Source organism: Primulina tabacum, chromosome 11 (assembly GCF_025594145.1).
Source record: "Primulina tabacum isolate GXHZ01 chromosome 11, ASM2559414v2, whole genome shotgun sequence".
In the NCBI taxonomy this organism is placed as follows: domain Eukaryota; kingdom Viridiplantae; phylum Streptophyta; class Magnoliopsida; order Lamiales; family Gesneriaceae; genus Primulina; species Primulina tabacum.
Genome location: NC_134560.1, coordinates 39,477,171 through 39,621,349, shown reverse-complemented (window position 1 = coordinate 39,621,349; position 144,179 = coordinate 39,477,171). Strand labels below are relative to the sequence as shown.

Here is a 144,179-nt window from a genome sequence, read left to right as displayed (position 1 = left end):
CTTGTACATTGCAAATTGCAACTTTTTTGGCTTTCTTTTAGTATCCGGGTTTAGTTGTTTTATCTAGTTTTATGATCAATCTAATTAGAGCATGCTAAAAGTGAAGTAAAAATAAGAAAATAGATAAATTTAATATGTTTCAGCCAATCGTCCAACTCCATATTGTCACATCTAACTATCAGGCAAATACGCTAAACGAATAATGAATTTATGCAATCAAAGACTCGTCGTGCTAACCGGTGACATCTTAATAATAAACATGCTCGTTAAATCTTCTTGTTTTTTGTGCATGTATCACTCGTTTTAAAATCCGCGACACTTGAAATCCCTTCAAAAAATTATCTTTTGTTAATTTATATATATATATATATATATATATATATTCAAATTCCTTGCAAGAAATGTTATTGAAATCGAATATTTTAAAAAATATATATAATTTACAATAATTCAGATGCGTTTAATCTATTCTATTTATATATATATATATATATATATCATGATCTGTTAAAACTGGATCTGCATGCATTGAAAAAATATATATTGTTGTATTGTATGGATCTGTATGTACATATTATATAATATACATATAAAAATAAATGTATGTATGTAGCAAAAATAAAACTTTTAATTATAAATTTTTGTGTAAAATACAATATCTGAATTCAAATTTTTTTCTTTTACAAATAAAAAATTTTATGGGGAAGATTTAGCGGACAAAACAAAAAATTGAACAAGATAGCAGAACAAAAAGCTTATTTCCCTTGCCTTAATTTTCTACATATTTCTTCTCATAATTTCTACCATCTTATCATTTAAGTATTTTTTTTTATCGTCATTGATTTTTTTTTTCCAAATTTCTAAAATTTATTATAATAAATAAATATATGTTCTAACGCTAGTATATATCATAATGTCAACTTACTGACAAACACTAAGTAGTTGAATTCTTAAATAGATAGTCATCAAAACGAAGATTAAATATTTGTGCTCGTTTGTGTTTCCTCTCCCAAACTGTTATAGAATCAAGCTCTTTGTATATCCTCAAGCAACTCGATTATGATCACACATTCAGAGCGAAGAAAAACCAATCAAGAAACCCAGCACACAATACGCAAGAAAAGGAAATAACTCTCAAAACACGATTTAAGTGGTTCGGGCATGAATCGACCTATAATTTCATGGAGCGGTTGAGAAGAGGAGAAGATTACCACAAAATCAGTCATATATCATTCATTGATTTTGTTCCATAAAGGGTAATATGGACTGAACTAATATGAATCATTGATGTGGTAAATGACGTATGATATTTGTCAACAATGTACAAGTTTACCTTGTAGATCTGGAATTTAACATTAGCTGTGATTATGATCATGTCATGTTCAAGTCAAGGTCATCTGTTAAGTCTCAAAATACGGTTATCTTACTCGTTGCCAATTATGGATATATCGAATATATGTTGTAGGTCAAGCGTTAAACGCTTTTGGGGTATAATTCTTCGACGTGATAAGTTTATATTGAATTAGTCTTTGCGTAAAATTGATGTTTATCATTAATACATTGTATGTTGGAGTTAGTTTGGAGTCTCCCAGCTAGAATATATTTATGTGTTGGAGTATTGGCCAGTCTTAGATCATATTTTATTCAACGGAAAAATGCATCGTGTATCAGTATGATTATTTGGATTTGTTGTTGTTTGTTTGGATTTAGTTTTTGTTTTTTTTTTGGAGCCTTGTCGGCTTATTTGTACTAATTTTTGTGGATTGTTGGTTCGTGCATGGCCGACACTTGCATGTGAATGCTTATGAATACAACATCCTTGTCCTTGAGTTATTTTTGTTTTTAAAGGTACTTTAAATTTTTGGTATGTCATACTTAGGGGAAGGCCATACAGAGATTTTTATATGTCAAAGATTTGTTTTAAAGTATTTTTAAATCATTTTCCGCTATAGATTTAATTTAATTAATGATTAATTGATAATTAACAATATTTAGATTAACTGATCTTCACAATATATGATATTTTAGTTTAACTAATCTAAACCTATATCTTAATAATAATAATAATATTTTTATCAATACTATTATAAATAATAACAATAATAAATAAATCATAATACTAATAATATTAATAAAAAATATTAAATAATTATACAAGAATCGAACCCGTGACCTTGTTCTTATACTAATTATAGGATCGAGTGATTGTCAATTTACTAAAAGTTATAGTTGGTGGTAATGGTGCAACTCCAATATTTTAAATAGAACAACAGCTCAAACACCACAGTTCGATTGCTCTCCAGCATGGATAATTATTGCACTATAACATAATTTTATTATATAAATAAATGTAAAATTAAAAAAAACAAATACAATAAATATCGTGTTTTAATAACCAAACTTGTTATTATTAGTTTATTTGTTAAGACTTTAAATTTCTACGTTCTTAGGATTTAAGTTTAAGAGAAAATAACCCTCATTTTATCTTTATTATTGTTTTTTAAGCTTTAACACAATAAATTCATATCGAAACGATCTAAAGTCACTCTACTACATTATTGTTACCAATCTTCCCAATAAATTCTTCAACACGTGGCACATTATTCTACTTGAAATTTTCTTTTAAAAATTTAAATTAATCCCATCAAAGTTGAACATTTTTACACACACACACACTATATATATATATATATATATATATATAGACACACACACACACACACACACACTAGAAGAGGTGCATATGCAACACACGTGAGAAAATATTGATTAAAAATATATTTATCAAATTGCGTTAATATTTAAAGAAGTTTGTTTGAGTTTGCATCAGTTTTAAATGAGGTTGAAAATCTAAATATGTTTGAAGTGTAACGTTTTTTTATACTAATAAGTCGTTTTATTTTCCTAAACCCATCCAATTAACCATTCTAACGTAATTTTGTTTTCAAAATTTTTTCCCAACAAAAAAAATATAGAAACCATGACTACCATAAATTTTATTTCGTAAATATTGAATAAATTGATTATTTCAACTAATTCATAAATTACAACAAATAAATCAAATAATCAGCCTTAAAAATAACATTCTATACCCGATTTTCTGGTAATTCGACTGAAAAACAACAGAATCAAATGACTTCATTTTCATAATTAAATATTTAATCTTTATTGAAGCGGCAAGGAAAAAAGTGAAAGAAATATAGAGGAAATGCAAGAACATCACAAAAAAAAAGGAAAATGGATGAAATTCTCGAACCAATTTTGATAAAAAAATGAAAAAAATTGTTATCTGTTTGCACATTAGACATAAATTAGTTTAGTTTTTCACCACAAATATTTGTAGACGGAATGGCTTCATAACCTCATTTGATAACATAACCTATACGAATGGATCGGAATTCGGTTTAAATATTCAGATCATACATATTTTTTAAAATCTGCTAAATTTTTCTTCAATAGTGAAATCAGAACATTAAAATGTACAACTTTCATTAAGAATAAAATCAATACATTGAAAACTGAACTTTCCGCACACATAAAAATTAAAAAAATTTCAAATTTCCGATGCAACAGAGTTTCTTTAGCATATATCATTCTCCAATTAGCCAATGAACACGGTTGAAATTAACACACAAAATCTCATCAAATTCTTATCCTAGACAGTAGTATAAGAGATGAAAATGCTATAAAAATTATATCTGTAGTTAAAAACATACAGCCTTGAGAAAAGATCATCTCTGTTGTTATTTTAGATTTTTTTATACATGAAAGGTGAATCCTCTAACCAATTTCTTAAAATAATATTCAAATGACAGTGGAGAGATACAGGGATGTCAATGGGTCAGGGTAAATGGACCCGCGTGTATGGGGTGGGTTTGGGCATACTAAATGAGTCATAGGACGGGTCTCGGGTCCAACTTTTCAGACCCGTCCGGATATGGGGCGGGTCATGGGTTCTATAAAACTCGCCCCATACCCACCCCATATATGTGGATATAAATGCTCTAGGGTTTTAGTTTTATTAATTTTCATTTTTTTAGTAGCTCACATCAACCATAACGATCTTAGTTATTCATATGTCAACTGTTGCATTTAAATCTACTTTTAGCAATAGTGGAAGAATAGTTGGTCCTCATCTTTGTAGACTTAATCCAACGACTTTGGAGACATATTGATGTGCACGCGAAGATGGTTGTGGGGTGAGGTGAAAGGTAAATAAATCACAGTTTTATTTTGTTATTGTACTTTCATTTTAATTTTTTTACTGTACTTTATCTTTTTAAATTACATTTTTTTTACAATTTGAAATTACAATTTTATTTTTTCAATGTACTTTATCTATTTAATTTTGTAGTTAATTCTTCAAGTAGTTTACCAACTTGTCCCACCATTCTTGATGAAGAGGAAAATGATCCCGAAGAATGTGTCTGAAATATTGTCTACTCGCTGATTTTATATTGATCTATTTAAATGATGTTATGACTTATTTTTGGGGATGTCAAGATTTTTTTGGAGCGCTAGTAACTCTTTTTTTATGTAATTCTTTATGTCGTGAAAATACTTTGTTTGTTATTATTAAATGTTGTCGAAGACATGAATTAATTTTCCACAATGTTGTGTTTAGATGCTTGTCTTTTTCATATTTCAATCATGTGAGATAAAAGATTACTATTTTAAAAAAATTCGGGTCTCACGGGGCTCACGGGTCTACTCGACCCCGTTTCGTATTCGAGGTGAGGTGGGTCCGAAGAATATTTAACCAAGGTGGAAGCGCGTAATGAGTCAAAGTTTTTTTCATGGAGAGGATCTTGGGTTTAGCCAAACCCGCCCCATATCCGCCCATTGACATCTCTAGAGAGAGATTTAGGTTGTTTTTAACATCTCATTTTGTATAGATATTCTATCTATTTTAACTTTTATATATTCGTTTGAAACTGTCAATTACAAGTGTTGGTACTTTTTTGGTATCATCTTCAACATCGAATCCTTTTTTTTCAAAATCATTTAGGAAAATACTCATTGATATACGAATATCCAATTTTTTTCCTATTGTCAAAAAAAACCAGTTGAATAAATATATGAAGACAATGTTGATTTCCATAAATGTATTAGCAATGGGAAAACGAGGAAACATGGAAGATGAATATGAAACTAATAGAATAACATACAAGAATCACGGAGCAATCCTTTGAGGGTCGCGAGGGAAAAGTGACGTCTTTCGGATGTTGTTAAGTGTGCACAGAACAGCATCACCACACGCTCCAAACCGACTCCAAATCCACCATGAGGTGGTGCTCCATACCTACGATGAATATGACATGATGAAAACCATCTCAATTTTTGAAAATAAAAATAAATTAAGACTCGTCAAGAGAGGTGATCCAGTAGGAAACAAGAAGGGGCTATTCGCCCCCTAATATAAAACCATTTCAATTCTATATAAGCTTTTTATAAAGTAGTAAACTTTGCCCCCCGAGAAAGTCCTACCCCGCGCACAGCCAATATGACTTGGACTCGAGCATATAACTTCAGTTTTTTTAAGTACCTGAAGGAGTCGATGTATGTTGATATCGTCTTGACATCAATTCCACATGCTTGCGCGCGTTCAGACAAATACTCAGGCACATGGACACGGCTGAGCTCCTGATATTATTTCTTCGCCTGAGAGGGTAAAATAAGAGTGAAGACATTGGAAAGAGACCACATCTCAACAACGATGAGCTTAGACCATAGCATGGAGTATGAGCAGCTTCTCCCGAGAGGTTGGCAGGGTATTGTGCTTCTATCCACAAATTCAGCATTTACGGCAACTTCTTTTAAACCAAATATCATGGAAACAGTTGAGAGATACTGAAAATTTAATTTTGGAAGCAACTGACAAATTTATCATCAGTATTTCAGCATTTCAGCGTTTAGCAGTTTTGATACGATTTCCCTTCACTAAAGTACTCGAAATGGAACTAGATTTACCTCGAATGAAAACATCGAATGAGTTACTATAACTCGGATCATCATAACATGGCATCATATAGAATGGTCGAACAGACAGAGGATAACAGTGAAGTATGTAGCACTCAGTGCCATAGCTACAGTCAGAAGGGTAAATAAAAGTGAAACGAGGAAGAAATGGTCAAAGAATATAAGAGGAACATGCGAGATGAAATGAAAACAAAATGGTTTCACACCCTGCGATGATTATGGTATCTGTAGAATTTTCCACTTTCGTGAATCATTATCTATCAGCAGCACGTTCAGTATGGTCAGATCAGAACGAAGAAGTAAAATGAAGGCAAAAACCAGCATACTTCTCCAGAACAAGCTGGCCAAGTTCTCTCTCTGATTCTGAGTTAAGATCACCAAGAGGATCAATTTCGACTCCAGCCTCCTGCATAAGCGAAAACACGTGAGAATTATAAGAACCTGCTTCCTAATTAATTCAAATTCTGTAAAATGTGAGGCAAAGATTCAAAGCCTCAAAGGCAGTAACCAGCATAGAACAGAAACCAGAAGAACAAGACACTAGTAAACAGTACATTTACGCAAGTGCGTGTTGGTACAATCAACATAAATGGTATTCCAAAATTAAGAATACAATGCACAACCTTTACAATCAGTGAAAAAGATATCAAAACCCATGTGAGTTGTGACCAAACACAAGCTCTTGCACAATATAGTTATTTTGCCATGAATATAGAAATAATGGCAGCGATTTGCTCGCAACAAGATTCAACAGTTATTCCAGCATCAAATTTAAGATTTGACGTCATCAAGTGATGGTAAAATTTCAAGATTTGAACCATAAGATTGCAATCCATATTAGGTATTCAAGAAACTAAAACACAAAAAACTATTTTCTCGAAAAATCATTTGACTTGATGTTTTCCTACTACCAGACACAAATTACCTTTCATTAATAAATGTGGGCACAAACTCTTTGGAACAAGATAAATGTCGGTTTCTCCTCTTACCTTCAGCAATTGGACCCCCTCTTCAAAGGTGAGACGTAAAGTATTTCGCAAGTACTGCATGGTCAATAAATTTAACAACAAGTATTAACACAAAACTTGGAAAATATGCTTGTCAGAAGAGAAATATATATCTAAATCATTGTTTGGGTGTAACAACTATTTTATTCCTCCAAAATTATTGTGCACTATGTCATAACATGATAAAATTGTTGGGATCAAACAATATTACAACAGCATATAATTAACATAGTCATTGTTGGGATCAAACAACATTACAACAGTGTATAATCAATATAGTGTACCTTCAGCTTCTCAAAAGGGTATTGTTTATTAATGGCTTCGAGCTCTTTTGAACAATGCTCGTTCAAACAATCAAACATCGCCACAAATAAACGATCGACAATATCCATTACCTGCAGATATAAACTCAGGCCATCATCCACAAAGTCATATTCAAAAAGTTCTAACACTCTATAATACACTACAATAGAATACAATACATACTTCTGAATAGTGCTCCTTAATCTCCATTTCAACATCAAGACCAGTAAATTCACATAAATGTCTGTGTGTAAAAGAGTCCTCTGCTCTGAATACTGGACCGATCTCAAATACTCTGCCAAAATCACTACAAATGGGCATTTGTTTATGAAGCTGGGGTGATTGTGCCAGACATGCAGGTGTTCCTTTGTAATTCAATCTAAAAACAGCCGAACCACCTTCACTAGAACCTGCAATCAACTTTGGCGTGTGGATCCCAACAAAACCTTCAGACAATAGGAACTGTCTAAATATCTGCACAAACCCATGGAACAACACTATTAGTCAGTTAGCAATAGGATTGTAGTGTTCAATTTAGCAATCATGCATCAAATGTCGACAAAAATATAAATGATGAGGAAAAATGTTAGAAAAAAAAGGCTTCCCCGAGATTAAAATGACCATCTAGACATAACACTAAAAACTTATATAATAGATCATACAAAAAGGAAAAACTACCAAACAGAAAATCTCAATATACACAACTGGAACAAATTGGACCAGCTCATTGAAACACAATAGGTGCAACCTTCCAAGCAGAAAATTCCTCGCTGATGACTGGGGATGGCTCTTCGGAAGACTTTTTTTTTTTTTTTTTCCTTCCTTCGGAAGACATTTTAAGGTTAAGGTGAACTCTGTTGGAGTGGAGTTAAATGGGCCGTTTTCGTTAGGGGTTATATATGAAATTCATCCAGGCCCAAATCGTCAAAGGCTTGTCGGAAAAGCCCAATATTAATCAGAAAAGGTCTGTTTAGGTAGACTAGCGACAAGGTCGAAAACTATGTAAAAATCTAATTGGCCAAAAATTATGCTCAAATTCTAACAATTACGCAAAAAGGATTTTCATTGTTACAAAATAGAGTGTCAATATTTACCATGTCTTAGCATGTCAATTATGTTATGTTTTGGTTTTTAATCTTTTTTCATGGATTGCTGACGTGATACCGAAAATAATGATATAGCACCGAGAAATGTAAACTATTCAATGTCACACAGCACTCAACAAAAATAAAAAAATAAAAACCAAAATATAACTTAGCTTACAGGATCAAAACTCAAAATTGAATATTTATAGAACCAAAATATAAAATGGATAAAATTACAGGACCATTTTGACTTTTATCCCTATGTGATTTTACAGTATCCGGTGTTGGTCGCTCGATTTATCCTCACCGCCGTCGGCTTTTTTCTGTCCCAGAGGCTGAAGACACACCGATCTTTTCTTCCCCATTTTGCCTTATCTTGCATATATTTATTAAATATGGGCTAAAAGATATGATTACGTATATATAGTTGAGAAATTATTTATATGCGTGCGTGCACGCTTCACTCAAAATGAGATGAGAACTCGTAGATATAGATTTTCTTATGTTTCTCCCTGCAGCATGCACATATATACGCCTAATATTTATTAATTTTAATCAATCAGATTCGTCCCGTAAGTTTGCATATTTTGAGTTTTAATATACGGTAAAATGCGAAGAAGCAACGCAAGCACGCGTCTGCATGGAGTACATGAGATCATTCTAACAACAGCAAGAAAAACGTAGTGAAATGATCCTTTTGAACACTTCATATATATTCTTGCCAAACACTTTGAAAAAACTAGCTAGCTAGCTAGGGTTTAATCTCAACAACATGCAAACAAGTCAAAACAAACAACACTAAAAACTATTCCAAATTACTGCCTTCTAAGCAATTATTTTTTTGATACATTTGTCTCCAATTTCACAAGCCAACTTGAAATTCTCTCCTTTGGTCCTGGCATCAGTAACCAGACCAGTAGTTCTCTAAATCACCACAATTCTCCATACCCATATATCTGTTTTCTCCTCCATACCCCTCATTCATCATAGATGAACCCAAATCCTGATTATTCATCCCCGGCAGCATAGGTTGCGGCATTGGCCTCAACGGTGGCTGTGCCGAGGCAGGTCCCCCACCAAGATTCAAGTTCAGGCCTGATATAGTGAAACAACCGCCGCCGCCGCCATAATTCATCTGTGGCGCGATTATTGGCATGTTGATCATGTTGTTACTTGAGCCAGAGCCACCGACACCGCTTGCCCGCATGAGAACTTCTTGTAGTTCTGCCGGAGTCATGTAGTTTCTTGAGGGGAACTGGAAGTTTTGAGGGTGCATGATCTGTGGGTGGTGAATAATATTGGGATTTTGAGGTATTTGATCAAGATTGTAGGTGAAAGGGTTGACCCCCCTTGGCTGGTTTGAAGGGTACTTTTTCCCACCTATACTCTTTTGAAACACTCTGCAAACCACCCATTCATCCTGCTGGAAAAATCAAATTGAATTGTATCCCTATGTTAGAAAATGAGAGTTTAGTTCATAATCTGTGCTAGTTTGTCCCTTCATCTAAAAATTTAAAATAATGTAAAAAAATGTTAAATTACATACATAATACTTAAACAGAAGTATACAATAAAAACTATATATAAAAAAAAGTTAACATGGTATAAAATCAAAATATGGCCACTAACAAAGATGAATTTACTCAAACTTATTACAAGCTTCTTGACCCTTTTTTTAAATAATTTAGCAAGCATGTATAAGATGTTGGCAGAAGGGATTTTCATTCAATTTACAAAAGTTAAAGAAATCATATATTATAATTAAGGAAAGCAACAATCTAATAATCATCAAACATTTAATTTTCAATGCATATCATACATAAGCTAAGTGCATTTCGTAAGTATATACCTTGCTGGTTCTATAGGCAGATTTAGAATGAATGCGATATTCGTGCATAACCCAATTGGATTTTTCTCCTCTGGGAGCTCTTCCTTTGTAAAACACCAATGTTTTCTTCATCCCAACTTGCTCGGCGGTGCTGCTGTTGTATATCTCTTTATCTTTTCCTGTGGTTTTCCAATATCCAGTGTTTGTGGCTCGATTCGTCCTCACCCCCGTTGGGTATTTCCTGTCCCTGAGGCTAAAGAAATACCACTCTTTTTCTCCCATTTTTGCCTTAGCTGCATTATATTTATTGATATATAAAACATATTTATATCATGATCAAGAAACTATTACGTGCGTGCGTGCGTGCGTGCGTGGGAAGAGATTAAATATAAAATTTTCGTATGTTCATGGAGTTGTTTGTGTTAATGTTTAGAAATCTTTAAATTTAAATTATTGGTGCATAAAAATCGCATAAGAAATTAAAACTATTGCTTGAGACTTGTAAATTGTGTTCATTTAAAATTTTACCCTTTTATCTATTTAGAAATTTTCCTTTTCGATACATAATATTGAACATAGAAATTTTAGTAAAAAAAAAATCAGAGTTCAAATGATCTTCATCTACATGATCTCGCAATACCTATTGAATTTTAATTTCTGAAAGAATTTTGCTATTAATTGAAAATAGCTAAATTTCAAGAAATGTTTCAGAAAGAAAATTTCAAAAATCATGTATAACACTATCACCATGGAGATGTATATAATACATAATACTATATTATAACACATGAATCCCCAAGAGAAAATACTTTTGGTAATTTTAAGTGAATAAACAATATAATAATACATTAATCTCCCGTTGTTAATAAAAATTACCATAAAATCCCATTTTAATACATTTGTTGCTCATTTCATTTCCAAATTCTCAAAGTCTCATCATGTTAATCTAACCTTATTTAAACTTGTGAATTTATAGTTATGCTTAATTTTTAATCATAATCACTAAAGAATCATAAAAACAATTGGTTAGATTTAAAAAATCTACCCATGTGGACGATTCGAGCACGTAGATTGCTAGTATATATTCTCACAATCCCTAAATCCGTGACCCTAAACCCTAGACATATTTGAAAAGGAAATTTATGCTTGTTTTCAAACAGCTCTTAACTACAAATAAAGTAGGAAAGATTTTTTTAGCTAAAAGAGAAATTAGTACCTGGAAGGTCCCATGGCTCGCACTTGTTAAGATCGACGTCTCCAATAGCTCTTTCTGTGAAATTTGCATCTGAAATTTTGTTAATCAGATAATACGTGATTAGCTCTTCATCGGTCGGATGAAATCGAAACCCTGGGGGCAGCTTATCCAGTTTAGCTTCTCCTCCTTCCATTCTCTTGCCTTGATCTAGTCTTTCCTAACCTAATACTCCCAATAAATGTTATTTGAGATGGATCGAGAAAACCCTAATTACGAAGTCAAAATTGTGTTAGAAAAATGAGAAGATTTCAAACTTTTTCTGAAGAAAAATTCCTCACTCAGTTATGCCCCCTTAAATGATTCAAGAATTGAGGGGGAGAAAAAGGGTCATAAAAACAAGAAGAATAGAGATTTATAATTGGCTTTTCACTAGGGTTTTGGGATGGTTGATTTATTAAATTGTGGTGCAAGAAAATAGCTAGAACAATAAATATTTCTTAACTTGCATGAAGCTTTTCATGTAATTATTCATTATGATGAATAATATTGTATGGAAACACATAGAATAACACGAGGGAATATGCTAATTACTCTAAGATTTGTTTAGCTTGTATGAGGTGAAGAAGAAGAAGAAGAATTTGATTATAAATGTGAGAAATAAAAAGTGTAACTTTGAAGCTCTCACCCAACTTTGATTTTATTGGACACGATATGTACTCCTTGACCATTGCTTGGTACCCCATTTGATTAGGCTACTAATTGAACAAATAATTGGACTATAAGATGACACTTATGCCCTTAATTGGTTGTATATATATATATCTCAATATTTACTAATTATAGACCAAGCAAATTTATGAGCACTTAACTGAGTGAGCTTCTTGATTTGAATCTTATATATATATATATATATATATATATATATATATAGACACACACACATATATATAATGCGTGGTTTATAAAATTATGATCTATTAACGTTGTAAAGGTACTATAAATGTCATTAAAACTATGAATTTTATCATTAGATTTTGTGTTGGGTTTTGCAAATTTCTAGTGTCATATTGCCATTTTTCTGTTAAAAGTGGTCGTGATTTTGGCCTTATATATTTATCTTTTTGTGATTTTGGTCCTATATTTTATCGAGTTTCAATATCACTTTGTTATCTTTGTTGTTTTTTTAAAAAAAATGGCTATTTTTTTATGTGGTGCTGACCTGACGTAAAAGTGGTGTTCATATGTGTAGTGTCACATATCACTTCAAGTTAAGGAAGGAGGTAAATTGTCGACATTGAAATATATAAAACTAAGACACAAATTTGACAATAGATAAACAAAATTGTTAATAGACAAACAAATTGTAGAATAAATATGGAAAAATTACAGATGTTGTTCCATAAAGTATCATATTTTCAATTTTGGTCTTGTAGGTAAACAGACTTTGGTCTTTAATCCAATTATTTGGACTTTGATCTCACTTTTAATCATTTTTTATCGAAGTGTTGATATAGTGTCATACATGTAGCAATATCCGATGTTGCATTTGTAATTTAATGTCATATCAATAATGTACAATATCACGATATATCTGGCACCAAAAGCATGCCAGGGTTATTGGACTAATAAGACCAAATTAAATTTGATAAATTATATCGCCAAAACGAAAACATGTCAACTTACATGATGAATTTTGTAATTTTTCAATGTAAGTATAGACATCTTGAAACATTATTCTGTAATTTGTTAATTTCCTTGAAAACAAAGCATCTAGTCTAAGATTTTTAATTTGTTTTTGGGTATACTTTAAGGTTGCATTTATATAGAATGATTCGATTTGAGCAATAATTTGAAAAATGGATTCTAATTATTTACACAAATATCGAGTGGATTTGAAATGCTATTAAACGTAACTGAAAATAAATGAATTTGTCGATAATTTCAAATGATTCAATCCAAATTAGTCGATTTATTAATGATTATGAGAGTATGATTATTTTGGCATAATTTTCTGAACCATTCAAACTAGCTTGTCATTGCTCATTATAAGCAAAACATGAGAGTTTCTGCTAATCACCCGACAAACAACTACGTAAAGTTAATAACACGATAAAGATCGATGAATGAAATTAAACCAAGAACAACATTAAAATAGCTGAGGCATTATCTTATTTCATATATGTTAAATAACTAATTCTTTTTATATATCCACATTTCGTGTTGATATTACAATATCAACAAGATCTTGATATATATTTTTTCAATGGATCCGTCGTTTGTTTTTTTAGTGGTTTTCATGCTTAAAGCGGAGTCGTTATTTTCTTGCAACAATTAAATTAGGGTTTATAATAGACCGATGTTGTAAGATCAACAGTCTACTGCAAGAGTCACCATCCATCTCTATCTGTGTTTAACTTGTCATTCACTTCAAATTATCTATTAATTTCACGAAGGAGTATCAATCAATTTTCCATTAGTGTCCCCTCTACTGTTGCATATGATGCTATTCAGGATGTCTTCTTCCGCGTAAACGACTATCAAATTTAGACAGGAGCGAACCCAGAAATTTATTTATCGTACGACATAAATTATATGAAACAAAACTTTTTGTAAGAAAAATTTAACATAGTACCTAATAATTTTCATACAACTAATTATACATCATATATTTCTCAATTCTCTATCTCACAATTAAGTTCCTGCTACTTTCAAGATAGTTATTTCAAACTAAATTAGGTTATTGATAATAAGATTATTTTTCTAATCAATTATATTGTTGCAGATATGATTAGACTACTTGTTCTACACTTCATTTTATTTTAAATTATTTTTCAAAGTTTTGGTCTTTTTCCTGGATATATATATATATATATATATATATACATTTTCTCCCTCCAATGTGAACATGATTACCGGCCGTGCATTTTGAAAAGCAGGACTAGAACAAACAAGATAGCAAAAAAAAATATTAATTCCCTACATACGACGTCATCGGGGCGATCCAACGAGGAGCCGGTAAAGAAAAGAACAAATGTGTGTTTCTCACCAAAGAAAAACATCAATTTTTACTTTTGATTTTTCTGAAATTTTGAATTCTCTATATACATGTTATTGAAGGTTTTAAATTATCATGATCGCATAAGATGTTATCAACGATATGTAATGTGTTCAAACCAAGATGCAGACGAGTTCATTGAAACAATTTGGAGATTAAATCATCCAGTTACATATAGATCTTGAATATATATTAAACAAAACAGATTTCTTTCCAGTTTGGTTAAAAAGTTGAATGCGAAATTAATTATTGGTATGCATCTCAACAGCTTCATGAACACATTTTTAGGCGTGACGTCGATATTTTGTGTCATGAGATGATTTGTTGTAATGTTTATTGTTAATTAACGACGACTAAGTCGATATAGTTCGCGAGCATATCGTGTTTTAGTTGGCAAGCCCTTGTCAAGAAAGATTATCTAGAAGTATTGAAGAGCAACAGGCTGGTTTAGCTGATAATTGTTTCATATGCTTGGTCGACCACTTGTCAAAAACTGTGAGATCATTAAAGAAATAAATATACACGCATATATATATATATATATATATATATATATATATATATCCGTGTGTGTGAGTGTATATATCTCGATATGTATGTCACCCGGCTAACGATTTATCGGTTATTTCATGCTTCTTAATTTAGTGATTAAATTGAATCTAGAAAGGGAATTGCTAGGGTTTAATATCTGCAGTTTTCTTCCAGAAGAGTTGTAGAAATATTGTGTTGGAGTATGGAATGAGAAGTTTGACTAAGGTAGCAAACTCCGAATAGCCATTGTCCTTGGATAGAAGAACTGGGAACCTGAAAAATATATATTTATTTATTAAAAAAAGGAGTTTAAATATGTTTCTTATCAGAAGACCCTATCAATATCGGATCGACTTCATAAATAACTCAAACTTGGTTTATATATAAAGAATCTGTATGGTATCACCACTTCAGTGCATGATTCAAATTAATAATTTGGTTGTTACATTTATTATTCCACAAACATAAAAATTGTTTCCAAATTTGTCGTCCGTGATTCCTTAGAGTATGAGATTAATTAAGTAATATTTCATTGAATCATCATGACAAATCTGAAACATAGCAAATGATTCAACCAAACTAATAAAATCAAATATATTAAGTTAAAAATAAAATTATTACACATATACCATACATAATACTCATACATAATCCTCATATGTTAGGTCACACACATTGTCACACATGTTTAGTTCACTCGCTAGTGTCTAGGACCGTCTAGGTGGTCGTCCATCGTCTCAATTTTTGGATCCATCTAGAGATTGCCTAATGTAATAAAATGATTTTATTTTTATTTTTTTATTTTCTTTAAAAAGATTGTTGGGCATGTTTTTCGGTCAATTTGTATCAGGTAATGATGGTGATATGCCATTGATTTTAAGTTTGAATCCTATATAGAGAAGTTATTGGAGAAATGTGAAGATAGATAACAAAAATTAGATATTTGGGTTAAAAAAAATTAAAATCACCTAGGCGACCGTCTAAGCTCCTAGGCGCTAGGCGGTGAGTGGTCGCCCATCTACCATCTTTTCACTTTTTAAAACACTGAGATTTACTGACCGCTGAATAACCTAAAAACACATCATTATCAGATTTAACATCAAAGAGGTTGGATGTGTTTTTTTATTATTATGAATGAAACACTTATAATAAAAAAAATGTTCAAATATGATATTTTTGGCTATTTGTCTTTCCGGATCTCATATATAGTCTTTTCATAATTTTTGTTAATCATTGATATGTTTTGTGTATAGCATGCAGCGTTGGCAGCTTCTGTCCAAAAACTTTGAGAGACACCAGATTCTGTTAGCATGGTTCGAGCCACCTCTTTGAGTGTTATGCTTCTTCTCTCATCAACACCATTTTGTTGATGTGATTTTGAGGCATGAATTATCATGCTTGATTGTATTATCTTCTAGATAGGTTGAAAGGAATCCACCACAGCGGTTCTCTCAAATTGTAATATCCTCAATAGCTTGATAAGATGGGCAACGATTTGATCTTTAAAGCTCAAGAAGATCACCCTTGTAAACCTTGAAAATTCATCAACAATCATCAGGATGTACTTCTTTCCCCCTAGGCTCCTCACAAGTATTGGACCAAATAGATTCATGTTTATAAGTTCAAGACATCGAGCCGTTGAGGTACTTTCTTTGTTCATGAAGTTTGATATGACATGTTTACCTAACTGATATGCATAACAAGATTTATCTTTGGTAAAATCAATGTTGGGCAACCCTGAGACCAGTTTTTGTTTATTGAGATTGACAATAGATTTGAAATTTAGATGATTACGCCGTTTATGACAAAGTAAGTTTTTATTACCATGCAAAGCAATAAAACATGTAGGAGCACTTAGGTTATCATAGCAGATTTGACAGAGCAAGTGTGCTTTTGAAACTCAACAGAATAAAATATTTTTACATAACTGAGTTATGCTAATTAAATTGTAAAAAATATTTTCAAATAGTTGCACATCCTTATTAATTATCTTTCCATGGATAATCTTACTATTACCCACGGCCTTACCCTTGGAATTTATATCGTCGAATGTGATTTTTGATAACTTGTAATCAAACACTTTTGATATCAGCTTGATGTCACCGGTCATGTGCCTTAAACATCCATTGTCCAAGAACAAGATGGATTCTTTAAGAATATTTTTTTTTTGTACTTGCAATTATCATTATAAGATCTTGGTACCCAAAACTAGTTGGGTCCCAAAATGATAAACATTTCTGGACCCACACTTGAATTATCCGAATAGATTTTCTATTGTGTATTTTTAATAGCATTTGGTTGTGTGCAGAAACATGTGATATATGTTGTGTTCTCTCTCACACAAAATTTTGTTTGGATTATTCATCATTCACTTTCAATCTGTATCTCTTTTGAAATGACCGACGGTTGTGGTAATGGTTGTACTTGGCTTTATGAGAGACCATTTCAAGTCGTTGTAACCAGCAAGATTTTGTCAGCCCTTTGGCCATGACCGATTGGACTTAGAAATCTTCAGTTAAATGTAAACTAAGCCAAAATTCCTGCCATCGTTCTTAAAATTTACATTACGGATGGATTGAAATTTATGCTGGTCATGTTCATATATCGTGCTAGATCTAATAAAGTTAAACATTTTGTATTTTCCCTTGTCTATGCATGATTTAGTACTTACCTCAAAAGAAATGCACTCATTATTACCAAACCCTGTCCAGTTTTATCACCGGCTGGTTTTTGCAACTCATCCATCTTCTCTATGGAAGTAGAAAACTTGTCCCAAGAGTTGAATAGGAGTGTCAATCTTTTGTTTTCATTTAACATTGCTCTGAACACTCTCCGCATATCATAATTTTTAGCTTCTATCAAATTAACTTTAATTTCAGACCGTTAACCTCCTTTCGATGCAAACAGCTAGAATTGGTTGACTTATGTTTCGACTTTTTGTTTTCTATCTTGGCTTCATAGAATAATTCTTAGAGTCTTTTGTACTCATCTACCATGTGTCCATGTAGTGCAATTCCGTGACAAGACCCTTACGTTTAAGTTCAATTGAGTCAAAATTAAATATCATATTATCGGCAGTTTCCAGCTCAAATTCAGAAGTCTCCGGTTCAACATCTTCCATGAGACATTTGACATTCTCATCATCACTTTCACTTTATAAGGTCCCCGAACTGGATGGTTCTGAATCTAAATCGGCCCATTTTCTTTTGCTCTCCTCAACAACAAGCACTCTTTGATCTTTCTTCTTCTTGAAAGATCTTCTTTCATCTTTGGACAGTCATCTCTCAAATGGTTTCTTTTCATCTTTCTTTGGTCTATTACAATCTGTAATGAAATGACCTTATTTCTCACAGTTAAAGCGAGTTTTATTTTCATCAATTTGGTATTTTTTACGATAATAATTGAATTCAGACTGATTCTTTTTCATAAATTTGTCAAATTTCTTAATAAATAAAGACATAGCATCATTGTTTTTCTAGTCAGCAGATTTTTGCTAGAGTCTTCTTCATTAACGGTTGGAGTTAATGTTGTGGTGGCCAGAGCTTTTGTGAGTTGAAGAGTGGATGTCTCCTCTTCTATCACTACAAGAAAAACGCTGAACGACAACGGATAAAGTATGTGTTTTAAAACTGTTGTAACTGAGGGTGTTGTTGAAAGTGCGTTCAATGACAACGGATCGTTGTCGTAGCTACAATTTGTGACGGTTTTGATAAATCATCGCTAAAATTAGAAACGGATGTCATGATAAACCATCGCTAATTAGCGACGGTTTAGTAAACCGACGCAAAAATTAGCGACGGTTTTCCATAGAGTCCGTAGCTAATTTTAGCGACGGTTTTTCATGATGTCCGTCGCTAAGTTTTTCAATAAAATAAAAAAAATTACTTTTAATAAATTAATAAATTTTAAAAAAAACTTACAATCTGACTATGCTAACAATATTCATGATCTTAACTAACATTTAAAAATTTACCCTAAATTGAAACTAAAATCGTTTAAGAGAGAGAAATTTTAAGTGTTGTGAAGTGGTGTGGAGGAAAATGGACCTAAAACGCGGGTATTTATAGACAATTTGCTACGATTTTTGGTGAAACCCTCGCTATTAGCGACAGTTGTTTATTAGATCGTCGCTAATTTAAAAATTGCGACGGTTTTACTTAAAACCGTCATTATATAGAAACGTTTTACGTAAAACCATTGCTAATTTAAAAATTGCAACGGTTTTGCTTAAAACTGTCATTATATATAGCGACGGTTTAAAAAAAACCGTTGTCGTTTGTCCAAAAAACACGCTAATCGACAACGGTTTTCGTTGTCGATTGTCCAAAAAAACACGCTCAAAGACAACGACCGTCGTCTTTTGCTTAAAAAATGCACCTACGATAACGGTTTTCACTAAAATCGTTGTTAAAAACTATACGACAATGGTTTTTAGTGAAAAACCGTTGTCGTATGTGCGTTGTTGTAGGCGTTTTTTTTTTTTTGTAGTGTATCCTGATCCTCAGCTCAAACTCATAAGCTTTCAGGTCAGCAAACATATCATACATTTCTAGTTTGTTAAGATCTTTGGACTCCCTCAAGGCCACCGTCTATACATCTCATTCTATGAGTAATGCTCTCATAACCTTCAAAGCAATCTCACGGTTAGAATATTCCTTACCGAGATATGTAAGTTCAATAATTATACTACTAAATCGTTCATCAAATTCATTCAAAGTTTCTCTGAGCTTTATTTTGGCATTATCAAACTTCTGAATATTGAATAGCAACGGTTAGCTTGTTCTCTTTGGTCTGGTAATTGTCCTCACAGAGTTGGGTCAGTTTTTCTCAAATCTCTTTGGTTGTAGAACAGGTCTTGATTTTACTACACGTGTTCTTGTTCAAATTCTTGTAGAGGGTATCATTGACCACATTGTCGATATTGAACTTTTTATTGTCCTCAGTCATCCACTCAAACCGGCACTTCTCCGCCATCTGTGGAGCATCATTAGATACTACAATGGCTGGGTTGACTTTTAAGATCTTAATTGGACCGTCTGTGATAACATACCACATTGCTTTGCACATTTATGACCGATGGTTGGATGGTAACAGTTTGTATTGAATGCTTATATAAAAGCTTGTTCCTGTCAGAACTTTGAGTGATCTACTGCTTGAAAGTATTAAATAACTTGAGCGATCTGACTGCTTGACATAATAAGCTCGAACTACTGACAGTTTGAAATGCCTGTTTTGATCCAGCTATCTGAATAAACTATTTTACATAAAAAGAAAACAGCTAGATCCTGAAACAACTCGATGTTGTTTGTTTTTGTCAATCACCAAAACTTAATGGTAATAGAAATATTCTAACAACATATCGAAAATTCGTCCACCAGACCAAAATTTCTAGTAACGCCTCAGCAACACGTGCAAATCCCTGAACATGTTTGAAGTATGTAGTCTATTTGATAATATTATGCTGACGTTTTTATCACATGTTCGGTTCATCGTTTTTGTTTATAAAAACATATGATAGTAAAATATTTTTAAAAAACACAGATTCACATACCATGGGATACGTAGTCTAAAAAATGTGAAATTAATATATTAGCATAACCAGATTGAAAATGAGTCCCCCGGGAGAAGTTCAACTATTTACTCTTCGTTCCTCTTAAACAAACTAGAATGTTGAGCTGAGGAAATCATTGACATCCACAAACTATTTCTGTTCTAGAAAATGATTTCGTGCCCAACAAAAGTCTTCGGAGCGTGGAAATATTTAAAATGTATGGATAACTTTTATGATTTTGATTTAAATGATATATTTTCTAAAATTTTAATCATTGCATAAATCTATCTACTAGATATACCTTCACTTAGATTTAGACTTTTTTTGATAAATATTGAAAGGAATATTTTATTTCTTTATTATTTTGATAAATTGATATTATCAATTAAGATTTTATCTTTCTAGATTATGAGATCTTGCATGATTTATTTTTAGATAATAAGATCTTGGTTGATTTATATCTAGATATTATAAGATTTGTTTTTAATATGATTTTTATCTCCAAGATATTTTATCCTTGTTAAAAAGAGTTTTATATCTAATGAAAATCTTGTTTCCATATTTTCCAGGATTTTTTTGTGTATATATATATATAGACACACACACTAAGAAGATGCACGTGCGTTGCACGTGTGATAATAAAGAAACCAAGTTTTTTTAAGACAATAATACGAATTTTTTTATAACTAATTATATTAAATAAAAAGTGAAACGAGTACTTAAAAAAAGTTAAACTAGTGTTGATAACACAATGAGAAATCTCTTAACGTCTCCGTTATTTGGTCGTCATAGAAGCATTGTTTGTTTTTTTGCATGAAGTCTGTCACTTAATTCGTGTTGTATACTCCTTAAGAAGCTCGTCGTCCTCAAATTCTATATTAGTGTCGTGTGATTCACTTCTACTAAGAACGTTTCTCTTCGAAGATGTGGAAGCGTAGCTCTTTGGTCCTTCTTTGCTTGCATTATTTAGCTTTCTTAACGATCTCTGATTTACTTTTGGAGTGAATCTGGCGTGGTTTTTGAACACTTTCAGCAATTATTGAAACCATGTCTTCACTGTTTGTGACAGTCCTATCCAATTTTAACAGAAATCTATGGCTCTCTATGTAGGGAGTGATGATATCATCGATGTTCGGCACCATATGTGAGATTTATAAACATTAGATTATATATTTGCAAATGATATGATGGGGTAAAAATGTTTTTTTCTTTTCGATAAGTAGTAAACATATTTTATACGTATTTTTCCCTACCTTATTGCGGGTTTTGATGTATTCTTCAATAGGACGGCCAATGAACAATGTGACAATTTCTCCAAACATAGTTACTTTTGCAATTCCAGTTACATCTTCAATCAACACAGTAAGTTTATACATGAGATCATATATAATAGGCGCATCATTGTATGTAGTAATCAGGATATATTTAACAAAGATCGAAAGTAGAGTAAATTAAAACCTTGGAACTATTTCAATGGGTATATTTGTACAGTCAAGGCAAGACATTCCACTTGTTGTCTTTGTGGCTGATTTGTTACAATGGTTGCACGCATCATAAAATAGAGATGAGTTGTTTTCGATCTTCTTTATTCTTCCCTGAACACGGTAGTAGTTGTTCTAAAAAAACAGAGAGAGCAGATTTAGTTATTTTGTTCATATATTTTTTTGTGATGTTTTATATTTTCATGCATAATATTTCGAGAGCACAAAGTTGATATAAGTGAACAAGGATCATCATAAATGTTGAAGAATGAATTAAAGTATGTAGAAATTTGGTTCTTAATCTTGGTGTTTTACAATGTAATTTAAATAGTTAAAAGAGAATTGATAAATGAAACTATACTAAAAATGAGATAGACCAAGTCAGTAGCTTAATTTCCCCGCTGCTTCGCACAAACTCGTCAACAGATTTTTATTCTTTATGTGCAGTAATGTAGCTGTAGTGTTTGTTGATTTCATAGTTAAGATATAGGAAGTGGTTAATATGATGTAATGAATCCGAAACAAAGAATACCTCAGTCAATGTGTTCCTTTTTTTGGCGAGTTGTTCTAGAGTTACTTCGACTGCTTCCGCAAACTTTTTCTTGGTCCAAAGTTCATTCACTCCATGTATAGTGTCAGTTGCATGCAACCTGATATTTATATCCCGTTATGTTATAACATAAATGAAAATCGGGATTATATCATTAAGTAACAAAATATAAATGTCATAAATCTTCTACACGACATGCAAAAGAACCGTTTCTTTTAGATGCATATATTAGCTCGGGGCAAAAGTTTCTAAACTTGAAACATAGCTACAAATAGATGCAATGCTTCACAATGAAGAGATATTAAAAGTGATCTTAACATTCGGTAAGTTCAACTGCTCTGGAGCATTGTGGATTGAGTATAAAGTATGTCGTTGGTATAGATTTCAATTGAGAAACATCTAACATCGAAAGCAGAAATGAGAGTTATTATTTGTAAGCACGATAAAACAGTAAAGATAGTCGATGGTTAGTATAACTATTGTGTGTCTGCATTCTGAGGTTGCATATAGCCGCAATAGGTGCACGAGCCTCATTTTTTTTTATCAATTGGCCTTCATTGACAGCTAAATCATCCCACAATCCAATATCTATAGTTTTGTACCTGTTGAAAATATAACCATTAAAAGTATGCACCAAAATGGGTAAATAACAGTAGCAAAGAAAAGGATTTTGTAGGTGTATTTAGTCATTGTTTATCATGAATAACCGTTCATTCATGAGGACGATATCTCTTAAATGTCCAATTGTTCCAGTCTTCGGTCTCGTGAAATTACGAAGTGGTCGAATGTTTTTGACAAAACCAATTATATCTGCAAAGTTATCACAAAGTTAATGAAGCATTTTTTTGAAAACATTTTGAAATAATTGTCGAAGATGAATCTTACGTTGGTCTTCATTTGCATTAAGCTTAGGAGTGATTTCATTAAATCTCTTGAAGTTGATATCCATTGGCATCGTTGGTTGCATAGCTTGAAATTTAGTAATCACAGACCTTGTTTGGACAGTAAGTTCGAGGCTCGGGATGACATTAACATAGTTGGAGTTTATTTTCTTCACCAGTGGATTACAAATCAAGTAGGTTTTATTGGCGTGCAACAAGTTCTTAAATTGGGAGATCACATTCGAGAACATAATAGCGTAAATTATATTCCCCTAAAAATATAAAGAAAGCAACAGGTAACACACATAAAGGATAAAGTACGGTTACTATAAATATATATGAAGACTGACGTTGATTTCAGTTAAGCGAAGCGAGAAAAAAATTTGTGAAGACGATCCTATTTTGATATAGGTGACGATATTACTATGCGTGGTCGGAATAAGATATACATACCTACTTGTCAATGAGTATCGACTTTCTGATTCTTATGGAACCTTTATTTGTTTGGGTTTCATAGCCTTGTCGAAGAACGAGAGCTTCGATGACGACATCAGATTGATTTCCTTAATATCTTTAATCATGACAACGTTGGGTGTAGCCATATGAGTTTCTTGGTTGTGTGTGAAGCTGTTGGGTTTGACAATGTCAGATTAAATTGGATGTTTGCAATGCTTCTAATAGGATGCTGTAATTGGTGCCAACTTGTAATTGCTATTAATATGTAGCGTTGTTTACACGTACAGCAATGATTAATCAATTCCACTAAATAAAGTAGCATAAATGTTTTAATTACGTAAAGAAACGTTTTGTACATAACGGTATTGCGAGAACCCAAATTTTTGGGCATGTTATTAATTAAATATAGACATGTATAAGAATTTATTTTCGAGTTATAATAAATTCGAAAATATTAAATAATACATGGTATTGAAATTTCAAGCCAATAAATACATGAAATTCAAAATTCAGTACAAATCATGTATTAATTTCGAAATAAGGCAGTATATCAATCAAATTTGGAAATAAATATTACATATAAGACAGCTTTTCTAACAACGAAGCATATCAATAATTATAGAAGGAGTATTTCGATATTTATGGAAGGAGCATCTCCCAATTTTGGAAAAAATATCATTCGATTTATGGTAGGATTTTCATCTCACCCCTATAAATAAGAGAAGCTGTCATTCATAAATTCACACCTCAATTTTCGAGTTTTCTCTCTATATTTTCGAAATTTGCTCTCATAAATTCTGCAAGAGTCATCAAAATTATGTCAAACTTCAAAAATTCGTTTCTCTCGCTCGGGTACTCGGAATCTGATCTCCATAGTTCAGAATATGCTTTCATATGTTTTGAACAATGTATCCAAATTTCAGCAAAATCCAACGGTAAGTTTTTCTTTTATAGCCTTTGCAAGAAAACTGCTCAAATTTTAGGCGAAGACAGCATACCTACGGTTTTTCGTATATAAATAGATTAAAACGACTTTCAAACCCGATCTCCACCGTTCATAATTTATTTGAGTTAATTATGAACGTAATGTAAAAGTTTGAGCCCGATCCAACTGTGCAATAAGGCACAAGGAATTTTTCAAGACGGCTGATTTTCCGGTAGATGTGTTGCTGCGTTTTCGAAGTGTCGGTTGGGTGATTCTTCTATGATTTTTGAATTCTTCATGTTTTCTTCCAGTCTGAGGTAAGTGGGCTTGTTTTAAATACTTAAATTTCGGTTATGTGTTTTCTTGTTTTTGAAAAATTCGGTCGAGCACCGTCATTCTGTTTCTAGGTTTTTTTTTTGTGCGATTTTGGTACGTTTACGTGTTGGCACTGTGAGGATTCACTGAAAATGGGTAGAAATCCCAAAATATGGCCCTTCACGGTGGGATAGAACCGTTTTATGGCCTCGCCCCCTTAGATGATTAAAAATTAGGGACTGATATCAGTAAACCATAGAAGGTGGAAGAATCACAGTGCTGTTATGATATGAATATGATGATATGTTATGAAAAGCATGTTATGTTTATGTGTTATTTTCGAAAATTGTGTAAATATTTTTATGTTGTACTCGAACGGCCCCCGCTTACTGATTGACGACCATATCACTCACCCCTTACTCTACCCTCCCCAGATAAATCAGAAGAAGAAATAGAGAAAGAAGAATTGGACACCAGTTTTTGGAGTGATAGTGGATGCATGAAGAATTTTAATTAAGAAGATGATATTGTAAGTTTTTAATTCAAGTTATAAACGCTTCTGCAGATTTGTATCGTTTTCAGAGTTATTATTGTAAAGACGATTCCATTTTATGTCATTTATGATATAAACTGGTTTTTGTTTATACTGTACTACGAGGCTTGTTGTTTAGCAATTATGTGATTGTTGAATAAAGCCGGTGTCGACTAACCCCGGTCTCGGGGCGTGACATTTAAGTGGTATCAGAGCCGCCAGGTTCATAATCCAGTTGGGAAGAAAAATTTGTCCGATTATGGCAAAATGCTGATGCAGCCCCCTTCGGAACGACCAACGAGTAATATTCACAACTATCTGTGAGACGTGGTCCGAAAACGTGAAATTCCCTCGTTTAGATCTCCGAAATCGCGTTTTTCCTGTTTTAGGAAAGTTTCGTAGAACTCATAACTTTTCGTAAGAAATTCATAATTTAATTCCGCCAACTGTTCTAAAATCCTCTCGACGTATTCTTTCTATCCATGGGTCAATGTCTAAAATAATTTCTAATTTTGGAAATTTTCTCGAAAAATCTCGTTCAACGTGTTTCTTGAACTATTTGTCGAAATTTTATGGAATTGTATTATGAGGACAATTATTATTTATCTACATTGTTAGGAATATACATATAAGATATATATTGGCATAAGCTTTCAATTTAAGATTAAATATTGACTCGTGAATGATAAGTGAATTATGAAAAACTAAATGAGAATATCTGATATAAGAATTATGTAATAAGTTTTGGGTATTCCAATAGAGAAGTTGATTTTGTTTTAACAGTTTACTAAGTGGACATTAAGTTTGGTTATTAAGAATGTTAAGCACTAAATTTAAATAGTTAGGACATTGGAATATGTTGGAACTTTACAGGTTCGCAATCTTGATTTTGATGTTAACAAAACTTATTATTTTGTTGCTAATAATCTACCTTAGTGCGCAGACAGCTAAAACTGAACTAATCAGTTTACGAAGCCATAATTGAAGCTATCGGAGATGCCAACTGATTGCCGAGACTAAATCAGTCTAACTTGTTCTTCAAATAAGCAGTTCAGTTGATTGTCCAAACTGATAGGTGATTCAGCAGGAAGACCTCAAAAGCCTGGCCAGCCGATGATGTGTCCAACTGACGAAGAACCCAGCTGACCAGTTCAACTGAAAGTGTGAAAACAGTTCAACTGACGAGTCAACTGATTTCACTAACCCAACTGAAGATCAGTTCAGCTGACCAGTCCAAAACATCAGCCGGAACCTTTCAGTTGCAGATCAAGACAAGCTTACAGTAAATGGATTACAGTTGTACGAGAAGGTACAAAGTCAGTGTCTAGTCAAAGGACAATAATGGACGTTGTATCAGAACATTAAAGATAAAACGCTTCAGAGGGGCAGTCAAAAAGACAAGATACAAAGTCCAAGAAGCCGATTCAAATGCAACGGATGCAATAAATGAGTCTCACTGTACGATCAGTTTTCCCGCCTATATAAAGAGAAGATCAGTGAAGACTCAAATAACACAACTCAAGAGAGAAAGAGAAAAGGGCACACTTCAAAGTCATATCAGCTTAAGAGAAGCAATTCAGCCCAGTCGAGGGAACTCTTTACCGAAATATCAGCTTAGATTAGAAGCATATTTCCCTCAGTGTGTGAGAACATCATTGTTCAGTTCTCACATACACAAACACTCTTAACCACTCAAATACAGTCTTGCACAAAGACGTTAAACTTGTGTATGTAGTCTTTCTCACATAGACATTAAAGAAATATTGACTGGAAGGTGCTGCCTTCAGTCTAAGTCTAGGAGTTCAGTTTAGGCAGTGGGTAAGTTCTAGCTGAGTGGGTTTTTACAAGTAGTTGTATAAATCAAAGTCTTCTAGTGGATCCTACCCGAGGCGGTAGAAGGGGTGACGTAGGAGCAGTTGAAGTCTCCGAACATCCATAAACATATCTTAAGTATTTAACTGATTAACTATTGCTTTCAAACTGTTTTGATCAGTTGGAGTATTTGTCAGTTCAGTTGACACCATAACTGAATGGAAGAATGCAAAAACTAATCTGTCTTCTTTCGGTTATTCAGTTTACATAAGATAAAATGATTTCTAAGTTAACAGTCTTCTTCACGAAAGATTACTTCGAGTTTCTTCCGCTTGGTTTAAAACCAAACTCGATTTAATTCATCGGTGTTAATATTATTAGAACACGAGCTATTGCAGCACATTGGAGAATATTTTGTTTGAAGCATCCCAAGGATGCTGAGCAAACGATCCTTCAGAATATCTTGTGAGACAATATCCTCATGTTAAGGAATTTATATTATTTTGGGATAACAAGTAGGCTACGACTTTACGTAAATAAAATAAGTTATGAGATATTGATGGGTATTAAGGAAAGAATAGTACAATAAGTTTTGACTTTTATGGTACTAAGAATGATTCAAAGAGAATGACATTCAATGAACTCCTTTGTGTTAGAGCGTGATAACCTCATGGTCTCGATGAAAGTAAGATTTAATAAAAGAATAATTATTTTAGGTAACGACTATGTTATAATTTTTGGGATTTAAGTCAATAAGATGTAGATCGATATTGAGTTAAGTTTCAATATTCTATATGGATTTTAATTTTGAAATAGTGATCGAGATAATTTCAAGATAAGATAAAATTAGTATCAATTCGCATATGTTTAGTGCCGACTTGATTCAACTCACTCCGGTAGATTTCTATGCCATCCTAAGGATGAACTGATTATCTAAGAGCAATAGTCGATGGCCAGAGTAAGAATGTCAAACTCTGAACCCCGAACCAAGAAGAAATCGTACCATGGCGATGCCAAGGAACATAAATACATTTTTCCTGTTTCCCAGACTTGGAAAGCCATAATATCGGGAGAAGAAGTTTATCTAGCAATGGTGAACAAAGTGCAAGAAGGAGATAAGCTGAAGTTGGAAGATATTCAAGTAATACGAAAATTTTCAGACGTTTTTCCAGAAAGGCTTCTTGGAATGTTCTCGGACTAAGAAGTAGAGTTTGAGATAAATTTGGTATCAGTGATGCATTAATCTCCAATACACTGTACTGAATGCCTCCAGATGAACTCAAGGAGCTAAAAGAACAACTTCAAGAGTTGTTAGACAAAAATCATATTAGGCCAAGTGCATTCTCCATGGGAGCTACAGTCCTATTTGTAAGGAAGAAAGATGGAAGTATCAGATTGTGTATAGATTATAGAGAACTCAATAAGATCACAATCAAGAATAAATATATTCTTCCAATAATAGACGGTCTTTTCAATCAACTTAAATGAGCTACAGTCTTCTCCAAGCTCAACCTGAGGTCAAGCCATAATCAGCTAAAGGTCAGAGCAGAAGGCATCTCAAAGACAAGCTTCATAATAAGGTACAAGCATTATAAGTTCACGACAATGCCATTTGATTGACAAATGCCCCAACAGTCTTCATGGACCTTATGAATAGAATGTTCAAAATGTTCGTTGACAAATTTATAGTAGTATTCATCGATGACATCCTTGTCTATTCTCCCAGCGAGGAAGACCACAAAGAGCACCTTCGCCTAGCTCTACAAACATTAAGGGAAAAAGTGACATACGCCAAATTCAAGAAATGTGAATTCTGGCTAAGAAGTGTGACTTTATTAGGTCATATGAGATCGAAATCAAGAATATCAGTGTAACTAAGAAAGTAGAGGCAATTCTAGATTAGCCGAGACATAAGAATGCAACTGAAATTAGAAACTTATTTGGATTACCAGGATATTAGCGGAAATTCGTCGAGGGCTTCTCTTCAGTAGTCGTATCACTGACTGAGACTCACACAAAAGAACTATGAATTCAACTGAAGAGAAAGATGTGAAAAGAGCTTTCAAAAATTAAAGGAGAAGCTAGCATCTACACCAATGTTGGTATTATCTACTGAGGACAAGGATCTTACCATCTACAGTAAAGCATCAAAGGAAGATATCATATGCGTACTCATGCGAGACATGCGAGTCAACTAAAGCCGCATGAGCAAACCTACGCTACTCATGATCTCGAGTTGGCAGCAGTGATATTTGCTTTGAAAATTTGGAGACGCTATCTCTACGATGCCAAATGTGAAATCTTCACAGACCACCAAATCCTCAAGTATGTGTTCATTCAAAAAGATTTAAAAATGAGATAAAGAAGGTGGATAGAATTACTCGAGGACTACTCAAGGACTGTGACTTGACAATAAGCTACCACGCTAGCAAGGCAAATAAGGTAGCCGATGCTTTAAGTCGGAAAACATGGGTAAGATAACCCTAGCATCACTCTCTGTGCAACCATGCCTTCAGAAAACAGTAAAGTTAAATCAGAGTAGAGACACGACACTAGAGAAGTTCAGAGAACATGTCAAGGAAATAAAGTATTCTGATTTTCAAGTGGATCCAGACGGAATCCTAGGGATGAGAGGACGATTGTGTGTGCCAGACATCGACAATCTTCGATAAGAAGTGATGTAAGAGGCGCATAAGTCAACATTCCAAATCTATACCATCCAAGCAGTATAAAGATGTATAGGGACTTGAAAGAAAGTTTCTGGCGAAGAAGAAGGAAATAGATGTCGCGAGTTTATATCTAAGCGATAAGTATGCCAACCAGTGAAAGTCGAGCATCAACGACTGGAAGGACTACTGCAACCGTTAGAATCCTAGAATGAAATAAGAGCATATTTTCATGGATTTCGTTGTAGAATTGTCAAACTCAATACAGAGTCACGACACGGTACGTATAATCGTACATAGACTCATAAAATTTGCGTACTTTCTATTCGTCCGAAGGAATTATAATATTGACAAGTTGGCTACTCTATACATGGATAACATTATAGGGCTACATAAAGTGCCTACAATCATAATGTCGGATAGAGATCCAAGATTTGTGTCACGTTTGTGGTAGAGCTTTCAAGAAGCCATGAGAACAAAAGTTACTCTTAGTACGGCTTATCACCCTCAAACTGATGGCAAAATAGATAGAATGATTCAAACCCTCGAGAATGTGGGCATGTGCAATAGACTTCAGTAGTAATTGAAGTAAACATTTACCACTGATAGAGTTCTCTTACAATAACAGTTATCACAATGATGTTGGAATGACTCCATTTGAAGCCTTTTACGGACAAAAGTATCGATCACCACTGTACTAGGACAAAATAGAGGAGACATTCATAACCGGGCTAGAACTAATCCAAGAGACAATGAAAAATGGTCATCATCAGAGACATACTCAAGGCTGCATAGACTAGCAAACGAGTTAGTCTGATATTAAAAGGAGACCAATGGAATAAACATTGGGTGAAAAAGCTTATAGAAGGGTCTTACTAATGGAAAAATCACTAGATTCAGTAAACCTGAAAAAGTGAAACCTCGACATGTAGGACTATTCGAAATTCTGGAGAGATTGGCACATTGGCTTACAGAATAGCATTGCCACCAGATATGTCTAGAATTCACAATGTATTCCACAAGTCCAAACTAAGAAAATACACCTCGAACCCAGGCCATGTTATGGAAATTAAACCACTCATGATCAAAGGTAACTTGAGGAAAGAGCAGAAATATGAAGTTGTCTCTACTCATATTGTGGACATCAATGACCAAGTACTGAGACGACGTATCATTCCCTAGCGTCAAGGTGCAATGGTCAAGCCACACAGAACAAGAAAACTACTTGGGAGTTTGAAGGAAAAATCTGCAAGCAATATCCCTACCTTTTCCAAGATCAAGCAGACTCAAGTTTCGAGGACGAAACTTCCAATAAGGAGGGAAGGAATGTGAGAACCCAAATTTTTGGGCAAGTAATTAATTAAATATAGACATGTATAAGAATTTATTTTCGAGTTATAATAAATTCGAAAATATTAAATAATACAATGTATTGAAATTCCAAGCCAATAAATACATGAAATTAAAAATTCAGTACAAATCATGTATTAATTTCGAAATAAGGCAGGATATCAATCAAATTTGGAAAGAAATATTACATATAAGGCAGCTTTTCTCAACAATGAAGCATATCAAAAATTATGGAAGGAGTATCTCGATATTTATGGAAGGATCATCTCCCAATTTGGGAAAAAATATCATTCGATTTATAGTAGGATTTTCATCTCACCTCTATAAATAAGAGAAGCTCTCATTCATAAATTCACACCTCAATTTTCGAGTTTTCTCTCTATATTTTCGAAATATGCTCTCCAAAATTCTGCACGAGTCATCAAATTTCTGTCAAACTTCAGAAATTTGTTTCTCTCGCTCGAATACACGGAATCCGATCTCCATCGTTCAGAATATGCTTTCATATAGTTTGAACAACATATCCAACGTTCAGCAAAATCCAACGGTAAGTTTTTCTTTTATAGTCTTTGCAAGAAAACTGCTCAGATTTTAGGCGAAAACAGCATACCTACGGTTTTTCATGTATAAACAAATTAAAACGACTTCCAAACCCGATCTCCACTGTTCATAATTTATTTGAGTTAATTATGAACGTAATGTAAAAGTTTGAGCCCGATCCAACTGTGCAATAAGGCACAAGGAATTTTTCAAGACGGCTGATTTTCCAGTATATGTGTTGATGCGTTTTCGAAGTGTCGGTTGGGTGATTCTTCTATGATTTTTGAATTCTTCATGTTTTCTTCCAGTCTGAGGTAAGTGGGCTTGTTTTAAATACTTAAATTTCGGTTATGTGTTTTCTTATTTTTGAAAAATTCGGTCGATCACCGTCATTCTGTTTCTAGGTTTTTTTTGTGCGATTTTGGTACGTTTACGTGTTGGCACTGTGAGAATTCACTGAAAATGGGTGAGAATCCCAACATATGGACCTTCACGGTGGGATAGAACCGTTTTATGGCCTCGTCCCCTTAGAAGATTAAAAATTAGAGACTGATATCAGTAAACCATAGAAGGTGGAAGAATCGCAGTGCTGTTATGATATGAATATGATGATATGTTTATGTGTTATTTTCGAAAATTGTGTAAATATTTTTATGTTGTTATGATATGAATATGATGATATGTTTACTGAGTGACGACCATATCACTCACCTCTTACTCTACCCTCCCAGACAAATCAGAAGAAAAAATAGAGAAAGAAGAATCGGACACCAGTTTTTGGACTGATAGTGGATGCATGAAGAATTTTAATTAAGAAGATGGTATTGTGAGTTTTTTTTAATTCAAGTTATAAATGCTTCCGCAGATTTGTATCGTTTTCAGAGTTACTATTGTAAAGACGATTCCATTTTTATGGCATTTATGATATAAACTGGTTTTGGTTTATACTGTACTACGTGGCTTGTTGTTTAGAAATTATGTGATTGTTGAATAACGCCGGTGTCGACTAACCCCGGTCTCGGGGCGTGATAGGTATCAAGCGGATTTAATACATTTTTTTATTGATAGTTGGGACCGTCCAATTCCAATTATTGAGTAACTGTTGTTTACAATATTCCAAAGGGCTATGTTTTTAAGTAAACTTCATTCATTGTTTGGTTTTGCATCCAATGTCCGATTATTTTTTTTCACTGTTTTTAATATTTACCATTATTCTGCATAAGTAACATTTATATATATGATGTGAATAGACATTATATTGAAGTAGAGATTATGCATATTTTATTTTAAATTAGTATCAAATATAGGTTTTAAAAGAAGCGTTTAAAAGAATGAAAAGGAAAAAAAAGAAGAAGAAGCGACGTGAATGTAGGCAAGTAATCGAGATGAGCGGAACCGAGGTTTAGAATGTTCGAGTTTGACTCATTTACAATTGTGCTGAGGTCAAACTTTGTTTTAAGAATATATCATGGCTCAAAATGAGCTTAAGAAATATAAATCATAAATTTAAATAGCTATTTATTTTATTAAAACAGAATTATATTTTTGCAAAAATAATATAATATTCTTATTTTAATTTGTAAAATCATTAAAATAAATTTAATTGATTATGTTATATTTGTATGCCAAATATATAAATGAAATATCGAAGTTATTATTATTATTATTGTTTATCTAATACTTGGATCTTGAGATAACAACGAACATGTGAACAATCATATATAGATTTTAACAGAAGAGGTAAAAGATTAACAAATAAAGCATCAGACAAGTAGGCAAGTAATCAAACTTATTATAGCTGAACTCTTGAATCTATGATTTTGATTCGTTTATAATCGAGTCGAACTGAAGCTTTATTTAAAGAATATATTCATGACTTTCGAGCTTGTTCAGATTTTATCAAGACTGAATTAGCTTAACAAATATAAATCATAAATTTAAATAGCCATTAAAATTTGAATTAAATGTAGCGAAAATAGTATTCTAAGTTAAATTCATAATTTTAGTCTAATATATAAATTTTATAAATTATTATAGAATTGTTATAAAGAAAAGTGTAATATATATATATATATATATATATATATATATAATCTAACAGATGATTAATTAGCTTACGAATGAACCTTTTGAACGATAAAATATAAGTTTTAAAAAAGAGAATAAAAATATATAAATAAAGGTACATACAAGTAGGCAAGTAATCCAGATGAGATGAACCGAACCGAACTATAGAGTATTTGAGTTAGATGTATTTATAATCAAGATGAGCTCATTTTTTGTTTAAAGAATATATTCATAGATCACAATTTTCTTTGAGCTGTTGTCAAGCCTAAATGAGATTAAGAAATACAAATAATAATTTAAATAGTCATCTAATCATAAAAAACTGTTTTATATATTTAGAATAAAAATATTATAATTTTATTAAATTCGTAATTTTATTCTAATAAATAAATTTAATAGATTTTTTTAAATTTGTTATAAATAAAAGTGTGAAATATATAAAGCAAATATCAAAACTATATATATAAAAAATTTATAATAGTTGGCTTATGAGCTTACTAACAGACATTTTAGTGATAAATTATATATTATAAAAGAGGAGGAAGAAATAGATAAATAAAGCTACATACAAGTAGGCAAGCAATCGAGCTTAGGCGAGCCAAACTCTTGAATCTTTGAATTTGATGTGTTTATTATCGAGTCGAACTCAAAATTTTTTAATATATTCATGGCTCATTAAAATTGTATACTTCTAGGGAAAAAAAATTTGTATTCTTATTATTTGTAATTTTATTATAATAAATGAAATTAATACATTTATCTAAAATTTAGATGTTTTGTTTTTCCATATAAAAGATGTGTGGGGTATGAAATAGAAACTTTATTTGTTTGTGCATTGTATTTTTAAAAAAAGCGTACTTCAGAATTTCAAAATGTCACGCCCCGGGACGGGGGTTGGTTGACACCGGCGTTGCTCTCAAATTTACATTCGAAAACAACAAGCCTCAGAAGTACAAAATTCAGAAACCAGTCTTTTATTCATAATACTGAATATTTGATGTCTGATACAACTCAATTAATAATATTTTACAGCGGAAATGTAAAACCAGAATTACAATATCTAAACAGATGCAGCGGAATTTAAAATATAAATCAGAACTGAGAACAACAATCTTCATAACCAGCCCCAAAATTGAATCTGCTCTTCTTCTTCTAACTTTTATTTCTCGTTCTTATCTGAGATGGGTTTGGTGGGTGAGTGATATGATTGTCACTCAGTAAGCAGGGGCGGGAATAACTCTCAGTTTTCGAAATCATTTTCAACAGAAACAGTAATACAATAATATACAGAAGCTCATCTTTTCAGAACAGAAACTAGAATTCAGAAATCACAGGTTTCAGAACAGAAATCAGAATTAGTAAGCACTGAGCACGTTAGTGAATTTCATGACTAAACTGATATCAGTCCCCTATATGTTCTCTCCTCTAAGGGGTGAGGCCAGAATCAGAATCAGAATCAGAATTCAGAAATGTTCAGAATATATATTCCTACCATTAGTTCACTAGGGAGTTTCAGTGCTTCAAAATCATATATCAGAAATCAAACATACAGAACTGAACTTTAAAACAGAATTATCAAACGGATTTCAAGATATTTATATATAAGCCCACTTACTGTAATTTGCTAGAGTTTCGGTTGAAGTCTACTGGACTCTGGTTGCTCTTGCTACTGGATTTTTCTGCTCGAACAAAGATGCTCTCTTAACTCGAATTTTCAAGTGATAACTCCAGATTTTGGTAACAACAATTTCAGAGCTTAAGGGTGCTATTTATAAGCAACAATTCTGACTGTTAGCCTCCCAATTAATGGCTATAATCTGTCATTAACAGCCTTTATTTCATGTTAAATGCTTCAGTTACAAGTCATATGCTGAACTTGTAACTGTCTGCTGGATTCTAATCTTCTGCTGTTGGATTCTAATCTGTTGTCTGCTGCTGGATTTTAATCTGCTGGAAAAGTACCAGCTTCTGAAATATTATCTTCTGCTGGAAATTTTGCATTGCTACTAAAATGCTGGAAAATGCTTGAAATTCGGGTTCTCACACAAAATCGTTGTTTCATTATACATTTAGTCAAAGATAAGTTTTCAGTTGAATCAATAATAATAAGCATAGATAGAAAATCCAACTTAAGATATAGAATTCTTATGTTCTATTATAGATTTATTTATCGTAAATATATTATAAGTTTTTTTAAAAAAAGGAGTGCAAATTTCATCACATAAATGTAAGAAAAAATAAACAAAAAGCATATATTTAGTGTTGTTATCATTCTGAAATTCATTAAAGATATAAGGTTTTTTAAAAAATAGATTGCAAATTTAATCACAATAAATGGATGTTAAATTTTATTTTTCTTTGATTTTGTTTAGATTACATTAAATAGTTGGTGAAAACAAAACAAACAAAGTAAGGACATAGAAACGATATAACAATTTATCGAGACGAAGGAAAATTAAAAAATACAAAATGGAAAAAGATACATGCTCAAATATTAACATGAAGTCAACGAAAATTTAAAAACAGTAGTAGTCAACGATGACTATAAAAAAAAAAAACATTATTAAGCATATCTTTGTAAACAACATTTTTTGTTCGTGATTCATCACTACCACTGGCAAGATCTGGTTTGCATCAAGGTAAAAATTATAGTTTAACGATAATTATAATTAATCCACTTTAAGAAAAATTGATGTTTAACGATCTTCGCAATATTAAAATTAATGATAGTTTTGCGATGCTTTTTTTAAATGGTGTTTTTTGTCTCATACTTTTGTGACAGTTTGTTTGTAAATTGTTGTTAGATTAAACAACAATTTTATTAGTTTGTTTTTTAATTGTCGAAAAATTGGATAAGCAGCTGGGCGGTAAAGTGACAAAGGTTTTTGCAGTTTAGTAACTATTTGGGGCATGCAAGACTAACAAGGCTGGTGCAAAAGATTTTAATGGTCTCCATAAATTGTTGTTAGTGTGCAATTACGGACTCATGTGAAAAAAAAAACTGTTAATTGTTGCGACGATTTAACATTAAATTACCATTAAAGCTATCAACTGTGTTTTATACATAACGTTTTTATTTATATTAGCAAATTGTAAAAGAACGGTTGTTTAATTTGATGATTTTTTTCTTAAACAGTCAATAAATTTTTTAAATAAAATTTTAATATTATACATAAAGTTTAAAATTGAACACGATATTATAATGTGGTATTTGGAAACAAACAAAATGACATCGAACTAACAAATTTATAAATGAACACATGCATCGACATAACATTTAACACATCAACTATTCAATTGGGTATAATTCAAATATCTTGTATGGTAATAACATATTTGACTATACATATTAATTTGATAAAATATGTATAAATTGTTATTTTATTAAAACGAGTTCGTTAGAGATTTTAGTTGATAGGGGATTTTTTTAGGACATGAGGTGTAAACATTCATTCGCATCCTCCATAAATTATGAGGTGTAACATGTGAGAACCCGAATTTTCAGCATTTAAGTAGCAATGCAAAATTTCCAGCAGAAGATAATATTTCAGAAGCTGGAACTTTTCCAGCAGATTAGAATCCAGCAGCAGACAACAGATAAAATCCAGCAGCAGAAGAGCGAGATTCTAGCAGACAGTTACTGATTCAGCTTAGACTTGTAACTGAAGCATTAACATGGAATAAAGGCTTTTAATGACAGATTATGGTCATTAATAGGGAGGCTAACAATCAGAATTTGGCATATAAATAACACCATCAAGTATCTGAAATTGTTGTTACACAAGTCTTGAGTTATCACTTGAAAATTGAGCTAAGAGAGTGTATTTTCGAGCTGTAAAAAAACCAGTAGCGAGACAAGCAGATTCCAGACTTCAGCAACCGAAATTTCTAGCAAATTACGGTAAGTGGGCTTATGTATAAATGTCTTGAAAATCGTTTGATAATTCATGTTTGAAGCAAAGTATTTGTATTTTGATATCTGATTTTTGAAGCACTGAAACCTAGTGAACTAATGGTAGAAATATATATTCTGAACATTACTGATTACTGATTATTGACATCACCCCTTAGAGGAGAGAACATATAGGGGACTGATATCAGTTTAGCCATGAAATTCACGAACGTGCTCAGTGCTTACTTGTTAAATTTCTGATTTTTGATTACTGAATACTGATTTCTGAACACTGAATACTGATTTCTGTTATGAAAATAAGAATTTTTGTATATTATTCGTATTACTGTTTCTGTATGAAAATGATTTCGAAAACTGGGAGTTATTCCCGCCCCCGCTTACTGAGTGACAACCATATCACTCACCCACCAAATGCATCTCAGATAAGAGCGAGGAAGAATTGTTAGAAGAAGAAGAACAGCATCAGTTCTGGGGCTGGTGAAGAAGATTGTTATTTTTCTCAGTTCTGATTTATGTAATTAGACTCCGCTGCATCTGTTAAGATAGTATTATGTTCGGTTTTACATTTCCGCTGTAAAACATTTGAGTATGTATCAGACATTGAGATATTCAGTATTTATGAATAAAAAGACTAGTTTCTGAATTTTGTACTTTTGAGGCTTGTTGTTTTCGAATGTAAATTTGAGAGCAACGCCGGTGTCAACTAACCCTCGTCCCGGGGCGTGACATAACAAGTTTTAGAAAACAGAGAGTAAATCCGTCCACTCTGATATGTTTTTTTAAAAAAATGTATATCGTGTTCAATTATATATTGTTAACTTTGAATGTATTATTTGTACAATGATGTTTAAGTATCTATTACTATTGAACTTATATTTATTAGTGTTTGTATAATTTTCCAACGATATTGGAGTACGAAGTCAGACTTAAACGATATAACAATTTATCGACAACACAAAGGAAAACTAAAAAAATACAAAAATGGAAAAAAAAAACATGTTCAAATATTAAAAAGAAGTCAACGAAGAGTTAAAAACAAAATTAGTCAACTGATTACTATTTTTATAAAAAAAAATGAAGTATCAAGCAGATATTTGTAAACAACATTTTTTGTTCGTGATTCATCACTACCACTGGCAATGTCTGATTTGATTCGCACATGAGTATTCTTCATCGAGATCCCTCTAGATAGAGCAACATAAAGTTGTACATGTGAGAAAACAGGTTCTGGTAAATAAACCCCAACAATTGGAATTGTTTGACCTTGTGATTTGTTTATTGTCATTGCAAAACATAAGCGAATCAGAAATTGCTTCTGTTTGAATTGGAATGGGTACCTTTCGTTTTCTGCTGGAGTTAGAGCTATCCTGAGGTATATTCAATTTAAAAGAATAAAACTTTACTAAAAATAATAATAAAACTAAAATTGAACGTCTTGGTTAAAATTGAATGTGATTTGTCCATAGAGCTAGATTTACCGTCCGTATTAAAAATATATATATATATATATTAAATAATGTTTTAGTGAAACACATATAAAAATAGATAAATTATAATATTTTTTTATGTCAAATGTGATTTCTTCATTTGAAAGTCCAAAATAAAGATAAAGATAAAATAATATTTTATCAAGATACGATAGTTATAGATAAAAAAATAATAATTTATATAGATGTTTTGATAATTAAAGCTCCTTAAATCTATAAATAATGATGAAAATCATGCACAAAATACATCAATAATAATTTATATTAAATTGTTAAGTAATAGACTTTGTGGTAAATACTTATTTATAAAAACATGTAAGCAATTTTCACTCCAGAATACAATGTCACATTAATATTTTGAAAAAATTAAAATAAAAAAATACAAAATAGTAGCCTAAAATTATAAATTGATCCATCAATTTTTTTTTTTGATTGAACTAAAAAAATGTTATTTTCCTTAGAATTATATTTTATTCTATATCTCAAATTATAATTATTATCTCAAATTATAATTATTATTAATTTAAATTAAAGTATATAAGTATGTAACCGAAATAATAATAAGTCTAGATCTTCCTACGTTGGAAGGTGAATCACAATCTAACAAAGATCTAGAGCGCTTCACGTCCTTCCCGACCCAATTTCTCCATATGCTTGTATAATAATCGCTATAATTATAATACCTTCTTTTAAAGTGAAAAAATTGTATCGTTTAACTAAAGCAATCGAGGTTTCGATTGTAACTCAAACGGTGCCAACAGGCCCTATGCTGCAAGATTTCCATTTCAAGACAAGATATTTATAGCACCACTTGCTATTCCCTTATGTTTCTGTTTTTTATTTTTTGTTTAATGGTTTTGGAGTGGGAATTAGACAAGGAAATCTTTCGACACTTAAAAAAATTTCCAGCCATCATATTCCCATTAGCGTGCCGTTTCTGTTGTTTATTTTGTTTCAAGGTTTTGTAGCGGAACCTAGAGAAGGAAATCTTTTGTTACTTTAAAAAATTTCATGCCGTCATATTACCGTTAGCATAGTTGCGTCAAATGTGCCCTAACATAAGTTTGTATAAATCAAAATAAAGAACATCAGAGACCACGAGCTAACGGTCTTATCGGAGCCCCAGAGCACTGCTTTTACTACAAGAGTAGTATGTCAGGATCTAGTCTAATTGTCTAAAATTTTTCCTTCTCCCACCGCTTCATCTTCCATAAGATCTTCTTCAGGCTTTTCCTCAGGATCATCAACCAAGGTGGCCAACGCATACTGAAGATGATTAACATGGTTGTGCAACTGGTTGTTTTGAGTAGTCAAGGCCTGCACTGAACTCTGCAGCCCTTGGATGGTTGCCTCATCTTGATGACGGCGTTGGTTTTCTATCACCATAATCTGTTTAATTTGGGCCTGGAGTGACTGGGCTTCCTTTAGCATCTGCTCACGTAATTCGTGCAGTTCATGGACTATTGTCTGAGAAGCCTCTAGTTTGTTCTTGGTCATCTCATGTATTTCTTCTGAGTTGAGATAGTATGCAAACCTTTGTACGTAAGCCTGAAGATGGTCCTCGACTTCTTTTAACTCATGTTTCTCCTTCTTCAAGTCTTCAGTATGCCAAGTCTTTGGCCAACAATTGCTCTTGATGTTCTTGTTTCTCTTCATAGAGTTGAGCTCTAAGGTTTGCTATATATCGCAATCTCGTGTTCGTTGAGAGCGAGATCGCGCATACGTTAGGCTATTCCAGCACGAATATGGAGAGCCATTTCCTGAAATAAAACAAATGGAAGGCTTAGCACAATAGAAAGAGATCAATAATGATAAAAAAAAATATTTTTATACAAGGCTCGAGTAAGGAGATATTTTTGGAGAAAATTTCCAATAAAAGAAAGTTCGGGAATTTTTTATCCGAAACCAAAAAATATAAAAAATCATAGTTAAGAGAATGGCGTGTACAGAGATTGAGTTGCTGTTAACCTTCTCCAAGGATTTTCATCCAATAATCACTTGATAAAAGGAAAAAAATGGCCACACATTTTCACCGAAATTTGGGTTAGCTTTCAGGGACTTCCGAAAAAATACCAGACTCGGTTTGAACCCAAAAGGGGCGGCTACCACAAAGGATAAATATAAGATAAAACACATACGCTCCATAGATCGGCTTCTCTACCTTATGACCTGTGTAAAACTTCTAGTGCAACAAGGTTTTAAATTGGGAGATCACATTCGAGAACATAAGAGAGTAAATTATACTTCCATACAAATATATAGAAAGCAACAGGTAACACACATAAAGGTTAACGTAGGTGTATTCCAAATATATATGAAGTTGATGTTGATTTCGGTTCAGTGAAGCAATATAAAAAATTGTGAAGACGGTCCTATTTTGATATAGGTTGAATATGTACCATTCTTTTGCATAATTAACATGTATATATAGGATCTGAAAAGAAATTAAATTGAAGTAGAGATTATGCATATTTTATTTTAAATCGGTATCAAATATAGGTTTTAAATGAAGTGCGTAAAAAATGAAAAGTAAAGAAACAAAAACAAAAAACAAAAAAAATGAGCCCCGTGAATGTAGGCAAGTAATCGAGACTCATTTATAATCATGCAGAGGTCAAACTTTGTTTTAAGAAAACATCATGGCTCAAAATGAGCTTAAGAAATATAAAGCATAAATTTTAATAGCTATTTATTTTATTAAAACCGAAATATTTTTTTGCAAATAAATATAATATTCTTACTTTAATTTGTAATTTTATTAAAACAAATTTACTTGATTCCTTTATATTTTTTTGCCAAATATATAAATCAAATATCGAAGTTATTATTATTATTTTTATCTAATACTTGGATCTTGAGATAACAACGAATATGTGAACAATCATATATAGATTTTAACAAAAGAGGTAAAAGATTAACAAATAAAGCACCAGACAAGGAGGCAAGTAATCAAACTGATTCTAGCTGAACTCTTGAATCTATGATCTTGATGCATTTATAATCGAGTTGAACTAAAGCTTTATTTAAATAATATATTCATGACTTACGAGCTTATTCATATTTTATCGAATCTAAATTAGCTTAACAAATATAAAGCTTAAATTTAAATAGCTATTAAAATTTGAATTAAATGTAGGGAAAATAGTATTCTTAGTTAAATTCATAATTTTAGTCTAATAAATAAATTTTGTAAATTATTTTATAATTGTTATAAATAAAAGTTTAAAATATAAAAATAAGATATATATATATATATATATATAATCTAACAGATGATTAATTAGCCTACGAAAGAACCTTTGAAGGATATAATATAAGTTTTAAAAAGAGAATAAAAATTAATAAATAAAGGCACATACAAGTAGGCAAGTAATCGAGGTGAGCTGAGCCGAACCGAATTATCGAGTATTTGAGTTTGATGTATTTATAATCAAGACGAGCTCATTTTTTGTTTAAAGAATATATTCATGGCTCACGAGTTTCTTTGAGTTGTTGTCAAGCCTAAATGAGATTAAGAAATATAAATCATAATATAAATTGTCATCTAATAATTAAAAATTTATTATATATTTAGAATAAAAATATTGTATTCTTTTTAAGTTCGTAATTTATTTCTAATAAATAAACTTAATAGATTTTTTATATTTGTTATAAATAAAAGGGTTAAATATATAAAGCAAATATAAAAACTATCATTTTTTTTCTAATATTTGACTCATGAGCTTACTAACAGACATTTTAATGATAAAATATATATTTTAAAAGAAGAGGAAGAAATAGATAAATAAAGCCACGTACAAGTAGGCAAGCAATCGAGCTTAGCCGAGCCAAACTCTAGAATCTTTGAATTTGATGTGTTTATAATCGAGTCGAGCTCAAAATTTTAATATATTCATGGCTTGTTAAAATTGTATTATATTTCTAGGGAAAAAAATTATATTCTTATTATTTGTAATTTTATTATAATAAATGAATTTAATACATTCATCTATAATTTAGATGATTTTTTTCATATCAAAGATGTGTGTGTTGTAAGAAATAGAAACTTTATTTGTTTGTACATTTTTTTAAAAAAAAAATTATACTTCAGAATTTCAAAATCGTTAGTTCATTATACATTTAGTCAAATATAAGTTTTCAGTTGAATCAATAATAATAAGCATAGATAGAAAATCCAATTTAAAATATTGATATCTTATGTTAAATTATAGATTTATTTATCGTACATCTGTTATGGGAAAAGTTAAATATAAACAAAGTAATTGGAATTTCCAAAATAACTAAAGTTATTTGTTTAAAACATACGTATATACTAATGCAACTTTTATTGGTTAAAGTAAATCGAAATTTTTGTACTTTTGCATCATTAATGTAAAACTTATAGTTAAACGATTTTTTTAATAAATCCACTACAAGAAAAACTGATGTTTAACGATGTTTTAAATCGTTGAAGAATCTTCACAATATTAAAATTAGTGATAGTTTTGCGATGATATTTTTGAATGGTGTATTTTGTCTCTTACTTTTCTGACATTTTTTTTGTAGATCGTTGTTAGAATAAACAACAATTTCATTAGTTCGTTTTTTTATTGTCGAAAAAAATGGATAAGCAGCCATTTTTTATAGTCGAAAAAAATGGATAAGCAGCCGGGCGGTAAAGTGACAAAGGTTTTGGAAATTTAATAGTTATTTTGTGAGGCCCAGTTACTCTAATGACAATTAATGATCAAACAATAATTGTTTGACTTAAAACTGCAGCGGAAAAAGGTTTAAAATACTTTAAAACAGACCTCAGAACTTAGAAAAATTTCGGCATGACCTCCCCGTAAATAGGACATCCCAAAAAACTCAAGCAGCAATTTATATCAAAATTTACAACAACCTATAGCCGCACTGGCCAGGACTAAACAGAAATTAAAACTTACCAAATACTCATCAGATCATAAATATCACAAAGTCGACTCAGAACATCACAAAGCAATCAAATACTACTACAGATACACGGGGCATCTCCCCGGCAAATAAAGTACAATACAAGTCTGAAACAAACTCAAGACATACATATAGACTATCTGGGAGACTCCACTGAACAGAACCAAGCAATCCAACCTCAATCCCGAGCTCCACTGGCGGAACCTCGGTTTGATGGTGCAAAACGACTAGGGAGATCTACCATGGTGCCCAAAAAGCAACCACAGCAGCCCCCCCCCAGTAAACAACTGAGGTTGGGATTCTGGTATGAAACAGTTCAACAATAACAACAATAACATAAATCATGCATAATCATATAATGAAATGTAATATGCAATGCATGAAAGACTCAACGAATAATCGGGATAACAGGAGCCAACAAACGGTACGATAACAACTGGAATAATGCTCGAGCAACAACACAAGGGAGCTACATCGTCATGCAGCTAAACCGCCCTGCCAAGTATGCGAGGTATGCCAAGCTGTGCTGAATAACACCCCTGACTCGGCCTCCATACAGCTGATACGATATAACAGGATGGCACAACAAAAGGAACTAGATGACACAATCCCAGCGCTCACCTCAAAAGGCTGCACTAACCACGGGATTGTTCAATCACATCTACGGTCTCATGTGTATAGGCCTATCAGCCACACAATGATCTCGAGATAAACAACAGTGCCAGATAACAACGGATATCAACAATGGGCTAACAAGAACGATAGGGCTCAACATGAATGTCATAACAGTATGCCCGATGCTAAATGCCAATAATATGTCACAATAATAAACATAGATCACAACGAAGACATTTAACAATTTCAAACAGCCAACAAGTCATACACCAGATCAATGTAACACAGAATGGCAATTAAACATAATTTATGTTTTACCGTCGTATGTTACCGATCTGTAACATACCTATACCAACTTGACAATCCAATAACAACTTCACTTCAAGACCCTTGGCCTAAACAAAGCAACAATAAACCGATCATGAACTACATTCCATACCAATGTCCAATTTGGCACAAAAGAGCATAAAATTCGTATCTTGCTCAATATTAACTCAAATCAATATCCGCCAATTGGAAATGAAAGATAATCAAATATCTAACTTTTTCTAGAAGAAACCATCTTCCAAATCTCAGTATATTAATCCCAGAATTTTCAAGAACACACTGCCACTCAACAGATTTTCGGACAGAATTCTCCTACTGAGCAGTTTCGGAAAAATGAGCATAACTTGCTCAATTCTTAATGGAATTTAACGAATCTTATATCATTACAAAGATAACACATAGTATACAACTTTCTTTTCAATCACAAGTCCAGAATCCGAGCGGTTAATTGACAAAAACTCGAATTACAGTAGGTGTCCTGCACAGCACCATTTCAGAATTCGATTTGACACATTTTGGTAAAAAAATCATATCAATTCCGTTTCTTATCCGAATTTGATGATTCCAGCGGCTATAGAAAGCTAACAAACAGTGCTACAAGTTTTTTAAGTCATTTCTACACATTCAAATTGTAAAAATCGCAGCAACACCAAAACTCTCACCCCAAAACCGGAAGAATTCGCGCAGAAATAGAGCACCGGAAGAGCAGCTTTGATCTACCAGAATCCTTACTCAAACTTCGCGATTTCTGACTTGAATCGAAACCTAGGATGTTAGGAAGACACCCCTTCAGACTGATTGAGATTTGGACACCGGACGGAGGAGATAACGCAACTTTCCCGCAGCTGCTACATGTGTTGCGAAAATTGTGTTGAGGGAAATGGGTTTTCTTCTTCTCTTTTTCCTTTTTCCTTCTTTTAAAGGTAAGTTGTGTGTATGTATATGTATATATATATATTGTATATTTGGTTACTCAAATAGTAACTCAAGCTCATTTATCCCGGTCTGAATTTATTTTGCTCTCGTGTGTTATTTAAACTCTATATGTATTTTTTTTATATCGTTTTAACTCCAATATTCTAAAATACATTTTTTTAACACACTTCTAGAATTTATTTTGCATAAATAATTATTTTAATTTACAACTCAATAATTATTCTAATTATGCCAAATTACCGGATAATTAATTACAGGGCCTTACATATTTGGAGCATGCCAGACTAACAAGCCTGGTGCAAAAGATTTATATGGTCTACATAAACTGTTGTTAGTGTGCAATGACGGATTCATGTGAAAATAACTGTTAATTGTTGCTACGATTTATCATTAAAATGCCATTAAAGCTAGCAACAGTGTTTTATACATAACCGTTTCTAATTATAGCAACAATTTGTAAAACAATGGTTGTTAAATTTGATGATATTTTTCTTAAACCGTCGCTAAATTTTTTAAATAAAATTTTAATACTATACATAAAGTTTAAAACTGAACATGATATTATAATGTGGTATTTGGAAACAAACAGAATGACACTGAACTAACAAATTTATAAATAAAAACATGCATCGACATAACATTTAAAACATCAACTACTCAATGGGGTATAATTCAAATATCTTGTATGGCAAAAACATATTGCACTATACATACTAATTTGATAAAATACATATAATTTTTTATTATTATTAAAATAAGTTCGTTAGAGAATTTAGTTGATTGGGATTTTCTTTTAGGACATGAGGTTCCATAAATTCTGAGGTGTAACAAGTTTTAGAAAACAAAGAATAAATCAGTTCACTCTGATACGTTTTTCAAAAAAGAAAAATTATATCGTGTTCAAATGTATATTGTTAACTTTGAATATATTGTTTGTACAATGATTTTTAAGTATCTATTACTGTTGAACTGATATTTATTAGTGTTTGTATAATTTTCCAACGACTCACAAAGGAAAATTAAAAATAAAAAAATGAAAAAAAGAAACATGCTCAAATATTAACAAGAAGTCAACGAAGAGGTAAAAAAATAATTAGTCAACGATTACTATACAAAAAAATAGTATCAACCAGATCTTTGTAAACAACATTTTTTGTTCATGATTCATCACTACCACTGGCAATGTCTGATTTGATTCGCACATGAGTATTCTTCATCGAGATGCCTCTAGATAGAGCAACATAAAGTTGTACATGTGAGAAAACAGGTTCTGGTAAATAAACCCCAACAATTGGAATTGTTTGACCTTGTGATTTGTTTATTGTCATTGCAAAACATAAGCGAATCGGAAATTGCTTCCGTTTGAATTGGAATGGGTACCCTTCGTTTTCTGCTGGAGATAGAGGTATCCGAGGTATCAAAACCATTTTTCCAGCATGTTGTCCAACCGAAATCTCTGCATGGATGACATTACCAGAAAATGCTCGGCATACCATTCTAGTACCATTGCACATGCCATCAGATGGATCTAAATTTCTGAGCAACATTATAGGACAAAGTTTTTTAAGGACCAGTCGGTGAGGTGGCAAACCATTAGGCGTTAGACCATTCAAGAACTCATCTGGATATGAATTATGCGTGTCATCGATTGCTTCATCAAAGCTAAGGAAATGTATGGCTTCTCCTGGAAACAACGATATAATTTTTTCATTCAACGCATCGACATAGGTATTTTTCGTCGATAGAATTGCTCGTTCGGTCGTGTAAGTTGATGAAAGATAGTTATCATTATTGTATAACCCTTGGTACACATTTTCAATCAAATTATTTTCTGACATCTCAATACTTCCTTCACACACTTTAGTTATCATATGTGATGGGATTCTGATATTCCCATTTCCGTCCACAGGCTCCACCCATGTACCCACTTTGAGCAAAAAATCGCAAAAATCAGGATCATTTTTCGCGCGCATGTTTTCATGTAGAAGAATTATTTTCATACACGGAAACAAATGCGATCGAATAAAGCTTCCATCGATAGTTTCTTCAATTGTTGCTTTAGGAATAACATGAAGAACTTGCATAAAACTCCCTCCTAATAATACTATTTTTCCACCAAACGGTTCTTTGTTGACAACAAGGTCTTGAAAAGTTCGATCAACAGCTTCGATTTCGTATCGTCTACACATCGGAGCTTCATCCCAAACAATAAGCCTAGTCAAACGTAGCAGATCAGCGAGCCCACTCTGTTTCGAGATAGAACAGTAACTATTTTCATGTAGCTCAATTGGGATTTTAAATCGCGAATGCGCTGTTCGACCACCTGGTAGAATGGAAGCTGCGACACCAGATGTAGCAGTGGCAAGGGCAACCATTCCTCGTGAGCAAACAGTTGCAAGTACAGCACGATACAAGTACCTCTTGCCAGTTCCCCCAGGTCCATTAACAAAAAATACTCCACCAGAGTTTCGATCAATACAATCCATGTTCATGCCGTAAGCTATCACTTGATCATGATTAAGATATTGGTAAGCAAGCAGGTCACTTGAATGTATTGGAACAGACTTTTCATCCATTATTTCTCTGGATTCGACCAAATCAAGTTGTCTTGATATCGCTGGAAATTTCGGCAAATCATACATATCTGCATTTTTTCCCATGTTTTCCAAAAAATTACTCACAGATTGGAGTGTCTCACACATTATCTCAACTTCATCTACGAGGCCATCCCTTTCAAAATCTTCAGACAAGGATCGGTAAAAAGTGTCCCATAAGTTACGGACATCAGCTGGTTGGCAGTGCACAAGTATTGTTGCAAATAATATCCACAAAGCATAAGGCATGTGGAAACTAACGGATTCATTAAGACATTGGAAACTACTTTCATCGCATTCTAGTAGCCTCTGACCTGGGCCGATTCTTTGAACGTGCAACAAAGTCTTGTGCCAACAGTTAATAAATCAACAAAAGATGTAGGGCCTCGAACATGAAGCAATAAAATACGTAAATAATATATCTCACCCTCTACTGGATTAGCAGCATTTACCCGACCGATTACCTTCTTTTGCTTTCTTCTATTCCATGATCTCTTACCATTATCCCATAAAAAATAACGAGGAAACTCTGAATACAAGTATTGCCTGGCATCAATGTCTGCATAGCAAGTACAAAAATATTCAGTTAACATAGTTTTCTGCACATGTTCAGAATCCAACATATTTCTCAAGTTTTGATGGTTCCAAAATTTAACACTTTGTTGATTGGGTAGATGCAAAGGAAAATTAATAACTGGAGGGGAAACATCATTCATATTGAACTCAAAAATTCTCCACATTACCTCGGGAGCAGAAACCCATCGAGCATCCTGAAAGCTCTTGATTTCGTCAATATACGTATCCGAGCCAGAAGGAGAGACATGGACAGATATCTTGTCATGCCCTTTATAGATGCACTTGTAGAGATATTTCACTGCTGTAAGGCCTGAGCAAACTTCAACATTGATATGACAATCATAACTATACAACAAATAGGGATTATAAGGGACAACCCATTGGAAGCTTAGTGGGCAACCTCTTACATCAACGAAAAGCCCAGTGTCTCTTCTTCGATATATTGGGTTTCCATCATACCCTTGTATTGTCTGATTTGAGTGAGCTCGAGGATAGTGATGTTTTCACCGTCCATTAACCATGCAAGGACACTTTTTATTCAAACGTCCACAGGGACCATGCATCATATGACGTGAAACCAAGTCAAATAAGTGTGGGATAAATCCTTGTTGGGAAGTTCTGCAGAAACATATCTAGCATATACATCTGGTGAAGCAATTTTAAACTCAGTCTCCAATATAACAAGAAAATGGCAGTGCGGCAGGCCTCTCTTTTGGAATTTGATTACATAAACATATGCTGCAACAGAACCAAAGATCTTTTTCTTAATTATTTGATCTTTCAGATCAACCAACTTTGCACGAAATACACGTGAAATCAAATCAGGTCGGTCATTGGAAGTTTGCCCACAAAACAAGTTATTCTTAATCTCTGGCCATTCAGGGTTACAAGTCATTGTAATGAATAAATCAGGTTTCCCGAAATACCTTACTAACGCCAATTGCATCAAGATACTACTTACGTGTATCCCTTGGACCCCCAATGAAAGAAGAAGGAAGAACCACACGATGACCAACCTCCTGACCACGTGTTTCTCCATTTACCACACTATCAACAATGCCTTGATATAATTCTGATTTAATTTCTGCTTGATTCCGCTTGTAGTAATCAATTCTAGTATTTTCCAGCTTAATATACATGTCGACAACAAACTGTTGCAATAATCGGTCACTATACAACAACAGTGAAGATGAATTTTCTCGAATTTGAAGCCATAACAATAATATTCCCGAAATGATACCATCATGTTATTTTTCCCACGAACAACTGAAAAAAATTGTAAAATAATAACAAACATACATTAAAACAATGTACATTCATGACACACTCATTTTGGGGAAAAAAAAAACATTACATAAAACCAAACCTTACCATGACTTTCTCTTGCGACAATTTGATCCAATGAAGAAAAAACTTCAGATGGCAACACAGTTGCGCCCGTAAGTGTACTGTGCAAGTTTCCTGTAAATTTTGATATGTTGTTGCCAACCACAATCACCATAAAGGAAAAAAAGAGGATATTGTAGTGGATAGTGACAACCAAAATGGTGCCTGATTTGATGTCTCTTATCATCATTCGATCTCACAACTATATCTATATTGTAAGGGATATTTGTGTTATCATTGCCCTCAACCCAAATCGCTGCAACCTGATCAGCTGAAGGACAATTATAACACCTCTGATCAACGGGAACATTCTTACTTATGTGCAATCGAATATCTCGGATAGAAGCACATTCATTTATTCTTCGAAGGAGCGCTGCATAAGGATTATATTTCATGATATCCATCAATAATATCATAGTGGCTTCATCAACAGCATCCTCATTTACTACAGACATTCTATTCTGTAACTCATTGTCATTATCCCAGAAATAAAGCTGAAAATACTTAGGTCTTCCCTCTTGAGGCACAAGTGGAGGCAATGCATGAAACACTTGTCCAGCAGCACGGAAGGTGTACACCCCATGATTAAGAGATGCTAGAATTTTATCAATCCGTATACCAAATGATGTAAATGAAAATATATTAGTATACAAGCGTATCTTACGATGGAATGATACAGCCATTGGAGAAGAAGGATCGACGAAAAGATTAACCAAATCCACTGGTGCAAGAGGTGACACAAGACGAATTTTGCCACGGTCACAGCAAAATGCAGGGGGTTCATGTGGAAATCTGAATGCCCCACAAAATTGACAGGTTGGAATTGCGGAGAGTGTATTAACAAAATCTAATTGCAACTCTGTGACTGAAATAAAACACGATAAATGAAATGAATAGATTGACGTTAGAAACAGAGACCAGAAAAGCTAAATGATCTTTAAAGAAAAGCCAGCGCAACAAATTACTCGCAAACAGGCAAGCAAGCCACGCGCAACAAGGCATCGGAAGCAACACCTGATACCATAAATATTCAATGAAAAGCTAGCAACAACAGTATTTCTTTTTACATGATGACATGAAACTATGAATGTTGTGGACAAAACGGTTGGTTCATGTAATTTATAACTAAATTCTTTGTATTTCATATATTTACGTTTAGTATATTCTCACCCCATATTTTTCCTTTAAACGTCATATGTTGAGAAATAATCATCAAGTCACTGCTAAGTTTAAATCTTTATCTAAGTCGGGACGAGCTTTAAAGCATGATAATCATAATATTATGCTTAAATTGAATAAAAACATAACTACAATGACGAGGGTATAAATAAGTTTAAAAAAATATATACATGTAATTTATTATATTATTTTATTAAAAAATAATATATTATATTCTTATAAGCATTTATATGACAACATCCGTTAAATTTAAAATTACACATTCTATTTTTCAAAGGTTTCATACACGTGCAATTGTCAACTGATCTCATTCATAAGTTAAATACAATGAGCATTCAAAAATTTCTCTTATGATAAGGAACATAAAAATGAGCTAAAAAAATTAAACATGTACAATTTCTTTTGTTTATTTTGAATGTGGCATATAGCTTATAACCCCAATTTATGTGCTCGAAGACATCCACATTTTCACTCGCTCCCGTGATATATTGTGAAACTAAAATAGTCACAAGGTAAAAAAGATGTATTGATAAATCGATTTTTTAATTTCTGGATTGTTTTATTTTAATATCTATTTAATGTTTTTCCTTTACATATATAAAATTAGACTAATTAAAACCGATTATTCAAATCTAATATACTATGGAGGTAATTGTAAGATTGACTATGTTTCGAATAAGGAGTATATAATTTTAAAATTAGTTGTTGGGAATGTAATTGTTATGCAAGTATATGAGTATGTATATATAATCTCCAAAAGTAATTGTTTTGTTCCCTAATAACTTTACAATTTAAAAGAAAAATATATAATTCACTATTTCAAAATTGATACAATTAGAAGTAGCTAGCAAGTTAATGTTAATATCAACAATTTGATTGTATACATTTTTTTCCCTCAAAAGTTTAGTGTTCAAAGTAGTACGTTCAAGCTTTAGTTGATCAAAAATTAAGACACAATTTATAATATTTGTATATAGCTAATCGTATTTATGACACTAATTATACTTTTTCTTTAAAAGCACCAAATTTTTTTGGAAGCTCAACCAATCATAATGTAAATTTCCGTAAAAAAATAGAATTTTCATTTTCAATTTTTAAAAACAAGCGTATTGTTTAAGCACAAAAAAACATAAAAAAATACTTCATTTTAGTACTATTAATAATAACAATACTTCTCATAAAAACATAAACGGAAAATTTGAACTCTAAAAAAGATGGTAAGGGTAAAGATGAACAAGTTAACTCACCAACGGAGATAGAGACGGCCCGATCACCATTTGCATCACCAGACCCAACAACAGCACAACTGCTACAATCATTAAACTCACTGGTAACACCATATAATCGAAGTCTACCCATAAATAGACAAACTAAATTAAGTACAAACCTTGCAACATATGCGGAAATTGCATAGGAACGCCGACCATGCATGACAAAGCGTGATCGATGACTAAATCAAATACGCTATATAACGAGATTAGTTAAAGCAATCATACGGACATACAAGCAAAACTTGAAAGGTAACAATTGAGCAACGCCCACCAACAGAACGACGTAAAAGTGGGGTTCGCATGTAAGATTCCATTTGACTGAATACATGAAAGTCAAGCTGGATCTTCACTTAGCTATTATCCCGACTCCATGGATGACCCGAAATAGAAAATTATAGGCAAATCTGAAACCAAAAAATACAAAAAATCGTAGTTAAGAGAATGGCGTGCACAGAGCCTAAGTAGCTGTTAGACTGTTAACCTTATCCTAGGATTTTCATCCAATAATCTCTTGATAAAGTCCTTAAACTCAGAAGGAAAAAATGGACACACGTTTTCATCGAAACTTGGGTTAGCTTTCAGGATCACCTGAAAAATACCAGACTCGGTTCGAGCCCAAAAGGGGCGGCTACCACAGATAAAAAATATAAGATAAAACACATACGCTCCATAGATCGGCTTCTCTACCTTATGACCTGTGTAAAATGCTAGTGCAACATAACACTCACTGCCAACTATTTCACAGAGAGACATGCATATGAATATCAATATTCAAATCCGAATTCAAGAAAACCAAGCGCAAAATTTTACCTGGCTTCACAAATACGCTATGTACCGAGATAAAAAATGTAATCCTACGGACATACAAGCAAAACTTGAAAGACACCTATTGAGCAACGGCCACCAACAGAACATTAGAAAATATGTTATTCATATCAATGATCTATGAATTTATTATCCCTATATCATAGATCCTTATCATCCCATTTCATGAGCCAAGAGGTGCCATAAGAGAATATCTAAATAAGATACTAAAAGATCTTGAACTCGTATTTATCTTTCACAAGAGACTTTTTTGAATAGTGAGAGCATTTAGCAACGTGATGCCAATATTCTACCAAGTTCAGGCATGAAAAGTTATAAAAGAAGGCAACAGCCACAAAGATTTACCAAGGGAACAAAATCCTGGTTGAGTAATATATTACTTGGCCTCACATCCCGATGAATGATAGGAGAACCTCGACACCCTTCATGCAGAAAACGCAGCCCTTCTGCAGTTCCAATGGCGATAGATTGTCTGTGTTTCCATTCAAGAACATGCTCTGTATTATCTGTCACAAGAAAACAAAACCATTAAACACGAAGATGAGGTTGGAAGGAGGTCTATTTAAGCTGGAAAATTTTGCTTACCAAATAAGTCCCACTGCATTTATTGGTGACGTATTCATAAACCAATATGCTAAGGTTTTCCTCGTAACAATGACCGAGAAGCATCACAATGCTCTTGTGAGTAACGTAAAAAAAAAAACACCGACACAAACAAATAGAAGAGAGATATAAACAAGGAAGAAAAACTGACCAAAACGTGATGATCATGACAATAAATGTAGACATATTGAATGAGCACATGTACGTTGCACTTTTACTGCAAATATCCTGGCCTATCTCCAGGACATCTAACTGATCTGAGATCAGCATCCACGAACAATGATTTCTATGCTCAGTCAGCAGTCCAGAAACTGTGAAGATTTATGAGCAATCATTCCCCGTCTCAACGTTTGGTAAGGAATCAGAGACCAGTTTTCCAAAGGTATTCATTAGTCCTACGTTTTCCAAGCTAAATGATAACGGGCATTACACATACTTTTATCATGGTATGGGATTGGATACAAAACCATTTGTTTTTATTAAATACTTGAATAAATATTCATTACCTATAATTTCCCGACTAATATCACAGAAATATTGCTAATTTTCAAAAAGGGACCTGAATTTTCAAGTATTTGATAGTTCTTTCCGTATCAATAAATCAGTGGCGTCTCTCTTGCACAAAATCATTAGAATTGTGCCTTGTACCCATATTGCTTTCCCCCCCTAGGCATGCCCCGGAATAAAATTTAATCAATCATCAGGATTTTTTATCTGTATTATCTTTTTTACTTATACAGGTACTTGGCGATGTCATAGAATCTGTGGCCTGGGCAATCATTGTTGATTCCGGCTACAATAAGGAGATAGTATTTCAAAGTCTCAGACGACTTACTGATCACCTGATACATTGACAACCATCCCTATCAGAGAGTTGACTGAGTTATGTCAAAAGGAATATTATACACTCAAGAAGCCTGTCGTTTCTCACCAGAATGAGGTTGCATATGTTACAGTAGAGGTTGAACACAGAAATATGAAAAGAGCGGTTTTGGAGATTGAAGTGACATATTTATAATAGATTCATAATTAATAAGGGTGTCAAAGTAAATTCACAATTGAAGTGACATATTTATATATATAATAATAGATATGTAATAGATATATATATATATGGAGTACTTCATGGCCGCAAAAAGCGATTTTGAGAGAGAAGAGGTTTTCGTGTGAGTCTTTTGGTGTGACTCTTTCATGAGGTCGGCACAGGAGCGCATACATAGAAGAAAAATACGAAAGCCGAACTTATTTTGATGAGAAGCTTTTGTGTGATCAGGTGATCACTTTGCAGCGCAGGAGAGCTGCTGGAGTTTGTCTCTGAAAACACTCATAGTTCAGAGTTGAAAATTTTCGTATGAAGAGTTTGTGTGATTGATTCACATATTTATCGTGTTGCTGATTGGTATCGACAACACTCAAGAACAACACTGACGCAGAGTAGTTGATCGAAGAGTGTTCTTTTATTTGTTTTAAGCAACTTCGGTTTATGCATCTAGATTTGATTTGTGTTTGTTATGCATATTTTAATTCCTTGGTGTGTCGAGGAATTTAGTTTTGATATTTTCACTAGTATTGTTTTGGTGTAAATGATTACATATTTTTCTAGTGAATTTTTGCCATGAGGCATCGCACAAGTACTTGTGCATAATTTGAAACTGGTGTTGATTCATTAAAGTTTCTGTGTATGTTAAAAATTAATTTCCGCTGCATGTTGTAAACTCGTGTTAACAATACCAGAGCACAACACTAACTACTGAAACACACTCTATATTTATTTCATATTCGTTTATGAGCAACAACGTCCTTTCAAATATAATTTTGTTTTAAGAAAATTAAGAAATTTTCTGTATAGTTGAACTTGGACATGCAAGTATTAAAGCATTTGACTATGTTCTTTTCAGGTACCCATGATAAATTTTATGACATCTTCTAAAAAATGTAAGAACAAAAAGTGTAGTTTACAGCTATTATGTTAACATGAGGATTTACCCGATGCCCACTAAAAAGTAGCAGATACAAGTTCCCACATCATTATAAAAACAAGAAAGACAAAAATCTGAGAAGATTAAATTTAATCAACGAACAGAGCATTAATGATGGCGAATATTGGTGTTGCAATGATGAATCTAAAACAATTTCGTGCTTAATTAAATGATTCAGGGAAGGAGCATATGTTAAATTCTAATTGAGTTTGTTGTCTCCATCAACTTTCACCCAATTGACATAGGGGAGTATGGATCACAATTTAATTACCATGAATCCCATCAATGCCTCAGTGAAGGATTCATTTCATTTACTTAAAATGTGATCAAATAATGAAAAGAAAATATGACATTAAGAGAAAAAATAACTTTTGTCATAAATCATCATATCATTTAGGCCTACAATTAGGCCTTATGTCCTAATTGTTCACTCCATACTGTTTTCCTCTTTTTTGACAATGTAACAATTGACGAGAATAGTTGGTAGGTGGCTTTTTTTAGTGTCGTTTACTTGGTTAGTATGATTAATTTGCATGTTATTAGGCTTATCAAGTGCATATTGAATAGACTTGTCAAATTGGGTCTGGTCCGTCGGGCTCGCCCGTCTCGCTATAAAAATTGAGCGGGTTTGGTTGATAAAATAGCAACCCGTTTGGAGACGGACCAAATGGGTTGAGCCCGTTTGTGTTGCGGACCAAGACAGGGCGGACTGGCCCGTCAAATTAGGGTGAAATTTTATATTTTTAAGTTTTAAATAAAAAATTGGAATAAGATCTGAATCTCTGTGCTTCTTCAAATGTTGTTGAAATTTTCGATAAAGAAACATTGGAGGGAGCTATTGTAGAAGATCAAGATTGAATAGAATTTAATGAGAAAGGACTTTATTTTTTATAAATTATGTTGTATGCTTTCTTAATTTCTTATTTCAATGTTTTTAAGTATTTTATGAAACTATTTGACTGAAATATATTTTTCTTATATATTTACTGTGATATTGTTTAGCATTTTTTCCTTTAAAAAAATAAGCGGGTCGGCCCGCTAACCCGCGGTCCAAGGTGGGTTGGAATGGGTTGGCCATTTCGAGGCCCGCCACCCGCCCCGCCAGCCCATTTTGACATGTCTAATATTGAAAGATGATGTATGCAAATTCTAATGTCATTTTAAAAAAAAAAAAATTGATGGGATTGTGATATTTAAGATGTGAAATATACTTTGTATTAAAATTCAATGCAGATAATATTGAAACTGAAATTTTATGACGAATATGATATAAATTGCAAATAAGTAAATATATGCATAAAAAATACAATTTTCCTAGATAATATAAATATATTATGTGTTCTTAGTTCCATGTAGCACAAATGCTGATATCAAATATCATCCATAATTTTACTGTAAGAAAATTCAGAATGAACCAAACCATAAACAATTTAGACATTTGCAGAGTACCTAAGATACGAACATGAAAGGATTAGAAATTATCGAAACCGAAAGGTTCTTTGTTCACGACATCGATCATGATAAGAATGCTTTCAATTAATGCTGGATCACATGTATCGCATCTATGCTGCGCAAAAAACCTCGTTATCAGCCATTTTTCTGCTTCTGTATTTTTTTTTAAAAAAAATTTGATGATTATTTTTTTGTCTGAGATTGAATGATTGTCAAATTAAAAATGGAATTTGAAAGGGACAATTTCTCACCCTCATGCTGTTGTGTCGGGCAGCCTTCCCATTACAACCTTGGATGCTTGAAACTCTTTTTTTTTATGACATTGGAACCCGAACAATAGCTTGCTTGAAACTCTATTTATATATACGCATGATGGTTGTTGGCACAAACCATTTATAACTTAGTATAAACAAAAGAAAAAAGGGAAAAAGTTTATGCAAATGGCTGTTGTAAAACTTGTGATTTGCTACACTTCTCTTTTATTCATTTTGGTTTCCTGTTTCTTGAAGAATGTTCATGCTTTGGAAGGGATCAGACAAGGTGCCAAACATAGCTTTGGCCTCTATCACACCATTGAAATCAGCTATCTTTCTCCATCTTCCGTCTGCAATCCCTCCAAAACCCAAGGTTATTCGTTGGATTTTTTTCTCTCTCTCTATGTGAGGATTCTTAATCAATAACTAAAGTTGTATGAAATTCCGAAATCAGGGCGAAACAAGAAGCAATCATCGACATTGGAAGTTGTTCATAGGCATGGACCGTGTTCTGATCAACTAGGTCAAGAAAATGCCAAAACCAAACCATCTCTCAGTGAAGTCCTCTCTCATGACCAATCCCGGGTCGACTATATCCATGCTCAACTCGTTCAGGCTTCGAACATCAATAAACCAGAGGATACAGAAGTAAACATACCGGCACGATCTGGCATTCCTCTGGAGTCTAACTACTACGTTGTATCACTTGGTCTTGGAACCCCAAAACAACCATTGTCTCTTGCATTCGACACCCGCGGGGACCTGACATGGACTCAATGCCAACCGTGCCTGGAGTCATGCTACAAACAACAAGATCCAATATTCAACCCTTCTGCGTCAAGATCATATTCCAATATATCATGCAACTCACGTCAATGCTCTCAACTTTTTTCGGGCGGCACCGGGATTATTTCCTCTGGATGCGTCTCCGGCACATGCGTTTATGGGGTACAATATGGTGGAGAGGACACCTTCTCTTCAGGGCTCTTAGGCAAGGAAACACTCACCCTGACACCAGGAGATGAGATCTCAAATTTCCTATTCGGATGTGGGCAGTATAATGCAGGAAAATTTGGGAAAATTGCTGGAGTACTAGGCCTTGGCAAAAGCCATGTATCAATAGTCTCTCAAACATCACAAAAATATGGCAAATACTTCTCCTATTGCCTCCCATCAACTCCATCCTCGATCGGGCACTTAACATTTGGCAAAAACAGGATTTCAAGAAACGTCGAATTCACCCCATTGGTTAACTCACAACGCAATACACTATTCTACTTCATCGATGTTACCTCAATAATCGTAGGGGGGCGTAAACTACCAATCAAACCGGAAGCTTTCAAATCTCCGGGTACCATTATAGACTCTGGTACAGTCATAACACGTCTCCATCCAGCAACCTACGCCGCACTTAGAGCTACATTCACTCAAATGATGGGAAAAAGCGTCCCTCGGGCGCCGCCTTTGGGCATACTCGACACTTGCTATGACTTGCGAAAAGTGACCCCGGAGTCCATTCCTGGAGTGGCTTTCACTTTTGGTGGCAATGTGACCATCGATTCGCCATATGGGGCGTATGTGTACGACGACAATACATCGCGTTTATGCCTCGCATTCGCCGCGAACAAGGATGCCAGGGACGTGAGCATATTTGGGAGCACACAGCAGCAGAGTCTAGAGGTGGCGTTTGATGTTGCAGGAGGGAAGATAGGATTTGGATACAATGGATGTGACTAACTTTATCTTTCTCAAAAACTTCAAATAATTTGTGGCATCATGAATTCTAGATTGCAAAGTAAATGTTCTGGTAAATGTATGTTAATAACTACTACAAGCTTGTGCTCGTTTATGATGGCATAAAGCAAGAACTGATGCACTAAAGGCAAGTAGGCAACTACTATCTATAAATTTGATATTTATCCGGCTAAATATTTTCTTAACATAATATAATACATATCAATTAACTTCATAATAATTAACTCTCCATGCTAAAATCTTAAATTTTTCAGACTCTATCTTTCTTTTTATATTTGAATTACTGGACTAAATACAAAAAAAAAAGAGAAAAAAAAATTTTCTACTTGTAGCTAGACTAAACACAAGTTAGAATAAAATCTCAATATAAAAAAATTATAAATTGTAGCACGGGTGGGCTACATATTGGCTCCGCTAGCTCTGTAATAAAAGCACGTCATTATTTGTTGTACAGCTTGTGAGTCGTACTACCATTGATTATGGGTAATAGGTTGGTCCAGCATGAGTCATAGTTCATATTTATGTACCATCATTCATATAATATATCGCCCTTGAAAAGTGGTTTATTTCGTCTCCCCTAACATTTGAACTCATAACCTCCAGACTTAAGTACCTAGATTCCTAGAGTGTTGGGAGAGCCGAAAAAAGTACTTTCCGAGGATGATATATTATATGAGTGACGGTGCATGGGCATGAGTTACTGCTCATGCTAGACCACTCTACAACTCATGGCTAGTAGTAGTGCATGGGTATGAGCTGAGACAAATGTTGGGTCAGCCTACGGCTCATGATCGTTCAAGAAAAGTAGATTCCTATAGTGTTAGTACCAATTGAGCTACTAGCCTAATTGATATAAAAAATCTATTAATCTAGGTACTTAAGCCTGAAAGTCTTGGATTCGAGTGTTGGGGAGGCAAAAAAAATCACTTTTCAGGGGTGATATATTCTATGAGTGACGGTATATGGACATGAGATACGGCTCATATTGGACCAACCTACGACTCATGATCAGTAGTGGTGCATAAGTATGGGTTGCGACTTATGTTGAATAAGCATACGGTCCATTATTGATACACTCATGATCACTACTAGAGTCAAGATTAATAGCATCCAATATATGATTTAAACCATGAACATTGTTACTATTATTATCATGACAAATAGATTATTCATAAATTACCAAAAGCAAAGATTCTTCAACTCTATAAGATTTAATATACATACATACACACACACACAAAATAGGTTAGCTGAGGGTATGATTGCTATTACAGTTAATTTCCTTCTTGAAATTAACTTATATATTTATATATACACACTAGGTTAGCTGAGTGTATGATTGCTATTACAGTTAATTTCCTTCTTGGAATTAACTTGAAAGAGTCCCAACGAACTTTTTCATTATTTCCGAAGATGTTAGGTTGGAAACAGGGCTATAATGAATTCAACAAGCCATTCCCACGATTCACTTAAAATAGCGAGAATTTAAAGAAGATTAATGAAAGAAATACTTTTATTTGCTTGTGGCTATACACCCAACAAAACTGTTTAAAAATTAATAATATAAAAAAATTGTTCTCTTCATATTTTTTGTACCCCTAAGTTTAGCACTCCTACGTCTTGGGTTCGGTTTCTCCTCTGACTCTGACGGTGTGATGGGCCTCTTTGTCAGAATAACTGCATGCTTTCCTCGCACTATCTGCTTTATCCATGTTAAGTTTTTCCCATAATGACTCTGTTTTCGATGGAAAAATCGAGCATTCTGCCTCTTCCTCTTCACCACTCTCTTGGCTGCAGTTAGTAATGTTTAAGAATGTCTGTTTCACAATCCTGTCTTCCAAACTGTGGAACGATATAAAGGCAAGCCTTCCTCCTGGAGCAAGGGAATCGAAACAAGAATGGATGGAATCCCTCGATGTATTGAGTTCATCATTCACTGCTATTCGTAAAGCTTGAAAAACCCGTGTTGCAGTCTTGATCCAACCATGTTTGCCTCCTGTGTTATGTTAGAAATGGTTTTGTGTCGAACTAAGTGTTTTTGGCATCAATCCTTTATTTATTACCTCAGGCGATGAAACAAATGAAATAGATAAAGAGGGTAAGCTCGCTACCTCTTGTCCAAGAAGTTGAGGTCCGAATAAGGTTAACAAGTTCATTCGTAACGGTTGAACGGGCCTTAACGATTTTGTTTTGGAGTGAAAACCAATTGCTTTCTTCACCATAGTCACGTAAAATATGACCCAATTCAGAATCTGGTCATGTATTTACTATGTCCTCAGCCTTTAGGCTTGCCTGTGATAACCCTGCTCCATCAGTTAATCGAGAATATACATATATATATGTATATATCCATGAAAGTAACTGAGAGATCATAACCGTTTGACCTCGTAGATCTTTTTCAATAATACAGTGAACCGCCCAAAAAACACTAAAACGGAATGTGAATGACTAAATCACGAATCTAATCAGAAGCTGTAATAGGCAATAACAACATTCTTGAATTGCATAATGCTATAGAACTAACATTAAAACATGAAATGAAAATTCCAGTCCTTTCGTATCTTAAATGTCGCCATTCTCCCACCCTTAAATCATTCCCATTTCATACCACAGCAAACAAAACATAAACTTGAATCAAAATTCACCAAAGTGAAAAAGACACGATCCAAAACACAAAACCCAATAATAAAAATTGACAATTCACCCACCGTGGCGGAATGCCCACCGGCACCAAGCGTACAATCAACAAAAGACTTAGAAGTACCGAAGCAAATACGTCAAGCACTTCACCGAGCTAAAACGGGTACATGGTTTGAATTCTCCTTTCCAAATTGCGTCGAGAACCCATACTCGTCTAGCTGCCGGCCCGAGCGCGTCCGCCTCTTCAGCAGCAACTCTGCTTTCTGCTTATTTTCTCTGTTTCCCTTGTTTTTGCTGGCGAGTTTGCTGCATGTTGCCTTAGTTGCAGCCGTCGAGATGGAAAACCTGAATGGAGAAAGCTGCGAAGGTGAATGGAGAAGCAGTTTTCTGACAAGGGATTTTGCAGAAGCTGTTGCCGCTGGTGCGGCCATTGGCTTTTTAATTGGAGAATAATAATAATAATGAAAGCGTGGTATAAATTTATGGTTATTTTAGGAAGCGAGTTATTTTTTAAAATGTATGAACGGTAAATTAATCAAATCGAGTCGAATGTTCTTAAAAATTTAAAATTTAAATTTGGTTCAATTTAAATATATTGGATACTTTGGTCAAGCAATAAATGAATGACAAAAACTTGTGTTAGACGATCTTACGGATCATATTTTATTAGACAGATATCTTATTTTGGTCATCCATTAAAAAATATTATTTTTTACGCTAAGAATATTACTTTTTATTGTGAATATCGATAAAGTTGAACCGTCTCACAGATAAATATTCGTGAGACGTCTCATAAGAAACCTACTCTAAAAGAATTTGAAAATCAAACGCTTCAATTCTAGTTTTCAAATAATATAAGTTTACTTTTGATTTGATAATAATTCAACCAAAATCAACATTCTTCAAATTTAAAAGTTAATCAAACGATCAAATTAATTAAGATTAAATATCCAATAATATTTATATTATAAAATTTCAATTTTGTTTAATCAAGAAATGAAAAAATACCTAAAATTTGAGCTATAGATATCAAATAACTTAAATTATACCGATCTTATTTCCAACATAAAGGACGAGATGAAAATTTAAATACATCTCACCCCTCATCAGATTCATATTCAGAAATCAAATTACAATCCATCTCAGAATCGGACTCGAATCCATCCAAATCTCTTCTTCCGAAAGGACTCTTCACCGGTTCATCTTCAAGAATCAATCCTTCCTTCATCATGCTTGCATAAGTTTCCCGGATATCAGCCCGTGGATGTTTCTCAACAAGCCTAAAAGCCAACAGTTTGTAAGCCACCCTTGTGCCATATGTAAAAGATCCACGGGTGTCTTTCAAACACCTTAGTGAACTTTCGAGGCATCGGCAATGGAGCACGCAGATTACGTACGTTCTTTCTTTCAGTCTTTTTATTGATTGTAAGGTGCAGAAGCTCGTGAAAAAACCCCCGACAATCCTCTTTTCAGATGTATCAGTTCTTGAATCAAGATGGGATGCATTCACATAAGGGCTAGTATATGGAAGCTTTTGCCACTCGTGCAACCGTTCCATGCACTTTCTTTTTTATCCGAAACCCCTGGTGAAACCAACCGGAAACGACAATGCCTCATCTTTCTACTCTTGCTTCAAATTTCTCAGCTCCAAATAGGATACCGTTATGCTATCATTCCGAACTAACAGCTACAATCCCACACGCTCATTGGGAAGTTTCAAGAATGAAAACGACTCCGGATTCCTCACAAAGAAAGTATTCTCATAATCATAAGGCAAACCTAAATCCCATCTCAGCTGTTCAATTGTTTGTAAGGGAAGTAATCATAAACAATTTTTGCAGCCTATGCAAAATATCCACATAACATTCCTCGTAAATAAGATGCATTTCTTTGTTTATAAACATTCAGAGCCTCGGGTGTTAGCTTATAACAGGGAACAGGGGTACCTCGGGAATCAGGGACATGAAGTTCTTGAAATATGTTTGGGTAGCGGCGGATAAAAGTGGAGACTTTAAGCAGACCAAGCTGGCCACGATGTTTGGAAACGATGTGGATTGGGAGACACTAATGAGGATGTGTTCCTATAATGGAAATAAGGATACAAGTAGCTTTAAGGCATAGACTGCTAGAGACTACATTATCAAGAAACCTGTCTTTTACCCACTTGAGCTACACATTGACAAGGTATCGCTTCTGAATTCCAAAATCAATTGACAGGTAAAAGCAGTTAAAACAAGAAACAGAAAGGTCGAATCTATGTAGAACATGTTAAACTAGAAATAAAGAAAGCAATATTTTTTCAGTGAGACATTTTTCCAAGTAGTCTTGTTAGCAGGTTGTTGAATATAATTGTGATGGTTCAAGGAGAGATTATTGGCTTAATCAAGCCGATGTAGGACACTTAATCCAATTCCATATATACGACTCACAGGGACTTAATTGACTTTCATATATACAACTCACAAAGACTTAATCAAGCGTTGTGAGAAATTTAATAGTCTATCTCATTTAATTCAGCCAATGTAGGATATTTATTATATACAACTCTCAATGACTTCATTCACTCCATGTTAGACGTTTAATAGGAATGAATATCTAGAATGTGAAATATACAAAATATTAACGGATGACCTCAAAAACATAACGATGGGTCTGAGTTTTGATATCATATTAAAATTGAAAGTTAGACATAACTCAACCTCAAAAACAAGTTCAACGAGAAAAGATTATCCAAGCCTATATATACAAATTTTTATAACTTGGTAAGACATTTAACAAATCGATTCATCAGCTCATAAGAAAGGTTAAAAAGATCAAGATTTGGTAACGAGGATCCATTCACCCGAGTTCACTTGAGCTATTATTCAACTCAAACGTGTTCACAAAACTAAAGTGTCCAATTGAATCTACATTTCCTCAAATGGATGTTTTTTTCAAAACAACCCATATCTTTTTGAGATGATGTTGAATAAGTGACCTTTTTTTTGTAATCATTACAAACATTAGGATGTAGTGAAGATAAATATTCTCTCTTTCATATGAATTTGAACATATGTATCTCATGTTATAGGAAGACAATGTTTCTAATAATAGAACTGAGTTAAATTTTATGCGATTACCAATATCAAATGTGACAATAATATATTATAACCACAGTAATTTTTTCATATTCTGTGTGTGTGGATAAACATAGATAATTCTAAAAATTTAACCTTCAGATACTCAAATGACATCGGGAGACATACCCAGCAGAGTTTAATCACCCGATTGATCAGATCACTTGTCAATTCAAGGTCATAGCAGACACTACTCAAACTCAACTCCTCTCTGAATTGTTTTTTTCCTATAAATAACTGGACCGTGATGGCTCGCAGCAAAGTAATACATCTCATGCCTCGATGCTAGGCCCAACGGAGCGCTAAGACACAAATTTATTGTAACGTAAATGTGTGGCGATAGTGACAGCTAAACAAGAAAATAATCCAAGATAGTAAAAAAATCATAACATTAGGAAACAAAGATTTCGGTTCAATACCAATCCAAAGCACAACTTACTCTACTTTATCAACGAACTAAAGAGTATAGAAGTTATTAAATATTATACTGAACGACCCACTTGTACTCAAAAACCACGCGCTATAAACAAACAACCATGCCAACCAACTTGTTTTCACAAAGGGCAAGCAGCTATGACAAACCTATCCCATTTCTTCATCCACCACTGGTCATAATGATACAATGGCAACTCAAGGAAAAGCGTTCCGGAGAGATGTTAAATTAGATCAGCCACGTTCATTGGCATTTCATCAATCTGAGTACTGTAATATTGCTCTATGTCTCTTAAGATTTTGATGTCATCACTTTTCACAAAGTTTATAGCAACACCCTGCACAAACAAAATAATAAATTCCAGACCCAATGAAGTTTATATATCATATTGATATTAATACTAACAGCCTCAAAGAAAGTAGATACTTCAAAATAGATTAAAAAAATAAATTGTTTTGAATTTTGATGTATATTTAGGATATCAAACACAGTTGGAGCAGGAAAAATTAACAGATTTAAATATAAGAATTAAGTTATGCTAAAGCCCGCTTGAACATAACACTTTTACAGCCCCACATTTCTGCAATTTTTACATTTTTGCATGGCATTTTAGATGAGGACAACATTGACACACAGTCACAAATTGAGAGTACCTTTCTTCCAAAACGACCAGACCGACCGATTCGATGAATGTAAAGCTCTCGGTTGTTGGGAAGATCATAATTAATCACCAGGGAAACCTACAAGAATTCAATATGTTCACAAGAAATCAGTAACACATCTTCCGTCAATAATTAACTGTAGGATGAGATAAACTTGAGAGAAGTAAGAGAGATTACAGAAGATTTATTTTTCTACCGACAAAACTAACAAAATGTTCAGAAAACTAGCAGTTTGTTCTACTACAAATAGTTGGCCATAAAATATCAAAAAAACATCAATTCACACAAGAATTCATATGTATTAAACAAGACTTTTATGGAATTTCCCTGCTTAATCAAGAATACTACGTGTTCATTTTATGACTGGGATTTCTTAGCAATGATCCATCTCCCCAAAACTTTTGTAAAATGCAATTGAAACTTCCACATCATTATTTTCAATTGTGATCAACTGGTTGACATAAGAATTTCTCCCAGCGGATGAAGTTTCTTCTAAAGTCAAATAAAAATCAAAATAAGGAAATAAGAATGTGGAGTTTGCCTGTTGAACATCAATTCCCCTAGCCCAAACATCTGTTGTGATCAGAACCCGAGTTTGACCTGAGCGGAATTCTTGCATGATTGCATCTCTTTCTTTCTGAGGCATGTCTCCATGCATAGATGAAACAGTGAAATTATTCTCACGCATTTTTGCTGTTAGCCAATCCACCTGTCATACATGGAGGAACAGCATGAAACCCCCAGAAACAAGAAACTGCAACACATGGATTTTCCATTAAATTCAATAAAGTTTAGACTTGTAAAAAGACATGTCACTCTTTCTTCTAGCAAAATCCAGACATTCACAAGTATTGTAGGTTCACTCCACGCATGACTCCAATAATTTATGAAGACACTTTCCTAGAATCCATGCAATTAATATTAGCCACCAAGTATGCTTTTTTCATATAACATTTTGACAAAATGACAGATCATAAAGTAATATAATTAAATACAAAAATGTTCCAGGATTCAAGATGCTCTTATGTGGCACAGGCTTCAGAAAAAACAAGCAAACTTGATCAGGAAAAAACTTGGAGCCCAAAGTAGCTAATACCTTCCTCTTCGTGTTACAGAAAATAACAGCCTGAGTAATGGTAAGGGTATCATACAAATCACAGAGAGTATCAAATTTCCATTCCTCTCTCTCTACTGCAACAAAGAATTGTTTGATGCCCTGTCAAAACATATAATAAGAATCAGATAACAAGAACCAAACACAATTTCCGGTATATGCTGAGAACCAGGAAAGCCAAGGCCCCTGTTAAAATATGCGGGACTGCTTGAAGATTTGGCATGGAAAATAAAGAGTTCATAAAATCAATATTTTGAGATTAACAAAGCCAAAATTTTCTTATATTCTTTTGTTTATCAAAAAAAATTGATGAGTTTGAATGAAAATACAGACTCATAAATCTAGCACTTTCTTTCCACCTACCACCCCCTTTCATTTACAGTCTTTTCCCCTTAAAGTAGAAAATTAATCACGAAAACAGGCCTACCTCCAGAGTCAATTCATCACGTTTTACAAGAATACGAACTGGATCAGACATGAATTTGCTTGTGATCTCCAGTATTTCGTTTGGAAGGGTTGCAGATATCAATACAACCTGAAAATGCAATGAGTACACTTCATAAATCTGCTGGAAATCAGGACATAGAAGTTATGTGATAAATGATAACAAAGTCATGGTTCATATACTTGTTACATGGTGGATGCAAGACTAAACCAGAACCAAGAACCTCCAAGATGATCGTTAAAATGTCATTCCATGCAGCCATGGGGTAAAATCCTTAACACTTTTACAAGGCAAGGGATGAGTGGCTGGGTGCCTTTAAGAATATTTTTACAGAATGCACTGAACATATCAGTCATCTAGTGATAGTTTCAAAAACTTTTGCACGTGCACTTCATAAATCATTTACACACGTGGTCCGTGGACATACTGGTTTAACAATGAGGAAAGAAAAAATAGAGCACCTGGAGTTCTGGAGGAAGATATCGGTAAACATCATAAATCTGATCCTTAAAACCTCGACTCAGCATTTCATCAGATTCATCCTGATAAAATTTCAAAAACCAAAACATAAAAGGAATCAGAACTGCCTAATTAAGACCACCAGGCTAACAAAAACATGAAACTCACGAGAATTAACAATTTTATGGATCTGGTTCGCAGAGTTCTCCTCTTAATCATGTCACAAACTCTCCCGGGTGTCCCTGACACCACTTGAACTCCATGTTCTAATTTTCTAATATCCTCGCCAACACTTTTACCTCCAATACAAGCATGTGCCTGAATATTAATATAGTCACCAATAGCCAAAATTACTTTCTCAGTCTGAGCAGCCAGCTCTCTTGTAGGAGACAATATCAAAGCCTGGACCCTACAATAAGGATTAAACGAAAAGGAAATAATCACTGAATAGGATGCTCAACATAAAGGCTTGGCTGCTAGTTAATCAGTTAAAATGTATAATAGAACTATGGGAATAGATATGCCTATTGTCATGCTTTTGAACCCCAACTATATAGTATAATTGCTCTCAAGAACTTCTCAAGTGTAGCTGAATAATTCAAAGAAAATGGGGAGCTTAAAGGTTGTAACTTGTAAGTTTTAACCAAAGGTCCAAGAGAAGGCGAATTTTATGAGCCACATAAGCAAAGAAAAGCATTTATAAGCACAATCTCAGAGTATGGTAACAATATGACAGAAACCCGGAAACCAAGCTCTGCCAAAAAGAAGAAAGAAAAATAGTACAGGCATAGCAAGAGAAAAGCAATATAAGAAGGTTCAACTTCACCATGCACCAATACAACTCCAACCACAATGCATAATACAAGAGAAGAAAGGGGCAAAAAAAAGACCGAAACCATACTCGGAGGACTTGGTGTCGACAATTTGGCAAACAGCAAGGGCAATCATGGAAGTCTTTCCCGTACCAGACTGCGCCTGAGCTATTACGTCACGGCCGGAGATTATCGGAAGCACGGCTCGCTGCTGTATAGCCGAGGGCTTCTCGAATCCGTAGTTGTAGATGCCTCTGAGTAAATCATCTTTTATCCCCATCTCGTCGAAGCTCAAAATTGGCTCCACACCCTTGGAAGTTTCGAAAACCAGATTCGCGTCGTCCTCCCCCATAGCTCGCCGCCCACCGCCTCCTCTCTGTACCGCCGGAGCTGCCATTCTTCTTCCAGTATTAATCAGCGTGCGATCGATAAACTTTAACGGGGGAACTCTTATTAGGGTTCGCGGAAAATATACCAAGCCCTACTCCGCTAGTTTTTATTTCTATATATATATATATATATATATATATATATATATATCTGGTGTTTCATGATATACCAATTCCTTTTCCCCCAAAATTATTAACTTTAAATAAATAAAAAATAAATTTAATCTCATTATATTTTGCACAAAAAATTATTATATATAAACTAATATTTTTTATTGAAATTTAATTATGTGCACACATTACATGGAACGGTTTATTATTATTTTATTAAGTGTTGCGGATTTAAAAAACAAATTCAAAAGAATAATACAAATTAATTTTAAGACATAGTAATAAAAATAATATAATTTTTATTCTTTTATTTTTAAAGTACTTTCAAATTAAATTTTTCGTTTAAGTATAATTTTGTCTATATATATAAAGGCCCTTCATGTGTTATAGCATCATGCATTCTTGATTTAAGTAATTTTAAGAATTTAATGTTATTTTTAGAAAATAACATTATTTTTCTTTATTGTTCAGACATTTTTCGTATAGTTAACATGATGAAGTCTGAATTTTACAATTTTCCTAAAACACTATTATTCATGTTTCATTCACCCTTAAATCGAATTTGAATTTAAGGATTTAAAATTGAAATTTACAAATTTATTTTCTACACTCACGGCATTTGTTCAGTTGTTTTTAATTTGAAAATTTTGGTCGTGTGTGTTTTACTCTTACGATTTTGATCGTCTATATTATTAAAATTTTAGTTTTAATCATGTATATTTCAATTTATATCAATTTTAATTATCTTTTCATCGAACGTGATTAAATGTAGTAACTGTTGTATAAATATTACATCAAAAAATGAATAAAATTGTTTGAAAAAAAATAATTGATTAAAATTGAAATTTAATGACATAGTCATGAAAATTGTAAAAAAACAAATATACATGAACCAAAAAAAACATGATTTTTTTGGATTAAAACTGTATGCCCATTATTTTTTGAAAAAATTATATTTACCTATATCATCGACGACATCTCTGATTTGAGATGGTCTGAGGTATGCATTTATTTCATTTTATCTCGGAAGGGAAAATAAGGTAAAATACTAAAATTGCAGAATTAGTCTTGAACAACATTCAAACTGATCCCACCAAACATCACTCATAATCACCGACAACAAGTAGCAAAAGAGACTCACCAAACATAAGACACGGACTGAGAGAAACAGACGTGCCACTAATTGACAAAACACAAGCAAACGTTATATAGACCAAACGATATGGCGCAGACACAGGAAGCTTCTTCTGCTTGTTTCCAATTGCAGCATTGGTGAAATGCCACAGAGAGAGTGCCTCAGTTTTCTGAGCCGCAAGATGTCTCACCAGACGAAGAGTTGTCCACATGTAGACGCCTCATCTCTTCATAAGCCCATTCAAGACCAGGGCAATAATGGAGAGGTGGATTGAACCTGGTATCGTTGATGTCGTCCGGTAAAAATGCCCCATTTTCAATGAGGAATTTGATTGCTTTCTTCTTTTTCTCTTTAGCCGCATGGTGAAGTGGGGTCCCTGCATCCGATAAATTATGAATAAAAACCCAACGAATGTTGTACTGTCTATATAAAGAATAATAGCTATATTAACAAAATACTCACATCCACATGCACCCTTGGTCCGTGCGTCAATGTCAGCACCACGCTCTAGCAATTTATCCATAACTTTGAGATGGCCACCTTTAGCAGCTAGATGGAGAGGGGTTACACCAAGCGACTTTGGGCCCCAAGCAGCCACATTTGCATCCATTCCTTCATTAAGAAGCCGTTTAACCTACAAAATAATGAAAGATCCTTGTAAATAGTGGAATAAAAAAAACATCACTATCCAAACAATTCCAAGGATTGAAATCATAAATGTTGATAAACACCATCAGGGGGATGTGTGGCATTGGAGAATTATACATATCATATCATCACCCAAGTTTTTTAAAGTTCACAGTCACTAAAAGATAACGGTGACAAATAAGATTTTAGTTATAAGACTTGTGAAATTGAGCCGAAAGCACACGTTGGCTTTTCGTTTTCGCCAAAGAGTAGTTTCAGTTAAAGAGTCATCGAACTGAATCCCTCCTACTCAGTTCAATCTTTTAGTCAGTGCAACTGAGTAGAAAAGAATTGGTGAAATTCGAAGTCCTCATCTTAACATTTTGCTCAGCTATGGACTTTGAGTTGCATCATGTTAGTCACCTGATACAACATATTAATTTAAAGCACAAGACATAGATATCCTGGAGCTTTAGGCGCAAGGCGAGCCGGTGATTTATTGATGTAAGATGCACCGAACATGAGTTTTTATGATGTACATATATAAAGTGAATTTTGCAAAAATATTACATAGAAACAAAAAATAAAATTTACAAATAACTAAAAAACAATAAAAATCAACTGTTTATTGTCAAAATACATGGCATAACTTTAAAAAAAATCAATCATCTAAAACTTTCGGCCAAAGAGTTGGGATTTAGATCTTGATGGAAGATAAAATACAAAAGGAAAGACTGGGAACATAAGATCTTGATGGAGCCAGAACTGAATTATTGTAGAGAAAAAAAAAGTAAAAAGAAAGAATTGCTGAGTATACAAGTTATGAATTAAAGAATTGTGGGAATTGGGTTAGATTTAATTGGGCTGGGCCATGGTTAAATTTTAACATGAAACTGAATGTGTACACTATTAGATTATTGTCTTTGAATTGAATACCATGCAGCACATAAGGCGTCACCTAAGAGCACCTTTTGCAAGGGCTGCGCCCAGGGCCTAGGCAGCCAAGCATGTCAAAAAACAATGCAAACTTAACACGATGCAACATCCACCGTCTGGCACAACATCCACCGTTTGGACAGTTGAAAATATGTCAAAATAAAAAAGACGTAAAGGAATTTTCAAAACCAATGCAAACTTAACATGATCCTTAAATCATTCTAAGAATTAACCCACAAAGTAAAATCATAGTTCTCTTTCATGCCGCATAAAAAAAGGGACAAAACAACTAAAAGGCACCAATTGATTCTCCAAACAACTCTACATGCGGCATTACAATAAAAACACAAGTTTCAACAAATTAGAATCACTGAGAGGTGTAAACAGGGAAAAAACCCCACATCAAGATTAAAGGCCGACAAAAAGAATAAAGATACTCGAGTAGCATCGTAATAACAAAAACAGGCAGTACACCTTCTTGTCGTCTGCAGTCTGCACCAATTCCTCCAACCGTTAAAACTCATAAAAACTTAAATTACACCACTATAGAATTTATTTCTCATTTACATGCACAAGCAAAAAATATTTATTTTCCCATTCCATGATTCCATACAGCTAAACAGTAGGAAATATCCGCTCTGCTTGTGTGGTAATCATGTATTAGTTAATCCAAAAAAAACTGATTTTAGCACCATTTAATACATATATCCTCACTTACAGAAGGACTGCTAAAACTAACAGACCTCTAAAACCAAAGAACACGAAACTTCATGATGTATCAAATATGAACTAAAACTCGAACAAAACAATGGTCAGAAAAATTGAAGACCATACCTCTTTAAGGTCACCTTTCTTGGCAAAGACATGAAGTAGAGTCCAACCTCGATCATCTGTGTCGCTATCCGACCTACTCAACAGCTTCCTGCTCCTTCTAATCGAATATTGGTACTCCAACATTATCTTATATTTATTTTTCTTCTTTTTGGCGACAGATCACAAAGACAAGCACTTTCTCAATACCCTATAATCTCAGAGTCTTGGACCCCCAAAAGCTTGGCTTCTTTCCCAATAATTTTATCCAAGTAGATAAACTAAATCACCCAAAATCTTACTCACATGCATAAAATGAAAATGATAAACCCACAAATGAAGTATGGACAACCACGGTTGTCTTCTCTTTTCACATTCCCCAACAGTCAGAACCACAGAGAACCCGAGACAGGCAACAAAATTCCCACCTAAACTTTATATCCTCTAAACACTATTGGTATTATTTTCGAGTCCCAGCAACTTATGCCCGAAAGTATCAGTTAAACGACAAATGATCGCGACTATCTGGAATTTCAGAAAATTTTCATCTATCACTGAACAACTTTTCACATGGTCCTTGGAACAGCTATAGAAAGAAAGATGTCAAAAATTTAGCGAGAGGTGTGTTGGGCCATGTTATAAGGAGCGAAAGGATTCAAACCAGGACCAAAAACGCGAAGATTGTCACTCGGCTTCACGTAGAACAACGATGTGAAACGAAATACAGCAGAGATAATCATAATGAGAGCCCTAACCTTGAATCAGATATAGATTTCAACACACAATAACTCGGGATTAATCAAATGAAACCTGAAGGGAATTCAAACATATTAGACGGTCGCGTGAATCTGCGCGCGCGAGCTGTAAAAAATATATGAATCGGATAAAACCCTAGACGGAGAGGTGCGATGGCGTTCGGCCAATTGGGGGTTGGAGATTCGCAATTTGATTGCTTTATCTTTGCAACAGCGTCGGGCCAGTTTGGTTGTTGTTATAGGATAAACGATGGATTGATAAATTGATGACAATTTGAATGATAATTAAAATACCCTAATTTTTATTAGTGTGTTTGGTGTGAATGATAACGAAAATGTGATAAATTATATGATTTTTGGTGTATTTGATAAATAATTGTATAGATAATGAATTCCTGCTAAAATACCAAATTTGCCCTTATTTCAATCTACATTTTTAAATACAAAAACCTATTTTCAAGTTGGGAATCCCTGCCTCGTTGATCAATTATAAGTTTTATTCTTGGGTGAAATTTTGAGATGTTAAATTTATAGTGCTACATAATACTTTTTTGAGAAATCCCTGTATGTATGTATTGTGTTTCTATTTTTTTTTAGGTTAAAATTTATGTTTCTATTTATTCAATGATTTTTAATCTTCAAAGAGACTCACATAACCATATCTCTTTCCAACTGTCATGTACTTCAATTTCTATATTGTGATGTTTTAAAAAAATACGATTTATGAGTGCAGAATTTCTTGTTGGATTGTCATTTTTACTTCGTACATGTAGCCTCATTCATTTGAGATGACAACAATAGAGTATATGACATCCATTTGTTTTGTTAAATTTTCATTACATTGTTCAACTTTTCGCTTGAGTTTTACACATAATTTTAAATGTCATGTAATTTGAACATATTTTGTATTTCACAGTAAAATTTATTTGTTTATGCCACTTATTCTCATAGCCTTTCCCAATCATGTTATCATAGGTCAAATGAAAACAAATATAGCACCAACATGCCAGTGCGGTGAAGGGTCTATGTTGCTACGAAAGGCTGGGGAATTCTCAACACGTCCAGGCAAGTATTACTACATTTGTCCGGCTTCCCTTACACATCCGAACAAATTCTATTGGTATGATGAGTACCATGGTAATGTTTTCACACCAACCAAACAAATATGGTCAGCTTCTGAGCATGAATCAAGTACAGTAACAAGTCAATCGTTTGGTAAAAAGAATGTGAAGACTGGTATGGCATCCAGTTCTTCATCTCCTTCCATGCAGAATATTGATGTGTGCGACAAGGGAATAGCATATGCAACAAAAAATTTCACTCAAGCAGACAATGGTAAAATGGAAAAGAGCAATATGCCTCGCAGCGAGTCACTTAAACGGTCATCGATCTCCATCGAGGCAATATGTTGTTGCTTTGGGTTCAGTTGCTTCTTTCTATCCCTTTTGCTCGTATTGGTAGTGTTTATTGCAATCAGAATGTGAAATGCAGTAATTGTTGTTCCAACTTGACAGTGTAGTCTTACTTTTGCAGAAGTTATTTTGTGATGTTCAGTAGTGCGACAGCTAAGATTGAAATCCATCTACATATATTTGAAATCTTAGTTGAACATATATAAGATGAAATCTTAGTTGAACACCGATGACCGAATCGCATAGCTTGTACGCTATTTCTTCTCGGTTCCTTTTTTTTGGGGGTCGGCTGTATTGAATAAAGGAGAGGGAGGAGATGAGATTTATTGGTAGGGTAAAGGTTAATAAGGTAATTTTTATGTTCTATCATATGAACTGTACAAATTAGGATTAATAATACTTGGGCCATTCAGGGATGGATTTTCCCTAGTCTACAGAGATTTTGTCACGGGCCACTTGTTATCTGTCTCTCTCCCAAAAACCAGACAAACATGTGATTACACCACAATCTGCCTCTAATCATTCATACCAAACAGGCCCTTATTATTTAAACAAACACCAAGTAGGATTAATGATTTTTTTTTATATTTTTTAATTAAAAATAAAAATAATAATATAATGATCTAAAATTTTAAAAAAATATAAATAAACATATTATTGGATTTTAAAATATAGATAAAAATATAATTTAAAATATTTAAAAAATAGTTATTTTTGGAAAATAAACAAAGGTTTATCAGTTAAGTTATATAATGAGTTTTAAATAATGCTTCGACTTTAATTAATTAATGATATAGATTATTAACACTAATATATCAATTGGATATTCTAGCCAGAAACCTCGTCAAATAAATTTATTTAAAGTAGCTCTCTTGTGAGATGATCGCTCGAATATTTATTTGTGATTGGGACCTGAGGCCACATCCTTTCTTTAAAAAAAATGAAAATGGATGCCACGTACCAAAATTTAAGATATCTTGCATGCACATACCTTAATTTTGTTTATAAATTTAACAACAATGCATTATTTTAATAAAGAGAGAAATGAAAACATTGACTATTTACTTTACTGTTTGGGAACATTTGAAAAATGATTTTGGTCAAATATTTTGTTTTTATTTATGATCTTTCTTCAAAGAAAATTTGCAAAATGACCTTCAAACATATAAGAAATATAAAGACTAATCCCCAACATAGAGTATTAGAGTTGAAGCTCGAGTTTACTAATTTGAAAGATAAAAATCACCTTACAACGGTGAATCATATTTTATTTTAAAAAATATTCTTTAATTTTAAAATATATGAGAATTTATCTTTCAAAAAAATGGAAGAATTCTCAATTTAGTTATTAATATTTTGACATATTCTCGATTTAGACCCTAATGTCCTGATTTAGTCCCTTTTGTTTAGATTTTATTTTTTTCTTATTTTTTATTAACATGTGACGTTGTTACACCTATCGAGCCGGTTCAAAGACATGAGGTTCGCAAGGTTTCCAACAAATATATCATATATACGAGACTTTTTTTTATGGCTCATCATGTTTTTGTAAGGTAAAATAAATGTCATACATTTTTTACCAAAATGTCGTCAGATCGTGTCCATCGAGTTTTACATACTGCTCCTCACAATCCAATCACACTTTACAAACAAGGCAATGATTGTCTTGTTTTCATATATGACTAATCCTTCATGTTTACAAACTTTAGAAAATATTTTAAAATGTTTAACATATTCATTCATATTTTTATATGCTATTAAAATATTATCAATGTAGACAAAACATAAATTCTATATAATCTTTAAAAGATTATCCGTCTTTTTTTGGAATATCTCAGGTTCATTTGTCAATCTCATTGATAATACTTAGAAATAATGTCTTTGTGATTTGGAGAAAGATGTGAATTTCTTGTTTTCTTTATTCATCTGAATCTGATAAAATCCAGGCTTACAATCTAATTTAGAGAATATTTTTGCATCGCATATACATCTTATTAAATGTTATCTGATATGTATAAAATATCTATCAAACTTCTTAATTTTATTAATTTTTTGATAATTAATAACTATTTTGGGTTTGTTTATTTTGATCTCACCGTGATTTTTTACAAGAAACTCTGGACTGCTATATGTGATAATCATGCTTTGATTAAAGAAAAGTCTAAATATTCCTTGATAATAATCTATATATATTTTTTATCAACTATGATCATCAAGATGGAGTTGCATCTGACGAACTGTTATTCCTTGTCTTCCATGGTTTTAAAGTCGGCTTGGAGTTGGTTTCTTTTCCACCATGCCAAAGGATTTTAATTATAATTTTCTATAATTCTTTTTTTTTTTTTTTTTTGACATTTTCTAGGGATATCTTTGTTTCTAAATCTATATCTTTATGATGTAAAGCTATTTTGAGGACATCCATTTCTTCCGGTTAGAGGTTTTCTTCTATTTTTATTTGGAGCATTGTTTCTCCAAATCTTCTGAAATCTTTCATTTTTCTGTGTAGAAGTTTTCATTCATCATCATGCTTGCTCCAAAAGTGGATTGACAATTTTCTGTAAAATGTGTCTCTTAGTCTCTGGTCTATGACATTGTGATCACATAGTGTTGGAACATTAATCATCTGGTTTCATTTTTGAGTATGTGATTTAAACATTTGAAATAAATTATTTCCTAGTAAAATATATGCTCGTGTATCATAAAAATATATCGACGGTTTTTTTCATCTTGTACCAAAGTGTTTGTCCAGTACCTCTGATTAATAGTTTGTTCATCTTAATCCTTTCACATAAGATAAAGATTCATTTGGAGAAATATCATCGAGCAATCAGAGGTAATCTTTTTCAAATTCTTTTGGAAAAATTCTTCTTTTTATTTTACAGATTCCAGTTCCTGAATTAATGTAAGCAGCAAAGTATTCTACTTTATTTGTTCATATAACATTTCTAATTGAATGTATATCGAGAATGAACTTGTGGTTATTGAATTTTCCATGTTCTTTTTACTACAATAAATTTCATCCTGATTCAAGTCATTTCCAAGGTTTATGTTCCTCTAGAAAGTTTAATCTAAGAACCAATTGATCCAGTTCTTCTCCTGGAATTACTCTGGTATGAACTTCCAATTCACCGATGTTTATTATTCATTGGTAAGTCCTTTTCATAGGTTATTCCACATAGTATATGATATTACAAGGAAATTGATTTCTATATTTTGTAATATATAATACTATTTCAACTTCTATTCATCATTATGGACATATAAGTTTTCCTATTATTGAAAATCTTTTTATTACTGGTTGAATTTATTGTACAAGTGTTTTCTCCACATGTTACTTGTTATCTTATCTCTCTGAAAAGATGGTCTTTTTTATTTCAGTCTAAGACTTTAAGTTATATATAAAATCGGTTTGTCTTGGATCTGGAATCTGTTTCATGTACTGAAGGAAACTCGATTCTTTCCAGATATTTCTTGAGCTAATTTTTCGAATATTTCAATAAGTTCATTTTTAATAAACAATTACGAATGGTATGTATCAAAAAGAGCGTATGAAATTTGATATGTAGTAGAGTATGATCTATTACCTTCTTTCATTAGACTTTTTTTTTTTTTGAAGCTTTAATGCAACGTCAAGGCTCGGCTGAAATCTCAATATGCTAGATTGTAGGCAATTTTGGATAAATTACTCTTACAATTTTTCTTGCAAAAATATTTCCTGAGATAGTTCCCAGTATCAAATTTTGAATATTACTCTTTTTTTATCGTATATAGCAATATCAATAGGTGAACAAATCTCATTTAAAGTAACTTTTATCATGATCTGGACTGCTCCGATATGAATCCATTACATTGTTCGTGCTACGTTTGGCTTGCGATTCTGTAATTATTCTTTTATTTCTTCAAAATGAATTAATTACATTCACATCTGATTTCTTGTTAGTTCCATGAGAATTGACATTTTCCTTCTGGAAACCCTATAGATTAGATGATATTTTCTGTTTTTTAGGCCAAAATTTCCGGAGAATTTTTTTACATATCATGCTGAGAATCCATGATATCACTATAGGCTTAAGTTTTCTTTCAAGACCTTTTGGATCATGTTATGAGATATGCTTGTTTGGCTAAAGAATCCGGACAAATCTTCGTGTATTTCGTGTCAAAACACTTCATCTTCAGTCAGTTCTGATTATGTTCCATCGTATTCTTCTTTTCTCAAGACTTCTTCATATATACTCTCGTCTGAGGAAATCTCCTCAACTGATATATTTGAACTAAGTCTTAATGATAAATCTCTTCTTCGACATCTAGAGTTGATTCAAAGCACCTTATTCTGTTTCTATCATTTTTTGGACAGTTGATCAAAATATGACCTCTTGTTCCACATGTCCGGCAATTACAATGTTTAAAACTTTCATTAGCTCTATTGTGAGCTCTTCTGAAATTTTCCTTTGTTGGTGTCTGTCTCGTGCTTCAAGATGAGTTCGATGCTTGATATTTCATCACAGTCCTTGATGATCCACTCTTTGTTTAGATTTATCAGATCTGGATTTTTTCTTGACCATATTGTTCTTGTTTTTCAATAACTTCATCCACTTTTTTTTTGCTTCTATCATAAGGACTAGATCTAAAACTTTTTTTTTTTTGCCCTTGTGGCTTATTTCCAATTATTGTTGGAAAGTCATTTTCTTTACAACATAGAGGAGTACGTTTATTTATATCTCTTAATCATTTGTAATTCTTTTTCAATACTTCAATATGACACAATTTTATCAGTTTTCATTTGAAAATGAGACTCATTTGGCCATAGTATATAGATTGTCGGTGACATATTCTCTTATTAGCATTTCTCTTCAGGGACTTGGCATTTTGGCGAAGAAAATTTGCATTGTTGTATTTCTTCGACTCATAAATTCAATCTATATTTATTGAATAACATAATGTATTAATCAATTAAACATATATCATGTAATCCAAGGCTATACATAGCATGCGTATATTTGTTTTTCTTCTATGTATCTTGAATATGGAAATAATATACCCCAGCTATAAACTGAGCTTTAAATATGGTCGTCTTTATTTTAGCTATCTTGCTAATCAATTCTCTGGCTATGATTGATTCTTTGGTATTTGCTGAAGTCATGACCCAGATGATTTTGATTGATCTCATAAGACTCATTTCTAAAAGTTTAATGAATCATTATATATTGAAATCAAGTGTTTCTGCTGCAAGAATATCCTTCAAAGTTCCAAGAATTTTTCTTAAGGATTTTTTCAATTTTTCGTGGTACACAGTATATTTGATTGTCATGATATTTTACCATTTTTTGAATTTCTTGAAGATTTTCAGAGTTTAGAGGAATACGAGAGTATTTTTATAAATCTATTACTTTTAATCATAATTCTACCTTAGTAATTTGATTCATTTCTAGTTTTGATATCTAACTTTGATTAGAGCTTCTTATTTTAATTATTCCATTTTCTTGGTATAAAACTTGAAAATAATAAATCATGAACATATGCTCATCCATATTTTGATAGAACTCTCCTCCTCATCAATAAAAGATACTAAATAATAATAATTTAATATGTCAGGAATAAAAACTCTAAGCTCTAAAACCATTTCCATGACCTAGTATAATTATTTTCTAATAATAATGAAACCAATAGTATATTAAATATTTTTTTAAAAAAAATTAGCTTAAAGAACCAAATTGGACATAGTTTAAAAGATTTAGGAATAAATTGAGACAATAAGGATCAAATTGGGACCTGTAGATAAACATTTGAGACCAAATTGGATTTTTTTTCTCCCAAAAAAAATGTAATCTTTTTTATTTATTCAAAAAAAAATATTTATTTAAATATGTATTGTTTTAATTTTCGAAATAATTAAAAAAAAAGAAGAAGAAGATGTGCATTAAAGTGTCAAATCTATTTACCAGTAACATGGTTACTGAATAGCAATAATATTAGAAATAATATTAATAACAACGACAATAACAAGAAAATCTTGTATGTGCTTTAGCGGGCGGGCATGCATGCACTAGCAGATTTTCGCAAAACTTCCCAATTCACACTCATTTTATGAATAAAAAAACCCTGTTTTAACTGTTTTACGCAGTCAAAAAAATCCACTCGCTTTTCCCGAGTTTTCAAGTGGATGAATGGCGGAGTGGTAAAAGTTTAGACCCAGCCCCGCTATATATCACCACACCTCCGACTCATTCCTATATATAATATATATAGTGCAAATGGGTGGGGACTTTTATTAGAGTCAGCCCACCTAACAAAAGGATAATTTCGATCACGTCTCCTCCAAATCTGACAAGAAAATCGCCAAGAAACGGTTGAAACTTATGGAGATTGTGAAGCGGAGAACGGTGAAATCGTTGGTGACCAAGATGAGTTCTGTGTCGGAACAGACCCGTATCGAATCCATCTGCGAGCTGCGTTTGCTTACTAAAAACGATCCCGAAAGCCGCCCGATAATTGCGGAGGCGAACGCCATACCCTTGATCGCCGAATCTCTTTATTCTCCGGTGAAGATTCTTCAAGAAAACGCCACCGCCACGCTGTTGAACTTGTCTATATCCTGCAAAGAGCATCTCATGTCTTCCCATGGGGTCCTAGATGCCCTCTCCCACGCCCTACGCAACCCCGCCTCCCCTTTCTCGGCCCAGTGCGCTGCAGCAACCATTTTTAGCCTTGTGAGCTTCGAGTCGTATCGCCCCATTATCGGGCACAAGAGGGATATCATATTCGGGCTGGTGGAGATCGTGAGGAATCAAGGATCGGCAGCTCGGTCGATCAAGGATGCTCTTAGAGCCCTTTTCGGGATTGCTCTGTATCCGATGAATAGAGCTCAAATGGTTGAGCTTGGAACTGTTCAGGCTTTGTTTTCATTGATAGTGAAGGATGGGAGAGTTGGACTGGTCGAAGATGCCACCGCTGTGATTGCACAAGTGGCAGGGTGTGAGGAGAGCTGGGAGGCATTCAAGAAAGCTTCGAGCGTTAGTGTTCTGATGGATTTGTTGGATAATTCCACGGGTTCGAGTCATAGGACTAAGGAGAATGCGGTCTACACAATGTTGAATTTGGTGCAATGTGGGGGGGAGAAGGTTGTGAGTGAGTTGAAGGGGAAAATAGAGGCAAGGGTGATTGAAGGGATTCATGATGTGGTGGAAAACGGTAGCGAAAAGGGTAAAGACAAGGGCTTGGCACTTCTAAAGATTTTTGATTTCAAGGATGTGCGGTCGGAGTCTTTGTCGAGCCTCTCGTCGTGAAAGTTTGAGGTTATGCTGTTGTGATTCTCTTGTAAAATTATTTGGATTGATCTTGTGTTTGTATCTCATGTCAATTACATTGATGAAATTAATATAGCTATGACAACACTGTGGTGCAAGGAAAAGATAGTAAAAATTGGTGTATTGTGCTTAGAAGTGCAAGATTTTTCACAATTGTTGTATTGTATAGTCTTTCTAAGTGGTATTGTGCCTTTGCCTTTGGTGACTTTATTCTGATACGCCACCAATATCGTGAGCACAAGTGCTTTAGGCGCTTCTTTTACGTTTTCGTGTATGATTCCTTGAACCTATAATCCACTCGAATAAGATGAACCGGTTGCTTTTCGAATCCTATTTGGTACAGCTTATTTATTTTAGTTGTGTCTCGACTTTCTTGCTTTCTGCCTATTATTTGATCGGGCAAATTTTCAGCATTTTGTCCGAAAGCTCGCATAAGTGCTTTTTCTGTTGAGTAATGTGCTATGGGTTGACGTTGATTTTGTTCACATAGCCTGCATTTGTAAAATGAACACATGGGATATAATAGTGTTGAACATGGAAGTGGTGTTCATTTCACTGGAAGATTTGCGACCAATAAAGATTCGTAGATCGGTTACAGGAGATACTGTGGTTCGCCGCGGTCTCTGTTTCCTTGAATTCCTTGCTACCAAATTATATACCTATATGTTGTTGGGCAGAGTATATACTCAAAAAAGACTGATGTTTACAGTATTGGTGTTCTGGTGCTACAAATCTTAAGTGGAAAGCAGCAAACTGATAATGCTTCTTTCATCGAGATATGGTCTCAACATTGTTGGATGGGTATGCCTCTATTTCCTCCCGTCTGTCGGAATTTTTAGTGACTGAAGATTGATCAAAAAATATTAGCAGAAAGAGAGGATCGATTTAGTTTTTGTTCGAAGGCATTGGTTATTCTTTCATGCTGATAAAAATATTTGGTTTCTCTAATGTTCTCACTAATGTCATCATATATTTCTTTTACACATGTCTTGGACGTCCAATAAATGATACTGAGAAAACAATTCTCTACTCAATCTCATGAATGCCTCTCGTTTTTCCAATCAATAGGTGTCACGTCCCTGGACCGGGTTGGTCGACACTGGCGTTGCTCTCAAATTTACATTCGAAAACAACAAGTCTCAGAAGTACAAAATTCAGAAACCGGTCTTTTTATTCATAACTACTGAATATCTCAATGTCTGATACAAACTCAAATGTTTTACAGCGGAAATGTAAAACCGAACATAATACTGTTTTAACAGATGCAGGCGGAATCTAATTACATAAATCAGAACTGAGAAAAATAACATTCTTCTTCACCAGCCCCAGAACTGATGATGTTCTTTTTCTTCTAACAATTTTTCCTCGCTCTTATGTGAGATGGATTTGGTGGATGAGTGATATGGTTGTCACTCAGTAAGCGGGGGCGGGAATAACTACCAGTTTTCGAAAATCGTTTTCAACAGAAACAGTAATACAATAATATACAGAAACTCTTATTTTCAGAACAGAAATCAGTATTCAAAAATCAGTAATCAGGAATCAGTATTCAGTAATCAGAAATTTATCAAGTAAGCACTGAGCACGTTCGTGAATTTCATGGCTAAACTGATATCAGTCCCCTATACGTTCTATCCTCTAAGAGGTGAGACCAGTAGTAATCAGTAATGTTCAGAATATATATTCCTACCATTAGTTCACTGAGTTTCAGTACTTCAAAAATCAGGTATCAGAAATCGAACATACAGAAACTTTGCTTTAAAACATAAATCATCAAACTGGATTCAAGATATTTATACATAAGCGCACTTATAGTAGTTTGCTGGAGAGTTTCAGTTGAAGTCTGGAAATATGCTTGCTCTCGCTACTGGTTGCTATTGCTCGAAAATAAGCACTCTCTTAACTCAAAAATTCAAGTGATAACTCAATATTTGTGTAACACCAATTCAGGGGTGTTATTTATAGGCAGAATTGTGACTGTTAGCCTCCTAATTAATGGTCATAATCTGCCATTAACAACCTTTATTCCATGTTAAATGCTTCAGTTACAAGTCATAAGCTGAATCAGTAACTGTCTGCTGGAATCTCGCTACTGAACTCTTCTGATGCTGGGTTTCCAACTGCTGGAAAATACCCTGCTGGATTTCCAACTGTTGGAAAATACATGTCTGCTGGAAAATACCAGCTTTTGACTGGAATATTGTCAGCTTCTGCTGAAATTCTTGCCTTGCTGCTGAATATTGCTACCTGCCTGCAAAATGCTAACTGCTGAAATTTCGGGTTCTCACAATAGGTTTTTTGTGAGACGGTTTCACGGATATTTATTCGTGAGATGGTCAACTATGTTCATATTTACAATAAAAATTAATATTTTTTATGGAAAACTCAAATAAAATATTTGTCTCACAAAATTGATAAGAAGACCGATTCACATGAGTTCGTGAGACAGTTAACTTTGCTTATATTTACAATAAAAATTAATTTTTTATAGATGATTTAAATAGAATATTTGTCTGTCGAAATTGACTCGTGGGACCAATTTACGGGATATATATATATATATATGTGTGTGTGTATGTATGTATGTATGTTAAGTTGGCTTTTTTTAAAGTTGTGGATAGATGTTTTCTTAAGTCAGTATCGAAATTTTAATCATTCTCTTTTTCAATATATATTATTTATTAATTTTTTATAAAATTAATCTAAAAATAGGTGAGGTAAGCAATTGAAAAAAAATTAAGTCATTAAAACCTTAAAAATTGAAAGAAATGAATTAAAGATAGGGTCGCAGATAGAAGAAAAGATATTTGAGAATTAGAAAAATAGAGGTAGGGAAATTGAGGAAAATTGATTTAGGATTTGTGTTGTGCTTTTATTTATTTTATTTATTTTTCTTATTCTTAAAACTATTATTAAAATAAAAGAATGATAATAATTGGATTATAAAAAGGAAAGAAGATTTTATAACTGGTGGACAAACTTTATTTCAAAGTACATATATAAACATTAAAAAAAATCAAAAGATGGAAGGAAAAAAACCCCTCTAATAATGATCATCACATCACATAATTAAGTGTAAAATATCAATCATTTTAATAATAAAGTATTTACTTCAATCAAAATAATACTAATAAATAAATAAAAGCAAAATTTTTTTCATTTCTACCTAAATCAACAAGCTTTAATAGCTCATAACAATGAATTCAAGTTACTCTGAAGGTATTATTCTAATTGTTGATATAATGGTTTATATTATGTAACATTAAATCTATTAACTCTAATTAGTATTATCATTGTATTGAGATATAAATCGATATTGGATACACGATCAAAATATTCTTGGGCGTCTTATGATTCAAATTCATGTGTATGAGGTTTTAAAGATTTATCCTTTGGGTTGTAAATGTTGGCTCCAACTAACCCGATGTTTAGGTGGTAATAGCTCTTATTATAACTCCGTACGAACAATCTGCTGGATCGTTCTCATTTTTCAATCATATAATAAGATCCACGATCGGAAATGACGTTGCTCATGATCAAGATTGCACTAGAAAACTTGACGAGGTTTGAGTCGACCGTCGAGAATCAATTGCTGGAATTTGCGAGATACAAATTTTTAATTATTTTTAAAATGCTTAATTTTATATTCAATTTAATAATAAATAATAGAAATTAGTGATGACTATAGTACAATTTGACAGAGTTTATATTAAAAATAAGTTGCAATAACAAGTTGGAGAAAAAAATATTGTTGTGAGGATAATTTGGGAAATAAAAAATTGTGTCGTCTAGATAACAGATTCTTTATACTAGTACTGGGCACACAACAAAAGTCGTTGAGAGGAATGAAATATGTACCTGTATTTGGACTTTGGCCCAACTTAGATATTTCTTATTGGACTTGAGCCCATTTACAAGGGAGATGCAAACAATCTGCTGTTGAGTAATGGCAATAAACGAGGAAAAAAGCAGGGGTCTCAACCGGGTCGGGTTTCGAGTCGACCCGCGAATTTTTTTATTTTTTTTCAACCCGAACTCAACCCGAACCGAAGCAACCCGAAAACCCACAACCCGAACACGAACTTGTCTAACCCGACTCAACCCGTCTAACCCACCGTAACCCGAATTTTATTTATTTTTAAAAAAAATAATGAAAAAATTCAAAAAAATAAAAAATTATAATAATATTTTAATTTAAACACATAATAACAAAATTTCCGATTTGAATTTGAAAGTTTAATTGTAGAAAATTAAAGTATATTTACTAAATCAAATAAACAATTATTAAAAATATAAAAAATATATAAAATAAATATTAAATGATGAAAATTTATATTATAAATATACAATAAATTTTGTTCAAACATACAATATATAATATAGATAATATTTTCAAAAAAAAAAAAAATCGGGTCAACCCGCGACCCAATCCGACACAACCCGAAACCCGTCTAACCTGGCACTAACCCGAACCCGAAAAACACCAATCCGAACATTATTTTTTTCGTGTTGAGTCGTGTCGGGTTGACGAATCGTGTTGCATTTTGACTACCCTAGAAAAATGTAGTCAACAATCTATAACCCTTTCAGAACATTAATTGTATCATATTCTAAAAGATCGTGCACAATTTCAAAAAGATCGTGCACAATTTCAAATATATATAATTGCTATAAAATTATATTATATTATATATATATATATATATTTATATTATATGAGTTGAACCGAGTATTAAATTATACAGATGCACTGTATTGTTATATATTATATATTTATATTGTATAATATAAATACTGTTTCTCGTCAATTGGGAATGACATGTAAGAATCAATTTCTTGTTTGAAAAAAACATAAATTTGAGTATAAAAATTGGAAATCTTATGGATCATGCACGGTTGGCGAAAAACAGGGTGAGCCACCGGAGAGAGAAACTCACGGTAGGTGGAATTGGTCACCATTCTCTATTTTTATAATATAATATAATATAATATAATATAATATATTTGTTACAAAATGGTATCCTACGACAAAATGGTATCCTACGACAAGGTATTACGAATCTGCTCGAGAAGTAGCAGCGGGAGGTATTATTGCAATCTATTCTCGTCTCACTCCAAAGGTTGTAGCGAAATTTTTATTAACTGTTCTAGCGACGTACGCATATATATTTATATAATATTTTTTTAATAATTTATTTGATTTATATATAATTCATTTGATTTATATTTAAACGATGAACAAAATATAATTATAAGAAATAGTGACAGACTATATTGTAATTTTGATATAGATGAATTAAAAAATTAAATAGAAAAAAGAAAAAAAAATTAAACTATAAATCGAACTTACAACTTGATGCTCAAAGACAATGACTCTATCAGCTCAGATATATGTGACTTGCATTAAAGTTTTAATATTTTATTAATATATATAATCATTAAAAGAGACTATGACGTCAAAAATTAATTAATTTAAAAATATCAAACTTAATAACATAGTATATATATATATATATATATGAGATTTTAAAACGATTGGATATATTTAATGGTCAAATTTATAGTAAACATTTGATATAATATGATAGTTAATCAAATCCAACTTTAATCATTGTTAAGTATAAACAACCTTAATGTATTACTATTACTTTTAGAAATCATTAAGGATCTAGAATAATTATTTTCGTGTTATCGACTTTTGTATTACAAAATCAAGTTAGTCAAGTAAATCGTATTTGCAAAGTTTTATACGACAGGATTAATCCGAGAAAATATTGGTGAAAAAAATCTAAAATTGTTGATAATTAATCAAATGATGAGTACTCTATTAACTCACAACAATTATTATCATTTTTATAATATAATTTTAAATTTTTTTTATATATAAATCCATTTAATACTAAAATATTAATTTTATTTTATATTAGAAAAATAAAAAAAATAGCATTAAAGAAGTGCTGAGTCAACAAGCAAGTGGATGAGGTCGGTTTTGATCTTATCATGATCCGAGTAAGAGCTCTGCAAAAATGGGTCCCACACACTCACCAGCATTACACCGATATATTCCCAATCAAATTCAAACCTCTATTTGCCAAATACACATCGTCTTCCCAGTCACGCCGCTCAAATTTTTTCCTGATCGACACTTCACTCCATCCTCTCCGCCGCCTGCCAATTGCCCACAATTGTCTTCCGTAAAAACTCGCCGGGGAAATAAGAATCAAGGGCTTTTTAGGTGCGAGAAGCACTTTTCTCTCCCTCTAATTTTTGGATTTCTTGCTGTTTTTTGGTTGTCGATTGAAAATTGAATGGCTCGTGCTTTTTTAGGCGATTTGACATGATTCAAATGGTCTTTTGTTGTGTTTTGGTAAATTTTCGTTCGGATTCCGTGATTAACGGTACAAAGAAATTAATTCTGTGTATCGCGATGACAACTTCGAAGTGGTGCTCTCATTGACTTTGATTCATAATTAAAAAAAATTCTGAGTTTTCTAGATTATAATTGACTTTTCAATTTTTTTGTTAGCTGCCCAGAAAGATACCTTTCTTTAGAGTTATTTTATATTGGTCAAAATGATGAGATTCCTGTTATCTAGCCAGGTTGTCGCGTTAAGGTATGAAATCTAGCTAAAATCTAGAAATCTAAATGATTTTTCACTGGTGGATACAATGAAACATCTCTTGCCTATTATTTTAAAGTCTTGGTTCGAGCTACAGAGCTAAGCATAGGTAGGGGTAAAATCTTTGGTTCTTCCGTATTTTTAACTTCCCTATTTGTTTCAGTCTTAAATAAATGTTCACAACTTTCTTATGAATAAATCCATGTAAGACTTCAATCTTAGATTTCGCTTTAGATCAATTTTTTTGTCGGTTGAATTTAGCGTTTCTTTTGGGTCGAGAATACTTGTAGCTGTCGGATGTTTTTATTTTTTTTTCAACTTCTGTGGTATGATGATGTCTAAATCCTGAGATAATTTTCTTGGTTTTTGTGTTTCAGACATGAGAATGAAGGGTTCAATTATGTCCGAGGTTGATTTCATTAGCAATCTACCTTGTAGCATAATAGAGAACATTCTTGGATGCTTGCCTCTACGAGACATAGTCAGAACGAGCATTTTGTCGAGAGAATGGAGATATAAATGGATAACATGTCCTGAAATCGTGTTTGATTTCTGGTTTGACCAAATGTTTCTCGGAGGTCACAGACTCGAGACCCTTGTTCACCAAATTCTTAAACTTCACAAGGGACTTTTGCTCAGATTTGCACTCCAAGTCCCTGATCTGAAAAGTAGCCACCATATTGATCAATGGATTCATCTGCTTCCAAAAAATACCCTCCAAGATTTAACCCTCCATGTATCTAGGGGAGACAACCACAAGCTGCCTTCCGATATATACGCCTTCCAAAATTTAAGAAATTTAAAGCTCTACAACTGTGCATTCAATCCTCCCTCGGGTTTTAAAGGGTTTAGTAAACTCGAGAACCTTGATCTTCAAAATGTTGTACTAGTACCTGAAACTTTCGGAAAATTCTTTGCTTCTTGCCCCGCAGTTGAAAGGCTGAGGTTGGTTCACTGCACTAGCTTCGATTGTCTCGAAATTGTTGGTCCGAAGTTAAAATATCTTGAGTTTCATGGCTTACTCAGATCCATCTCTTTTGAGAAGTGCCCCCTTCTCAAAGATGTTAAAATATCTTTCTCCTCCATGGATTTCAAAAGGGGAAACCGATTCTCCATCGATTTGGTTAAGTCCCTAAGCTCTCTACCCGCACTCGAGGAGCTACAACTGCAGGCTTATGCCTTGGAGGTGAGGAAATTTACAATGTATCAGTTGACACAAAGTTTGAAAATCATACTTAGGTGGTCAAGTATTATGCGTGATCTCAATTAATGAACTTTTGTTGGCACATTTATAGGATCTTGTTGAGTATGGCGCCCCCAAGAAACTGCCTGTGGCCTTGAGAACCCTGAAAACTCTTCACCTTTCAGATATGTATTTCGAAAAGATTCAGGAAATCGCTTGTGCCATTTGTTTCATCAGAAGCTCCCCCAGTTTACAAAAGCTTAAAATCACTGTAAGTTTCTATCTAGTTCTTGAATTGTCATTTTGTTTCCAAAATATTCAATCAAGAACCAATCTTGATGAAATTTCCATTATCTCCAGGCCTTCACCTCAGATGTTGTGGACTCTGTCTTGGAATTTCTCCGATCCCAGAAAAGCTCGGATACGTTGACACACCTTAAAACCGTTACTATGCAACTTTTCTCCGGCAACGAGTCTGAAATGGAGTTCATAAAATATCTATTATCATCTGCTACTGAACTCGAAGAAATGTCAATTGCCCCCCATTCAGGTAGTGTTTTTGATGAAGGAGAGTCCATATTGAACGAACTCAAACAGTTTCCTAGAGCATCTCCGAGGGCAGAAATCATTAATTCGGATAAAATGCAATAGACATACATATATTGTAGCATATTCCTTGAAGCCCCTATGAGTATGCTGTACTTTTGTAATTAGTTTTACTTGGTTTTGTCTGTTCTTTTCCATTTACGGCCGTGCTTTTTACTGGCCTTTTGTGCTTATAATTTCTGTATTTAGTTTGAATTAATCTGGAACCAAGAATTGTCTTATAACATTGATGGTAGTATTGTGATTGAAGGATATTATGATCAATCCATTCAAAATTTATATTTGTAACCAATGGTCGTACAAGTATTCTTAGTTAGCTAGATTGGTTTGAACATCTTATGGTAATTTGAATTCACTATTTTCATGCAATAATCGTGTTAGAGCTGTAGCTATGAGTGGTAGGGATGGTTTGATGAGACGAATGGAATTGATTGATACAGGAGCTCCACTAAATGTTCGGCTGGATGGAGCAACTCTGATACGATATTTTCGATTCATTGTCCTATATACTTTTTTCCTATGGGACCATTGAGTTTAAATTATTTTCAATTTAATTCAGATATTATTTGATTATGTTTTTTCCTATGGGACCATTGAGTTTAAATTATTTTCAATTTAATTCAGATATTATTTGATTATGCTTCATTGGATTTACTGGACTTAGTATATAATTCTTTAAAATAATGCTAGAAAATATAAGTCTTATCCACCTATGTTTTATGATAAAATTTGGTTGACGATAAACAAACAATAATATGTTTTTTGTTAGTTGGTTTTATAAATTTATATTTGTGAGAAACGTCGATTCGATTAATATTTATTATTAAAGTATTGTTTTTAAATTATTTTTTGATAAAAAAATTGTCATTATTATTTATTTGATAACTGATGGCGAGGGTAACCACAAGATACAACGATCAATCGAATGGAGATATTTTCAAGGCAATTTCAATGTGAAATTTTTTTGTCTTTTTTAAAAAAAATAAGCAGGTTTTTTCGTGCGACAATCTCACTAATTTATATTCGTAAAACGACACATATGAGCTTTTGTACAAATAAAAAAAAATTATCATATTAAATCTCTACACTTCATATATATCGTTAATTTTTGACTGCTAGTACTAATTAAGACTAAACATCTTAAACTAACTACCTTTCATTTGATTATGTCAGTGAGGTTTTTTTTTCATAATTTCAAAAATACTCTTAATATGCCAAAAATTAAAACCCCCCCCCCCCCCCGCCCCGCCATTTCATATTTCTCATTCCATATTAATATATTATCTTATTTCTTTCTTTCAATTTCAAAATTAATAACTTTAATTTCATCTCCATTTTATACCAACCACATATATGTGTCATGAACAAGTAGTATTGAAAAAAAATGATGTGACTATCATGATTCATAGGTTGACCCAATATCACCTTCAGTTCATATTCAGGAGCAACTACTGGTCATAAGCAGTAGATTGGTCCAAGCATGAGCCGGAGCTCATATCGATGCACAGTCACTCATAGAATATATCATCCCTAGAGAGTGGCTTCTTGAAAACGAATAGATAATTTCATACATAAATGGCTAACATGTTATCGAATTTCAATTCTAGTCCTGTATTTTTCGATTTTTTTAAAATTATAATATTTTTTTATTCAGATCGTTGATGTGATACTACACATGTTAACTTCACATCAGCATTGCATTTGTTTCACATCATCATAAGTTGAAACAAAGAACAAAAATTGCCAAAAACAAAAAACAAAAATATTATATTAAAACTGAAATTTGACGAAATAGATTATCAAAATCACGAAGAATCAAACACACGAAACATGAAAAACTTCTAAAAATTACATACAGTTTTATCTCACTAACAGTAGCATTGAACGCTCGTCGGTAACAACAATAGAATACAAATATTTTAATTCATACAACTTATCAATCTCTATTTTTGGATCTACCTCCTGACAAAAACAATTTATTGTTCTCCAACATGAACTTTTCACGTACACTGTGTTCACAAACTTTGTACAATAACTATTTATTAAGACAAAATTACTTAAAACGTGACCCAAATAGAGGGCCAACAAATGTACGTATCTAACTTAGCCACGCTTTTTACCAAAAGTCATTATAATTCTCATTATATATTTAGTGCATCTATCACCCAATCTGCTTAATATTTTGGAGTCTCCTAATTCGTCACTTGCCCAAATAACTACATAGACAATTTTCCACGTAAAGACAAAGCATCCCAAACAAATCAAGAAACAAAAGAAAATCTGCAACTAAATCCAAAGATTAAAACAAAATTAAATATAATTATGCCCCTATTAAGTAGAGTGGTTGGGGTAGCTAAAGAAAGCATGTCATCTCCTTTGATTCCTCGTGCATTCTTCCTTAATAAATTCATGCCAAAAATTTGTGTAAGACGGTTTTACGGGTCGTATTTGGTGAGTCGGATATCTTATTTGAGTTATCTATGAAAAAATATTACTTTTTAGGTAAAAACTTGTGTGAGAAGGTCTCACGAGTCGTATTTTATGAGACAGATCTCTTATTTGGATCATCCATAAAAAAAATATAACTTTTTATGCTAAAAGTATTACCTTTTATTGTTAATATCGGTAGGGTTCAACCCGTCTCACAGATAAAAATTCGTGAGACCGTCCTACATGAGACCTACTCTAAGGCCATTACACTTCTCAAATTATGGATAACTACAAAATATTATTATTAAACACCATTTTATAAATATTTATTTCTAGCTAATCCTATTAATATTTAGTTATGATCCAGAGAAACCATGTGAGTCACTCGTATATAGATAATACAATATAAAATCCTTAATTTATACACACTATTTTTAAATATAATCTTGATTTCAAATACATTCTCATAGCATAAATTTATAAATTCGAATTTTACACAAAAATAATTCATATAATTCATTCGGTTTTAATTCAAACAATAATATAGAAGTTTACACATAAGGTATTCTCTCCGGCTCCATTCAAATGATAGATTACATATATATATATATATATATATATATATATAAATAAGGCAAAATAGCATTTTTGGCCCCGTAAGTATATTGTGTGACATTTTTAGTCCTGTAATTTTTTTTAAGTCCTCGCATGTGTATTTTGGTAATCAATTTTAGTCTTGTGTGGTATTATCGATATCAATTTTAGTCTGGTATATTTGCTCCGATCATCTCTTTTAATTTAGTTCTTTTAACCGGATTTTTGTCGTCATTAACGAAATTTGATAAAAGCAATACTCACGTATAGATATTTCAACTAATTATTTCATCATTAAACTTATAATTTGTAATTTAATTCATTTTATTAACCTTTTTCGAGTATGAATTTGGAGAGTTTTGGGTCATTTAGTTTGTTTAAATTTAACATAAAATTTGCTGACTCGATATGTAGCTAGAAAGGTGGTGGTACACATAATTTATTACATAAATTTATACTATAAAATATATATTGTATTATTAAGTTAAAACTCTTAGAGTAACTGACTTTTGGTGTCATGATATGTTTGAATAATTATATATATTAATAAAATGTTAAACTTTAATTTAAGTCACATGTAGTTTATGAATAGAGCCTCTGTTTTCTAAGCATCAAGTTGTAGATTCAATTCTTATTTTGGCTTTTTTTCCTCTTTCTTTTTCTATTTATTTTTAAAATTCATATATCTAAATTATACCGCAGTCGTTCACTATTTCTTGTAATTACATTTTGATCATCATTTAAATATAAATTAAATGAATTATAAAAATATTATATAAGTACGAAACGCGTGCGTTGATGAATTAGTGTCAATAAATTATTATTAACATATGCAGGCCACTTAACTACTAAAAGTGACATATACTGCTTTGGAGTTGTTCTACGGCAACCACTTGGGGTAGGCCTTACTTAATAAATAGCCGGAGATTATGATGCATAATGGACCCTCGTCTTGCGGGCCAGTACTCGGTCAAAGGGGCTAAGGAAATCGGCCTACTAGCCCAACAGTGTGTGAGATTGAACTCAAAAGACAGGCCCAAGATGCCGGCCATTATTGATCTCTGGAAAGCCTGCAGAATTTGAAGGACATGGCCGGAATCCCCGAAAACGGGTCGAAATGTGAGCTACCCGAATAGAATGAGGAGAGAAAACGGGTTCGGGTGCAAGAGTTCTGCTGTTGCGGTTGCTGTTGCGAGACCTAGAAGCTAATAGATAGGATGCATTCGAAAAAGTTGGCTACGACTTTAGAGCTTAGGGTTCCCATCTTTTTTTTCTTCAACTAGTGTTTTCACACACTACTAGAGATCGGCGTTCGGTTATGATATCGGGTATCCGAACCAACCTGTTCAGATCGAGTTATTCTTTAAAATGTCGGTACTAATTTTAGATATTCTATCAAGATCAGATTCGCGACATGCATTTAAAATTATATATTTTCGAGCAATAATTCAAATAGTATGCGAATATGTTCGAAATATTTAGAGTTGATCTCGAACTTGAGCAATAATTTGAATTAAATTAGAACCAATTTTCGAATTTCGAATCGAACTCGAAGTCGAATAGAACTAATTCAAGCTAAATTCGATATTTCAAATTTTTCGTTATATTTGTTTTGATCCAATTCGTTCATGCCTCTGTTCATGCTTTGAACTTTTCGGGTTTGGTTGACGGATCCGAAAATCCGGACCAGTAAACCCCAAACTCATTCAAGCTTGTTTCTTGAACCATTCGTGGCCATTTTAGCTCCGCCAACCACCTCGCCATATCTCATGGCTTCCCTTCCCACCATTCCAAATTCAACATTCAGACACTTAACTTGATGTATTGCACAGAAATATAGGTTTTTTCGTATGGACGCGAGAAGGTTGACGGTCTCCAAATCCGCCGTCACCGCCGCCGCATTAATATTTCAACCTATCAAACGTCCGTTGACTGTCTCTTCCTCAACGGCTCCGCATCCCTTGCAAAAGCCCAAGAAGCCAAAACCCAATTCACAAGAAGTGGGGCTGTCAAATCCAGCTCCAGTCCCTGCGGCAGCAGCTTTTAATCAGAGTTTTCACGACAATAAGAAGTGGGCATCCTCCATTATTTCAGGCCCACATTTGAATTCTTTCCATTGTAAAGATTTGTTAGCCAATTTTACGCCTCACCAGTTTGATGCTCTGTTGTGGGAAATCCATCATTTTGTGGATCCGTCTACTGTATTGAAGTTTTTTTACTTTTCCTGTAATTCTTGTGGTTTTAGATTCACTCTCAGATCCCATTGTCTTTTGTTCCACTTGTTAGTTGGCAAGAACATTGATTCTGCGGCACGGTTACTCTTGATTAGATTGATTGATCGGAAGTTGCCCATCACTATGGACCATGGTGTTTTGAATATACATACAGAGATTGCTATTGTTTTGGTGGATATATATTCGGGTTTGGCGGACTTTAAGAATGAGACTAGAGCGTTTGATATTTTGATTCATGTTCACGCTAGTCAGTTTGTGAGTTTAGGACTTGGTGTTGCATTGGATGTTTTTTGTGTTTTAATGGGTCGAGGGTTACTTCCCTCTTTCAAGACTTGCAATTTTTTGATGAGCTCACTTGTCAAGGCAAATGAATATGGCAAGAGCTACGAGGTTTTTGTTATGATCTCTCAGCATTATTTGCCTGATGTATTCTTGTTTAGTACTGCGATAAGTGCATTGTGCAAAGGAGGGAGGATTGATGATGCAGTTGCATTGTTTAAGAAAATGGAAAACTCAGTGGTCACCCCGAATGTTGTTACTTACAATAATCTCATGCATGGACTGTGTCAAAAAGGGAGTTTGGAAGAGGCATTTCAACTCAAGGAGAAAATGGTAGAGAATAGGGTGAACCCAAGTCTTGTAACCTACAGTGTGCTGATAAATGGTCTCATGAAACTTGAAAAATATGAGGAAGCCAATTGTGTTTTAAAAGAGATGTTGGAAAAGGGCTTTGTCCCGAATGAAGTTGTGTTTAACGCATTGATTGGTGGCTATTGCAAGATGGGAAATATGATGACTGCATTGAAGTTAAAGGATGAAATGATATCACAAGGTGCTGTTCCAAATTCAGTTACATTCAATACACTCGTAAATGGACTCTGCAAGCACAGTCAAATCGATCTTGCCGAAAAGTTCTTAAATGAGATGGTAGAGAGAGGTTTATGTATTAATCTTGGTACTGTTTCCTCTGTTATAAATGGTCTCTTAAAAAACTCGAGATTCGACTCTGCACTAGTATTGTTTAAGTTAATGATCTCTAAGAATTTAAGACCTAATGACAGGTTGCTGACAACATTGATGTCTGGGATTTGCCGGAACAATAAGCTTTCAGAAGCTTTAAAGCTATATAATATGCTGAGAGAGAAAGGATTTGCTGATAATTTGGTGACCTCAAATGCTCTAATTTATGGGCTGTGTAAAGCAGGAAAGATGCCAGAAGCTAAATCAGTTCTTAAGTGTTTGTTGGATAGCACTGTCAAGTTGGATACATTTACATATAATGCATTCATTTATGGATGCTGTAAAGAGGGTAGATTTGAGAGTGGCTTTATGCTGAAGGAGAAAATGTCAAAGCAAGGAATTTCTCCCGACATTGTGACCTACAACTTGTTGATACATGCATTATGTAATAAGGGTAATATGGACGAAGCTGTGACACTTTGGCATGAAATCCAAAGAAACGGCCTCGTTTCTAATGTTCATTCATATGGAATCATGATAGACGGCTTCTGCAATGCCGAGAGAATCGAAGAGGCTCTTAATTTTTTTAATTTGTTGCTCAAGCAGAAAATTGAGACAAATTTTGTCGTATATAACATACTCATCAGAGCATATTCCAGGATTCCTAACATGCCAGAGGCCTTTAAACTTTTTGATGACATGAGAAGCCGAGGCATTTCTCCGACGTGTGTGACTTATTCTTTGCTAATACATGGAATGAGCAATGCTGGGTTAGTTTCTGAGGCAAAAAATCTTCTCGATGAAATGAGAAAGGTGGGTTTGCCTCCGGATGTTATTTGTTATACGGCACTGATCAGTGGGTACTGTAAGATAGGTAACATGGGCGAAGCAAGGAGACTCTTGGTAGAAATGTCATCATTTAAAGTACATCCTAATAAAATAACATACACTGTTATTATCGATGCTTACTGTAAGTTGGGTAACATGAAAGAGGCTTCTGAGCTTCTTCGCGAAATGTTTAGCAAGGAAATTGCTCCCGACTCTGTGACGTACAATACATTGACAATGGGATACTGCAAGGAAGGGAAAGTAGATGAACCCTTCAACTTTGGGATCACATGTCGGTCAGAGGACTAAATTTAGATGAAGTTGGATGCACTACTTTAGTTCACAGTATGTCTGAGCAATTCAGTATTGTTGACGAAAAATGACTAGCAGGGTACTAAGTCTGTTGAAACGATGCAAATGTCAAAAGGTTCGTTCCTATACTGCACCTTGTATTTTTTTATTATACACCTCTTTGTTTTTTTTTTCGATGACCTTTTGGTGCTCTATCCACTCAGTCAGATTCCTGAATTTGCTTCGTCAATTGCTGTGGATTATTATCGCCCTTGCTTCAAGTTTTAACAGCTTACAGTCCAAAATCTAGAGATAATATGTTACCCATAAAAGATTAGGCATATAGATTTCTGCCAATTGGTTTATAATAGTTGGTGCTTGATCTTTCAGGACAGTAATTTTCCATGATTAACAAATTTTCACGATCTTCGTGTGTAGGTGGCCTGAAGATGTTTTTGCTGGAGATGTGAGTGTCATGGTGATCATAAGTTCATCACATGACAAAAAGGTGAATTCCGTGTGTCAGATAAGAGGCCAAGCCAAGGGCATGGATTTCTGTTCACACACATATTTTGCTGGAATATACAGTAAGTTGATTTTTACTTGTTCCATTGTTAAGATGTTTACATATTTAATTATTTTTCCCTTCATGTTATAAAAAATTGGCTATAAAATTAAGTCCTCTCTATTTTTCTGTTTTCCATTTCTTCCCTGATGTTACTGAATTCCAAGATTTGTGTGTGAAGAATCTGCATTCATTTTGTTTAGAAGTACAAAAATTAGGCTTGCAGAGTTTTCTAAGAGAAAAGTTTGTGATAGGTAATATAGTTTTTTTATTACAACATTGGGGTGGGGTTGGGGTTGGGGTTGGGGTTGGGGTGGTAGATGATATAGTTTTCGATAGAGTTGTAAGTTCTTCAATTATTGGAATATAAGTGGGTTGAATACTTTGACCACCCTTTAAGGTTAACTAACTGTAGAAACACTGCCTTCTCCCTGCAGTTTGAAAAATTGCGACCTGCTATAACGTTAATACATAATTACATCTGCGTGCCTTTATCATTAAATGTGTGAAGATACGGTTATATATAGATCATGATCGTAGCTTTTTAAATAGTAGGGGGAATTTCGTGAATAAGTCTAAACCAGGAAATGTCAGCCTAACTTGCCCTTTATTTTTATTTTTTTATGGAAGCATGTTCTTGCTTGTTATCAAACTTTTGGTGATGCGTTTGTTTACAGTTCTCTGGAAGAGTCTTCACTGCTGTTATCATTTATGTCATAGTCACTTGGAGCGTATGGCACAATAAGGCTCATAGATATTGTAGAGTCTAGATACAAGACGAAGGGAGTGATGCATGCCCCATATATGATGCTATGATAAAATCTAAATATCTAAAGAAATTTCAGCATACATCCGATATGTACGTTGCTAACCATTAAATGATAGTAAAACAGATACTCATTAACTATGAACAAAAGGAATGCCTTATTTTTCATTTAATTTTGATTTTACCAACGCACATTGAAGAAATGCTTAAAAGGTGTCTTGAGTCTTTGAGCAATGGTGGCTTAATGATTAAGGGTGTACAAATTTTATTGAGAGGCTGCCTAATCAATGAGCCTTCAGCCTAGGCTCAACTTTGTTTTATGGTATAATTTTACTTTTACAATACGTTGAACTAAATTTTCGATGTCAAGCTCAACTACGTGACAACATTATGAATACACTTGTGCTCACGCTCATTGCATGCACTGTTCTCGAGGTGTTGACATGTCCAACATGCATAATTTGTCTTGTTATGTGCAGGGAAAGATCCAGCCCGGAAGCGATCGTGCCCCTTTCTCGTAAATAAAATTGTAATTTTACAGGAAAATGCACGTTTCCACGCCCCTTGAATAAACTAAATTTGCCTCCATCCATTTCCTGGATCTGCCTCTAGTTACGTTGGTCCAGATCTCTAATTGGACATCCATTGTGAAGGTGAGATTAAGATGGCGAGAAACTACACAAGGGATGATGCATTCGGTAGAACAGGTGAGGGACGCTGCAGCTGCTACCAAGGAACGTCATTTTTGCCAAACGACGCTGAAAAGCATGGTACTCGCTACGCTACATCCCATAACCCAACTTTTGGTTTGTATTCTTAATAATTTATAGTCCCCTTAATTAGGTGTGCCGATATTGCTATTAAGGTTATTGGAAACTCAGAAGTGAAATCTTTGATGTGTATTTTGATGACTCTAGGCTATGGATATAGCCACGGCAACTTCCTGGCAAGAAACTGAGATCCTAATTGCTCCATTTTCGGGGCACCGCCCTTGCGGGGCGACTGCTCAACCCGGAACGATTCTCCACAGCTGCCTAATAGTGATCGTGTGTGTATGTATACAAAAAGAGGCGTGTTTCATGTTAGCATTCTTTCTTTTTTTTGCAGTTTGGTCTTAACAAACTAACATATTTGATTCCTTATATTTGTTAATTTTAGATTTATTTTCATATATTTGTATATATACTCATGTAATTAAACCATTACCTAATGAAAGGAAATATCCCAAATTCCTCCGATTTGTTTCCTTATTAGCTGAAAATAAAAATTTGTTCAAATTAGTTTCATTTCAATACCTGTGAGTTTGCTCTCTATTTTCTTCAGATAAATCTTTGGTTTAAACACTGTATTAAGCTCACTCGTTAAATAGAACTATCACAAATTTGGATACGTGCCTTTACATAAAGAGTAGGTATTTCATAATACGATTTCACGGATCTTTATTCGTGTGACGGATCAATCATGTCTATATTTACAATAAAAAGTAATATATTTAACATAAAAAGTAATATTTTTCGTGGATGACCTATATAGAATATATGTTTCACAAAATTGACCTGTTGTGATAAATAAAATATAAAAAAAATTTGGTGCTAAAGTGATTATTCTTTAAAAAAATCTAACAATTATATTAAAATTAAAACATTATCAAGATAGTTAGAACTTTTAGATAAATTAAAGATAAATTAAACATCGGTATAAACAATTTACTATTTTGGTTTCTATTATTTTACTTGACTTCAAGTCTAGAAATATAATCTTCTATTATTATTAATAATACATGGGCACCCTATACTAACATAACAAGAATTAATTGTTTAGCCTGAAGTAATAAATATGTTCCAAAAGTTTCATTTCAATAATTGTAACTTTGCTAAACACAGTATTAATTAACCATACTAATTAAATTGTACTAGCTAGTACCATTTGGTATGCACAAATATAAAATATTTCTGTATTAATATTTTTTTTAAAAAAAAAAATCTAGAGATATATTAAATTTAAGAGCAGGAGATGATTTTTATAAGATTTCTAGCAATTAAGTAGAATAATTTCAGCTATTTTTAAAATTTATAATGGTTTATGATAATGTGTGTGTGTGTGTGTGTGTGTGTGTGTGTGTGTAAAGATAAAGAAGAACAGATCTTATATTTAAATTTGGATAAAAATGAATTATTTTTTTATTTTGATAAATTTATCATAATAGAGTTTTTTTTAACATAAACATTTTTTTAAAAATTGATAATTCTGTCTATTTAAAAAACAGATCATAAGACAAATTTTAAACTTTTATCAATACTTCTATACTTAATATATATATCTTATAAACATGATGACCTTTGATTAACTAAATTCGATATCTTTGTTACAACATATCTTATCTAATTTCAAAAATATTTCAAAAATTATAAAAAAGTTATCTAATTTCAAAAATATTATCGTTATATATATATAATATTTAGATATCATTCCTAATAAAAAAAAAAACAAATGCAAAAAATTAGCGATAATTATTCTAAGTATATATGCAAAGCACGAATCGCATATGCTGAGACATTAATATCAAATAATATATTATAGACAATACACTATGTTATTTGTACTATTCACGTATAAAGTTTGTAAAGTATGGTTTTATGAATATATATGTATATATGTGTATGTATACATATATTATACGTGAATATAAAAAATAACATAATCTATTTTTTTTAAAAAAAAAATCAGAAATCCTGATGCACACAAACATTAGCTACAATTTTTTTTAAAAAAAACTACAGATTGAGTTTCACTTTAACACAAACACTTGAACTAGAATATTTTATCTGTTTAAGTTTAATAAATTCTATAACCTCAAAAACTAGGTCTTCATAGAAACCATAAAAACTTCGAATTCACTCTGAAATAATTTTGTGAGGAATTACTATGTCGTTTATTCGAATTTTATTCGTAATGTCACTACTTTTGCTCTCTTTCAATATACTCACAAGTTGTAGACCATTGATTGACGTTGAAGTGGAGGAGGAGTTACCATCGAGGGAGGATCCAGAACTAGTCGAGGATGCTACAGTTTCGAAAGACGGCGAACTCGAGCCTTCTCTAAATGTTAATCAAGTTGTCAAACGCAGAAGCAGTCATCAACACCGCCACCACCACCGCCACAACCACCATCATGGCCACCATCATCGACGTGGCCACGGTCATCGACTGAGAAAACCACCCACAAGAAAGGCACCAAAACCGGCTAAACGGGCGGACATAGTAGTGGCGCAAGATGGTTCGGGGAACATGAGAACCATAAACGAGGCGGTCGTGGCAGTGGGAAGGTTGAGGAAAGGTGGCCAAAGGTTCACAATACACGTGAAAGCTGGAATTTACAAAGAGTATGTAGACGTACCCTATGATATGGAGAATGTTACTATGATTGGTGATGGAATAGGGAAGACCATAATTACTGGAAACAAGTATGCTTCTTCCAAGGTATCAACCTCTGAGACGAGGACTTTTGGTACGTACTATTTCGATTTATTTAATTTTTTTTAAAAAAAATTGGATAGGAAATAACTAATTAAACTACACTTTATTGGAATTATTATGTATGTGGGATTTTGAGATTCATTTTTTCTTTGTTACAACGATTATTTGGCGGCAAAAATTCGTGTAAGACGGTCTTCTCATTGATCGTATTTTGTGAGACGGATATCTTATTTGGGTCATCCATGAAAAAATATTACTTTTTATTGTGAATATCGTTAGGGTTGATCTGTCTCACATATAAAGATTCGTGAGACCGTCTCATAAGACATACTCTTATTTGGCTGAGATCAATCACTATGATAATTTTTTTAACCTTTTTTCTGGTAATCGAGATTTCACCTCTATATTTGTTTAATTAATACCTTAAAATATAAATATATATTTATATTTTTTTGATAAAATATATTATTAGATTTATTTACGAACAACTTTATTAATATTACTTTGTCTTAAATTTCTTCTAAATTGTAGGCGTGTTTGGAAATGGATTCATTGCACAAGGAATCACTTTCAGAAACACTGCAGGACGCTTGGTAGCTCAAGCGGTTGCTTTACTGTCACAATCAAATCACTCCGTTTTCTACCGATGTAGTTTTGAAGGCTATCAAGACACACTCTATATAAGCAGAGGCTTACAATTTTTTAAAGAATGCGACATATATGGAACGGTCGATATGATATTCGGTGATCCAATAGCCATTTTACAACACTGTCGCATTTATCTCAGACGCCCGAGATACAATATAATAACTGTTGTAGCTGAAAAACGAGAAAATCCAAATTCCAACACAGGTATTGTGATACAAAATTCGACTATAACGACCACTAGAGAACTCTCCCAGTTAATTGAACACGGTTCAATAATGAAAATATATCTTGGAAGGCCTTGGGGGAACTATTCTCGAACGGTTGTTATTAATAGTTTCTTAGAAAATATTGATTCAGAGGGGTGGTTGGAGTGGGATAAGAATCCCGATCTTGTTTATTATGCGGAATATGGAAATTCAGGATCGGGTTCAAATACATCTGGAAGGGTTAAATGGAAGGGTTTTCATCTTATTGATGAAAATGAAGTGTTGAAATATACTGTGCGGAATTTTCTTCAAGGAGATGCTTGGTTAGCTGCAACAAAAATACCTTATGCCTCCTCCCTTTGAAATTTTAGATTGTTTATGAAAATAATATATATTGTTTTTTTTTTTTATAATACATATTGTTAAGTATTTATATTAGAAATATTTTTAAAAAGAGCATACATATCCAGTAATATATTTACTCCTTTATAGTTTTTTTTTTATATGTATATTTTTACTATTTTTAGTTTGATCGCATTTTTTGTCTTTTCATGTATGTTTAAATTCGAGATATATAAGAAATATTAAAACATATATTTGCTCAACAATAAATTTTTAAATATTCTGTACACTCTCTTCAAAAATAGATGGTCCTGATTACGATTATGGTTAATGAAAATCTAGAAAGTTCAAGTTAAAATTTATTTAAACAGTTTATACTTTTCGATTGAAAAAACATGGACCTCTCGGAAAAATCCGGAAAACACAAGATACACTCAAGAATTGTTTGAAATCTCCGAGGAGGTGATAGATTGATATTTATACAAGATTTAATAATATAAAATTTAAAAAATTGTACTTAATCTATTTATTTTTATATAAAAAATATGAAGTAAAGTCTTCACCATGTATAAGTTATGATACTACTGTTAGCTAAGATCAAGAAGATTCGAATCAAGAAAATTAATTTTATGCGATTCAATAATCTCAAATACAAGATCTTGAAGCGTGTTTTAACGATTACACACGCTCTAACCATGATCACTACTGGGAAGAACCATGTTAGAAGCCACCAAAGTTTCTCTGGATAAATTCTCTTCGTCACTCAAGTCAGATACGGGGCCGAAATGTATGCAACAAACATACAGTAATGAACCATATCGAATATGGTCAGAAATATGATATTCACTTGTGTCGGATATGGCTTCCACATTTCGTTTGTTGACAGATATTTCCTGTAAAGCTCGTAGAAATATGTGACATATAATCATTACCTTTTCATATTTGAAAAATATCAGAAAATCAACTATGGCAAAAAAAAAAAAAAACATTTTAAAAAATATCATCAAATGTAGTATTTGTATTTTTAAAACCCTTCATAACTTAGAAATGATCCATTGTGTTTGGTATGCAAGATGTCACTTTTCTTCTCAGAGTGCATATATAACTGAGTGGAACTCGTAACCATTTCCATCTGCAGCAGATATCAAATGGCAACAACTCGGTTTTTCATGGCGAATAATTAAGCTTTTCTGCTCAGCACAAAGATCATAGTATTATTTAGAAAACTCAGATTTTTCATGGAGAATTCAGTGCTGACATATTGTGGCAAGCCTCTCTACCAATGCACCAAACACGGTTTCGACTTGGTGTTGCTGTCACAGAACATATTTTAGCTTCTTCACACTGAGTTTCAACATCGGAACTGCAAGATTTTTTATCAGTGCTATTTAACCTGATGAATCGGGGAGTGTCTCACTCGATCAAGCATGGGTCTGTCTGATATTCCAGGGATCTTAGCTCCAACAAGGTGTGACATTGCCACTGGCGAATTTGGATTACTGATGACATCTTCTTGTAGGATATCTCCTATTCGAGACAGAATGCTGAATGCCAAGTTGGCTAGAACTCGGGAATAGGCTTCAAGAATCGAGTGCCCCACGTCCTACAAATAACCAAACAAATAATTTCAATCTCTGATGGTAAATGAGTCGAGAAATTTGAAAATTCTTGGTAAAGTAAATCATAACTGACCTTGCCATATTGGATTTTTGTGACATCAAGGAATGTTTGTGGAAGATTCGGGAATCTGTTCTTGAGCTGCTGCAGAAGCATTTCTGCTCGATTCACCAATGACTCTGTCTTATCCAGCTCAGATAATGGATCTTTAACAAAAGACCATGATTTTTGGACGGGAGATTTTTTGATGGATTGCTCGTTGATTCTCTCTTTCCATGAAAGTGTAGCTGCTTCTAATCTATTAATAGCTTCCAGTGCACCTTGTTCAGATTTCAGATTTAAACAATCGATCATTTCATCGACTGAGGTTGAATCTGCAGTCAATATCTTGAAGAGTTCCTCGCTAAGATTTGCCTTTCCTGACTGAAACAATAGATAGGAACGGGAGTCAACATCATTGAAAAATTAAAATTAAATATTTTCAAGCTTCCATTTGGCAGATCAAGCATAAAAGAAAGAGATAATACAGAAAAAGTGTCTGGATCAATTAACAAAAAAAATCAAAGAACATATCAGGCAACAGCTATTTAAAATCTAGAGATTTCTAGAACTGTCTTGCCTTTGGAAGTGCATCCTTGATGATAACAGGAATTGGCATTTCTACCAAAACATTTTCATTGATCGATCTTGCAGCTTTGAATACTTGATAGACCAATTTACCCTGATGCAATAATCTCTTTCTTTCTCTGTCCGAGAGTCCAACTTTAGGTACCTGAGGAGATGGAAGCCACCATCTTTGGCTCTGCCCACCACTCCGGCTTCTTCCTTCTGCTCGGCTTCCTACTTCTGAGTACCAAAATTCTGTATTGGTCATTGAATTAAGTGTGTCCTAGAGGGTTAAGAAATCAAACAAGTGAATTATAGGTTGAACAGGCAAACGATTGATTTATGAATGAAGAGACCACATACAATGAGCATAGAATCCAGCTTCTGCAATGCCGGAAGATTCATACGGATGTCTGCTCGAGCTTTTGGGGTCATTATCTGCACCCAAAACCAGTGATTTTATTAGCAGGATGAACCAACAAGGGAGGACATGACCTTTGACTCGGTGAAAAGATGAAAAACCTCCAGTGTTAGGCCATTGATGCCACTTTGTTTCGCTGGAACCAACTCAACCATATAGCTAGTCGGGGACAGCAACCAATTCATTTCTTTATGCCAGTTAATTTTCATTTCCTCAGGCAGTGGCTCCAACTTCCAAAGCTCACCAAAAACAGAAGCTGCGAAAAATCCGATTTGAAACGACATTAAGAAGATTAAACTGAATGACAAATTCATTCCAGATGAGTGATAAGTTCGTTAGGCACCTGCTAGATTTGTTATTCCATTGGATAAAGCTAATGCAGAAGAAACTCCCTTGGTACCTCCAGTAAGATCCTCCCCAAGCAGTAGCTTGGCAAATGTCTCTTTCAATGATTCAGCATCCGAAAACTGACCAGTATAGTCTAGTTTTTCTTTTTCACGGAGGTGTTGTGATCTTGCTGAAGATTTCCATTCATCTTGACACTGATCATCTTTCTTCATTATCTCCGACAGAGAAGAGAATGATCCAAAAGCATTATTGCTAGAAGAGTAGCTAGAGTCATCGTCGAAGGAATCTGTGATGCACCCTTCGCCTCTGCTTGTGCCACTTTCATTATCATAGGGATGACTGTTGAGAATGGAGCTCTCCAGACCATTATATTTCATTATTCCTGAATATTCATTCCTTAATTTAGTTATTCATGCTGTGGGGGCTTACACTTGGAAAAACTATCATGTCAGAGTGGTACAGAAACAAATTTTCATGTTCTGGTGACTGCAACGTAAAAGGATTGAAGATAACAAATATCTACTAGTGGTACAGATTTTTAATAAATAAAACCTTTTTTCCCATGTCTAGTATCAAATTAATCGATACTGGCCAGTTCATTCAACAGGCTTCAATTTTCAACTATTTCTAACAGAAAGTCATTGATTATTTTTTTAAAAAAAATAGATTACTAGTTAAATGGATAACATATGATAATGCTGGGCGCACCGATTTTCTTGGAGGCATCCAGCATCAAAGAAGCAAATCGAATATCAAACAAACAACATTATAATGGCATGAATTGCAAGGAATCAACATACACAGATGAGAACACAAGAAACATTGCCCGAATTCTTGATAAGAAGTCACAAAAGCCTACACACATGAATTATTATCCACCAGCCGCATGTTATAATCTAGCAGCAGTAGTGAAACAAGAAACAGAATACCAAAGATTTCAGGTTCACTTATCATATAGACGGAGAAATAAAGTAGATGTCATTTTTCTACTATGATACACAAAGATTCAACTTGAAAGAAAAAAATACGAAAAAGAGCTGGAAATTCAACTGTATCCACAAACTTTTGTATTTTGTCAAGAAGTTAGGCCGACACCTCAACATCTAGATTACCAAAGAGCAAGGGCAACCTACTCTTTGGAGTTAGTAGCCAAGTCACTAACTTACTAGAATAAAAAAATTGCAATTAAAGGGATCTTACGGAGGGCATTATTTAATCATACTTGCAATTTAAAAGCCAAAAACTTGACACAAAAACACAGAGAACTTGTAATAGATGGAGAAGTAAGTGAATCTTTATTACACATGTATGCCATTATTTAAATAAAGGAACATTTTTTTGTAAATACATGTGGGAGGACAATGACTTTTTTGTCTCCACAAAGATGTAACATATATTGAGAAAATGTAAGTATAGTTTCAAATGAAATAGTAATGGTGATATTAATGCAATATTATTTAAGTGTAAGGTCCACCGCGTATGTCAATAAAATAATATGCAAGGGGCCATACAAGTTCCAGCCAGCCTCCATCACGGACAATTATTCATAAATCTTTATCACACTACAATGGTATTTATCATAAAGTTTTCAAAACTTTTTCCTGTTCTTTCAATTTCAAAAAGCATTTTGAAAAGTTAAATCAGAAAATTTGAAATGCTCCGGAGCTTCATTGGTTCAATCCCATCAAAATAAAGGATGGCCTCTTCCAGTAATTATCATTTTAAAAAACAAAATGAGAAATAACCCTTTAATAGATGAAATAACTCTAAAGTTATAAGTGAATCAAGATCCATGTAGTATGAAAATAACCTCTCAACTACTATTTTACATGTATTTTGAATATCTTTTTAATAGTCAAAGGAGGCATACAACAACTTCTGACTGTGAAATAAATGTGTAAATTTAAGAACAAATAGAGCTACCCCACTTGGAAAAAAATGCACATGGCGCTGTAGCTTCACCACAAATAAAAAGGGCATTACGTAGCAAATGTACCGTAGAAAAGAGGAATCATCCTTACCAACAAATATTCAGATATTTCTTGGTCTGGACCATTTAGGAGAGGACTTGCAATATGTAAAGGCTTAATACCATTAACAGTCTCTCTCGATATAGATTATTAGCGAAGCAATCCATGTTCTAGTCTAGTATACATCAACTACGAATATCAATATGGACCTCTTTCCACAAATCTCGAAAATTAGCTGATTGAGTCACTTAAATCATATGACATTCTTCTATTCTACACTCGTGCACGGTGCACTTAAATCAAAAGGTCATGCAATATGCCACGTGAACTTTCTCTTATAGGATCCATTTACTACTGGTTTGCCGTTTTTACCTTTGTTATATAATTTAAGCCAGTCAAAAGATAAGAAATTGGAACGTACTCTCTTGTTCATCAAAATCAAGGCTCATTTCCCTGTCTCTGGAACAACAAGCTAGTCTCCTCCTCATGATCATTTTTTAATCCTGTTTGGTAATTGATTGGTGGATTCAAATGCTATTCAGTACTCACCACACCTAAGCACAAAAGAAAGAAAAAATAATGTCTTTAATGAACATTTAAGAGAGTGAAAAAAGCTATGCAGAAACTGAAACCAAAATTAGGTTGGCAAAAACGACGCAAGAACCAATCTTTTACCCGCAGCAATGTACATTCGTGAAAGTGAATAAAAATAGGACCACTAGATTCTTGATTTTCAAATTCAGACAACTGCAGTTTGCTGATATGGTGGAAACTTAAGACAATGGCGTTCCAACACATGAAATGCAATCACATGCAGTGCAGGTGTAATAAATCTATAGACTAGGAAGACTCAACAATAAATACATTGAATACAAGACACGACATTTGCCAGAATTCTGGCGTTTTAGTCGCAAAATGTTTAAGAGAAAATGGTACACTCTTTTTCATTAATAAAAAGAATCAATAAAATAGCAATATTTTAGGACTCGTTCCTCTTTAAACCCGCAACGTCTCTATGAAAAAAATAGAAAAAAAAAATCCAAATCCCGAAGCCATTTCTCGAGTTGACTCTGAGCAGAACGAACTCGCCCAGTCCGAGTCAGGAAAACAAGTGGGAATCCAAAGCATAAAACAGAAAAGTTTCTTATGTTAGTACTGTATTAATTTGCAAGAAAAAGAAGACATGAAAGAGGCTTCGATGGAATGGAAATAGCCTTTCTTCAGGCAAAGAAGAGTCAAAAAGAGGTTTTTGTTGTATATGTCAGACTCGGCATAAAAAAACTATATTTGACTGTGTAAAAGAGAGAAAAGGGCGAAGGTGAAAATTATTGGGAAAGAAAAGGAACAACGCACACAAAGCGTTTTTCTACGTGAATATCCTGGTGCTTTGTCGACATTGAGAATGGGAAAAGGTTGAAACTTGAGAGAAGGAAGGAAAAAAAAGTTAGTCGAAAAATCAGTGGATCATGAAAGAAACAAGCAAGACTTAAGCATCTTTCGGGAAGAAAAGCTTGGATTTTCACACACAAACACAGATAGATACTCGGCAAGAATGTTACAACTTACACACATAAAATTGGAAGAAAAGCTTGGATTTTCACACGCAAACACACTCAAACGATATTTTCGTAAAATCCCATCAATGAAAGCTCGAAACTTCGGAAACACCAGCACTTAATCATGAAGATAGATATATATATAAAAAAAACCCATTAACAGAAGGTAAAATATTGAAAAAGAGAATGCAGAACGGAGGAATGAGAGAGGCATACCTGAACGTCTGATCACACAAATGAGAATTTTTTTTAATACAACAAGAAGAATTCCCAGAAAGTAAAATATAGTATTATTTAGTGATTGGATCAAATAGTGTAGTACAGGGAAAGAAGTAAAGATTGGATACTCTGAAGCAATGTGGGGTTACAATAAATAGAAGAGAGTCGGAGGCAATGGTGATTGAGTGAATGCTGAATGGATTATGAAATGAAATAGTATTAATTAACAGTGTCAGAAAATTTGCAGATCAAAGGAAAGAGAAGAAAGAAATATACTACTCAGTGTGTGTGTGTGTTCATTGAGGAGAGAGTCTCAGTATACTGTATGATATTAGTACAGTGATGCTGCTTGTGCTTAAAAATTTCAATTTTGAAAAAATTTAAAAAATTATTTGTGAAAGATATGATATTATACTGTTTGGAGATGGGTATCTTGAAATTATTTAATATGGGTATTTTAGATTAAAAATTGTGATTTTGGTTGATTTTTGCATAGTTATAAGATGATATATTATATATATTTTATGTATGTATATGATAAATTTTTGGTGGAAACTTAATTTCAAAGTATGTCTAATTTCTAAAATAATATTCGGTAATAAATAAATTATAAGACTCTATTCATTAAAAAAAATTGTGTGTTTGATAAAAATAAATAAATGATTTTTTAAAATTCAAATAAGAATTACACCCCATCTTCCACTCACTTTCTTCAATTATTATTATATTATTGTCTCGCATTTTGTAACTCGAATTTTGATGCTAAGTAGCCGGTATCCAATATATTAAATAACTCAATATACATAAAAATAAATAAATGTTTTAATTATTTTTTAAATTATAAATACTTTATTAAAGCAATATTTTATTAGAAATATTATATATGTTAACCATGATATGTTTTTTTTTATTTATTCGAGCTATCGCTTATTCTTCTATTACAAGCTCAGATATTGGCCGGAGTATTTTATTTTTTAACAAATAAAAGTAGAAAAACAAGTCCGAATTAGAAAATTAGAAGATCAGAAAGTTTGGAGAGTTCAACAATATGATTTCTAATGTACTTGAAATTATGAAGAGTTTGACGCACACATTTGAATATCATGCAGACTAAGTTCTTCTGCATTTATTAATTAAGCATTTAATGCATTTACAACTATTGGATCTGTAACTTTTTTAAACATACATATATATTGAATCTATAACTTCTATTTATGAAATATTCAGTCATCTCGACAATATAAAATGTCGTTCACTATTCCTCCTGTATAGAGACATGTTTATATCGTAAATAATGAAAAATATTTTTGATCCCGAACACTTTTTTCCCAAAAGTTTTTTTTTTAAAAAAAAAAAGAAAAGAAAAATTATTTATCTGATAAGCAGAAAAAATAGAAGTACAAACCAAAAATATCATGCTCTTGATTAATGGATCAATTTCTACCGATATATTATAGACCAAATTATATATTTCTTCATATGATATAACTTGTTTAGTACCATATTACAGATTTTAAACGAACTTGTACAAGTTAATAGGGTTGATATTTGTTATGCCCGATCGACCCCCATTTACTGAGTATTTCTCAAATACTCACCCCTTACATTCTCACCCTAGATAAGAACGAAGAACAAATCGAAGATAAAGAACAAGAATATTTTTGGGAATGGTGATGAAGTCAATTCATTTCAAGACCAGTCTTGTCATTCTGTCTTTTAGTTATATTATCGTGTATTACGCTTCCGCATTTCGTTGTAATCGTATTGTAAAGACGATTATTGATTTATGTAATAAACTGGTTTTTGGCTATTTGATGTACTACGTGGCTTATTATTACACGATTTTAAATTGTTAAACAACGTCGATGGCACGTCTCGGGTTCGGAGCGTGACATCATGAATTAATATCGGCTCAGCCGTAAGTGCTCATCCTTCAGTTATCATCCTACGTAAGTTTCTACTAATTAAATGAATCATATTTAACAACCAAAATCGATACTCATGATTAACATAGAAGCAGAAGCACAATTCATTTTGCACAAGTAACTATTCTTCTTTCTTTGTAATTCATATAATTTCTTTTCTGGATGGTGGTGGGAGTTAAAACATGAAGTCAAGGCAGCCTCTCTTTTAATGACTGAAATGTGAGACGCCTTCAATGTCAGCTCGTGCGATGAGTCGACGACCCAACATAGACAGAGAGAAAGCAAGTACCTAAAACACACACACATATGTATATCATTCCATGTTTAACGATCGATGATCTGCTGCCTTGGAGCCTGCACTAAATGAAAGTTGAGTGTTTTTCAAGTTTAAAGCCCGACTTGAATTGAATTGAACTGAAAAAAAAAACACTGCTTAACCAAATATGCCATGATCATTTATAGATATTTAAACTTAAAACAAGACTTAAAAACATATGTAAAATGGAGGTTTTGACTGTTGAGAATTATTTCCAACAATTTTTCAACAGTCAAATTTAAATCAGCAAAAAAGTGCAGCCCTTCGGCTAACAGCTTCGTTAACAATCAGATGTAAGGGAATATTTAATGCCACAAAGGAGGCCGTTCGACAAGACATGAAGATGCAATCTCAATGAAGGAGATTCCTGAAATTCAGTATGAGGTTAAACAACGTTGAAACTGCAATGTAGAAAACTCCAAGCTATTGGAATTCAAGGACCCAAAGTGACAAAACAAAACAGGGCACACACTGATTTCCGATCATCACGAAACAAAAACTGAGAAAACAAAGGTTTAGAGACAGAGAGAGAGAGAGAGAGAGAGAGAGCAGAGTGTACACACCTTTTATTTTAACTGTCTTCAGTATGAAATGCACACGAGTAATGATCTTATATGGCATAAATACAGTCCATTGCAGGCAAATTCACCTCAGTCAAGAAGCATAAAATGCAACCGAAAAATGCCAAAGCCAATGAAGAGTTGTCAAAACCACGTGTCATACCATATATGTCTAACAAATTAAGGAGTATATATACTAGATAAATACACCAAGCACTGATTTTCTACTCGCAACTGTTCTGATACAACAAGAATCTATTATTATAAGTTATATACACTCAAGAAAAACTATTAAACGTGGCTTTATAATAAAATGTAAACACGAATATACTATATTTTAATGGTTCCACCAGCAATATATAAGTTCTGCTTCAGAGATTAAAGAAAATGAAAGTTATCTTATTTAGAGTACAAATAAGATTAGGACATCTCCAACCGTCCTCCATAATGGAGGAATCCTCATGATGAAATCTTCTCCATCCGTGCTCTATTTGTTTCCTCCGTTTTAGAGTATGCAACAGTGATCCTCTATTTATGTAGTATCACTGTTCATATAGATGATTGAAAAGGAGTGAGAAATAATTACAAAATAGATATTTTAAAAATTGCAATATAGTCATTTTGAATTTTTTTTAGGAAAGTATCACTGTTTATCGATCGACTGGTGGCTTGAAGAAGAAAGGATCAACACTTTTTGCTTTTGGGTCGACCTTGTTGATCAAACGTTGTTTTAAATTTTTAATGAATTAATTATAATTTACTATTTATAATAGTTTCCAAATGGAACTAACGAACAATTTAATGACAAAATAATACATAACACAATATATTACAAACACTTATTATCGACTTAATTTAAATTGATAAACATGTGATATTTTTAGACATAAAAACGTAGACTTTACTAAAAGTGACATATCAACAACAATAAAAAAAACACACACACAGCAATAAAGATAAACATATTTTTAGTTCATTGCAATCATGAGAGTAAATTAGTACGGTGGAAGGTCGGACTCGGATGGTGAAGTTCCTCCGAGGAACTCCCCAAACGGTGTAGAAGTCCCGTCAGAGTATTTGGTAATATTTAGAGGATATGGGTTGAAAATGAAATAAATTAAATAAATAGAGTATTTGGTAATATTTAGAGGATATGAGTTGGAGAAAGTTTTTGAATGGTCTCTATTTTGGTCTTCGGAAGATACATGATGAAAAATAGAGGATATTGATTGGAGATGGCCTTGAACCGAACAAAGAAAATAGGAAATTATCTGCAATAAAACCAATGAATCAGAATTCAAATCGCCAAAATGTCTTCTCACAATCTTTTTAAAACTCTTACAAATATTTTGATAATCCACGAAATCTTCATTCCACCACAAATTTTTCAAAATGGAAAAAGAAGTAATCACTGCAGCTTCAATAGGAAAAAAAGTGGCAACTAAGTGAATTAGAAGGCATAATTAACTGTAAATTACTGATTTTCTTTTTCTTGCACATGCACGCGTCCTTGTTTGACTGCACGTGAATCTGAACAGTACTCTTAATAGCTCCTAAAAGGATCGACTGTTTTCATACTATGAACAAGCAGAAATATGACGAATTGAATTAATTAAACTCAACGAAGAGAAACGATATCTATCAATCACAGCAACTGAAAAAATGGCAGCAAATCCAACGACAAATCACAAGAATCGGTTAGTGTAAATATAAATGAGACGTAACAGAACCATCCATCGGGAACGCCGGCGAGGTGCAGAATTCACCACGATCTCCGATTCAGTTGATGCAAGGCAGGAACCTGATTTTCGCCAAAAACAACGCCATAGATTACGCACCGCACTGACAGGCGATCTGAATGGAACCAGATTGCCGACAATGCCGATGCCGTTGGCGGAGGCAGTTCCCGACCTGCACCAAGCGAATTAGAGGCCGCGGCAACCAGTGAATCTCCGTACATATAGAGACATGATTCTGCATGAATACAAAGCAAGTATTCATTCATAGATCCGTCAGAGAGAGAAAGTGCAGCTCCTACGGATCTCATTTGTGTGTGTCTGTGTGAAGATGTGAAAGTTGTTTCGATCATCGGGAATCATTAGGAGTGGAGATTATTTATTGATGGGATGGACGAATCGCACAATGCCACGTGTACACTTCACCGACTACCTCGTTAGACTTTTCCGAACTAGGGAAGACGGCACGAAAGTCGTGGGCAGGGACTGTAAATGAATCAAATCGTTTGTGAGATATTCGAAGATCGTTTCGATAAAAGTTCGTTTGAGCTCGTTTAATGACGCTCGTTAAGATAAACAAACCAAACTCAAACTTTACAATATTCGGCTCGTTAGCTCGTGAACATGTTCGTTGGTAAGTTCATGAGTTATCTTTTAGATGAAAAAATAATAGTTTTGATATTTGATTTATTGATTTTGCATATTATTTATGAAATATATAGAAAAATATATTAAATTTATTTATTATAATAAATTTATAAATTTTAATAAGAATAATATATTTTTCTTTAAATATATAATTTATTTTTAATTAATTTAATGAAAATTTAAATATATAATTCATATTTATTAAGCTTGTTTAGGCTCGATAAAGGCTTGAATAAGCTCGTGAGCCATGCATATATTCGTTAAATAAAGCTCGAGCTCGGCTCGATTATAAACGAGTCAAGCTCAAACATTCAAGAGTTCGACTCGGCTCGACTCGATTACATCCCTAGTCGTGGGGTAGTTTTATTTTGGGCTGGTTATATGTATGTTTTTTAAAATGAATAACTTTTTTGTGAAATGGTCTTACGAATTTTTATCTAGATGAGTTAATTTTATCGATATTCATAATAAAAAGTACTACTATTAACATAAAAAGTAATACTTTTTCATGAATGACCCAAACAAGATATCTGTCTCACAAAATACGACCCGTAAAACCGTCTCAAACAAATTTTTGTCCTTCAAAATATGCTTTATTTTTACTCAATTTATTGCTCATAAATAGATTCAAATCTAATTGCTATAAATTTCCACTCATGCATTTATATCAATACTTTAATACAAAAACTATCTCCTATCTTATCATTTCACGTATCAATTTTGTGAGATGTATTTCTTATTTAATATAACCAATGAGACATACTATTTCTTATGTCAAAAATAAATTAAAAAATATTTTATTTTAAGTATCTTATAAATCCAACTCTTTATTATTAAAGTTGGGGATCAAATGAAAAAAGGGAGACGAGATTTAGCAAATCAGGCAACCAAATGAGAGAGCTGTGGACCCATTTGAAATTTGAAAATAATCGTATGAAAGCATTAAAAAAGAAAGTCTATATTTATGACTTTTTAATACTTAGTGTGAATCAAAATCAGGTGTCTATCTAATATTAAAATGAAAAAAAAAAACATGTATATTGAAATTTCACATGTTATGTTTGCCGGCTATTCGTCGTTAGAATTAGACATGTCTTATTTTGAATTTTCAACTCGAACTTCAATCTATTTTAGAGTAAGATGTCAATCAACCTATTTGGCTCGAGGCTCAAATTTTTTTATATTTCTTAAATGATGTGTGTGTGTGTATATATGTATGTATTTAGTTTGTTATACTACCCATCAATCGTGCTTATCTCTTTGTCCACCACTGAAGTAACGCTCACCTATTAGATATAAAATTTTGATATGTTTTATCATATCTAATAGATGAGTGTCACTTCAGTGGTGGACATAGACGTGTGCACGATATATATTGTTTTGATATGACGTCCACAGTAGTACACACATGTGCACATATAAACATAGAATTCACTTACCGGTGCTCATATAGACGTTCAAAAAAGTGAGTGTCCAAAAAATCAAACATCTCTATATATATATATATGTATATATTAAAAAAATAATATTATATACTAGAAGTAATGTTGCAATAGTTACTTTGAAATATCTATTTATATTGTAATATTAAACTTGAGACTCGTATACTATCAAATTTTGGTGTTATGTTCATTTTATTCATTTTCAAATGTATCCTTATTTATTTTAACATTCATTATTCAAAAAAAATGTTATTATCGTAAATTTATCAGAACACTATTATATAAAAAATGTAAATCATAAATATAATTTTTTATTTTAATTAATTTTAAAAACTTGTATATATTAAAATTATATATAGAAATACTAGTTTAGTGAATCCTGTTGTCCCCACCCTTCTGAGCTTGTCACTGTCGTTTTAGCGAGTCAGATTTGGACCCACGAGTGATTAATAAATATATGTAAAAAAAATTCCACTTTTTTTTTAAAATAATAATAATAATAATAACGATAATGCGCCCCAATAACTTTAGAAAAGCAACTTTTTCGACTGTGTTAAATAATAACTCATTGATTCTAAATATAATAATAATAATAATAACTTTTTGACTGTGTTTAATAATAAATCCTTGATTCCAAATAAATGTAAAAACTTGTGTGAGACGGTCTTAAAATCGTATTTTGTGAGACAAATCTTTTAATTGAGTCATCAATGAAAAAAATATTAATTTTTATGCTAAGAATATTACTTTTTATTGTGAATATCGGTAGGGTCGACCCGTGTCACAGATAAAGATTCGTGAGATCGTCTCACAAGAGACCTACTACTAAATAAAATAATAATAATAAACCATGATTCTCGAAATAATAATAAATCCATGATGATGATAGTTGTGTGTTGGATTTCCGCTATACATTGACCCCTAGTCAAATTGAGCTAACGTTCAGAGGATTACCTGGCGATGGGCTCGCATGTAATATGTATAGTCAGTCATATTCTACTGCGTTTTCTTCATTCATCAACTACAAGTATATATCAACTCTTGACTAAGAAAATAGTATAACAAACAAATAAAACTCTAGCAAGAATCATAATATCAAAATATTGATAAAAACCAAATTCCCTTTAGGAACTGCATTGTACCTGCATTATTGCCCAGAAAAAAAACTTCCAACCAACAATTTTTCCTTTCTTAATACACAGGAATCAAATACTTCTACAAAACACAGCCGATTTACGACACGATCATTAGAAAGTTATCTTTAGGCAAAGAGTCGGACAATGAATTAGCGAAAATTCTCGCCAACAACAAAGAATATGAGCCTCTAGGCTCTAACCCACAAATATAATATACTTGTTTATTTGAGCCTCAATCCGTGAACAATTTCTTGGGATGAGGTACGATGAATTCTTGAAGCTTGTAAGGTGAGAAAAAGGGGAGAAGAAGTGGCGACAAGAAAGCCATGACACGTTTAGAAGAGATTCAGCCCCCAGCAACCTTAAATTTTGGTTATGTTCATCTACACAAATTTTGGCTCTCTCCGCCGCCTAATGTCAGCAAAAAAAATCCTATTAGCGCCACCATCCCATCCTCTATTCCCAATTCTCAGGCATGCACCTTTCCTTTGCAAATGCCACTCCATAGGCGTTAGTCGAAAGCTGCTGCAATGATTTATCGAAGAGCAACGGCAGATGAAAACCCATAATGGATCGAAATACTATATATATGTTATTGGTTTAATTTGGTCAAATAAATTTATTTGGCAATGAATTTTAAATCTTCAACTAATTATTTTTTGATTCAAATATTTTATCAAATCCAAATTATCTCACACAATCCGAAATGCAACCAAACGTAATAATTCTGTCAATAATATCAGCCTTATTCAATGTTCTATGTTTCTTTTGATTACTTTTGCGTGTAGGATTTCAACGAAGTTTCGATAATGAAGAAACAATTTCATTTCATCACAAAAAGCTCGCATTATGAAGACAAATTACATCTGATTCGACGTGGTATTTTGGCGGCGACAAAGATGGACGAATTTTGGTTACATTAATCAATTAACAGCTTCCGTCAGATAATATTTGAAAAATAAAAAGAAAATAATCATTACAACACTTTTTTTTAGTGCAACACCTTTTGATCTCAATCTTTAGACAAAAATATGCGAGTTCTTTTGCTATGGATATTTGATATAGACAATCTAAATTTCTTTTCCAATACTAAAAAAATCCAATCTCTTTACAATCAACCACAATTATGTCACTTAGATCCATGAAAAAAAATAAAAATTTCTCTACTATAATTTACGTTTCTTATTATATAAAAATATATTAACAATTTTTAACTTTTTTGAAAATTTCTTTGGAGTGTAATCCATTTTTTAGTTAATTTTATTTATACTAAAACATGTTGCACAATATATCGGATGATAAAGTATATTAAATTTTCATAAAAACCAATGAACTAAATGGTGAAGAAAACACAGTAGAGCAAATCTTAAAGTAAACCAAACCGATGCATGTACGAATTACAGTGTCCTTAAAACAGATTTGTCCCCTCTGTATGTGCTCGAGGATCGTCTTGAACGTTTGTTTCTCGGGATACAACGGAACAACCAGCAATGACTTAGCACGAGTCACTACTACGGAGAACTGAAAGCGTACCTTCACTTTATCGTCGAAATTTAATGAAAAGCTGACAATATGAAATGCACGAGAATGCTTGAAAGATATCTTGAGTGTTTTTTAAAATTTTCATATATCTGAAATGAAGAGATGAACACAATATTTATATGCCCCAAAATACACACAAAGAGCTATGCAAGATTAATTAAATCAAGAATATGAAGAGCCAAAAATCTTCAATTAACTCAATAATGTAGAAAGTCAAAAGACATTTCCACAATAATGAGCCACAAGTAACTCAAGAATATGAGAGCCAAATGACGTTATCACATTAATGAGACATAATTTTTATTCAAACTCTAAATTCGATTCAAATTTTCAACAAAACAAACGTGTCATAACTATAAAAATTGACCAAAGATATTACTGCAATTGACTAGTTTATTGCACTTTTAGAAGATGGCCACATACGAGACCAATTGTCGGTCTCATGGGTTGAGCTCTTGAGCCTTAATATAGTGTATATAGATGGTGCGGATTCAAACATATAGTATATTAAATATTGCATTTAAATTTATTAATTTAATATTATTCAAATAAATTACAATTAGACATACTGTTATATGCACTTGTATTAAAATCTATACATCAATTAAAATCGTTATCTGAAATAAGAAGTATCCACAAAACGACAGATTCCGTGATTGATGTTCATATTAGTTGTAGAATTCAATACAACTAATGGTTTCATGACTTGCATCTCAACTGCATCGAGTATAGTAAGAGTTATTTCAAAGGTTTTAGAAATTTATTTAATTATATTTGCTGATAATTTGTCTCAAATGGATACTTACATCTATGTCCGCGAGTATGTGATGATTCCTGGCAAGCTGGGATGGAGTCATAAAATGTCAACAACTTCTTATTTCACACCAACGAAAACACTTTTTCGCTCTTTCATATACCAGAGAATTTCACTTGAAAAAAAGAAAATGTTCCATGTGAATGGATTCAAGTCTCCATAACCATGAGTTTCAATGTATGAGATCTTGTAGCACTCACCAATGAAGCCCTATCAATTAATATTACATAGACTTTCATTTGACGAATTGCAAATTCTTGATTTTAATATTTAAGGGGGTGAATGACTTTTTTTAAGTGATGGACTTTTGTGGAGTTGATAGATTTTTATTGACTTTTGTGGAATCTCATAGAATTGTAAAACAAATTTCATAGACTCTTATAGACTTTTTTTCAAGATTTTTGTAGACTTTTGTAAAATTTTTCATAGAATTATGTGAATTTTGTAGTTTATAATTGTGATTTATTTTTTATTAATTTTTTAAAATTAATTATTGAATATAGATAACCTCTTCAATTTTAAATTATTTTTTTTATTTATGAATGTAAATGAATTTTACCTACTTAAAAGTTAAATTAATCAATTTAATTTGTGAAAAAAGACAAATGAACTATCAAATTTATTGAAATCAAAATTTCAATTCTTTATGTCAATTCAACATATTAATGAATAATATTTTTATAAGTTCATAATAAAATTTTATTAAAAGAACACTCAAAATAATGAGTGGTCTTTTATAAAAAATCTAATCATTATTGACAATTTGATCAACCTCGTTCTACATTTCATTGGCTATGATATCCCTCAATGTATTAGCATTTGCTCGTTGTTGTTTTTGAGTATTAAATAACTGATCAAAGTCGTCACCTTCATAAACTTGTGCTGATGAAGACAATTGAGCTTCATTATCTTGTTCAATTTGAAATTAATCAAATTGACACTTCTTTCAAAGAAAAATATAGCACATGCCAATACAAGCCCTGTTAGGGGTGGAAAAAAAAAACTCGAATTTTCGGTATACCGAGATTACCATAACAAAAAAATATTGAATTTACCGAATTTTAAGTATACCGAAGATTTCGATACGGTACGGTAACAATACCGAATTTTTCGGTACGGTAACGATATCCAATTTGAAAATTTGGTATATACCGAAATAACGGAAAAATATACAAAAATTTTAAAATATATAATATTTTTAAACAATAAATTATAAATTTTTTAAAAATGTAAGGTTTTTTTGGTTCGCTATACCGGAAATTTTGGTATAGTATCGGTATGAATTTGCTTATACAATAATTTAATATATAGATTAACTAAAATTAAAGAAAATAATTAAAAATAAAATGTTATATAATAATTAATAAAAAATTAAATTTTAATTATGTTTTTAAAAAGTACAAATAAAAAGGAAAAATAAATAGATGAGAAAAGAATGAAAGTTTGTATTGAATTTGGGAGATTTCTCAATTAAATGTACATCCAAATCTTAGGTTGAATCAAAGACTTTTGTTGACATTTTATTGTTGTACCTTAGGCTATAATTCTTGTACTTAATAGAATTCCATAGAGTCATTAAAAGTCTATTGACATTTTGAATACCTATAGACTTTTGTAGAGTTTTTAAAAGTCAAGTTTGAATACACATGACTTTTTAAAATTCTACAAAAGCTTACATTGAATACCACTAAACTTTTATGGAGTATATAAAAGTCTGGTTTGAATACCTCTAGACTTTTAAACTTCATAAAAGTCATTAAAAGTCTATAACCAATACACCCCCTTAAAGTCTATATACATATAAAAGTGTGTATAATTGAGATTATTTTTCGATTGTGCATTGACAAAAATACCCTTCGTGCAAACTTGAACATAAAACTTATTATTATTGTAATATAAAGATAAATATAATAGGACATAAGTGCTATTCCACAAAATATATAATTAATAGTCTAATAAATGCTAATGAATTATCACTACAATATACATTGATTGTGATAATTTATATAACTTCAAGAATAAAATGTAACTCTTATATTAATTTTCTCAAATAATCCACCTTTATACTAACTTTAAAATTTTATCCTTTTAATTTTCTTTCTACATGTTATTTTATGATTTTAATGCAATTTTGTAATTATATTTTAGTGTAGTTTCTAATTAAATAATAAATTATAAAAATAATAATTATATATGCAATAGTACAATAACATAATAAGTATATAATAATATAAAATTTAATACTAATATATTTTATGATTTTTAAATAAGAATTGAAAGTAAATAATTTAATAAATTATTTAGTAGAATTTATGTCAATAATTATGAATGTTAATATACTAATAATATCATAAAATATGAATCTGATAGAAAAATTAAGAGAGTTAGTTATAATAAGGAATTTAAATATTTTAGTAGCACTTTTTTTTTTAAAAAAAAATTATATATCAGACAAAGTCTTTTAGTGGAATCCTTCCTATAGAGGAAGAAGGGGTGACATAGGAGTGTTTTTCTCCGAACATCGATAAAATTCTCGTGTCTTTACTTTCTACAAGTGTTTACATTTCAAACTATATCTTGTTGTTTAGATTGTCAACCGGTTTAAAATATATTAGAAATATTGAATCGTCTTCCACACTTTTCACGTTGTTCATATTTCTATCCGTTTGAGAAAATCTTTCGACCGCCTAAAAACGATTGAAAACAAATTTTAAAAACAAATATTTTTTAAAAAGTTTATTCATCACCATCTAAACTATTTCCTGATCCCAACAATATACAATCACTAAACACATACAAATACATAATATATACTCTTTAAAAAATTATTCATTAACTAATGTATATGAAAATTAATTTATCTATGATATATAATTCTAAAGCAAAAGGTAAAAAATTTTGTAGGAGGTTAAATAATGTTTCAATTGAATATTATAGGTTACATTTTATTATCAATATTATTATTTCATTAGTTTTGATAATATTTTGATGAGTTAGTCACATATATTTTAAATTGATAATTATTTGTTTCACTTATATAAATTATGATTTATGCATTTATAAAATCCATAATTTGATTGATTTTTAGGTTATTATATCTTATACGTGATGCTTAGATATATATTTTCAAAATTTGTTTCAGTTCAATTCGTTATATATATTATGCTATTTATAATTTATTATATAACATAAAATCAACGGTTTGAATTTTAATTTGAAAAACAATTTTGAAAGTAAGGTATATAAGTTTTTAATTAATTTATTCGTCTAATATGACAAAAGACTAAACAAATATAAATAAAAAAATGATTCAAATTATTTTTTTAAAAAATCAAATTTTAATTTTTATTAAATAATTAATATTTACGTGCATTGCACGTGCTTCTTTCTAGTTACCGATAAATGTCTCAAAGAGCTTGGTCTTACCAATGGAAGAAGGACTGATTGGTGAGTTCGTGGGCTTAACAATAATACACAAATGGGCCGGAAGAATAGATGGCTTGATCCATTAGGGAAACATATAAGTGTGCGAAGGATATAAGGGCCATAGAAGTTCTCAATCCAACAATAAAAAACAGAGAGCAAGAGTCCGAGAGAAACGAAATACAAGAAAGAAGCGCGGGAGCACTCTGGAGAATCAAGGAAGAAAGCTTGAATTGATTAAGAGTTCTTGTTGATTAGAAGTTTTGTTTGTATTGTAACTCTCTGATTTTTGGTAGTTGAATAAAATAAGACTGCTAATTTTCCCGTAGACGTAGGCTATGATACAGCCGAACCACGTGATCTTCTCGAGCACCTATTATAGTGAATTTGGTTGATCGAAGAACAAACGGAAATACCATTGCATCAGAAACTAACAAAAGTAATTAACATAACCTCAAAAAAAGGAGACGGAATTTCATTATCGTTATTCTTCAAAACGCTATTAAAATAAATGTTAATAGTAAAAAAAAAAATTATTGAACAATTGTGCATGTGGATCTAGTGGTCTAATAGGGTTTTTTTTATATAAAAAATTGAATTATTAAATAAAATAAACCATTATTTAAGATTTAGTGTACCTGTGGCGGTTTTGATTAAATTAAAAGGAGCAGGGTGTTAAAATTATTTTAAAATATTAATATTTCTTAATGAAATAGGGATAAGGAGAAGAGGATGCGAGGAGTTGAGGGGACGATCGCACGCACCGCCTCTTTTGGCTCCATCTCTGTTGGCAAGGCTCGTCGGATTGGTTCGAGTTATTTACTTTAGTCTATAGATGATGAACGAATGTCATTAAAATTAGTTACATGTTTCAAACCTGTTTGTATTTATGAGTAGATCTCTTGTGAGACGATCTCACGAGTTTTTATCTGATAGACGGGTCAACTCTACCAAAATTCACAACAAAAAGTAATATTTTTAACATATAAAGTAATATTTTTTCATGGATGACCCAAATAAGAGATCTGTCTCACGAAATACGACTCGTGAGATCGTCTCACACAAGTTTTTGCCTTTATTTATTTAACATATTTTTAACTTTTTGATGTGCAACAACTAATAATCAGATCTAAAAAAAATACAACCAGATTTATGAAACACTTAGAGAGGCAAATTTTTTGGTTCAATTAGTACATGATTAGAATGATATTGAGATTTTTTCCCTAGTTTGTTGGATAATCACATAGAAATTAGGTATTGTTTTGATTTAAAAAGTAATTTATCTTAATTTTTGTTCGTGAGGCGAGTCAACCATGTCTATATTTAAAATAAAAATTAATATTTTTGACATGAAAATTAATATATTTTTCTAAGTGAACTAAATAGAGGATCCGTCTCACAAAATTGATCCATAAAATCGTCTCATACGAATTTTTATCATTTATCTATTTTTTTTGGATTAAAAAGAGGAGACACCGATGAAAAACACACAAAACTAGCTCTTAGGATTCTTCTACAAGTGCCAATTTCCATCTTGTCTCCTTCTATGAGTTGGTCTAGCCTAGCTGGAGGGTCTCGGCGTGATTCACATTTCACATGCCTCTGTGATGCCTAACTGCTAACAATGTCATAAATCAGCTGTCTTATTTTCTTCTCCTTATGTAAAATAAGATAAGATGGTGATATGAATATATTTAAGTAAATTTCTAAAATTAAACCCCAACTCAATAAAGAAAAAAATTAGATAAAATATACATTTTAGTGATTTTATTTATTCTATTATCATTTTCCTAAAAGTTTTACCACCAAGCTTGTGCTTTAAAATTGAAAATAAATCTCACCTTCATGTTTATTTTATTGTTTGGTGGTTATAATTATTATTTTTTTAAAAAAATATCAACAAAAATTAATATGTATTTTCGGTACACATATTCATTGCATTGTGTAAGACGCTAATGTAGATAAATTATGAGTATGTTTCTTGCGAGACGGTTTCACAAATTTTTATCTGTGAGACGGGTCAACCCTACTGATATTCACAATAAAAAGTAATACTCTTAGCATAAAAATTAATATTTTTTCATGAATAAACCAAATAAGATATCCGTCTCACAAAATACGATTTGTGAGACCGTCTCATACAAGATTTCGCCATAAATTATATGCATGATATATTATTATTGTAAATTTTAAAATAATTTATAACTACTTGTTTCGAAAAAAATATTTTTGATAAAACAAAAAGACCATATAAAAAATTAAATCTTTATCTAATTAAAAAATATCATAAAAACAAATTTTATTAAATTTATAATTTATTATTCAATATCATATTTCAATAAAACATCTCTTTGTCTTTATTTACACTTTTGAAAAATTTTAAAAAATCATAATAAAAAATATTTTTCAAATTCAATTTTAATATAAAAATTAAGAAAAAGGTTGGGAATTATCCTCAAAACTACGGTTTATCCCAATAGTAATACTATGCGCATCAATAGTTGTACCTTGATGAATCTCCTGCATTAAGACGTCTCCTCTGCCCCGTCTTCGCCGTACACCACCACGCCACACGTAGCTGCTAGCAGGATTTTGATATTCTAAATCCAAACCCTAAGCCCGATTAGACCTCCTGAATTACCTCATACGAACGGTTCAATCAAGGTGAGAAATTTGCCATCAATTTTTCCCTTTCGATCTGAGATTGATTCCAAGATTTTTGCTTTTGGATAATTGAGAAGCTGGAGCAGCTAAAGACGATCGGCAGGGAGCTCGCAATGGGCTCCCAAGGGGGATTCGGGCAGTCTAAAGAGTTCTTAGACCTAATCAAATCTATCGGAGAAGCCCGATCCAAGGCTGAGGAAGACCGCATTGTTCTGCGAGAAATCGAGACGCTGAAAGCCCGATTAGCCAGCCCGAATACTTCGAAATACAAGCTCAAAGAGTACCTCATTCGCCTACTCTATGTGGAGATGCTGGGTCATGATGCTTCGTTCGGATACATTCATGCTGTTAAAATGACACACGATGAGAATCTGCTCTTGAAAAGGACTGGGTATTTAACAGTTACTCTGTTCTTGAACGAGGATCATGATTTGATTATATTGATCGTGAATACGATACAGAAGGACTTGAAGAGTGATAATTATTTGGTAGTTTGTGCGGCGTTGAATGCGGTTTGTCGGTTGATTAACGAGGAGACTATTCCTGCGGTGTTGCCGCAGGTGGTGGAGCTTTTGGGGCATCATAAGGAGGCGGTGAGGAGGAAGGCTGTGATGGCGCTTCACAGGTTCTATCAGAGGGCTCCTGGATCTGTTTCCCATTTAATTTCCAATTTCCGTAAGGTAATCCGTGTGTAGGTGATCGTGTTGATTTGTAAACATGATTTGAGTGGCCACTGATGGTTTGCTTATTTGTGTTCAGTACCACTTTGTGTGACGTAGCTGTCCTTGTCCTCTTGTAATTTCATGCTGGAATAGTTGAGAGTCTTGGGACTTGTGGGTGGAGATGTTCCTTGTCGACGGTCGAGTATTGTGTTTAGTGCATGCATGCTACTGGGTGAATGTGATTCATAACTTGAAAACAGCTGTTGAAATTTGGTTGCGTGCGGTCTGTGGATGTGCATGATTTGAATTAAATGGTTAATTGTGATGCTATCTCTTTTATAACAATCATCATGTGATAAAAATGTTAATAAAAAACTGCCATTTAGTTTTATTCAAAAAATATTATGGATAGATCACTAGATGTGACCATGTATATGCTGTAAGATATTGAACAATGATGATGTGAGGATTTACCAGTTTAGAATCTGACAAACTTCGAAATGTACCAAAGCAGGCAAAAGTGAAAGGTCATTTTTTATTTGGATTTTTAATTATGGGAAATAGGGCATACTTGAGAGTACTGCACTCGTTCAATGTCTCTGTTGATCATATAAGATGAGTGTTATGGTTCATGATGATTTTATCGAAGATAGACATCATAGTATATGCATATTCAGAAAGAAATATTGTTGGTTCCTGAAAGTCAATATTTCTGAACAAATAACGTTGTTGCAGCGGCTTTGTGATAATGATCCTGGTGTTATGGGTGCAACTCTCTACCCACTTTTTGATCTTATCATGACTGATGTTGATTCATATAAAGATCTGGTTGTTAGTTTTGTAAACATTCTCAAGCAAGTAGCTGAACGCAGATTACCAAAGAGCTATGATTATCATCAGATGCCTGCGCCATTCATTCAGGTGAGTTCTGATTATATTTGTCACCATATGTCTCTTCCTTATTGTTCACACATTTCTTTTTTCTGTCACTGCACTGACTAGTTTTAATAGCCAGTTTTGCTTTGTCCTTTGTCGCAGCATTGATGTCCTTTTAATGCATGCCTCTTTGAAGTTTATTCACGATGTTGCTTGCCCACCTTTTCATGCCGGGCTTCTCTTTTAACTAGATGATTCTTTATTTTAACCCCCAAGATCTTCCCTTTTGGCCCACATTTTTCCCGTATTATGGATGTATTCTCCTGAAAAGTATAGGTTGTGATCTTTCCACAGATTAAACTGTTGAAAATTCTGGCTGTTCTCGGTAGTGGTGACAAAAAGGCCAGTGAACAAATGTATACTATGGTTGGTGACATCATTACAAAATGTGACTCGACATCTAATATTGGGAATGCTATTCTTTATGAATGCATTTGCTGTGTTTCGTCATTGCACCCCAATCCAAAGTTGCTCGAAGCTGCAGCTGATGCCATATCAAAATTTTTGAAAGTATGTTTTCTGAAACACATTTGATCATTACAGTCTACATTATTATTTCTAGATATCATGGATCTAACTTTCTCGAATGGGCAGAGCGATAGCCACAATCTGAAATATCTCGGTATTGATGCTCTTAGCCGATTGATAAAGATAAGCCCCGAAATTGCTGAACAGCACCAGCTGGCTGTCATTGATTGCTTGGAGGTGAAGCATATCATTTTTTATTTTGTGCCATGTGGATTGAAGCAAGTGTTTTCTTATTTGACCTCAAGAAAAAGAGGTGGTTGTATTGGTCCATTTCTTTAGATTACATGCTCTTACTTTTCTCATTGGTCTTATTCAGTTGAATCTGGTTGGCTCCTGAACGGAAAATGGAGATGTGCTCTGTTTCCTAGTACCTTTTAGGATATATGTAGTAGATTTCTCCTCAAATGGGTCTTTCCAGATTTATCTAATGGATAAGGCTGAGAAAAACAATTGAACATTTCTATATGCATCTTTACCCTTGATGTAACTCATTTCACTATGTGTGGTTGGTGATGAAGCTTGGAGAACAACACCCTTGTAAATGATTTTTGTTACATTTGGGGAAAAACTACAGTTTTCTTTTTATAATTTTCCTAGTTGGTACCTAATTCATATAACCTCTTTTTGTTCATTGGTCTTTATGTGAATAGTCTATTCCGGGTGATGAAGAATATTTGGCCATACATCTTTTATTTAACGTTGTTTTTATGTGCAAGAAGGTTTATTTTGATTGAGATAGTGTTTCAATTGAACTTTCCTTTAAGTTCTGCCCTGCCATGATACAGGACCCTGATGACACCCTAAAGCGCAAGACATTTGAACTGCTTTACAAAATGACCAAGTCGTCGAATGTAGAAGTGATCGTGGATCGTATGATAAATTACATGATAAGCATCAATGATAACCATTACAAAACTGAAATAGCATCTAGATGTGTCGAACTTGCTGAGCAATTTGCACCGAGCAACCAATGGTTTATACAGGTAATCATACTGGCTTGTACTGCTGCTTGATTTGTCCTCGTGTGTTTTTGTTTTTTGAGTAGTTTTTAATTCTCTGCTTCTTTGTCCTGTTTTATTTTCCAGGCTATGAATAAAGTGTTTGAGCATGCAGGGGACGTGGTTGACACTAAAGTTGCACATAATTTGATGAAGCTAATAGCAGAAGGATTTGGACAGGACGACAGCGCTGCAGATAGTTTGCTTATATCATCTGCTGTAAGTTTTCTTTATCAATATGTTTTTCTTATTCGGGTGCAAATACTTGTGTTTGTTTTAAATAATTGTGTTCTATTTTAGTTAGCTAGAACAATTTGCATATTGAAATGATTTCTCTTATTGACGGTCAGTTCGCTATATTATCTTTCAACATTTTCTATTTCTTTAAACACAAGACATATTGGTATTCTTGGAAAGCACTGTAACTTTGCATGAGATTAAGATGATATTATTTTCATTAAGCAATACGTATGTGGAAATTATATTTCATGTATTTTTGTAACGATTATTTTTGTAACGATGAGGTTATTATGTTTAATGGATATGTTCAGTGGAGGAGAATAGTCTTTTGAGAATATCACAAATGGAAAGTCTTAACTTTGACTTGAATATTTTTAATCCCATTTTTTTGAATCTTTTAAAAATGTATGATTTTTAAAGAACTATCGAACCCAAATAACTCTTGCATTTTTACCAGTTCCCAGTGTCACGCACTGACACTACTAATCAAGTGGGTTTAGATACTTAAGTTGCATTGTGAGCTTACCAGTTTACCCCACGTGAAACATACCATATTAGGAAGACTGAGAAATTTGCTAACCGATGCATGTACTAGATAGCATACAAACTGTGTCCGGATTTACCTCTTGACTTCATTTTCATAAACAATCTCTATAATCTTGTCAAACTTTCTTGGCCTTCCCTTACGTCTGGTCTTCACGAGGAATCAAGGATGGTGGGGATAAAATCAGGAAGATTTTATGTCAATGTCCTGCATCAGCAGGAAGTTAAAAATGTTATTGATTTATAAATGTACACAACATGCCTCTTTCATAAAAACCACCATGTCTTTCTAAACAGTTGATTAGTTTTATTAGACAATGTTAACATAGTTTCAAGGCATGCTTTCTCGCAGGCTTGAGGGCATGGGACACCAAAAGAACCGATGATGTCAGTGTGATTTGATTTAAATTTCTAAATTTAAAGCAACCTTTTGTCTCCCTTAAAGTTTTAAACGCAACTTGGTAGTTCAAGTGTTTTTAGGGTCAGAAATCTTCGTGACACTCCCTTCTTTGAGTTCTCCAGCTATTAAATATAATTTTGCTGCTTATGGAAAGTATTTTATATTATCCACTGCTTAGACTGGCATTCAACTTAATAATATTAAATTGATTATTATGGTTCCACTCATTTATCATTTCTAATCCTAATTATCTTATTTGTGCAGGTGGAGTCGTATCTCGGAATAATGGGAGAACCAAAGCTTCCATCTACGTTTCTTCAAGTATGTTCTATGACATCTACGTTCCATCTTCTCTCTCTGTCTTTTTTATAATATTTTTTTGCTCAATTTTCATTGGTTATCTGTCCTCTGGATCTTCCCAACCCCCTTTCCTCTATTTTCTCTCTCTGGGTATGCATATTATTTTCTTCATGTGTTTATCTGATTCCGTTTTCTGCTCATTCTCTCTCTTTGGATGGTTGAGTACTGATTGTGGATATGTCTTGCCTCTGTCATTAATTTACTTGTTTGTCAGGTCATTTGCTGGGTCTTGGGGGAGTATGGGACTGCAGATGGCAGGTATTCCGCCTCATATATCTCTGGGAAGTTGTGTGATGTGGCGGAAGCACATTCAACTGATGACACAGTCAAAGTATGTATCTGGTTTGTTTTATAGTCTTTCGGGAATTTTTTGTTTATAGTAAACTTAATTTTGGAAAATAAAAATATTAGGTCTCATTGCTTTGCTTTTTGGCCTGAAGACACCTTTATTAGCTTCCCTTTTCAGAAGTGACTTTTTCTCCCAATAGTTTTTGTGTCTTATTTTGCTAATTTTCTGATATTTCTATCACTTAGTTTGTGTCTTGTTTTCTCCTTGTTTTGAAGGCTTATGCAGTTACGGCGCTTATGAAGATATATTCATTTGAAATAGCATCTGGTAGGAAGGTGGATATATTACCTGAGGTTGGTACTTTGAATTATGTGTGGTTGATTTGACATTCTATTGCGTAGTCAACTACATATATCTAGGTTGAATATTTTGTCTGTTGTGCTTTCTTCCATTTATGAGAGTAAGTTCCTATACAAGAGTCAAGACGTATTGTTATCACTCATCAGCGTTATCATCTTTATGCATATCCCTTCCTCCTTTCCCTCCCTTTTTAGTGCACGTCTCACATTCTCCCTTCTACTGATGATTTACTTGAATGATTGGATTTTCAAAATTGCCATGAACATAAATATTATAGATTATGGTGATAATAAGAACTCCATCAACATGAACAAAGAGTAAGTGATTTTGTTATGAGTGGGGTTTGTGTTTTTTGTTTTATTTGTTGAGTTGCTATTTATGTAATATACAACATGGTGCTCGAATAGTTTGTAAATGAGGATTTATATAATGTGGCTCTATCACCTTTCTTTTCTGGAAAAAACTGGTAAAACTTGTGTCAGATGTTTTGACAATTTTAAAATTAACTTAACATAAAATGTTGTTCCCAAGTTTTGTATGTTACCAGTAGAGAGTGGCTTGCATCTCTCTCCTATCTAGAGAAGTTGAATTTACCTGGATTTGGAAACTCAGAAAGTGTGCTCATGCAAAATAAATTACGGTCATTTACAGATGTTTTTGTTCGACTGTCCAATACCTGAGCACAGTTTATGCTCTAGGAAAATATTTTTTTAGTTGAAGGGCGCTTAGCTGGGCTATTTTTCATTCTGATGAATTACAATTGTATATTGATTTTGATGTGGCCGGGCCGGTATCTCAGAGGATCAGAAATGTATCTATGTTTCTTCAATTCCCTACTGTAATTACTTGATTTAGAATAGGTTTTCCAGACCTGTAACCTCTTTCTTGCTGTAGTGCCAATCATTGATTGAAGAAATGTTGGTGTCCAACTCAACTGATCTGCAGCAGCGTGGATATGAGCTTCAAGAAATCACTGGTTTGGATGCTCATGCTCTTGTGAATATATTGCCAATGGACTCTACTTGTGAGGAAATTGAGGTAATACTGACTATTAGAATAAATTTTTCTGGTCGGACCTTGTTTATGTATACTAGCCCCATTGCGTTCATATCCAGTCGATTGTTTTTTTATAAATACCCATGTTAAAAAAATTTGAAATAAAATTTAAGATTTTCTGATTTTTAATAAGTTTTTTAATTTTTTTTTGCATAAATTTAATTTTTCATTCAAAAAATAAAAGAAATAGGGGGGATAGAAAGAGGAGTGATGTTTGGGGGTCTAAAAATTACACCATGACTTAATTTTGAACTCAATACAACAAACCAGAGTTTGGATTAATTCACTGCGTGCTTTCTACTAACCTATGATAAATGAGTAAAAAAAACAGCTGACTTCGAGGATATAATTTCATTTGGTAATCTATTGGATTTGTAGTTTTGATTTCCTACGATGTTTTCTGGGGCAATGAAGAGCTTGGATTCTTTATGGGAAAAAACAAAATTATGCCAACGGAAATTTTGCTTTACTCATCATATATCAATGCTAGTATTAATTATGAGTTCTTGTTTATCTGACTCTGTTGCCTGCATTGTGTTTTTCTATCATCATCTTTTAGTTGATGGCCTTAGCATTTGCCAAATCTTTGCAGATTGATAGAAACCTTTCATTCCTCGATGCATATGTCCAACAATCATTGGAAAATGGTGCTGAGCCATACATCCCTGAGGACGAACGTATTGGAATGTCAAAGATTAGCAATTTCCCAACTCAAGATCATCAAGAATCCACAACACACACACTTAGATTTGAGGCCTATGAGCTACCAAAACCACCTGTAGTCGTTCCTCCAGTACTTTCATCCTCAACTGAGCTTGTTCAAGTACCAGAGCCAGCTTACATTCCAGATATTCAGCAACCTATTGCATCTGTGCCGTCTGCCTTTAATACCGAGCCATCAGAAATCAAGCTAAGACTTGATGGGGTTCAGAAAAAGTGGGGGCAGCCCACTTTCTCCTCTACTGCACCATCTACACTTGTCACTGATTCTGTCAAGATTCAGAATAAGGTGACTCAACAAGATTCAGTGGTCAGTTCAAGCGCAAAAGCGCGTGATTTTTCCCATGATTCAAGAAAGCAGTTGCCTGAGATTTCTCCAGAGAAACAAAAACTAGCTGAATCACTATTTGGTGGTGCATCAAAATCTGATAGAAAACAGCCTCATAGCCAGAAGGTTTTGAAAACACAGCATCACACTGCAGATAAGACTCGTGTAATCAAGAGCACAACGTCGTCTGATGCTACCAAATTAAAGTCATCCGAACCACCTCCAGACCTACTGGACTTGGGTGAACCATCTGTCACCAGTAGTGCACCATCTCTAGATCCATTCAAGCAATTAGAAGGTCTTCTTGATCTAACACAAGAATCGGCCCCGATAAATACTGGTGGAGTTGGGACGTCTGAGGCCCCTGATTTTATGTCTCTCTTTGCGGACACATCTTTGACTTCACAGAATGACAATGATCCCAATCCTGTGGCAAATATGATCAACAAAAATGGTCATGGAGGCAGCACAGTTGCATATTCGACATCACAGATGAACAAAGGACCAAATTTAAAAGAAGCCTTAGAGAAGGATGCATTTGTAAGACAAATGGGTGTGACTCCATCAGGTCAAAATCCCAATTTATTTAAAGACTTGCTTGGCTAAATGTTTGGTTGAAATCTTGTGCACCGATCAATATCCTAAGAATCATGGCTATGTGGTTGCGATTATGTGCCACGAGTATGAGCCAGATTCTGGAGAAAATTGGAGCCGAGTTGGTTGAATCCCTGTTTGTGTTGATAAAATTCAGGTGTACTTTGTATTGATTACTGGAGAGGGTACTGTGAGTAGAAAGTACAGCGAGGATTGAATTTTTTGAGGCAGAAGAACTTTTGCTTTGTTCAGCGTTTCGCCACTGTGATTTAAAATTATTATTACTACAGAAATGTTGCTTGTCTTCCTTTTGAAGATTTATTTTTCCCTTGGATGATAAACAATTCGTTTGGTCCGAATTAATTGATTGTCGGCATATTGGCGACCAGCCCGAGTTAAGAACCTTCTAAGGTCAAGGCCTAGGCTCGGTATGACCAGCGAGCCCAAACCAAGTGGCCTGTCGTAGACCTGGCCAAGATTCGAATTCGAATCCGAATCGGAACCGTCTCACAAAAACCAGAATCGATTTAGATCCAAAATCAGAAGGGGAACCAAAAATTAATTTTGAATTTTAAGATATTGTAGTACGCACAGACCATTTAACTCATGTAACTAAATTATTTGATCAAATTAAATTTAATATCTTATTTTTAAAACAAAATATTTTAAATATTAATATTATTTTATAATATAATTGTTGAATAATTAGTTCACTGACACACTATTATAGTTGTCTTTAAATGTAGAAGAATTGTTGTAGTATAAGTCGTTTCAAATCGGCCGTTTGTAAGTAGTTCGGTTTCGATTTAACTTTCATTAGGTCTGTCTCCAATCACAAAATCTATTTTGGTGCAAATTTTACACTAAAATAATGCGATTTTTGCACCAAATACAACATCCATCTCCAACCCATTTACTTCAAATCTCACACCAAAAAGAATATTATCAAAATATTCCTTTTATATTACATATATTAATTATTATCTTTTATTTAATATATTTTTAATTATGACTAATGTGTATATTATATAATCAATATTATATTATTAATAAATTTAAATAATAATATTTAAGTTTATAATTTAATTATATAATTTGAATGACTATATTCATATCACAAATGATCAATTAAAGCATTTCGTAGTGCGAAATGAACATCTTTATATTAAATTATATTAATTATAAATCATTAAATCAAATTATTCCTTACGCTATTTTGACCAAATAGCACAGTCTCCATTGGAGCAAATTTTTGCACCAAAATGGTGTTAAAATACCATTTTGGTGCAAAAGTTGGAGATGTCTTATAACCAAACCATAGGTTCCAGCATCGTTGTGAGGCACTGAGGCCTATACTATTGTGGTATATATATTATATTTATTTATTTATAATTATTATTATATCTATGCAATATTTCCGGCCAACCATTCTCCAGCCCATTATGATTCAGCCTAGGCCCAGAACCAGCAAATACATTAGCTGGTCTGGGCCAGACTTTTTTAAACCGGACAGATTGGAACTGGCATGGTAAGTTTATCTGGCACAGCCCATTTTACCATGAAGTCACCCTTTGATTTTAGTTATCCCGCCTATTCGAATTCCCTGTCCCTCTACTTCAAGTTGAGCTAATGGAAAATGGGAAATGGCGAGTATCCGTATCCTTACAGATATCCTGCTCCTAAGAGGTTTTAATTTGTGTTTTCATTGTGATATTTTTATACTAATTCATAGTTCTTCCATTGTAATTTTTTTTTTCCTTTTTTTTGCACAATTTGCAGTTGCAGAAAGATTTTCCGAGTTTTGCTGCAGCGGAGTTGGATTGCTCGATCATCTCTTCATTCAGGTATTTGTTATTGGTTATTTACTCAATATATCTGGATTTATTCTGATTTTTGTAAGTTTACAAGTTTGTGCCATAATTTGGTGGGGATTAATTCCTGGCAAGTTCCGCTGCATCAGTTTTTTTTTCTCGCTAAACAAACAGTCACTTGTCGATATAGGCCATCAGTATTGTTTTAAAGATCGTTACACTTTTATTACAGCTTCATACCTACTAAAATGTTATGTAATAAACTGAAATATAAGATAATATAATTGTTTTTTAAGTTTAGTTATTATAAAATTTAAGTCGTAGGATGATACAAGAATGTGTGCCGAATCTAATCATCGACACCAAATGGTGCATTATAGTCTTCGGGAGCTGTGATTTTCTGATTACGTTCCTTGACTAGGCATTTCAAGCGGGCCTGGTCGGTATCCAATGAGGTCCTGCTATATGTGGGCTCAAAACCGACCACTTTGTGAACAGCCTGTGGCCACACGAAGTACATGTTAATTGTCAACCGACCAAATCTAGGAACAAGATTTTACGGCAAAATGTTTGAAAGCTTCTGGTTGATTTTCAAACTTTGCATTATTGTGAGTATATTCGTTTGAGGTGGAACTAGGCCAAAAAAAAAAAAAAAAACTAGGCTGTATTTGGTGGAAGATAAATCTTTGATGCTCTGTCTATGCTATACTCGGACGATGCTAACAAACTCAATGGATCGAACATGCTAGATCATGAGACCGTTGCATGATAGATTGTATCCTGAAATTTTATATTTTTTCTATCTTCTCATGCATTAATCACTCTGCCTACCTATAGCTTAGAAAGAATCCACAAAGCATTAGCGTCCCTAAGGACTTTAGTACTTGTACGAAACAACCCATATCCCATTTACGAAGGCGACGTTTAAATAGGACCAACATGTTTTTTTTTACTTTCTTGTACATGGATGTAGATTTCACGTGGTGTAGGATTATTTGATTGCAATATCCATGCTAGTTAACTTTTAACATTTTTTAGCCTCACGTGTTTTATCTTTCTCATTATTTTTATTAGATTTAGAGTATCATCTGATTTGCAAGCAGTTGACTTGTCTTTTTTTCCCCCTTATGTTTTCTTTATATTTAGCTCAGCACAATCTTGTTTTGATCCGTTTATAGACAATGGATTTATTGTAAGAAGTAATTGAACATCCGTTTGCTAGCGTTTCGTTGGAAGTTGTTTTCAGCATGAGAACTTCATCTGCCGTGGATTCAGGGCTTTTAGCTACAAGGGGCGACAGACAATTGTACAAAATTTCATCTTGTACACTAAAAACTAGAGAAAAAGATAGAGGGAAAGGACTTCATCTTTATGAGAAACTATGCAAAAATAAAGAAATAGATAAATAAAGTCTCTCCCCTCACTTTCGGTTCAGCTTGTCTACATGCATATAAGTTTTGACAAAATATTAAAATAGTCGAGATCTGGGAGTTGATTAATATTATATAAAGCTTTGTTTTTAGTGAGATTATATTGATAGCTCAGCATTATTCGTTAGTAAGTAGGATAAGGAAGAGAAACACTGATTAAAAATCATTTGACTTTTCTCTATGTGATATGATATTGCCAGCTAAATCGAATCTGGAAGTGGGCATTGTATGGATTCATTGAAAATGTAATGCTTCTGATAGTTGAATAATAATAGAGATGTCTGATGTCTTCAATGAACATTAAAAAAGATTATTCTTTTGCTAAAATATCATTATCCCCCAAATGATGGTAAATTTGAAGTGTTTATGGAGGCAAGTCTAAGTTTTGGAGCGTGAGGATCTGTTATTGCTGATATAATATTAATATATGAGACATGGGATGAACACTAGATTATTGTATGAGATATAGGATGTAATACGAAACTTCCAAATGATTTCTTAGCTGTTCTATCCAATTTATTTTATTAAATACAAACCGTGTTGTTATGTGATAATTATTCTGATGATAGAACTCAGATATCGATGTTTGACACGAACAATATAATTGGAGTTGACTTTAATAAAAAAAAACAATAAATCATGATTTGATTATGGTTTTATTTACATTGGAGTACTTGATTTTTGGGAAGTCAATTGGCCATAATGAGACGCTTGAATACAAATAAGTACAATCAGGTAGACAATCTGTAGTTCTTTTTCTTAATTTATTTTTTTTCTTTTTCTTAATTTATTTTTTTTCAAAAAATTGATTTTGTCATATATATTTCACGTTATGGGTAAAGTTGAATGTACTCAAATAAATCAATTGAACATTTCAGATAACAATAGTAATAATAACTCAATTGAAAGGGGATTGTTTTTGTACATTTTCCCCATGGTTTCAAGTTATCCGACTTCTTGAAAGGCATCATGATACTTGGCCTGATAGTGCTTTTGACATTTAATACAGCAAGACGTCGATTTTATGTAGGTTTCACTTACCAGAGTACATTTTTAGCTTTATTTGTAATGAAGACCAAGTCACTCATCACTTTGACTACTGGCCGTATGTGGTAATGAATGTAATATTTTTGTGCAACATGCTGCTCATGTTAATGATATTAATAATGGTAAGAAAAATAATTGTGAAAGTTCGAATGAGCTTTGGGAGTTGCTGGGAACATAATTTTCAAGATTTTCATGAATTGCCTTGCGGACTTTTTACATGGATCTGACTAATCAAACACTGAAGGCAAATAAAAAGAATATTGCTAACTATGTAATTAATCGATCTACGCCTATCCTCGAGTCTCTGGTCCTTGATCTGAAAAGAATATGGCTTAAACCTTCTTCAAACTCTGTGCTATCTATCGAAAACCGTTGTGCAATTGGCTTTTGTGGGCTCTTTTCCATCAGAACTCTTCTTCTAGTTGGTACATTCCACCTTCTGGAGACTGAGGATTTACGTGCACTTGATGATGCTCGATCATATACAATTAACGTGAACATGGACTCCATGATCCAATATGATAGAATGTAACTTTCTGGTTCTGTGTTTTGGCGAAATGATATTCTTTATATGCTTGGGTAAATAGTAATGGGCTTCTGTTATCAATCTCTATATTTTGAGTGAGAGTTTGATTGGCAATCCATTCTGGGGAAGAGCAAAGGGTCCATACTGGATTCCATTTTGTGGGCCAATCATAGACCACCTGCAAGAATCAAGATCGAAAGATTGGAGCAATTTAATGATTTAGAAGATATTTATCAGACATGCTATTTTTAGAAAACGAAATTCCACCACATATTAAAAGCAGAAATTCTTGTGTATACTCCCAGTCTTGATATGGTTGAATTTCAGCCACACGTATAGAACTGGTGCGTACAAGATATTTCCAATCAGGATTGATTTAGGAAATTTGAGGTTTTCAAACATGCACCGCTCTTGGTATGGCAGTATCTAGGTTACAGAAAAGAGGGGCAGGTTCGAAGTTTCTGTTTGGAAATTGATGTTTGATTAGATGTTGCATTTTATGAAATTGGTTTTAAAGCTATCTCACCTGTACTTGGTAGTGAGATGGTGTACAAGGACCAAAATCTCTAGCTTGGCCAACTCATTTCCAGGACATGAGTGGGTCCCATTGCCAAATGGGATGAAGCTATTGGGTTTTGGAGGTGCCTGTCCAGTGAAAGTATGCGCCATCAGATAATGGAAGATGAGAATATACTCAGATTCGATAACACCACATATTAAAAATCAATGACATTGTGTGTATTATATTCACCTCGAATCTTGAAGGATCAAATTTCTCTGGGTCAGAGAAATTTTCTGGGCTGTGATGTATGTTCCTGAAAAGTGGCAACACTTTCCATCCTTTTGGAATGATATATCCTGCAAAAAATTTGGAAGGAGAAAATGGTTAGAACATACATTCAAGAATATTAAAGATATAAAACTAAAGGGTGCCTATTAAATTTCAGGCCAGACTAGGGGATCTGTTGTTATCAAAAGACACTGAGATATAAGTTATGTTCTCATTATGTTTTAGACAAATATTTCATTTCAACTCACCACTAAACTCGACATCTTCAACAGCTTCTCTGAATGTAAAAGATAAAATAGAGGCAACTCTAAGTGTTTCTTGGATGACCCTTGTAGTGATTGGCATTTTCTTGGTGTCCGCCCATTTCAAAACATTCTCTTCTCTACACTCTTCTTTGTACTTCTTTATGGCTTCTTGCTCTTCCTGTAAGGTCAAGAAACATGCATAGAATGTGACAAGTTAGTTCTAACATTTTGGTTAGAATATACAGTTGGCATCTTATGATGAAACCATCATTAAAAAAACTGGTATACATTTTCCTTATATGGGAATCTTACTGTGACAGCTTGGAGAACACTTGGATTTTCAGCTAGGTACTTGATAATCCATGTTAGAACACTAGCAGTTGTGTCACGGGCAGCGAAGATTACACCAATGATATTGTCTGCAATTTGTTCATCGGTTAGTCCTTCTGTCTCCCCCATGAATGATCCAAGTAAATCCGTGTGATTATGTTTCATTTGTCTCCTAAGGGACATAATTTTAGCCAAAATCTGTGCCAACTCCTTTCTAGCTTTCATTGCCTTGTGAAAAAGTGTTCCAGGAACATTGATTGGCATCGAATTGTATCCCTTTTCAAGAATGTAATAACACCTCTTTAGATCTTCTCTGTACAGTACTTCATCTTTCCCTAAGATCGACAGTAATGCCACATTGAATGTGTACTGCAACAATCAATATGAAAGCTATCAGTATCAAGATTTCAAGTTTTTTTAGTAGTAGAAACAGGGAAACTGATTCTTTTGTTTGTCATTGTTTTTTGTTCGGTAATTATTTAGAAAGTGTAACATACTGTTTTCATCTCTTGATAAGTTGTTATCAATTTTCCTTCCCACGACTGGAAGGAACCAATGGCTAATGATTCGATGTCTGATACGATATTCTTGATTGCCTCAGGCATGAATGCGCGGAGGACGAGTTTTCTAAGCTTGGTGTGGTACTCTCCTTGATGGAAGAATATGGCCTGTTTGCCCAACATTCTCTCCTTGCTAGCTGGAAATGTGGGCTTAAAGAGGTGAGCTTTAGACACTAATACAACTTTCGCTGCTTCTGGACTTGAAATCATCACACAAGGACATCCCAAGATGTGAGTCTTGAATATCGAACCATACCTATAAAAAATTAAATGCAGTAGCCATTTCAGAAAACATTTAACTTGAAAAAAAACGTGTGATCTACTAATTTCCTCGGTGGTAGAATAACGAGTTCTTGAGTTCGGGCTCCACCAAGTCTCTAAAAGCAGGATGGACCCAAGAATTTTAGAGAGGGGATTAGACCGAGAAAGGAATTTGAATTCCTAAACAAACAACTTGTAAAATTTCAATTTGATATCGGACGACCTCCCCCCTCGTCCCAGTTGGATCCATCTCTGACTAGAAGTAAGGAAATTGAACTTACTTCTTGACTTTTGAGGTAAAGAAAACATTTGGGTTTTGTGAGTATAATTGGAAGGTTTCACCAATATAAGGCCAACCCATTGTTCCTGGTGGAAGTGGCAATTGAACACGACCAATGTTCAGGAATTTGAGGATGTAATTTAGGACAGAGAACAAGAAAACCAAGACCAGTATCAAGAAACACAAGGAAAAGGATTCCATATGATTGTGTCGTGATACTGGTAGTGAGAAATTGGTGAACTTTTCCTTGGTTTCAAGTTGAGGCAAATGAAATAAAGATTGTATCCTGTGAAGAAATGAAGTGAATATAAGGAATATATTTATAGGCAGCCTGAATCTCATACCATATGAAATCTCCCTCCAGCTCATGAATTGGTAAGAATAGAGAGATACACATGAAGGGATGAGAGAGAAAAGTGGACACGTGTCATCTCAAGTTCGCCAAGAGAAAGGGTATGTGGGGGAGTTATTGGTTGACAATGAACGCTTCATGAGTCATGAAAGAGAGGTGGGAGAAAACCCACCCCTTTTTAAGGATATCACAGAATAGTTGGAAAATTCGTAGCGTCCGTACAATACCATAAACTTTGGGTTAGTATCGAAATTATCTGTTTTGTTTTATTAATCTTATCAAATAAATATTATATATTGGAAATTCGATGTTGTACCGTTCCAAATTAATGAGGAATTTTTTCCCCACGCGGGGTCGAGCATGAAGCTCACATGTTTAAACTAATCGGGGTGGTTGGATTTTTAGTTGGGGGCGTTATTGCTACATTAGACTAACCCATATCACTGCATTCTTATTTATTTATTTATTTATTTTTGAAACATCATTC

At 33.1% G+C, this 144,179-nt stretch overlaps 13 protein-coding genes and 2 pseudogenes across 18 annotated transcripts; 6 read left to right on the top strand and 9 right to left on the bottom strand.

Moving 5' to 3' along the window:
• Positions 1-5,080: 5,080 nt before the first annotated feature.
• On the bottom strand, positions 5,081-8,124 carry LOC142519874 (aspartate--tRNA ligase 2, cytoplasmic-like). The gene is given in 10 exon segments (XM_075622889.1): positions 5,081-5,233; positions 5,236-5,302; positions 5,546-5,634; positions 5,636-5,661; positions 5,971-6,086; positions 6,306-6,385; positions 6,969-7,022; positions 7,271-7,381; positions 7,473-7,763; positions 8,038-8,124. Coding segments are annotated over 10 exon segments (981 nt in total). The 3' UTR covers positions 5,081-5,173.
• A 939-nt stretch (positions 8,125-9,063) lies between these two features.
• On the bottom strand, positions 9,064-12,109 carry LOC142519510 (NAC domain-containing protein 92-like). 2 transcript variants are annotated; one of them, XM_075622548.1, is made up of 3 exons: positions 11,419-12,109; positions 10,224-10,495; positions 9,064-9,794 (listed from the first exon to the last, which is right to left on the bottom strand). In XM_075622548.1, the coding sequence occupies exons 1-3, from the start codon at positions 11,588-11,590 to the stop codon at positions 9,276-9,278; spliced, it is 963 nt and encodes a 320-aa protein (XP_075478663.1). In that variant the 5' UTR covers positions 11,591-12,109; the 3' UTR covers positions 9,064-9,275. The 2 variants fall into 2 exon arrangements, with proteins under 2 accessions (XP_075478663.1, XP_075478662.1); XM_075622547.1 differs by having other exon boundaries at positions 9,064-9,797; positions 11,419-12,105.
• A 35,322-nt stretch (positions 12,110-47,431) lies between these two features.
• Positions 47,432-55,436, bottom strand: LOC142518612 (uncharacterized). Its single transcript, XM_075621404.1, has 4 exons — positions 54,736-55,436; positions 53,442-54,656; positions 53,302-53,363; positions 47,432-48,003 (listed from the first exon to the last, which is right to left on the bottom strand). The coding sequence occupies exons 2-4, from the start codon at positions 53,483-53,485 to the stop codon at positions 47,477-47,479; spliced, it is 633 nt and encodes a 210-aa protein (XP_075477519.1). The 5' UTR covers positions 53,486-54,656; positions 54,736-55,436; the 3' UTR covers positions 47,432-47,476.
• Positions 55,437-58,540: 3,104 nt separating this feature from the next.
• LOC142517626 (aspartyl protease family protein At5g10770-like) lies at positions 58,541-60,324 on the top strand. Its single transcript, XM_075619946.1, has 2 exons — positions 58,541-58,811; positions 58,893-60,324. The coding sequence occupies exons 1-2, from the start codon at positions 58,619-58,621 to the stop codon at positions 60,173-60,175; spliced, it is 1,476 nt and encodes a 491-aa protein (XP_075476061.1). The 5' UTR covers positions 58,541-58,618; the 3' UTR covers positions 60,176-60,324.
• A 1,368-nt stretch (positions 60,325-61,692) lies between these two features.
• Positions 61,693-63,264, bottom strand: LOC142519873 (uncharacterized; annotated as a pseudogene).
• Positions 63,265-63,929: 665 nt separating this feature from the next.
• On the bottom strand, positions 63,930-66,225 carry LOC142519872 (protein WHAT'S THIS FACTOR 9, mitochondrial-like; annotated as a pseudogene).
• A 96-nt stretch (positions 66,226-66,321) lies between these two features.
• On the bottom strand, positions 66,322-70,378 carry LOC142519912 (eukaryotic initiation factor 4A-3). Its single transcript, XM_075622927.1, has 8 exons — positions 69,964-70,378; positions 69,231-69,471; positions 69,065-69,145; positions 68,586-68,693; positions 68,141-68,260; positions 67,586-67,753; positions 67,036-67,122; positions 66,322-66,719 (listed from the first exon to the last, which is right to left on the bottom strand). Exons 1-8 carry the CDS (start codon positions 70,269-70,271, stop codon positions 66,606-66,608), a joined length of 1,227 nt encoding a protein of 408 aa, XP_075479042.1. The 5' UTR covers positions 70,272-70,378; the 3' UTR covers positions 66,322-66,605.
• Positions 70,379-71,405: 1,027 nt separating this feature from the next.
• Positions 71,406-74,852, bottom strand: LOC142519913 (phytochrome-interacting ankyrin-repeat protein 1-like). Its single transcript, XM_075622928.1, has 3 exons — positions 73,907-74,852; positions 71,972-72,143; positions 71,406-71,885 (listed from the first exon to the last, which is right to left on the bottom strand). Exons 1-3 carry the CDS (start codon positions 74,027-74,029, stop codon positions 71,671-71,673), a joined length of 510 nt encoding a protein of 169 aa, XP_075479043.1. The 5' UTR covers positions 74,030-74,852; the 3' UTR covers positions 71,406-71,670.
• Positions 74,853-82,284: 7,432 nt separating this feature from the next.
• On the top strand, positions 82,285-83,683 carry LOC142519036 (U-box domain-containing protein 17). The gene has a single exon (XM_075621924.1). It carries the CDS (start codon positions 82,406-82,408, stop codon positions 83,330-83,332), a length of 927 nt encoding a protein of 308 aa, XP_075478039.1. The 5' UTR covers positions 82,285-82,405; the 3' UTR covers positions 83,333-83,683.
• Positions 83,684-89,413: 5,730 nt separating this feature from the next.
• On the top strand, positions 89,414-92,050 carry LOC142518063 (F-box/FBD/LRR-repeat protein At1g13570-like). Its single transcript, XM_075620675.1, has 4 exons — positions 89,414-89,588; positions 90,351-91,159; positions 91,269-91,427; positions 91,517-92,050. Exons 2-4 carry the CDS (start codon positions 90,353-90,355, stop codon positions 91,805-91,807), a joined length of 1,257 nt encoding a protein of 418 aa, XP_075476790.1. The 5' UTR covers positions 89,414-89,588; positions 90,351-90,352; the 3' UTR covers positions 91,808-92,050.
• Positions 92,051-96,424: 4,374 nt separating this feature from the next.
• On the top strand, positions 96,425-101,432 carry LOC142518174 (uncharacterized). 4 transcript variants are annotated; one of them, XM_075620885.1, is made up of 3 exons: positions 96,425-99,235; positions 99,538-99,686; positions 101,084-101,432. In XM_075620885.1, the coding sequence occupies exon 1, from the start codon at positions 96,637-96,639 to the stop codon at positions 99,115-99,117; it is 2,481 nt and encodes an 826-aa protein (XP_075477000.1). In that variant the 5' UTR covers positions 96,425-96,636; the 3' UTR covers positions 99,118-99,235; positions 99,538-99,686; positions 101,084-101,432. The 4 variants fall into 4 exon arrangements, with proteins under 4 accessions (XP_075477000.1, XP_075476999.1, XP_075477002.1 ...); XM_075620884.1 differs by having other exon boundaries at positions 100,910-101,432; XM_075620887.1 differs by lacking the exon at positions 101,084-101,432 and adding an exon at positions 100,385-100,896.
• A 1,950-nt stretch (positions 101,433-103,382) lies between these two features.
• Positions 103,383-105,124, top strand: LOC142519871 (pectinesterase-like). The gene is made up of 2 exons (XM_075622887.1): positions 103,383-103,938; positions 104,439-105,124. Exons 1-2 carry the CDS (start codon positions 103,383-103,385, stop codon positions 105,122-105,124), a joined length of 1,242 nt encoding a protein of 413 aa, XP_075479002.1.
• Positions 105,125-105,715: 591 nt separating this feature from the next.
• Positions 105,716-112,140, bottom strand: LOC142518090 (rop guanine nucleotide exchange factor 14-like). Its single transcript, XM_075620758.1, is given in 9 exon segments — positions 105,716-106,493; positions 106,495-106,706; positions 106,796-107,143; positions 107,340-107,609; positions 107,690-107,764; positions 107,849-108,003; positions 108,091-108,477; positions 110,487-110,619; positions 111,838-112,140. Coding segments are annotated over 8 exon segments (1,674 nt in total). The 5' UTR covers positions 110,560-110,619; positions 111,838-112,140; the 3' UTR covers positions 105,716-106,339.
• A 15,720-nt stretch (positions 112,141-127,860) lies between these two features.
• Positions 127,861-136,423, top strand: LOC142517663 (AP-4 complex subunit epsilon-like). 2 transcript variants are annotated; one of them, XM_075620026.1, is made up of 12 exons: positions 127,861-128,046; positions 128,124-128,726; positions 129,444-129,629; positions 129,939-130,154; positions 130,239-130,349; positions 130,958-131,155; positions 131,258-131,389; positions 132,618-132,674; positions 132,928-133,044; positions 133,278-133,355; positions 134,257-134,400; positions 135,011-136,423. In XM_075620026.1, the coding sequence occupies exons 2-12, from the start codon at positions 128,160-128,162 to the stop codon at positions 136,070-136,072; spliced, it is 2,868 nt and encodes a 955-aa protein (XP_075476141.1). In that variant the 5' UTR covers positions 127,861-128,046; positions 128,124-128,159; the 3' UTR covers positions 136,073-136,423. The 2 variants fall into 2 exon arrangements, with proteins under 2 accessions (XP_075476141.1, XP_075476140.1); XM_075620025.1 differs by having other exon boundaries at positions 127,861-128,726.
• Positions 136,424-140,485: 4,062 nt separating this feature from the next.
• LOC142518333 (abscisic acid 8'-hydroxylase CYP707A2-like) lies at positions 140,486-143,838 on the bottom strand. Its single transcript, XM_075621094.1, has 7 exons — positions 143,342-143,838; positions 142,737-143,055; positions 142,222-142,608; positions 141,913-142,087; positions 141,626-141,732; positions 141,401-141,519; positions 140,486-141,052 (listed from the first exon to the last, which is right to left on the bottom strand). Exons 1-7 carry the CDS (start codon positions 143,707-143,709, stop codon positions 140,959-140,961), a joined length of 1,569 nt encoding a protein of 522 aa, XP_075477209.1. The 5' UTR covers positions 143,710-143,838; the 3' UTR covers positions 140,486-140,958.
• Between the last annotated feature and the right edge of the window lie 341 nt (positions 143,839-144,179).

Excerpts from the sequence above, each read along its gene's own strand:
- LOC142518063 (XM_075620675.1), top strand. The coding sequence starts at position 90,353 with ATGAGAATGAAGGGTTCAATTATGTCCGAGGTTGATTTCATTAGCAAT. Across the intron at positions 91,160-91,268 it reads TGCAGGCTTATGCCTTGGAG|GATCTTGTTGAGTATGGCGC; the intron begins GTGAGGAAATTT and ends GCACATTTATAG. Across the intron at positions 91,428-91,516 it reads TACAAAAGCTTAAAATCACT|GCCTTCACCTCAGATGTTGT; the intron begins GTAAGTTTCTAT and ends CATTATCTCCAG.
- LOC142518612 (XM_075621404.1), bottom strand. The coding sequence starts at position 53,485 with ATGCATGGTCGGCGTTCCTATGCAATTTCCGCATATGTTGCAAG. Across the intron at positions 53,364-53,441 it reads ATTTCCGCATATGTTGCAAG|CAGTTGTGCTGTTGTTGGGT; the intron begins GTTTGTACTTAA and ends TAATGATTGTAG. Across the intron at positions 48,004-53,301 it reads GGCCGTCTCTATCTCCGTTG|GAGAAGCCATACATTTCCTT; the intron begins GTGAGTTAACTT and ends CGTTGTTTCCAG.
- LOC142519871 (XM_075622887.1), top strand. The coding sequence starts at position 103,383 with ATGTCACTACTTTTGCTCTCTTTCAATATACTCACAAGTTGTAGACCA. Across the intron at positions 103,939-104,438 it reads CTCTGAGACGAGGACTTTTG|GCGTGTTTGGAAATGGATTC; the intron begins GTACGTACTATT and ends TCTAAATTGTAG.
- LOC142518333 (XM_075621094.1), bottom strand. The coding sequence starts at position 143,709 with ATGAGCTGGAGGGAGATTTCATATGGTATGAGATTCAGGCTGCCTATA. Across the intron at positions 143,056-143,341 it reads TTTACCTCAAAAGTCAAGAA|GTATGGTTCGATATTCAAGA; the intron begins GTAAGTTCAATT and ends AATTTTTTATAG. Across the intron at positions 141,733-141,912 it reads TGAAGATGTCGAGTTTAGTG|GATATATCATTCCAAAAGGA; the intron begins GTGAGTTGAAAT and ends AATTTTTTGCAG.
- LOC142517626 (XM_075619946.1), top strand. The coding sequence starts at position 58,619 with ATGCAAATGGCTGTTGTAAAACTTGTGATTTGCTACACTTCTCTTTTA. Across the intron at positions 58,812-58,892 it reads CAATCCCTCCAAAACCCAAG|GGCGAAACAAGAAGCAATCA; the intron begins GTTATTCGTTGG and ends TTCCGAAATCAG.
- LOC142518174 (XM_075620885.1), top strand. The coding sequence starts at position 96,637 with ATGGACGCGAGAAGGTTGACGGTCTCCAAATCCGCCGTCACCGCCGCC.
- LOC142519912 (XM_075622927.1), bottom strand. The coding sequence starts at position 70,271 with ATGGCAGCTCCGGCGGTACAGAGAGGAGGCGGTGGGCGGCGAGCTATG. Across the intron at positions 69,146-69,230 it reads CCATAAAATTGTTAATTCTC|GATGAATCTGATGAAATGCT; the intron begins GTGAGTTTCATG and ends AAATTTTATCAG. Across the intron at positions 66,720-67,035 it reads CTGGTCGTTTTGGAAGAAAG|GGTGTTGCTATAAACTTTGT; the intron begins GTACTCTCAATT and ends TTGTTTGTGCAG.
- LOC142519913 (XM_075622928.1), bottom strand. The coding sequence starts at position 74,029 with ATGTTGGAGTACCAATATTCGATTAGAAGGAGCAGGAAGCTGTTGAGT. Across the intron at positions 72,144-73,906 it reads AGAAAGGTGACCTTAAAGAG|GTTAAACGGCTTCTTAATGA; the intron begins GTATGGTCTTCA and ends ATTATTTTGTAG. Across the intron at positions 71,886-71,971 it reads GACCAAGGGTGCATGTGGAT|GGACCCCACTTCACCATGCG; the intron begins GTGAGTATTTTG and ends TATCGGATGCAG.
- LOC142519510 (XM_075622547.1), bottom strand. The coding sequence starts at position 11,590 with ATGGAAGGAGGAGAAGCTAAACTGGATAAGCTGCCCCCAGGGTTTCGA. Across the intron at positions 10,496-11,418 it reads CGAGCCATGGGACCTTCCAG|CTAAGGCAAAAATGGGAGAA; the intron begins GTACTAATTTCT and ends AATATAATGCAG. Across the intron at positions 9,798-10,223 it reads CTGCCTATAGAACCAGCAAG|CAGGATGAATGGGTGGTTTG; the intron begins GTATATACTTAC and ends TGATTTTTCCAG.
- LOC142519036 (XM_075621924.1), top strand. The coding sequence starts at position 82,406 with ATGGAGATTGTGAAGCGGAGAACGGTGAAATCGTTGGTGACCAAGATG.
- LOC142517663 (XM_075620026.1), top strand. The coding sequence starts at position 128,160 with ATGGGCTCCCAAGGGGGATTCGGGCAGTCTAAAGAGTTCTTAGACCTA. Across the intron at positions 131,390-132,617 it reads GTTTGCTTATATCATCTGCT|GTGGAGTCGTATCTCGGAAT; the intron begins GTAAGTTTTCTT and ends TTATTTGTGCAG. Across the intron at positions 134,401-135,010 it reads CTACTTGTGAGGAAATTGAG|ATTGATAGAAACCTTTCATT; the intron begins GTAATACTGACT and ends AAATCTTTGCAG.